This window comes from Talpa europaea, assembly GCF_964194135.1.
Source record: "Talpa europaea genome assembly, chromosome: 5".
NCBI classification, from domain to species: domain Eukaryota; kingdom Metazoa; phylum Chordata; class Mammalia; order Eulipotyphla; family Talpidae; genus Talpa; species Talpa europaea.
In genome coordinates, this window is record NC_140071.1 from 142842202 (window position 1) to 142947275 (window position 105074).

At 67.9% G+C, this 105074-nt stretch overlaps 4 protein-coding genes across 4 annotated transcripts; all 4 read right to left on the bottom strand.

Moving 5' to 3' along the window:
- Positions 1-6055: 6055 nt before the first annotated feature.
- On the bottom strand, positions 6056-22563 carry DOK7 (docking protein 7; the record flags this gene model as incomplete). The annotated part of the gene is made up of 7 exons (XM_084233038.1): positions 6056-6738; positions 7755-7874; positions 8904-9023; positions 14379-14579; positions 15261-15491; positions 22395-22440; positions 22510-22563. The coding sequence occupies 7 exons, from the start codon at positions 22561-22563 to the stop codon at positions 6056-6058; spliced, it is 1455 nt and encodes a 484-aa protein (XP_084089164.1).
- Positions 22564-25469: 2906 nt separating this feature from the next.
- HGFAC (HGF activator) lies at positions 25470-31256 on the bottom strand (the record flags this gene model as incomplete). Its single annotated transcript, XM_084232905.1, is given in 12 exon segments — positions 25470-25673; positions 26379-26527; positions 26610-26750; positions 27090-27229; positions 28562-28810; positions 29292-29387; positions 29630-29804; positions 29876-29999; positions 30002-30216; positions 30327-30449; positions 30909-30988; positions 31213-31256. Coding segments are annotated over 12 exon segments (1710 nt in total). The 3' UTR covers positions 25470-25499.
- A 2649-nt stretch (positions 31257-33905) lies between these two features.
- RGS12 (regulator of G protein signaling 12) lies at positions 33906-74010 on the bottom strand (the record flags this gene model as incomplete). The annotated part of the gene is made up of 18 exons (XM_084233039.1): positions 33906-34159; positions 38470-38868; positions 39531-39684; positions 39900-39970; positions 40028-40201; positions 40941-41037; positions 41891-42017; positions 42370-42443; positions 42670-42864; positions 43759-43835; positions 44764-44917; positions 45007-45186; positions 45597-45740; positions 46105-46197; positions 46293-46462; positions 58521-58542; positions 67628-67744; positions 72139-74010. 18 exons carry the CDS (start codon positions 74008-74010, stop codon positions 33948-33950), a joined length of 4332 nt encoding a protein of 1443 aa, XP_084089165.1. The 3' UTR covers positions 33906-33947.
- A 19145-nt stretch (positions 74011-93155) lies between these two features.
- On the bottom strand, positions 93156-100832 carry MSANTD1 (Myb/SANT DNA binding domain containing 1; the record flags this gene model as incomplete). The annotated part of the gene is made up of 4 exons (XM_084234260.1): positions 93156-93396; positions 94807-95082; positions 97851-98115; positions 100817-100832. 4 exons carry the CDS (start codon positions 100830-100832, stop codon positions 93156-93158), a joined length of 798 nt encoding a protein of 265 aa, XP_084090386.1.
- Between the last annotated feature and the right edge of the window lie 4242 nt (positions 100833-105074).

A 105074-nucleotide genomic window follows, 5' to 3' on the forward strand; every position in this document is an offset into this window, starting at 1 on the left:
GTAGCGCAGAGAGCTGGGCCAGGAGCGGGAGAGGAGCTGCCCCGGGGGCCGGGCCTCCTAGGGAGGCGGGGCGGGTCCTGCTCGAGCAGAGCTCATGTTGGCGCCGACCAGAGCGAGCCTGGGCTCCCGCCCCAGGGCCTCGGACCCAGAAGTCCATGCGGAAGCCGCGCCTGGGGTGGGGGTGGGAGGTGGGGCTCTGGGAGGCCATCAGGTCGGGAGGTGGGGCCCAGGCCTGTAAGAGGTGGCGGGGCTGCGGCCCTCCACCCCGGGGCCGGCGTCACCCATCCCTCCGCTGGGGCCCGCGCGGGCGAGGGGGTGTCCGCTGCTACCTCAGTGGAGCGACTCAGACTCTCGGCCTTTAATGAGGTTTGGTTCCGCTACACAGCGAGGGGCTCCTTCCCTGGGGCGGGCGGGGCGGGCGCGCACCTATGGCTGAGGCTCCCCCGGGGGCTCTCCGGGGTGTGGCTCAGTCCAGGCCCTGCGGGGCCCTCCCAGCCACCTTCCCTTCAGGCTCCTGTGTGTGTTCGCTGGGCAGGTGCTGGACGCGGGCACCTGTCACTGCCTCCTGACTTCCTGTTTCTGTTTAGCTCCATGGTGAGCTTCGTCCCGTGCTAGAAGCCGCCCCTCCACACCGTCACGTTGTCCAGGGGGCTCTGGGCCGGGCGGGGTCTCTGAGCAGGTCTCACTCAGACCTGGTGAGGGCGGCAGGTCCCGACTGAGGCCCACGTGGCCACTTGGCTCACGAGAGGCTCCAGGTAGCGGTCACCACAGGCATGCCAGGGAGCGTGGGGGACACCCGCGCCCTCCAGGCGGCAGATCAAAGGTGGGCGCGCAGCCAGCTTGTTGAGGACCGGAGCTCCCCAAAGAGGCACGTCCAGCCTGACCCGGGCACTCTGCTGCCACGCAGGGGCATCCAGAGGCCTTGGCGGGCAGGCTCGTAACAAAGTGCCAGGCTCGAGGCCTCTCGCAGCCAGAGGAGGTGGCACAGTCACTTGCGTGCTGGAGAGATGGCCCAGGCGGGGGGGTGCCCATGCTCAGGTCGGGGTGTCCAAGCCATCAGATGCCTGAGCCAGGCCAGGCGCCACGCAACAGGCTCCTGGAAACAGATGGGGGGTCCCCACCGCGGAGGGAGTCACGCGAAGAGCGTCGCGAAGAGGCAGCCCAGGGGCCGGGCAGGATCCGGAAGGCAGACGATGCGGGAGCGCTCCGCCTCAGAGCGGGCTCGGGGATGAACACCCTGGGGCGGAGGCGGGGAGGGGGACGCAGCGGAGGCAGAGCCGGCGCCTGCCCTGTGAGGTGGTCGCGAGCGGAGGCCCCGGCCTCTGCGGGACCAGGCGTGTGAAGGCCCTGTGGCCTGCGTGCTGCCCACCGCCTCGGGTCAGCGCCTGAGCCACACTGCTCTGGCCCCACGGCCACCTTTCGGGGCGGCTCTGCAGCCCGGCATCCCTGTGCAGGGCACCTCTGGGCCACTCTTCAGGCGAGCCTGCCTCCTGGGCTGAGAGGCCCTGCGGGCTGCGTCCTGCCCCCCGCACCAGTGGACCTTGCGGGAGGCCCCAGTCTGGCCCTCAAAGGCTGGAAGAGGCTGGGGGGTGGCCAGGCCAGAGCTCAAGTTGGGGTCCTGGGTCGCCAGGACCTTCACGGCTGTGTGCCTCACCTCTCCAGGCCTCAGCATCTTTTGCAGGGTGACCCCGTTTTGGGCTCTGGTACCCCAGCATTGCTGGTGCCCTCAGCCTGGAGAACAGATGTGTCCATCTCCCTACGCCCAGGCCCTGGGTGGCTGTCCAGAGCCTGAAGCCTCCCTGGGCTGGAGGGAGACTGCCCAGGCCCCCCCCTTCCTGACCTTGACCTGGGCCCCTGGAGGCCTCCCAGACACACACCACTTTCTCTGGCCTGTCCCCACAGTGGGGTGTCCTGCAGGTCCAGACTTCTCCAGGGGGTGCTTCCGGGACCCCTTGGTCTCAGCAGTGCAGGGGGGAATGTGGCCTCACCCCCACCCTTCTTGGGGCCTCACACACCCAGACCCTGCGTTGGCATCGAGGAAACAGCCCCTGATGCACTTTGAAGGCCAGCGAGGTGGCTGGACGCTGGCCTCCCACCCTCGGTGCCATGAGGCCTGGAGCTCCGGCCTCCACCAGACAGGACGTGGGGCCGCAGGCCCTGCCGCAGCACGGGGGAAGGCCAGGCCGCCAGGGTCTTGCCCGGGCCGGCTGGGGACAAGCTCAGGAGGAAGCACGGGAGCCCCCACTGGACCAGCCCAGAGGGCCGGCCGCCCAGCCCTCCCCGGAGAGCCCCGTCCTGTCCCAAGCCCAGACACCCCCCCAGGGCTGTCGGGCCCTCGCCTGGCCGAGGGGCTGTGTCTGCGGGCCTGTGCCAGCCCTGGCCACGGGGGAGGCCCGCGCCCCGCAGAGGCCTCGCTGGGCTGAGGAACGGGACGCTGGACGGCGGGGGGCGCACGGGCAGGACCCGGTGGCGCCCCGGGCCTTGGGACCTTCTGGCCGCGAGAGGCCCCGCCGTCCACCCGCAGGCGCCTCAGTGCAGGGGCCCCCTGCGCCCCCTCGGGCCGCTGCTCCCGGCTGCCCGGCGCCTCCGAGGCTGCGGGGTCAATGCGCGCGTAGCCCGAGGCGCCAGCCCCAGCGGGACAGGGCGCGTGGCCACCACGGCACGAGGGGCGCCCCTGCGGGCGGGGCCGCCCCCACCCCGGGCGCCCCCCGACGGGCCCGCCCGACCCACCTCGGCCCGGGTGGAGCGGCTGCCGCTTGCAGGCAGGGCCGAGCGGGAGGTTGGCGTGGCCGGGCCGGCCCCGGGGCACCTGCGGAGAGCGGGTGAGGCGCCAGCTGCCTGCCCCCCCTCCACGCGGCCGGGCCTCGGGGTCCTCCCGGCCGCCATCTCCGGGCGCCCCGGCCCTCAAGGCCCCCTCCAGGAGATGGCGGCCGCACCCTCAGCGGCCTGCGCTTGCTGACTTCACTCCAGCCCCCTGGGGTGCCGTGCGGGCACAGCGGGGTGTAGCCCCGGCTCCTGGGCTCCGCCCCGTCCTGTCCCCCAGCAGCCACCCCCGCGCTGGGAGTCCACCCCTTGGTGGGGCTCCGAGGCCACTGTCCACCCACCTCCTGACAAGCTGCCAGGCGCAGCCCCACCATCCCTAGTCGTGGCTGCCCCCCCAGCCAGCACTCGGGCCGCGGCCACTGCCTGCCCCCCACCCACTGTCCACTGCCACCCGGTGCCCAGCCTGGTAGATCTTCCTGCCACACACCCTGACCCCCACTCCTGTCTGGCTGAGGGGTGCCTACCTGAATACACCATCGGGGTCCCAGGGGGTGAGGCAGCTGCTCCCTAGGCCAGAGGACACTGGTCAGCCTGTCCATCCTGCTCCCCTCTGAGTGCCAGATGCCAACCCCAAATTCCAGGTGGGGGGCTGGCTGCCTATCTCACGGACCCCTCACACAGGCCCAGATGGCAGTGGGCGGGACTGGACAGCTCAGCCATGGCCACTCCCCTGCTCCTGTAGAAGCAGGTCTGGCTCACGGGCCTCGGCCCCTGCTGGACCGGAAGGGGCCGGGGCTGTGAGCTGGGGAGGGCTGCCTGCAGGGGGCGGGTGGGGCGCGGAGCTGGCATATTCATTCCTGCCCAGGTCCCTAGGGGAGCAGGCCCCATGGGCAGGAAGGGCCAGGTCACCAGAAGGGGTGGGTCCTCCTGTGTCTGGGGAGGGTAGCAGGCAGCAGGGTGTCCAGGGGCGGGACAGGGGCTGCGGCTAGTATGGGTGCAGAGTTCCACCCACTCCCCAGGAAGGCGGAGGTCCTGCCCAGTGCCAGTGGGCAGAGCCCAGCTTCTCAGCCCCCCCACAACCTGCTTTGGGGCCAGTGCTGGGGTGCGGCATCACCCCTGATGCTGCCTCTGGGTGGCTACAAATGCAGGTCCTTTTGTCCCCTGCCTGGAGGCCGCCGCTAGACCACAGTGGCCCGTCTGCCACCCCACAAGTCCCAGGCGCAGACCCCGGCCAGCAGGTGGGAGGGGCAGCGATGTCCTGCAGCTGCGGCTGCCCTGGCAGTCCCGCCCAGCCCCTGGCCCCACGTGGGCCCCTCCCTAATTGCCTGGCCTTCACCTCAGTCAGGGGCCCCAAGCCCTCAGCCAAATGCCCATATGGGGCCTGGCCAGCGGCGCACCCAGCTACCCCTCGCCCGCTACACATGGGGGTGATTCATTCAGCCACTTGGGCTTCTGTCCACTTGGTCAGGCCCTTCGGCCAGCGGCACCAGGGGCCACGGCCTTGTTTCCTGTGAGACGAGACTGGAGGGTCGTCTGGGGCGGAGATGCCAGCAGTGGCCGCATGGGGGCGCCTGTGACCTCGCTGGACCCTCGCGCCCCGAGGGAGGCAGGGACAGCCATCCGCACTCACGAGAGAGGAAACGGAGGCTCAGAGAGGTGGGGTGACTTGCCTGGAGCCACTCAGTCACTGGGTGGGTCCCCAGCTCGGGCCCTAAATCCTGCCTTCCCCATGCTGGGGTGCAGGGCTGCCCAGAGCTCCTGCCCTCCCAGCAGGGTGAGAGTGTGTGGCGTGGCAGGGAGCGCGAGGGCCCTGGATGGCACGAGACCTGGGCCCCAGCACCTGCCTAGGAACCGGGACCCTCCCTGGCCCCACAGCAGAGCACTGCACCCCAGCAGGACCCCGGGCCAGCTGCCTGGGCCCCGAGGACCGCCCACTGTGGCCCAGGGAGCACACAAGCCCCCAAGCTCACCCCCCACAGACCACACACGCATGCACGCTCACACACACGCGCACAGGCACAGGCACGCCACTCACGCACACACCACAGTGTATACACCGCACACACGTGTGTGCCTGCACAGACAGCACCTGTATCAGGCCACTTGCGCGCCAGCGTGCACAGGCCACACGTGTGCTCACACCTCGGCACATGCACACAGGCAACGTACATGTGCACCACACGATTGCATGCTCTGCACACACGTGCAGGTAAACGCTCCACGCTGCATGCCCCACGCGCGTGCACACCCCATGCTGCACGCACCACGTCTGGGCCAGGCCATCTGAGGCGGCCGCTCCTGCGCCTGCAGCCCCACGTGTGCTCTGGGGGGGGGGGGGGGGGGGCGGGTACCCGCTGCGGGGCAGGCAGGCGAAGGCGGGCCGAATGCAACAGGACGAGCCGGTAGGAAAAGACGCTTTATTTCCGGTCTGAGTGTATCACAAACAGTGTCTGACTGAAAAATGTAAAAGAGCCACCAACGCCCTCAGCCACCGGGGAAGGGAGAGCAGGATATTTACAGAGGCCATTCTCCCCGGACGGGCGGTTCCGACGGCCAGGGACGGAGCTGCGGGGGCGGACAGAGGCCAGGCCCCTCACAGCGTGCGAGATGCGGCCGGCCACGCGGGTGGGCACCCGCCAGGCTGGTCCTCCCAGGCTGGCCCTGCACGTGTGGCGGGAGCCCCGGCCACTCGATGCCACACAAGCCTTTCGGCTCAGTTTAACCCGGGGAGGGCCTTGGGGGAAGGCAGCGGCCCTGTGCCCGCCAGCCCGTCCAGGCCCCGGAGCCTCCAGGCTCAGGGAGGGCTGGCGTGGGCGGAGCGGGGCCCCAGCGTCACACGGTGCAGATCCGCGTGTCCTCAGTGCTCTGAGCCTCAGTTTCCTCCCTCGAGGGACAGGAAGGCTGTGCCCTGAGGGTGCCCTCAGGGAGCAGGCGGTGGGCACACAGCAGGAAGGGGCTGCAGGTCGGCCCTGGGCGTGTTGCTGCTGTGTGGGGCCAATTTCTAGGGCAGGGGGCTGCACAGAGTGCTGGGCGCCGGGTGAAGGCAGCTGTCCCCAGGGGAGCTGGGGGCAAGACAGGGAAGGGTGTCCCCAAGGGCCCTGCAGAGCCCAGCCCCGCCATCCCGGTGAGAGCGTCCTGCCAGCCCAGGGCACCTGTGCACGCTCCACACATGCTGCCGTGGCCTCCCCTCGAGGACCCCCACCCACTGCGGAGCCGCCTGCGGCCAGGTCCACCCTGCGGCGCAAAGGGCGCCCTCCACCAGGGGCCAGCGCCCCATGGGCCCGGCCGCCGCTCAGGGTGGGGGCTTCACCCTAAGACCCCCACACATGGGACAGGTGGAGAAGCAGGTGGGAGCCGGCCCGGCCGGCTCGCTGCCCGAGGCCTCAGTCACCTGTCCGCGCGGCCGTGCGCCCGGCCCGCTGGAGGGGCACCCCGTGGGCAGAGTCTGGCCACCTGAGTCACTGGGCTCCCCGGCGGCTGCAGCAGGAGGCTGGTCCCGGGGCGCCGGGCGCAGGCTGCGGGGCGTGTCATAGTGGTGCCGCCAGGCCGTGGGCACCTGGTACTCCGTGGGCCCCGGCGGGCAGGCGCACGGGCGGGGCTCAGGGCCCCCGGCGGCCGGGGGCAGGCTGAGCAGCGAGCCGAACTCCTCGCCGGCGCGCCACACGTCCAGGCTGCTGCCCGCGCAGGAGGAGAAGCTGCCCGAGCAGGAGGAGTGGCTGCCCGTGGCGATGCCGCTGTCCGAGGAGCTCTGGCGGCCGACCTCCTGCAGCTGCCGCGGCCGCGGGGGCTTGGGGGGCGGCCTGGAGGCGCCCGGCCCGGCCTCCCCGGGGGCGGGGGCTGCCGCCGGCCCGGGCCCCTCCTGGGATGCGCCGCCAGAGGACGAGGACGGCTCGGGCCACGCGGGGAGCCGGCTGCCGGCGCCGACGTCCGAGTGGCTGGCCTCCGACGACGAGCTGGACAGGCTGCGGTCATCCCCTGGGGCGGAGAGCGGGCGGCGGTCACCCCCTGGCGCGGGGCGGGCGGCCGTGGGTGCCGGTGCTGGAGCCCCCGGCCCTGCGACCGCTCCCCGCCCGCCTCTCCCCGCCGCCTCCTGGAGCCCTGGACGCCCTCGGGACCCGAGAGTGACCCCGTGCGAGCCGGCACCTGCTTCCAGGGCGGGGCCTGGCGGGAGGGAGGCGGGGCCTGGCGGGAGGGAGGAGGGGCCTGGCGGGAGGGAGGCGGGGCCTGGCGGGAGGGAGGCGGGGCCTGGCGGGGTGGGGCCTGGCGGGAGGGAGGCGGGGGCTGGTGGGTAGGCGGGGCCTGGCGGGAGGGAGGCGGGGCCTGGCGGGAGGGAGGCGGGGCCTGGCGGGGTGGGGACTGGAGGGAGGCGGGGCCTGGCGGGAGGGAGGCGGGGCCTGGCGGGGTGGGGACTGGAGGGAGGGAGGCGGGGCCTGGCGGGGTGGGGACTGGAGGGAGGGAGGCGGGGCCTGGCGGGAGGGAGGCGGGGCCTGGCGGGGTGGGGACTGGAGGGAGGGAGGCGGGGCCTGGCGGGGTGGGGACTGGAGGGAGGGAGGCGGGGCCTGGCGGGAGGGAGGCGGGGCCTGGCGGGGTGGGGACTGGAGGGAGGGAGGCGGGGCCTGGCGGGGTGGGGACTGGAGGGAGGGAGGCGGGGCCTGGCGGGAGGGAGGCGGGGCCTGGCGGGAGGGGCGGGGCCCCGCCCACCGCGAGCAGGCGGGACTGCAGAGACCCCGCCCTGCCCGGACCCCGTGTGGCCAGAGACCACCCCCCGCCGCCCCCCCCCTCCCCCCCCGCCCCAGGGACCCTGTGCCCAGCGTCACCGGCAGGGGCCGCTGCTCCGGGGCCAGCAACCGGGCCTGGGCCATTTCTTCTGGGCACAGACGGTGCCAAGCTGCCCGGGGCCCCCGCGCGGCCACAGCTGCCGGCCCGAGGGCGCGAGGGCCCAGGGGAGGGCGAGGGCCCGGGTCCCGCGCGCAGCCCGCAGCCCGCCCTACCTCCGCTGCCCGGCCGGCCCGAGTGCGAGAGGAGGCTGAGCCGCTTCTCCAGCTGCAGGGCCTCCAGGGCCTCCTGGCCCACGCGCTCCTCCAGGGCGCCCGGCCCCCCGGGGCTCGGGTCTGCGCAGAGAAGGCGGCTGGTCAAGGGTCCGCGCTGTCAAAGGCCCTCGGCCGCCCCACGGCCCCCCCAGCACCGTGCAGTGTGGACGCCACGCTCGGCGCCAGGGCCTGGCCTCCAACCCCCCGCGACAGCCCCGCCTCCGTGTCCATGCGGTCAGCCTGCGTGCGGCCCGCAGCCGGGACCCGGGAGCCCCGGGGAGACGGATGGCCCCGGGGAGGCCACACCTCCCGGTGATGGGGCTTCGATACCACCCTGCTGGGCAGGGGGGCAGAGCCCCCAGCCTGCCCCACTCCGCACTCTCCAGCCCCCACGCGGGCGCACCTGCGCGCACAAGCGCGCACCTGCACACACACAAGCGCGCACCTGCGGCTGCAAGGCAGGAGGCTGCCAGCAGAGGGCGCCGCCGAGCCGCCCAGCAGAGGCCTGCAGGCGGCCTCCTTCCCCACCCCAGACTCCCTCCTGAGCCCATGTGGGGGCTGGGGGTGGACTTTGGGGGCTGGGTTGGGAGATGGGGGCCCCTGGCCCGGGCTGTGGTCCCTCAGGAGGCTGCAGCCACAGGCTCTGTCCACCTGCTGCACGGTCAGGCCGTGGTGCCCTACCTGCTGGACAAACCCAGGGCGGGGGCTCCGGGGTGGGGGGGATACACACCGTAAGAGGACCCGCCACCTGCTGCAGGCCTCACCTGAGGACATGGGGAGCTGAGGACACCGGTGTCTCCCACACTCGGGCCTCCAGGCCGCACCCAAGGGTGGACGGAGCTCATTCCACAGGAGGAAGGGGCCAGGACCCTGGGCTCCAGCCCTGCTTTGGGCCCCTCAAGGCCCAGCAACAGCCCTACCCTGAGCTCTTGGCCACAATCAGGGGACAAGGGAGGCCAACTCAGTGCACCCCAAAAGCTCTGAGACCCCACACACCAGCACTCTCATTGGGCAGCTTCCAGGCCCTGAGGCCGTGCCTGGGAGCTCAGGTGAGCGGCAGCCCCCCCCCCACCCGGCCGATGGGCTCAGGCCCCCCCATGCCGCAAGCACCTGGGAGGACAGGCCGCAGCCCGAAGGGGCCCTTGGTGGGGGAGATGCCGCGCACGATGCAGTCGAACAGGAAGCTGATCTGCTCTCCCTCAGCCGAGGACAGGAAGAAGACTCCGGCCCCTGCAGAGGAGGACACCCCTGGCTCAGCCTGACGGGGCACGTGGGGCACCCCCGAAGCCGGCCCTGGTAGGCAGCCTGGCAGGAGGCAGAGCCCAGAGGCCTCATGATTGTCTTCCCGGGTCTGGGACTGCCCCCAGGCCTGTGCGCCCCAGCCTGCCCGGGCAACCTCGCCACGTGGCGGCAGCTGGTGGGAGAGGAAGTCCTCCCTGCCCGCCGGCACGGGGAAGGGCTGTGGCTGGAGCACAGCGGCCACCGGGAGGCCCCGAGGGCACCAGGACGCAGGCAACGCGGCCTCCACGGCAAATGGGCAGCAGCTGGAGGGGTGGCTGCCTGGAGGGGGGCCCATGTGGGGCCCAGGAGGGTGCTGGATGACCCCCGGCGCCTCGCACGCTGAAGTGGGGGTCAGATGCCTGAGAGTGAAGGGTGCTGACCAAGGTCCTCGCACCCCTGACTGTGCCCCACACCACGACCCTGAGCGCGCCCCCACGCGCCCTGCGCACCCTGCCCGCGCCCCTCCACTCTTCCCCGGGCCTGTTTCCAGCAGGGGACCCAGCCTTCAGGGTCAGCGTGCCCCGGGGCTCCCCCAGCGGAGTTAGGGCGGGCGTGGGGCCCCTGGGGGCTCAGGCTGGGTGCTGGGGTGGCGGGAGGGGTGGGGGCGGGCAGCACAGGGCGGGCGAGGTGAGTCAGCACCCGGTGCCGCCCCCCGCTGGGCCGGGAGCCCGGGCCAAGGTGAATGAAATCCCTCCGGGCCGGCCGGCGAGTGAATGGGGCCAGCGGGTCACGTGGGGCCGGACGCCCGGCCTGGCGTCACCGCACAGGAATCCTCCCCCGCATGCCCTCTGCCCTTTGCCCAGGAAAGGTGGGGGTGGCTCGGGGGCTGCGCGGGGCTGGGAGGGCAAGGAGGGAGAACGTGGGGCCGGGCGGGTCCCATTCGGGCGGGTCCCACCCTCCCACCCTCCCACCCTCCCACGGAGCGCGCCGGGCCCCCGACTGGCTTAGACACGAGACCGAGACCAGAAGGGCCATGACGCGGCCCGCACGGCCGGCTTGCCGGGCATGTCCTCGGGCGGCCAGAGGCGGGGCAGCCCCCACCGGTGCCCACTCGGGGACAGCGCTCCCCAGAAGGCCCGGGCTGGGCTCTGGCGGGCGTGTCCCGGGCACCGCCGGGGGCGCGTCTCATCGGCCAGCCCGGCCCCGCCGCCAGCCTGGCTTCACAGAGCCGGGCCTCTAATCCCAGCTTACGGTCAGCTGGCAGCGGCCGGGCACAGCCAGTCCCTGACTATAAAAAACCACATGACAGAGGGAGCGGAGCCCGCACCCTCCGCGGCGCTGCGGCAGCGCCGGGGCTCCCCAGAGTCACCAGGCTGAGCCCCCTGCCAGTCGGGCGGCCTGCGGGGGTGCCCGGCCCAGAGGGCAGAGGAGGCGCACGGGACGCGCTCGTTGACCTCTCGGGGCCCCCGCCCCAGGCCCCCAGCTGACCGGCCACCTGACACCCCACCGGAAACGGCCTCCCACCCTGACACCCTTGGCCACCTGGCCCGACCCTTCACCGTCAAGACTCAGCAGGGAACTTCCCCATTCCGGCTCCTGACCCCTGACCTCCAACCCCTGATGGCTCACTGGCCTCTGCTTCGCAGGGCAGGCCGAGCACCCCGCAGCAAGGGCCACTTCCGAGTTGTCTGTGACCCCCAGGTCCAGCACTGGGGCCCGTTCCTCTCCAGGGAAGCATCTTGGCATTTCTCTTTGCAAGTCTGTTTGGGGGGCTGGTGGGGGCAGCTGCCCGCTCTCCACGCTGCGTAGGTTCCCCTGCGGACGGCGTGGCCTCGCCCCCTGTCCCCAGCCCTCCTCCAGCAGGGCTCACCCAGGGCCGCGGGGCCGAAGGCCCCTCCGGGGCTGGGCCCGGCCCGAGGGCGGCTTCTGCTCTTGCTCTCGGAACCAGGGTCTGGTGAGGGGCCGCTGGAGGGGGTCGCCCAGGCAAGGGAACCCTCCAGAAGACCTGACCCCTGGCCTACAGTCGGCACCAAGGTCCAGACATGTTCCTGAGGCTGTCGGGGACCTTGAGCCACGCCACCCGCCGACGCCACTGCCAGGTGACGCCCACACCCAGGAGCAGGGCCAGCTGTCCCGAGCCCGACCCAGGGGATCGCGAGGAAACAGGACAGAGGACGGCGGGCACCGCAACGTGGGCAGGCGTCGTGGGCGTAAGGGCGCTGTGGGACACCGCTGTCCGTGGGACAGCCATGGCGTCCAGCCCAGAGCCCGCCCGCCGTGAAGGGAAGACTCTCTGCATGTCCAGCGGGCGACTCTGCTTGCGGCTGGCCTGTGGCCACTCAGGGGCGGGCCTCCGCGGCCCACCTCTATCAGCACCCGCGTGCCTGCTCCTCCTTGGGGGCCACACAGTCACGGCCACCGCCGTGCACACAGATCCCACAGAGGCCAGATAGGGACGAAGCATCTGCAGGGATGGGAGGACTGTCAGGCTGAGAAGTTTCTAGAAAGCTTCTGTCCAGACAGCACCGACTTTCCTGGCGCCAAGCCCAGCAATCGGAAGTTGGCACAGCCGGCCGGCCCCTCGGGGCGCTGCCTGGCACAGGGTTTCCCAGTAAAACAGCCACTTACCAGTACTTCGTTCTCCTCACCTCTGATTTGAGGAGAAAGAAGCAAAGTTTGATGAAACGAGTTCATACAACCCCCCGCCCCGATTTTCAGACAACACTGAAATGTCTCACCCGACCACGTCACACCCACTCAGGAGACACAGACGCAATCAGAGAAGCGAGCGTGGGCGGGGCTGGGGACAAAAGCCCCACGCGCCTGCTGCCGGGCCTGACACGGTGCCGCTGCTGCGGGTGCAGGATGGACGAGCCTCAGTAAATTACGAGTAGAATAACGGAGCCAGCAGTCCCACCTGCGGGGGTGCGCCCAAAAGGACGGGCAGCAGAGTCCACGACAGCCCAGAGCGGACGCCACCGGAGGACACCAACAGACGGAGGCACAGGCAAAACAGGGCCTCCACGCGGCGGAACACGACGCAGCCTTAAAGAACGACGTCTGACCCCAGTGACCCCGCGGGTGAGCCCGGAGGACGTGATGCTGAGGGAAATAAGCCAGACACAAAGCACAAGCCCCGGGACCCCACTTACGGGACAGGGTGGGCGCCAGCATGGGGAGACGGGGCAAGTGTTAACTGGGACACGGCCACATGGGGCATCCTGGAGGGCAGGGTGCTGTGCCTGCCCCGTGGGCCACTTCTCTGCTGGGGGAGGCCAGCAGGGGCCAACACCCTTGGGGGGGCAGAGGCTCGGGGACCAAGGAGTGCGGGCCACCGGGCAGGCGGGTGCTACAGCAGGGCATGCGTCCAGGCCACCTGGGCTGGCTCCCGGCTCCGCCGCACTGGTGGGACAGACCTGGCCGGTCACACGCAGCTCCGTGCCTCGATTTCCCCACCTGTCAATGGGGATGGTGCACAGACACCACAGGGCGGCATGCAGGCCCAGATCCCCTAAGAGTATGGCCTGCTGGGTGGCCGGTCCATCTCTCCCTGGTCTGCTGGCCCCACCCGAGCTCACGCCCTGGCAAGCTGCAGCCTCCTGGTCAGAGCCCTGGACACGCAGGGAGCCTGGAATCATCCTGGGAGGAAGGCCAAGCTTGGGCCAAGCTCCCCCGGCACGCGCAGCTCCACAGTGGCGGGGGATCAGCCGCCACGTGTCCAAAATGTGACAGGTGGCCCAGGCCTGGGGGCCGCAGTCTCCTCCTGCCCATGTGGACACCGCCCTCGGGAAGGAAAGGGGCCTCTGCGGGGCTGCCCCTCCTGGGACGGCCCCCCCAGGGCAGAGCACGGGGCAGGGCTCCTTCAGCTTCAGCCCAGCCACCCCCGGGCCCTCACCTGGCTCACTGCCTCCCTCTCCTGCTCAAGCCCCTCCTGTGGCCCCTGCTGCCCTGGGACCGGCTCTCTGCAACCTGGCAGCGCGTCCTCCTGCCCAAGCTCGCCGGCCAGCCCACCCAGCAGGGCCCTGTGCACACAGCAGGTCACGCCCCACACCTCGGGGGTGTCTGGATAGCCTCGCCCCTCTGAGCGCCACAGCTGGCTGGCGCTGCAGAGCCCCCAAAGCCCCCAGCTGGCTGGGTCTGGGCCCCTGACGCCCTCTGGGGCTGGGAAGGCCCCATGCAAGGGGCCCCACACGCCCCTGCACACCCCTCCCAGTCTCCTGCTGCATGGGGTCGTCTGGGCCTGTGCTGGGGAGCAAAGAGGTGAAGTCCTTCTGGGGTCTTCTGAAGACCCCGTCCCGCTCTCTGCTCCAAATGTGCCCAGAGCCAAGGGCTCGTCACGGGTCCAAATTCTAGCACCTGCCCCAGCCAGGTGGCCTGTGTGGTGACGGCGGGGGGCCTGCGGGGGGCCTGCGGGGGGGCCTGCGGGGGGCCTGCGGGGGGCTCCCACAGCAGGCCGCGGCTGTGACCTTATTTGGAGAAGCCCTTTGCACCGCAAGCGAGTGAGCCCAGCCAGGTGCGTGGGGCACCCAGCGGCCGGTGCCCCTCGGGACAGGCGGGAGAGGCGGCCGAGCAGGCAGGTCCGCCCCAGCCCCAGGGAGACGGCCTGCTGCCCACACGCAACTCAGGACAGAGCGGCTGAGGGGTGGCCTTCTGCTGTCTTTGCCCTCCACCCCCTCTGGGGGCCGGGTCCAGAGCAGCCTGGGCCATGAGCACGCCCCTGGAGCGTGTCCTTGCCCCGCCGAGAGGTCTCCCCGGAGTCCAAGCACCCTGCTGACGCCGCAGAGCAGTGGGGGGGCGGAGTCTGCCCGGCGGGAGCCCAGCGGCCTGCGGGAGGGACAGGGTGGGCCCAGCCACCGCACCCTGCACGGCGCCGTCCCTTCGCCCCTTCCGTGTGGGCGGCGCTGGCCAGCAGTCGGCAGCCGGGACAGCCTGGGGCCCCAGGCTTGCTCGGGGCAGCACCGGCCGGGCACCCACGGCCCCAGCAACCCTGCTGGGCGGAGCTGGTGTGTCCCACGTTCAGGGGGGCGCCCCAACCCGGCCTTCTGGCTCCATCTGTCTCTGCCCTCGTGGCGTGGCCCTCGGGCCCGGGATGGCTTGAGCGGACAGGAGCCCATCCGCACCCCGAGGTGGGAGCTGAGACCAGAGACGCGGAGGCGCTCCCCCAGGCCTGCCGCGCCTGCCCACCCAGCAAACCAAACGGGTCTCCAGGGAGCCGGCCTTGCCACCCTGCGGCAGGCGCCCCCTCCGCCCGGGCTTCCCCCAGCTCCCTTCGCTGTCCCTGGGCAGCCTGGAGGCCCAGCGCAGGCAGGGGCCCCCGGGGCTTCTGCGGCGCCAGCCAGGCCACGGGGTGCACACCGTACTTACAGTACCCACACCTGGTCCCCCCTTCGAAGATGAAGCCGTTGGGCACGGCCCCGTAGCGCCGCAGGTCGGGCAGCCTCCACTGCCCGGTGACCACCGGGGGCACGTCCCGGGCCACCGCCAGGAGGTCGTTGCAGAGGTGCAGGCTGGCGGGGCCGCTCTCCAGCTGGGTGCCCGGGGCCACCGTCACGGGGAACCTGTGCACTGAGGTGGGCGGGACAGGCGTCACAGGGGCTCAGGGGGCCTGCCCCGCACCCCCCCGGGCCCTGCCCGCCCGCTGCCCTCCCCGGGCTGCCGGTAACCACCCGGCACGGGGCTGTCCCGTCCCCAGCCCCTCCCGCGGGACGCGCCTGCCAGCAGCGAGCGGGCCCGCTTCACAGAGGGGGAAATAGTGGCTCGGGGGCCAAGTCTGGGGTGCCGCACAGCCCCGCGTGGGTCACCGGACACTCGGGACTGGCCAGCTGCAGCGAGGGCTTCTCCCAGTGCTGCGCGCCATGGACACCCTTCCCGGCCCAGACCCCTCGGTTCCCCCACCCTGGGCCTCGTCCTTGCCCTGGAGCCCTCAGGACCCTGTCCAGGCTCATGCCACTCGGAAAGGGGTGCAGGTGTGGACAGCAGCAGCCCCACACCGGCTCTAGACCCAGGGCTGGCCAGCGAGGCACCCCTGCGCCGCAGCCCACTGGGCGACAGGCTCCAGCTCCAACTCAGGGTCAAGCCAGGCCCCGCGCCCCAGGCAGGGGCCACTCTGGGGCTGCAGGCCCCGCCCTCACGCGCCCGGCACCCCTGGGAGCCCCAGGCAGGGGCAGGGCCGGGCAGGGCAGGGCAGGGCGGGCAGGGTGGGCAGGGCGGGGCAGGAGCGTCCTGGGCCTGGCCGGCATCACTCACCCTCCCCGAGCGCGTAGCGGATCCGGGTGTCCCAGGCACACATGGCCTCGCGGCTCTCGAAGCCCAGCATGACGGCCTGCGACAGGCAGACGATGGCGAGCGTGTGGGCCAGGCCCTCGTAGGGCAGGCCCGGCTCCAGGCCACAGATGTCCTCCAGCATCAGGCTGCTGCGCTCCCGCAGGCCCTTGACCCGCTCCAGCTTGTCCTTGTAGGCCAGCATCAGCAGGCAGTCTGCAGGCGGGCAGAAGCCAGGGCTGTCGGGGCGCCTGCCAGGGGCCCCGGCAGCCCTCCCAGGCCCTGACACAGCCAGAGAGCCCCAGGGCCCGTCGTGACCGAGTAAGCCCAGCAGCCTCACGTCCTGGGGGTCTTGCACCCTCTCCACGAGCTCCCCTCGGCCTGGCCCCTGACTGTGGCCCCCAGGGCTGACCCTGTCCCGGGCCCTTCCTGCCACACCCCACCATCTGCAGGTGCAGCCTGGGCACCAGCCGGCCATACCCAGGGGCACCTCTCCCTGGCATCTGTGCCCAGGGTCTCACTGGAGTTGGGTTCCCTCCGCCCCCACTGCTGGCCGTGGGCTTCTGGGCGGGTGGCCCGGGGTGCAGCTCCAGACGCGGCACGGCCCCTGTGGGGGCCGCAGGGCAGAGGGCCGGGCTAGCTTTGGGCAGGGGAGAGGGGCTTGGGGCCAGTGACTTCAGCACATTTAGGGGTGAGACCAGGGGAAGCTGGAGGAGCCCCGTTTTTTAGGACCCGTGGCAGAGAGGACAAAGTCCAGAGGAGCCGCAGCAAGGACTGAGGTGGGGTGTCCACATCGGCCTCTGAAAAGCAGGCCCAGCGAAGCCCAGCAGGGGCCAAACCCCCAAATACCTGACCCACATCCTCGTTTTTGCCACCAGATCAGAGACAGGCGTGTCCCGGGCGGCTCTCCCTGAGGCCAGGGGCAGGAGGCCGCTGCCGGCCCTCTGGGGGCTCACGGCGTCCTCCGCGGACTGTCCGGGAGGGGCTCACCGCCCTCGCCCCGCCCCCGCCCCCGCCCCGGGCTGCTGTAGGTCCCCCGCTTCAGCAACTCCCTCTGGAGACGGTGGCCCCACCCAGGCGGAAGTCAGAGGCGCGCAGGGCATGTGCTGTGATGGAGGTGTCGGGGCGCCCAGGGTCCCCAGTCAGAGAGTAAGGAAGGCGTGAGCACAGAAAGGCCCCCAAACCAAAGGGCACCGGGGGCAAAAAGAAGTCATTAGGGTGGGGGCGCAGCTTCTGAGGGACAGCCTGCCCTCTCCCCCACTGTCGCCCCGCTCTGCCGGCCCCCCACCCTGCTGCCCCCGGACGCCGCCCTCCGCGGCTGCCGTCTGTGGGGGCTGCTCCGCGCACCGCCGCCTCTAGGGACCCCAGGACATCCCCAGAGAATCACTTTGCCCACAAACCACGCGGCACCCTAGGGGCAGGCCTTGGGGCCTCTGGGCCTCTGTGGGCCCTTCCTGCTCCACAGCAGGTGCAGGGCGCCCAGCTAGACCCTGGGGCCGTCAGTGGGTCCCCGCTCAGCGTGCACCCCCAGGCCGTCGGCGGGTTGGCCCTTGGCACACGCAGTGCACTTGACCTGCCTGCTGCCTCGCCCGGCCACTGCCGCCCCAGCCAGGCGGGATGACCCCGCCCAGGGACCCACCGCACCCCACGGACCCGCCCCAGCCCTCTGTGGCTGCCGCTGGGCCCCGAGGTCTCGCCCCTTGGGCACAGCCCGGCCAGAACCGGCCCCCAGGCCTCCAGGCCACCCCAGCAGCAAGGAGGCTGCGAGGCCCCCTTCTCCGTCAGAATCAAAGCGCAGCTTCTGCCCAGGCCTGGACATCTTCCCTCGGGCCCCACCTGCATCCCCACCCCGTGTCCACACCGCCCCACGGTCCTTTCAGGCTCCCCGCTGAGATGACGGGGAACTCCTGCACCCCAGAGGAGACCCCGACCTTGCAGCCTGCACCTCAGCAGAGCTCACCACCCCGTGTGTCCACTCTCCCACAGGAGAGCCCTGGTGGCGGCTGCCTCGGCCCTCCCCAACAGTCCACGCCCCCCCCGGGGAGGCCGGGGTGGACACGCCCACACGGCAGGGCAGAGTCCCCCCCTTCACCCCGGAGGTGCACAGGGGAGCCCAGCAGGACGCGGCCTTTCCGTGTGGGCCCCACAGTGGCTGCTCCCGACCTCGCAGGCCCAGCGGCCCCGAGAGCAGCCGGGCGCAAGGGACGGCCGCGTTCCGATAAAACTTTGCGTGCCCGCATTCCTGTGCACTGGCAAGCTGGTTTTGGGGCATGTGTGCAAGGCCCCACACGTGCCCCTGAGGCCCTTCCCGGGGCGCGCACACCCGCCGGCTGTGCGGGAGCAGGTCTTGGCAGACACGCGGCGCTGGGATCGGGAGACGGCTGGGGCTCCTGGGGACGCGGCTGTCCTTGCAGGAAGAAGAGGCCGCATGGGCAGAGAGGAGGCGTCTGGAGAGGGGGAGAAGGGGAGGGGACAGGCCGCGGCCCCAGCCCCACCCCAGGGCCCGGAGCTGCCGGGGCAGGCGGCACAGCCCTGCGGCGCTGGTCAGGCCTCCGGCCCCTGAGCAGCCGTTCCGGGCCGGGCCCTGGCTGGGGCTTGTTCGGAAGCCCCAGGCGCCAGGACACCTGGTAGCGCTGGCCGAGCGGGCGCACAGCTGCCGCTGCCCCCACCGCCTGCCCGGAGAGCCGTGCGGAGCAGCTGACACCACCAGTGCCCGGCGCCCCCGCCCCGCAGCGGGCTCTACAGTCGAGGGGGCAGGTGGGGCCAGGGCCTGGGCCCGAGAGGCAGCTGGCCCCGCTCTCCTCCCCATCACCCCAGCAAGTAAATGGGCCCTATTTTTAAAACCCTTCACCGGTTGCGGCAGCCACAGAGACGGGGATTTTCGACGGCTCGAGACAAAGCAGGGGCGGGCAGACAGACAGACAGACGCCAGGCCTGCACCAGCTGGTCGGCAGGGGCCAGGGCCGGCCCCCGGCCCCAAGGGGGCGCTGCTCCAGGGGCAGGAGGGCAGTGGCCACGGTCACAGGGCGGGGGCTGGGGCTGAAGCGAGAAGGGAGGCGGTGACCGGGGCAGGCCGTGCACGCCTGGCACACAGGAGCGTGCCTGGACCCACAGGCTCACTCCGGGACGGCGAGCCGTCAGCCCACTCCCGAGCCTCTGCTTTCCAGCTGCGACGCGCCCCGCCCCTGCGGCAAGGTGCGCCCGGCCTGGCACGCAGAGGCCCCCAGAGGCCCCCAGAGCGCCACGGCACCAGCAAGCCTGAGCCGCAGGCAGGACCTCGCACGGCCCGCCCGCAGCCCCCCAGAGAGGAGGCCCGGCCGCGGCCCTGCCTGTGAGCGGAGGGAGGGGGGCTCAGGCCGTCGGCTGGCACAGCATCTAGAGGCCGTGGGCCGGCCTGTTCGCAGGAAGACCCCCTCGCTGCGGCCTGTCCGCCGCACAGCCCCGCAGCGCTCGCTCAGCCCATTCTGCAGGTGGGCACCCAGGGGACAAGGCTGCCCCGGGGAGCTGCCAGCGAGGGGGGGCAGCCTCGAGCAGGCGGGCGGAGCCAAGACTGGTCCAGGGCTCTGGCAGAAGCGGGCGGGGCCCACCTGGGCTGGGTCCTGGCAGTGGCTAGTGCCCCTGGTCCTGGCTACCTGCCCTTGTTGAAAACCCGGCTGGCCGACACCCCGCATCGCTGCTCCCGGCCCGGACAGCGACCCCACACCCCCGGGACCTGCTCTCAGGCCCCTCCCCGCCTGGCGTGCGATGGCAGCAAACGCTGCTGGTGGAGGGCAGGCGCTGGCGCTTCAAAATGTGCAGGGAATGAGCCGGTGGAGGCCGGACCAAGACCCTTCAGAATCAGCGAGACTCACCCAAGGGGATGGCAGAACCCAGCCCGAGGAGCCAGCCCCGCGGGGAACTGCATTGTGCCGGAGGGAAGAGCCTGCACAGAGGCGGGCGCGTGGTCTCTCTCAGAACCCACAGGCCAGGCTGGCATGAGGGGGAGGCAGGACTGGGAGCCCCGGGAGCCAGAGGTCTAGCCCACCGCACACAGCGAGGCCACGGTGAGGCCGAGGCACAGGGCAGAGGTCACGGTGATCTTGAGGCGGGACCCGTAGTAAAGAGCGAGAGCCCAGGGGAGGGGCTCCCTGGCGCGCAGGGGGTTGAGCACAGCCCAGTGAAGCTGCCCGCAGCCTCTGCAGCGCGAGTTCCGTCCCCGGCCAGGGAGCTGCCCACAGGGCGCCGCAGACCTCTCCCGTCTCCCCGCTGCTCCCCTCAGCCGGGGATTTCAGTGGACCTGCCCTTTCTGCTCCCCGCTCTGTCTCTGGGGAGTGTCTCACCCCGCGCCCCTGTTGGCGCCCCAGCTCTTGTAGCATAAATAAATAAATCTTAAAAAAAAAAAAAAAAAAGGAGCCCAGGGGCCCGGCCGAAGGGGCAGCAGCCTGGGGCAGCTGGGCATGGGGCCCGCTGACCAGCCAGGAGGGGCCCCTCCGACCGGGGACAGGCGCCGGCTTGGGCCCACACCGCCCGCTCCGCGGGGCCGTCCCGAGGCCAGCTCTGAGGCAGCGGGCGGCCGGGTCCCTGCGGGGGGAGCAGCGGTGGAAGCTCGGCGGGGCCCTGGCCGGCTCCTCCAGGTGTCCTCGGGCAGGAGGGCTGGCCGCCGCCCATGCCCCGCCCTCGGGCACTCTGCCCAGTCTGGGGCCCGAGCGGTCACGTCCATTCCCACGGGATGCGGCTCCACGGAAGCCAGGAGGTGCGTTCCCAGGAGGGCCCCACCGCCACGGGCAGCCCTCTCGCCGCACAGCCCGGCCGCTGGTGGGGCCCGGCCCGGCTCAGCTGCCCGGGAGGGGTAGTGCGGAAGTGGGGACCTGTGCCCTCCAGGAGCTCAGCACTGGGGCCGGGGCCACGCAAACCCCACCAGTGGCTGGAGCGCCAGCCTGCTGCAGGCAGCGGGACCAAAGCCACGCCCGCTCTCCTCAGAGCAGCCCCCTGGCCCCAAAGGCCCCCACTAGGACCCGGCCTGGCTGGTGGCTTCCGGGCAGGGGCGTGGGAAGCCGAGGGCCCATCTCTCCTCACCTGGCGGGGCTCCTGAAGCCCCGGGTCAGCAGCAGCGGGCCCGAGGCCAGGACCTGGCCGCATCGCCCTCCTTTCGGGGGCCCCTCCCGGGGAAGCCGAGCCTGGAGACACAGCCCCAGGGAAGCCCCATTCTGAGCGATTGGTAAAGGCCACTGTGCACACGCCGAGAACACGGCTTGGACCCCAAGAGGTCTGCGCCGCCCCCATGGGGCAGGGCTGGGGGTCCTGCTACTGAGCAGCTTGCCGGGGCCATCGACTCTTCCCACGGCCGCTTGGACCAGAATGTTCTGCAGTCACTGCACTCGACTGTGGGAGCCGAGCCGCAGGCACCAGCAGGCCGGAGACCCGCCTTCGCCTTCGGGGGAGGTGTGAAGACCCGGCCCCTGCACACGGCCCGGGGCAGCGGCGGGGACGGCGGGAGGGCAGGGCCGCCCCTCACAGCCCCTCCTGGCTCTTCGTTCTCAAGGACACAGCCCCATGCCCCGTGCGCCCACCCCCATGGAACCGGGCGAACTCGAGCCCAAAGGGGCTCCCCGGCGGGGGCGCAGGGGCACGGAGAGGAGGGGCCAGGCGGGGGAGCACCGCCCACACGAGGGTGAGCCTGCTGGGTCCCCGGCACTGCGGGTGGCTGCCCCAGATCTCGGGGACCACCTCTGGAAGGGCCAGAGGGCCCCCACACGCCCCGCCCGTCCCAGGGCCTGCCCAGTGCCCCGCCTTCTCTCCTCCACCCAAGCCCCGTCAGAGGCAGCCCCAGCACCCTTGGGCGGAGGCTTCCCCCCGCCCCCCGCACTGGAATCAGGGTGCTCTCGGGCCCGGTCCCACCACGTTGCTTTCTCAGCTGCTCCCAGGCAAGGCTGACGTCCACACGTCCGCTGACCCGCCCTCCTGAGGTGCCGCTGGCGACCACGGCAGGTGTCCTCCAGGCCAGGAGGGGCACTCACACCCACCAGCCGCCACCACTGTGCACCCCGGCTTAGTCCCCCTTCTGGAAAGGGGGTGCTGTGCATGTCCCAGATCGCCCCACGAGGGCTGAGGCCACCCCAGGGCCACTGTTCACCCCAGCTCACCACCACCCGCTACGCAGCACTCAGTCTGCCTCCAGCCACAGCTGGCCAGTGCCTCCCCCGCCACCCCGCCAGGGGCGCCCCTGCTGCCCTGACACCCCCCCCACCAGAAAGGGAGCCACAGCCCCTGGGGAGCCGAGGCCGGCAGGAAGCGCAGGCCCCCGGCCCGAGGTGCAGCCTGGGAGGCCACAAGGGGCGCAGACCCGGGGAGGGCCCAGGAGCGGCTCCCACACCCTCCCAGATGGGGCATCTCCGAGACCCCCGGCAGCCCCTCCCTGTGCCAGGCAGTCTGGGCTCACGCCCCAGCACCACACAGACCCCGCCCGGCGGGCCCAGACACCTGTCTCCCTGACAGCTGCGGCGCCCAGGGCTCCCCGCGCCCAGACCTCAGGCCCAGCGGAAGGATGCCCGACCCGACGGCACTGTGCCTCCCGGCTGGGGGACTGCCTGGGCTGGGGCGCCGCCGCCGCTCCTCCTGGAGGACGGCTCCCTCCAACGCTGAGACTTGGTTTTCTCTGGCGCACCCGACAGCCCTGTCAGCGGGCCGCCTCTGCTGCAGCCGGCAGGCGGGACGGGCACCCGGTCAGCGCTGCCCCGCGGAGCCAATGACGGCTCAGCCCCCACCCCTCGGCGGGCCAGGGAGCAGGGCTTTCTGGGGTGCTCCCTGGGCTCGATGAGGGAGGGGGCACGCCCCTGGCCAGGCCCCGCCAGCCCGCGGCCCCCACCCCCTCGCCGCGGCCGGGAGGCGCTTCTCAGACCCGGGGGGAGCAGACCCGGGGGGAGCAGACCCGGGGCTCGAGACCGCGCGCCAGTCTCGGCCCGCGCCCAGGCCGGCGCCGGCTGCCTCTCGGGTTACAGCCCTCGCCGGAGCCGCCGCTATTTCGGGCGAGCTGGCCGCGCCCCGGGTCTGCCGGGCGGCGCAGGAGGCCCCGGGAGCCGCTCATCCCGGCCCGGCGCGCCCCTCCGCCCGCGCCCGCCCGCCCGCCGGCCGCTCACTCACCTGCCACCGGCGACGGCCTGCGCAGCACCAGCCACCTACTCTTCCACTGCGGGACAGAGGGAGCGTGAGCGGCCGCCCGCGCCCCGCGCCCGCCCCGCGCCCGCCGCGCGCCCACCTTCTTGCCGTCCCGCAGCTTGACCTGGCCCTCCACCAGCGCCGCCTCGGTCATCTTCGGTCATGGTTCCCGCGGCCCGCCGCCCCGCGGCCGCCCAGCCCAGGGTCACTTTCAAAATAGCTCCCGAGGGCCTGGGCTGGGCCAGCGCGGAGGGCGGGCCGCGGGGCGGGCGGGCGGGCGGGGCGCCGGCGGGGGCCGGGGTCTCCCTGCCAGGCGTGGCTCCCCCCCAGCCTGCCGCACTGGCCCCCGCTGGGAGCTGTGACCGCGCCGGCGTCGCCGCCCCAGGTGAAGTTCACCCCGCCCTGGGATGGGCGGCGGCTCCCCTCCCAACAGCAGAGCAGGGGATGCGCCCCGTTTGTCTTCCCCCAGCCTGGTGTCTCACTCGGCACTGCCCCCCGGGGGCTGTCACCAGATCGCCGCGGCCCACCGGGCATGACCCAGGCCAGGGCACTCCCAGCCGCCCCCCAGCACCCCCACCCCAGACCTTGGTTTCCCGGCAGAGCCGTGGAGGAGGCCCCACCGCCCTCCAGTCCTGACGCAGAGCAGGCCGCCGCCCAGGCAGGATGACCAGGCACCCACTGCGCCCCTCTCTGTCTGTCGCCCCAGGAGAGCCATTCTGGCCCCTGCCAGGTAGCCCTGTACATGCGGCGGGGGAGCAGGGGGAGCTGCCTGCTCTGCAAAGCCCCCTGGGCCCCCTTTCTAGGGGTAGAGGGCTCCCCTCTGCCAGGTGTCCCGTTGTTAGGGGACCTGGCAGGTCCACACCCGAGTGTCAGCCCTCATCAGTAAGAGGGGTCAAGAGCCCCAAACCTGGGGAGCCAGTGGGGAGGGGCACTCCAGGGCAGCAGGACAGCGAGTGCCAGGTGGAGGTCGGGTCTGGTGGGAGCCGAGGCAGCGCCCTAGCCCTACACCCGGCAGGGCCACGGCGGGTGGGGCCCGGGAGCCCCTATCTGCTCCAGTGTGCAGGTGGCATCGCAGCCCTGGAGGTCAGGCCATGTGGCTGGGGCGGAGACACCCAGAGCTGATGCTGGGGGCAGGGGCGCCCGCCACTCCGGGCGTCTCCTGAGGCGACAGGTGGGTGCGCCCTGGTTGGCAGCCCCAAGATGCCGGTGAGTCCCGCGGGGCTGGAGCAGGGTAGGGTTGCAGCCCCCAGGGGACCCTTGGGCTCCCGGCCACCCTCCCGGAGCGGTTTTCAGGTCACAGGACTGGTTCAAGCGCCACAGCTCGGCCAGGGGCCACCCTGGAGAGCCGGAGTGCCCAACAGCCAGTGCGCAGCCCTGGGGGCCAAAGCTGGCAGCTGCTGCCAGGCCCTCAGCCGCCACCTCGCACTTGCTCATCCGAGCCGGGCGGGGCAGTGCCGCGTTCCTGAGCACTGGCCGGGCCAGCTGGGCCACGCCTGGCGCGGCACCTGCTCCCACCGTGGCCCCGGAGCGTGCGCGTCCAGCAGACGGCCCCTGCGCCACGTGCCCCTGCGGGCGGCGGCCACCGTAGGCCTGAGCACCTGTCTCCCGGGCCCGGCCCCCGCCCCTCAGGGTCTGTGTCCAAAGTCCCTTTTCTGGGGACAGTCCCGACAACCGGGCCCACCCCAGCGGCCTCGCTCGCTCCCCCGTCCCCTGCAGGCTGTCCACGCAGTGAGTCACACCGCGGCCCCGGCTCAGGACCCCGACGAGTGGAACCTGTAACACTGAGAAGACCCCAAGAGGGGGGAGCCAGCAACCCAAGCCCGCTCTCCTCCCTCTGCCAGCCTCTTGCTGGGGCTCCCCAATGGCCCAACACAACCCGAAGGCAGAGAAGCCTGGAGGAGTCTGGGGCAGTGTGCAAGGTGGGGAAAGAGGGGCACACCCTAGGAGCAAATGGGGACACGTGGCTCCAGGCAGGCGTGGCTCACTGCAAGGCAGCCCCAGCGCCCCGTCGATAGCCCACCCCTCCCACGGGGACGCGAGGGCGCGCAGGCAGGCCGGGCGCTGTGGGAGGCTGGGCCTTGCCCCAGTGGGAGCGTGGGGGGCCACCGGGCCAAGTGCGGGGGGCGACGCAGGGAGAATATTCCAGGCGCAGAGCAAAAGGCCCTGGTCAGCGGGGCCCCGGTCAGCCGGTGAACAGGAAGGTCAGGGGGGCAGAGCACAGCCGGGCGGCAGCGGGCTGGCTGCACGGACTCCGGGGGCATCAGGCAGGAGTGGGGGCAGGGAGAGGAGCTGGCCCTGGCCCGGAGAGGTGGTGCGACCTGGGCTGGCTGGGGCCGAGAAGCAGGGGCGCTCGGGGCCAGGCATGGAGAGGGCCGCAGGAGCCGCAGGAGCCAGAGCCGTGGGAGCGTCTGGACGCACTGCGTGGGGGCTGTCGTCCTGGCCCCCAGACCGGGCTGCAGCTGCCCAGGCACCTAACCCCCGCGTGGGACTGCTGCCCCCACACGCTGGCCTCTTCCGGGCAGCACGCCTCACCCCATCTGCCCCTGCTGAGACCCCGTGGGGAGCTTGGGCATACCCAGCCGCCCACAGCCCGGCCTGCAGCCACACAAGCCACCAAACCCAGGGCCTCTGCCGCGGTTCCTGTCGCCGGGTCGCCTCTGGGCATCTGGGGTCCCTTTCCACACCTGGTGCCCAGCCAGCTGAAGCGGGGGCTGGCTCCCTGAGATCAACATGGGGGTGGCCCCTGCCTGCACTCACCCTGGCATCCGGCCCCTCCCTCCTTGCACTCCCCAGAGCACAGCTGCCTCCTCCTAGGGAAGGTGGGGGCAGCACGGAACTGTCATCCAGCCTGAATGGGCATCCCTGGCTCAGGCTCTGCCCCGCCCCCCGGGATCTGGACGGGGCCTCCATGCCTGCCCGGGAGCCCCACCCTGGCGCCTGCACGAGTCCCCGTTGGCCTGAGAGCGCCCCCTCAGCGGGGCAGGCCCAGGCCCCCCAGGCTCGGCCGCTGTGGCCCCGGGACAGGGCTGAGGCAGGCAGCCAGGTGCTCAGGAAGCTCTTTATTGCACTGGGGGGGGGGGCACCCCGGGCTCAGGAGGGGCGCTTGGAGGGCCGAATCCTGTCACTGATCCAGTCTGCATAGTTGGCCACGCGGGTGTAGACGCCAGGCTTGTTGAGCCGCCCGCAGCCGTCGCCCCAGCTGATGATGCCGGTCAGGTAGGCCACCCCGTCCTTCTCGCAGGCCAGAGGCCCGCCCGAGTCCCCCTGTGTGGGGCCGCCGGTCAGAGCCAGCGCCCCAGAGACTCAGCCCAGGTGACTCACTTTCCCCAACTCCTCCATCAGGAAGCCGTGGGGTCCTGCCTCCACTCCCACCACACGCACCCCCGCACCGCAGGCCCCTGTCAGCACTGGCTACTCCCCGCATGGAACACCGCCGCCCCCCCCCCCCGCCCGGGCCATGTGCCCTCCTCTACGAGGCCGTGCTGATGCCCCAGCTTCGCCGTAACACGCGGCCGCCATCAAGCACTCTCCTGCCATTGCTGTCATGTGACCTGGGGGGGTGACCGGCCTGTCCCGGGCCTCGGTTTTGTAAGCTGGGGAGCCAAGCAGCTCCCCATCTTGGGGCTGATGCCACCCTGCCATGGCGGCCAGGACAGCAGCAAACGCAGGGCTGACTGGGGGTGCAGCCGCCGGGGGACTCGGCCTGGGAGTGCACCGACGGCCTGGGCGGGGCAGCTGGGGCCTGACCAGGCTTCGTGACTCTGCTTCTCCCGGGCCCCTGTCTCCCCATCCACATAAGGAGGGTCCTCTCTCCACACGAGTCATCTAGCTGGGGTAGGAGGGACCCCAAGAAGTCTTGGGCGCCCTGCGGCGTGGGGGGCTGGCCACCGAGGGGGAGGTCCCACCCCACACTGGGTCCCTGTGGCTCTGGGCTCCCGGGGCGCGTGGGCCGCTGACCCGTGTGCTCACCTGGCAGGCATCAGACTTGCAATCGAAGTAGCCGGCGCACAGCATGTTGGGGCTGATGTCGGCCCCGTAGACCTCGGGGCTGCTGCACTTGTGGTCGGCGACCAGAGGCACCAGCGCCTCCCGCAGGGAGCTGGAGTAGCCACCCCCGTCTACGCACACGGGATGCTCAGGGTGGGCCAGGGCCAAGCTGCCCTGCACCCGGCACCACACCCGGGCTGCCCACCCACTCACTCTCATCCTGGTGGCCCCAGCCGGCGATCTGGCACTTCTGCCCGGCGGGGAAGGAGCTGCCTGGCTCAGGCAGGCAGATGGGCTGGACAAACTGGGAGCGGACAGCACAGCGGTCCCCCTTTTTCTTCAGCCGGATCAGAACTGGTTAGGAGAGATCAGAGGTCAGCCTGGGGCCTGAGGGTCCAGAACGGATAGAGGGTAGCCACGGAGTTCCCTGGGAGCACAGCCCTGCGGGCAGACAGGCTGAGGGCCCAGGAGACCTGGAGTGGGCAGGGGGCCTGTCCAGGGCCCAGAGAGGCTGGCTGACCACCTCGTCCTCCTGCCAGGCCAAGGCTTCTCCAGGACGCCAGGCGCTCTTGCTGCCCTGTCCTGACCACCCCACCCCTCCCCGAGGCCTGAGGCCTGGTGCAGGCCTGCGGCTGCCCCCTGCCCCCAGCTCCGGCCCCCGCACAGGGTGCACGCCGGCCCGCGCCGCCTCACCCAGGTCGTGGTCGTTGGGGTTGAACACGGAGTACAGGGGGTAGGGGATGTACTTCTCGATGCTGAACGTCTGCGTCACGTCCGTCGTCTGGTTGAAGAAGTGCTGGCCCAGCACCACTGAGACGCTGTCCCTGGGGGGGCTGCGGGGAGAGGCTGGTGTGGCAGGACCTGGCCTGCCCCTGGGCCCTGAGGCCAGCGCCCCGCCCCGGCGCCCGGGGCTGCGCGGGAGGAGGCGGTCCTGCCAGCACCATCTCCCAGGCCGGCCGCCCTGCCTGATGTGCAAGGACGCCTGGACACAGGCCCTCACGCCCGCTGGACTTCGCCAGCCCGGACCCGGTTTCCCCATCTGCGCGGTCACCCGCGGGCGCACGGGCGCCCACCCGAGCCGGCCCGGGAGGGCCTGCCCCGCGCCAGCGGCGGGGTGGTCGGCGCGGCCTCTGAGCTCGCGCCCCTGGGCGGGCGGTGGTGGGCCGGGCCCCGCCGGCCGCCCGGAGCCCTGCCGGGCCGTGTCCCCCGCAGCCCCGGCTCGCGCGGTCTGGGCGGGGCCGCCCGGGACACGCCCCTGGGCGGGGCCAGGGACACGCCCCCGCCGCGCATGCGCGCCCTGCGCGCGCCCCGAGCCGCAGCCCCGCGCCCGCCCGGGCGGCTGCGCCCCGCGTCTCCCGCGGTAGGTGGGGGCGCGCGGGCGGCGAGGCTGCCGGGGGCGCGGGCGGCTCGGTGGGGGTGGAGACGGGCACGGCGGGGGCGGGGGCGGGGGGCGGGGGATCTAGGGGCGCGGGCGTGGTCGGGGGGTGTCCGGGCCTGGGGGCGCGGCGGGCGGGCGGGAGTCGGGCCTGGGGGCGCGGCGGGCGGGGGGTGTCCGGGCCTGGGGGCGCGCGGGCGGGCGGGGGGTCCGGGCCTGGGGGCGCGCGGGCGGGCGGGGGGTGTCCGGGCCTGGGGGCGCGGCGGGCGGGGGGTGTCCGGGCCTGGGGGCGCGGCGGGCGGGGGGTGTCCGGGCCTGGGGGCGCGCGGGCGGGTGGGGGGTCCGGGCCTGGGGGCGCGGCGGGCGGGGGGTGTCCGGGCCTGGGGGCGCGGCGGGCGGGGGGTGTCCGGGCCTGGGGGCGCGCGGGCGGGTGGGGGGTCCGGGCCTGGGGGCGCGGCGGGCGGGGGGTGTCCGGGCCTGGGGGCGCGCGGGCGGGTGGGGTGTCCGGGCCTGGGGGCGCGGCGGGCGGGGGGTGTCCGGGCCTGGGGGCGCGGCGGGCGGGGGGTGTCCGGGCCTGGGGGCGCGGGCGGGCGGGGGTGTCCGGGCCTGGGGGCGCGCGGGCGGGCGGGGGGTCCGGGCCTGGGGGCGCGCGGGCGGGTGGGGGGTCCGGGCCTGGGGGCGCGGCGGGCGGGGGGTGTCCGGGCCTGGGGGCGCGCGGGCGGGGGGTGTCCGGGCCTGGGGGCGCGGCGGGCGGGGGTGTCCGGGCCTGGGGGCGCGCGGGCGGCCTGACCTGCCGGAGAAGCAGTGCGCGGCGGACACCACCCAGCAGGTGTGCACCAGGCTCCCGGCGCAGAAGCCGCCCCCGACGTAGACGGCCGCCAGCCAGGGGTGCGAGCCGGGCAGCGCGGACGAGCCCCCGAGGATGCGCGGCCGCAGGAACGTCCTCTTCTTGTGCCGCCGGCCGCAGCTCGGGCGCCCCGCGGGGGGCGGCTGCGCGGGCTCGGGCAGGGCCAGCAGCACCCCGGGCGCCGGCTGCCGCCTGCCGAGGGACTCTGGGGGCAAAGGTCGCGGCTCACGCCCTCAGGCCGGGGCCCGCTGACCCCTGGCACCCCCCGGCCCAGGGCACTGGGAAGGGGCCCGGCCTGGGCGGACCCTGCCCTCCAGGGCGCCTGGTCTCGATGTCTCCTCCCGCGGCCTGGCACACCTGGTAGGTGTCAGGCACCCGGCGGTCCTGTGCAGAGCCAGCCAGGCCGGCCCTGGCACTGGGGCCCGGGGGTGCCTGGCCTCCTGGGGCGCCGCCAGGGCCTGACTCCTCAGTGCAGCGGCTCCTGCCCAGGTGATTCACCTGCCGGCGCCGCCCCGCCCCTGCGGGCTGCCTGGGAGGACCTGCTGACCCCAGGCCCCCCGCTAAGGCCTTGGCGCAGGCTTGGCCCCAGGGAGCCTCAGTTTCCCCCCCTCAGAGATGGGCCTGGGGCAGGGAGGACCCCCGGGGGCCCGGGGGAGGAAGCACGCCACCCCACCCCTGCGCACCGCAGGCCGGCAGGCGGCAGTACTCCCAGGACAGCGCGCTGTCCTTGACCACGTAGCACCAGGGCCTCGCGTCCTTGTCCGGGTTCCTGGAGGGCAGGTGGGCAGGGGCGTGGGGCCACCGACCGGGGCCACCGGCAGGGTGGGCCCGAGCCTGGTCCCCAGCCCTCCCCCGCCTCCTGCGGCCCGCACCCACTGAGGCCTCCAGTAGGGCTGAGCGGGGCCCCTGGGAGCCCGGGGCGGGTGGGGGTCACCGGCCAGGTTGGGCAGGTCTCCCCCGGACAGAGCCTGCCGCCTGGCAAGCGGCCTGGGTGGGCCAGTGGGTGCTGACCGGCAATAGGCGTGGGGGCCCAGGCCGAGCAGGGCCGCTGCGTCCACCGAGTCCACGTGCAGCTCCTGGTAGAGCAGGTCCGAGTCCCAGGCCAGGCAGCTGAGGCCCGAGGCGGAGGTGCTGGCCACGCCCCTGTAATCCGTGCCATTCCCCAGGAAGCAGTGCTGGGCGGGATCTGTGGGGGGCGCGCTCAGAGCCGGCCGCACCCCCTGCGCCCCACCCCCCCCACCCAGGCGGGCCACTCACCGATGTTGCAGAGCCGCCCGGCGCGGCCCTGGGGACAGGCGCACACGCTGGTCCCGGTGGCCACGACCAGGTGGCAGGTGCCGCCGTGCAGGCAGGGGCTGCTCAGGCACGCTGTGGGCGGCGCGCAGAAGCCAGGCCTGGGCTTGGGGCCGCCGGGCCTGGCCTGGCCCCCCGGGTGCGAGGCTGGGGCGGGCTCCCTCCCCCCGTACCTGTGTGGCGGGTGGCCTCGCACCGCACCTGGCCCCCCTCGCACGCGCACTGTTCCACGCGGCCCTGGTGCACACGCGCCCAACTGGCTCCCGCCTCCAGGTACTCATAGCGGGTCTCGTCGAAGCATTTTTCTGGGGGTGGCACAGTGAGCCCCGTCCCGCACACGGGCCCTCCCAGCACCCCCACGCAGTGCCCTCCCAGCACCCCGCCCCCAGGGCCTGGCTAGGCCGCCCCCCCTCACCGGTGCCGCAGTCGGGGCCAGTGAAGGCCAGGGGGCAGGTGCAGTGGTAGTAGGCAGCGTCCTGGGCACTGGAGCAGGAGCCCCCGTTGAGGCAGGGATTGGAGGCACAGGGATCCAGGGCAGCTACACAGGAGGGGGACATCTGAGAGCCCCCCATATTCCTGGGGGCCTCCCTCGGGCTGCCTTAAAACTGCCCCTTAGGGGCCTTGGGGGGGCTCGGACCTCTCCCGTCCTGCCTTCTAGCCTCTGGTCCCTGCTAAGTAGATCTCTGACTTGCCCCTGGCACCATGGAAGACCCCCACACGACCCCCCAAATCAGGCCAGCACAGTCTGGCGGGGTCCCCTGGGGTCCTTGAGTGAGCTGTTGGCGTGGGGCCGTGGGACCAGGCCTGGCCAGCAGGGGGCGCCCCGTCCCCAGCAACAGCGGCACAGCCTCCCCCGCCCCAGCCTGCATGCACCCCTCCTGCACCCCTCCTGCACCCCGGGCAGGACCCGCCCCGTCAGCTCTGGCCGCCCCATCCTCTCTTTGATGCTGAGGCCCCCCAGCTCGCCCCAGCACAGCCCTGCAGCCTGGGAACTCACGCGGGCCCTGGTGGGGTGTGGCGGGCTGCGCGCAGTAGCCCCAGGCCCGGTCGCGGTCGTAGTTGTGAGTGGTGGCGCACCTGGGGTGACACGGGCGTGACCCAGGGCCCCAGGCCGGAGCCGTCCTGCCCACGCGCCAGGGCACCTCTGACCGCCCCGTTTGCTCCTTCCCGGCTCCCGCGGCATGCCTGCTGGCCACCCCCACGCAGAGGGGGCTCCGGGGTGGCCCTGGGGGTGGGCGGTGGAGGAAGGGTCTGCCCCGCCCCCAGCGCCGACCACCCTGGACTCCGTCCGCCCCACCCACCATTTCCTGTGGGCGCTGCCCCCGGCGGTGCAGGAGTGGAGCATGCGGCCACCGTAGCGGAAGGGGAACCTGCAGGGCTGCCCGTTGTCCGTGAGCACTGCGGGGGGGGGGGGGGGGGGGGCGGAGTCAGGGGCTCGCTCGGGCACCTTCCTGGCCCCCTGTCTTACGCCCCAGTCCCCCACAGCGGCCCCCCCCAGCCTGCCCATCTGATGGGCATCTCCTCCAGGAAGCCCCCTGGACCCACCTGGGTCTCCAGGGCCATTGCGCCTCCCAGGAGCGGCCCTGGCTGGGGGGCTGGGTCCCACCACATCGGGTGCCTCTGACCCGGGAGCACTCAAAGCTGAGGTCGGGGTCCCCGTGGTCACGGTGGCATCCGGCTCTGGAGCTTCTGTCCGGTTCTAGGAGCCGAGAGGGCGGTGATGGCACTCGGGGGGGACGGTCTCCGGGCTAAGTCCCAAAGGGTGCACTGGGCGAGGCCCCAGGCCCTTGGGTCTTGGAGCAGGGTCCAGGGAGACCCCAGGCCTCGGCTGGGCCCTGTCCCCTGCCCCAGCCGCCAAGCCCAAGGGGTAAGTCAGGCTGGCTTGGAGGCTGGACTCCTGGAGGGCCGCCGTGGCACCCTCCGAGGCCCCTGCCCCCACCTCGAGTGCCGTGAGCACAGAGGCCGCGGGCAGTGACCCCACGCCCCCAGGTGAGTGCAAGATGGTGTCCCCAGCCCTTGCGAGCCCCCCTGCGCCATCTCTCTCCACAGTGGCCCTCGCCGCCCACACCCCTGCCCGGCCACCCCCACCGGCCTCCAGAGTGGGCACGCGCAGCCCACGGCCACTGTGGGAGGGTCAGTGCTCACCCCGCCGGCCTGGGGCTGGGCCCCTCGAAGTGGCAGCAGCAGCAGCAGCAGCAGCAGCAGCAGCAGGGACAGCCTGGATGTCAGGCAGGGGCTGGGGACCCAGGCCCGGCACCCCATGGCTCCCCCAGAGCAGGCGTGAGGGCAGCGGGAGCAGAGCGGCCAGGGCAGGTGGGGGTCAAGGCCTCCGGCAAATGATTAACCCGGCTGCCTCCCGTGTGGGCCCATGGCCCCTGCGGCCCGCTCCCCGCCTTGCCCAAGCGCCCCGCCGTCGCCTCCTCAGCTGCGCTGGTCCCGGCTCTGAGAGTCACTGCAGGACTCGGCTCAGAAACTTCCCACAGGACGTCTTCCCGGATGACTCCCAGGCCAGGGCCTGCCTGGCTTCGGCTGACCACTGCCTGACCACGCTGAGCTCTCAGAGGCCCAGACTGTCCCTGGAGGGCACCAGGTGCCGGGGGGCTGTGAGCGCCGCCCACTCTTCCAGGTCGGGCGAGGTGGGGACCCTCGTGGGAGCAGATCGGGGGTACGGAGCTGCCCACAAGCCTGCCCTGATTGGAGGTGCTCGGGAGTGTCCACTCCCTTTGCTGGACATTGCCAGGAAAACACCCCAACCCTGGGCCTCAGACCTGGGCCCCCGGCAGCCTGGACGAGCTGCCCTGCCCCGTCTCACACCCCTGCCCTGGTGGGCCAGGCCGTCTCTGGGGCTGCCAGGTCCCCGTGGAGCCCAAGGGGCACGCCCAAGTCCGCAAGCGCCTGGCCCTCCTCGTCTGGGAGCGGGGCGGGCCCCAACCCCGCGCACCACGGCACCCTTGGGGCTTGCTGCCTGGGCACGGGAGCCTGGCTCGAGGAGTGCCACGCAGGGCCCTTCTGTGCCCTTCCCGAGCTGCCCGGGGGGTGCCGGGCAGCCCCTGCCCACACAGGGGAGAAAGGTTGGCCCTCTGGGCTGACCTGGGGATACCACACACCCCAGCCACTCTCTGTGTTGGGGGGGGACAGACACTGCAGCTGCCCCAGCTGGGAGCACAGCGGGTGCCAAGCAGGTGGGCCGGGGCATGGCGGGTGCTGCGCCTCTCCCCACCCACCGCCTCCTGGCCCCGCCTAGAGCACTGCCTGCTGGGGCAGCCCTTGCCGCCTGCACTGACGGGCAGGCCTGGCAAGCCCCTCCAGCGCTGGGGGGAGGCCCCCACTGCTCCACGTGGGCCCCGCTGCCATCTCCGTCCACTCCAACCAAGCCACACGCGGCCCTGCCCGTGGGCCTGACCTCACACGCCTCTGCGCTGGGCTCCAGCCCCACCTGCCCCCCCTCCCTGCCCCCCGGGCCTCCGACGTGCTCCTTCCCCGGTCTCCACGCTCAGGTCTCGGCCCAGCTGGCCGTCCACAGATGACCCCGCCAGCCACCCCTCTGAGGGAGGCCAAGGGCAGGGAGGGGGCACAGTGGCCCAATGCCCCCAGCTGGGGTGCAGGCAGGAGACCTGGCAGGGAGCTGCAGCCCTAGTCCAGCCTCCAGTCACCAAGCCGGGGGGAGCGCCTGCGTTGACCCCGGGGACCCCGGGGCAGGCCGGACCCGGGCCTGGGCCTGGCGGCATGGCTGGCCCACCGACTGCGCCCCCTGGCACCACGGCTCCCGCGTCTGTCGCAGGGCCCCACGCGGGCAGGGCCTTCGAGCCCACCCCCAGCACGAAGCCAGTCCTTGGGGGCCGCAGAGAGCTTTATTGAGAACTGCGGGGCCAGGGGCAGCGCGGGCGGCGCGCTGTCCACACCTGCTTTCTTCTCGCGGGCGTGCTGGCGAGGCGGCCCCTCCAAGGGCCTGGGAGGCTCAGGCCGCCCCCCCGGGGTCACAGGCTGCCCGGTGTCCAGGCGGCAGGGCTGGGCGCGGGTTGGGCAGCGGGCAGCCTCAGACGAAGGTTGCGTGGTGCGGGCCGGCCTTGGGCTTGGCGGGCCCGCCCCCACCGGGGCTCGGGCTGGGGGGCTCTGACGTGGGGGGCCTGCTGGCCCATGCCCTCCAGGGTCCTGTCCACGCCCCCGGCCCTGGTGCGGAGCCCACAGCGCAGTCCACATCGATGATGGTGCTGACCGGGAGGCCTCTGCTGCCGCGGGCCCCGCCGCCTGCCACAGGAGAAGAGAGGGTCACTGTGTGCCCCGCCCTGACGCTGGAGCCCCGCAGCCATCCTGGGGGCCGCTGCCATCCCTGGCACCTCCACAGGTCGTGGAGAGCTTCCAGAAATGCACCCCAAGCCTTGCCCCCACCTCTGGTGGGCAGCTCTCCCCGCCACCCTGCCCCTAGCCGGGCTGCAAGGGGGTGTGGGGTGAGGGTGGCAGGAAGGATGCCCTGCGCCCCGCCCATCTGGTGGGGTTGATGGCAAAGGAGAAGGCTGGTACCCGCCCCCGGGCACTCCGAGGGACTCAGGGACTCAGGGTGGCCAGAGGAGAGCCCCCCTCCCCCCTATTTCCCCCCACTTGACACAGGGACACCTGCCCAGGCTCCCCAAGACCACCATGTCCTGACCGCCCCCCCCAAGGGCTAGCGGGGAGGCCCCTTAGGCCGAAGGCTATGCAGGCAGAGGCAGTGGAGGGCCATGCCCGGGGCTCCCCAGGCACTCTCAGGGGGTGCCCTGCCCCCACAGGCCTCACAGGTCAGGGTGGAGCAGGGGCCCAGGCCGCCCCAGCGGCCACATACTCTGCCCGCCCAGAAGCTCAGGCCCTCCTGGCCCCTCCCCCAGGTTCCGCACCCCCTGCTCCATCACAACCATCATGACCTGGGGCTGTGCCCCCCATGCTGCCATTTTGTGACCCCAGGAGCACCCCCCGTCTCGGCACCGCACCCCCTCCAGGCCTGGCCTGAAGGTGCCCCTGCTGTCCCCACTGTGAGCCGCCCCAGCCGGACCTGAGGTCCAGCCAGGACATGGTTCCACTTCACTGACTGCCCCTGCAGGGCCTGGCTGGTGGGGAGGACCCCCCTCCCATCTGAGAGTGGAACCCCCTGGGGCCTCCCGCGAGCGTCTGGGGCTGTGGGCAGAGGTGCGTCCCCCAGGGCACAGCCCACCCGCGGACAAGTCCAGGCGGCAGAGGAGTGGTCTCCGCCCAGGCGTCCACGGGGCGTGGGTGCCACGCCCGGCGCCGCCCCACCACCTTCAGACAGGCCGTGGCAATGGTGGTGGCCGCAGGCCGGTGGCAACGGTGGCGGCGGAGCCTTGGGAGAGGCTTCAGAAGACGGCGCCCCCTTGCCAGCGCCCAGAGCTCTGTGGAGCTGCAGGACCCGAAGCAGCTCCTCCCGGGCCATCCCTTAGTCACGCAGCAAACCTGCCGGGGCCACCCACTGGCGCCCGCGGGTGCTGCAGGGCCAGGAGCGGCTGGCAGGGCTGGGCTCCACCTCTGACTCCGGTGTGGGAAGGCGGGGCTCGCGGCCTGCTGCGGCTGTGAAGGAGGACGGGCCGGGCCCTTGGGCCCCGGGCAGCTGGGCTCGGGGTGGAGGCGCGCCGTGTCCTCCGGGCGGGGCCGCCTGGCCGGGGCCAGGGTGGTGTCGTGGAGGGCGGCCGCCGCCCAGCCCTTCCTGCAGCCGCTGACTTGCTCTCCCGGGTGCGCGGCCGCCGGGCCGTGACTCAGTGGCCGGGCCCAGGGTGCAGAGGCAGCGTCAGGCCCCAAGCCCAGGCCTGCGCGGAGCCACCTGGTGCAGGGCGTGCCGCCTGCGGGGCTGGGGCGGGGGCCAGTTCCCAAGGAGCCGGTGCTGCTCTGGGCCGCCGCTTGCTCCCGGCGCTCGCTCAGCCGCCATCCAGTCCCCCTGCTCCGGGCCGCGCCCGCCGCGCTACCGGGCACCCCCGCCCCGGGCCTGCGGCTCCCCACGGCCCTCTGGCAGGGCCTCCTGGAGCCCCCGCCGCAGCCAAGACCTCTCGGGCGCCCCTCACCTGGCCGGTGGGTCAGGGCTCTGGACAGGTCAGCACCTCCTCCCAGGCACGCCGCGGCTGGGGGTGCACCGGGGGGCCGGGCATGGGGCGCCGACCCCTCCACCACCTCCAGGCCCTCCCTCTGCCAGCTGCTTGTGCCATGCCTGGCCCTGCCCCAGGGGGACGCTCCGGTCTCCAGACCCTCCACTGCAGCTTCCACCCCAAGCTCTGAACTGCTCGGCCGGGTCCCGTGTGTCCTTCCAGACACGCCTCTTCCGCGAAGCCTCCCTGGCGGCGCCCGGTGTCCCCGCGGCAGAGACACACAGGTGTGGCTGAACTGGAACCTGGGGGGAGGGGGGGAGGGCCCTGTGGCCCGCCTTCAGCCCCCACCCTGCTGGGCGCCCCAGGCCTCCGCCAGCCGGGGTACCCCGCCCATCCCAGCCTCCACGGACCCTGTCTGAGTCCCCATCGTACCCCCAGAGGTCTGTGGCCCGGCACCGTGACTGGGGGACCCAATTAAAGTTCCTGGTTCAGCAAATACGTTCCGAGCACGTGAGAGGAGGGCCGGGCGGGGGGGAGCCCGGGAAGAGGCTGCAGGCCAGGGTCCCGGCGGCGGGCTGGGGGAGGGGCAGCTGAGGTCTAGGCCACGGCTTCGTCGCGTGACCCTTGCGTGGGGTGGATCACGGAGAGCCAGAGGCCGGGCTGAGCAGAGCAGGGCCAGGGGCCCCGCAGGCTGCCAGGTGGCAGCAGGGAATGCAGGCCAGGGGCGCTGGGCCCCACGGGACCGAAGGACAGCACCACGCAGGCCGGGGAGGAGGCACAGGGCCCGCCACGCCCGGGAAGGGCCTGCTGTCCCCGGCCTCCCCAGACCAAAGGGTCAGGCTTCTGCCGGAGGGAGTTCCCGGCACGGACAGGCCACCCTGGGCGGCCCTGGGAACAGGGAGCTGAGGGCTGCGGAGACGCGGACTCTCCTGGGGTGGGCAGCCCCCACGGCTGCGTCCAGGACGGTGGGCGCCCTCCCGTGAGACCGAGCTGTGTGGGCCTGGGCGGAGCACCCGGCTGCCGGGTCGGGTGGGCTCCTGGGACTGCAGCCCGCACCACCAAGGCGAGGGCGCGGCCTGCGTGGGCCTGGCCTGCGGCTCCCAGGGAAAAGCCCCAGGGGTGGAGAGCAGCGTCTCTGCCGCGAGGGACCCCAGGCCGGGCTGGCTTTGTGAGGACCCTCCCCCCACCCCCCCGCACCGGTGTGACCACGGCACAGAGGTGGGAGCCTGGCCCAGGACAGGACCGGGGTGCTCAGCCGGGGGCAGTGAGCCTGTGTCCAGGGAGAGGAAGGCCTCCCAAACCCCGCAAGTTCGCACCGAGGCTGGGCTCCACGCAGAGGCGGTCGTGAAGGCAGCGGAGCCTGGGGGCCGGCCCGGCACGGCGTGGGCATGTAGGGGCACAGGCCAGCCTGAGGCGGCCCCTTCTCTCTGGAGCCCAGGTTCCACGGGTCTCTCTGCTCTAGACGAGAGGTACCCTGAGGGCAGGACACGGGGCCTCTGCGCCCACGCAGGCGTCCGCTCCACTGTTCGGGGAGATACTGGATGCCCGGGGGGTGGGGCTCACGGGGCGGCCACCGGCTCGGCTGGGCTCTGGGGTGGACCGCCTGGCCGCTCACCTGTGCCATAAAGGGGAGGCCTGGCCCCACCCTACCTGTCTGTCCTCCCCAGCGGAGCGCCCAAAAAGTCTGCCCAGGGGCCGGCACAGTCCAAACACAGCGTGTGCAGGTCAACCCACGGACCTCCCTGCAACGAGGACTTTCCCTGGGTTAAAACACATCCAAGATGGAAATAAGTTTTCAAAAGAAAGGAAGAAAGTTTACGCCAGTGCACGGTGAGACGCAGAGTTTATTACCCCCGGAGGCACAGGCCCGGCGAGCCAGGGCGGGAGCTGCAGGGCCACACGCACGGCGGGGCCACCCCGGAGCCACCCACCACGCGTGCTGATGCCCGCAGAGCAGGGCTGCAGCTCCCGCAGCCCCAGCCCCCCGCAGATCGGCCCGCGTCCCAGGGCCGCCGGGCCCTCCTGGGACAGGGACAGCCATGACCAAGGGACGGTCCGGCCCTTGGTCGGATGGCGCCCTCCCCGCCCACCCAGGCCAGACCTCTGGGGGGCTCCTGCTGTCCCCAACACGGTCCTTGGGGCGCCCGCTCCATGCAGGGACCCTCGGCTCTGCCCCAGCCCCAATGGCTGCCAAGGCCACAGGCTGCCGCTCCAGGTCACACAGGGCCTCACGACGGAGGCTGCCTCTGTTCAGCCTCAAGACGAGCACGCGGAGGCGGCCTGGGGTACACGGGCACATCTGGGGGTGGAGCCGCTCCAGGGGGAGGCGGGAGCGAGCATGGGCATCCCCGCCCTGGTCAGCTGCCCCAGCCTGGCCTTGGGGGCGCCAGGCTTGGCCAGGTGGCTGCTCCCGACGGGCGCCCGGGGGCCGACACTGGGGGCGCAGAATGGCGAGGAGCCCGAGGCGAGCGGGGGGTCAAAACCCAGAGGTACCTGGTCTCGGAGGTCCAGCTGTGTCCTGCGGGGCTGGGGGAGGGGGCAGTAAGGTGCTGTTGGGGCTGCTGATGTCCCCCTCCCCCGTGAGCGTCAGGTCGGCCTCATGCCCCCCCTCCACGGTCTGGATGCCCCCGGCCGCTGCTTCCTGCTCGTGGGGGGTCGGGCTCAGGGGGACGCAGAAGGGAGGCTTCGGCCCGGGCGGGCTGGCCCCAGACGGGCTGTCGCTGGAGCTGGGGCTGGTGGCCGGGCTCTGCAGGCGGCAGAGGGGCGGGGCGGGGGCTGGGGCGCGGGCCGGCAGGCGCAGGAACTCCGGCAGCTCCAGGTCCTCCTTCCTCAGCAGCCCGCGCTGGTCGTCTGCTCGGCTGCTCTGGGCCCTGGAGATGAGCTCAAAAAACTCTGTGGACGGAAACCACAGGGACAGCGCACTGAGCTCACCCGCCGGGACGCCCGGCCCAGCATCCTGCCGCCCCGAGGCACAGCCGCGGTTGGCCGGGAGCCCTGAGACCCACGAGAGGGAGGGGGCCGCAGGCACCGGGCCTCTGCAACCCGGCATCCTGGCCGGGGTCCTGGGCAGCGGCGCCCACCCCGTGCTGCCCTGGGGCCGGCCGTGTGCCCGTCCCTTCGCTGACCTGTCCAGAACCCTCTTCTGCCCTGTGACTGCGTCCGCTGCTCGGGGCGGAGGCGCCTAAACGCAGCCGTGTCTAGTGCTCACCCGGCTCCAGCGTTAGGGCGGCCAGGTGCGGGGACACGCCCGTCTCCGTGGGACTCCGGGCCGGCCCCCCCCTCGGGTAGGAGCCCCGAGGCCGGCAGGGCAGGGGCGGGGGCCGCGTTGCTGCTGCTCTGAGCACAGCTCCGCCATGGGCGTCTGCGAGGGGGGCGGGGGCCGCTCCTCAGGGGGCCCTGGCCGTGGGGCGCGGCTGGCGGCTGGAAGCCGGGGCTCCAGGGACGGGCATGAGCGCCCGTGGCGTCGCGACGGCAGCCCCTGGACGCAGCGCGCCGAGCGCACGACGCGGACCCGGCACTCGCCACGGAGCGCGGGGTCGTGAAAGGAAACGTACCCTCCGCTTCGTCCAGGTTAATCTTCTGATACTTCTTCCCCGCAGCCTTCGCGGCGGAGCCCTCTCTCTCTGCCGGCCGCGGCTCCCTGGCGTGCTTTCCGCGTTCGCCTTTTATTTTAATAGAATTAGACTTGCCCAGCGCCCTCTCCTCTCCCTGCGGCGGAAGGAAAGCCACAGTCCACACGCGCCACCCCGCGCCGCTGCCCACCCTCGCGCCGGCCCGGCCCGCCCAGCGGCCAGTCCCGGCCGGGCCGGTGCGGAGGGCACGAGGGGGCCAGCCCGGGCGGCCACCCGGGCGGGCTAGCGGGCGCCGGAGCGAGCGCGGGGGGCGGGAGGGGCGGTGGGGCCGGGGCCGGGGCCGGGGATTACCGCAGCCGCGTGGGCTCTGGCGCCGGCTCCGGGCGCCGCGCTCTGCTTGCTGGCCGCGCTCTTCTGTTTCTCTGCGGGTGCGGACAGGAGATGAGCCTCGTGGCCCCCGGGGCCGCGCCACCACCCACCGGTCCGTGTGGTCGAGAGCTGCGTCTCCAGGGCCACGGCCCCTGCCCAGCGCCGCCCGGGCGGTCGAGGACGCGGCCCACGGAGGCCGCCGAGGAGCACGCCGCCTCGGGATGTGGGGGGCGCAGGCCCACTCCGCGCCTGGCGGACGCTCCAGAAAGCAGCAGCTTGCACACCTGGCTCGGGACAACAGCCCGCTCCCTCAGCTGCCCAAGGCCACCTGGCCCGCACAGGAGACCCGGCCTCCACCCCGCCCACCCCGGGGACCCTGGGGGGGGCACCCGCCACCCCAGGCACAAGGCCCAGGGAAAAGCTTTCTCCAGAACCCACATGCCCGGGGCCTCTGCTGTCCTGGGCCCGCAGGGCAGAGGAGAAACTTCTCCACCTCCTCGCTGGGCTGAGCCCAAAAAAGGACAGTGCAGTCCTGGGAAGCCACCTTCGCACCTGGAGCACTGGCAGGCGGGTTCCAGAAAGCCCCTTCCGGAAGACACCCTGGCTAATGCCCTGCCAGGAAGGGGCTGAGTTGGGGACTCTGGGCAGGGCTGCGGCCACGGCAGGATGGGGAGTGGCCTCTGCACCCGGGACGCCGGCATCACCACCACCAAGCCTGTCACTTGGCCCCCACTGGGCGCCAGCTGACCACAGCCAGGGCAGGGGCTCGGGCCCCGGAGCAGAGCCCTCTGTCCAGACTCGGCACTTGAGCGCCCGGGGCAGTGGCCCGGCACTCCCGCCACAGCGGAGGGGCAGCCCAGGGAGACCCCGCAACATCAGATGACCAGACGCCCGGGGGGTGTGCTCTGCTGCGGCAGCGGTCACCAGGCCCAAGACCCTAAGAGGCCGCCGGTGGGATGGGTGGTGTCCCAGGCTTTCAGGAGCAGGGCGGAAGGGCCAGTGGCCAGAAAAGGCCTCACCCACCTTTTCCTCGGGAGGGGTCTCTCTCCTCCAGGATGACCCGCTGTCCATCCAGACTCGCTATGGGGGCGCCAAGGTCCAGGGGCTCCTTCTCGCCACTCTGGAGGCACAGGTGGTGCTGAGAGGGTCCCCAGGCCAGAACACCCAGGACGGCTGCTGCACCCTGGCAGACGGGCACCCAGGCAGGGGCACCACTGCAGGCATCCTGGCGTGCATGGCCCCCAACAGCCAGGGGCCAGGCTACTCTCCCTGGGAAGGGCCAGGGCCGTGGCTGAGGCTGGGAGGTCAGGAGGCCACAGCAGCTCCACTGCCATTGGCACACACACCCCACACCAGAGAGACCCGGAGGATCACGGGCCAGTGCCTGCCCTGGAGCCTGAGGCCAGGCCGCACTACGCTGGCCCGAGAGCTGGCCCGAGAGCTGGCCCTCCTGAGCCGGGCGGAGACCTCAGGGTCCCCCTCAGGGCACTCACCATGGCCCCCTCCTTCACATGAAGCCCCTGAACACCATGGCGGCCAAGTCTAGGGCAATCACAGTCCTGAGGACCCCGGAATCACATGCGCTGCAGCGTCCTCTCACGGCCAGCTCGTGGCCAGCCCAGCCCCACCGCCAGCATCAGCGCCTGTTCCGGGCGAACTGCCTGAGACCCCACAGCCCTGCTGGAAATGCCAGGTGGCTCCACGCCCAGAGCCGGGGAGGGACATCTGGGCAGCGCCGGGTCAGGCCTCCGCGGGCCAGACCCCAAGCGGGTGCAGGGCTGCCCGAGGCTGCAGGTGCTGGGCACGTCTCGGGCTTTAGCTTGTTCTCGCTCTGGGCCCCCTGACCCCAGCTAGACCGCCTCCAGGAGACCGGCGTCCACAGGTGAGGAGCAGACGGCAGGGGCGACACCCCTGCCGCCTGCCTGCGCGGAGGCCGCTGGAAGGGCCAACCTGCGCCGGGCGCGGGCACTCACCAGCCGGGCCACCAGCTCGCTCAGGTGCAGGCCGTACTTGGCCACCACGGGCCGCAGCACCTCCGTGACAGGCTTGGTGGGCTTGGCCTTGAGCCCCACTGACCGGTTAATCGGGACGAGGTCCAGCCTGTGTGGGGCAGCAGGACAGAGCAGGTTTTGCTGGGCCGTGCGCCCTGAACGGAGGGCGGGCCAGGCCTGGGCGGGAGGAGGCACCCAGGGCCTCTCCAGGGTTTCCGGGAGCCCACCCCAGGGCGGTCGTCCCCCATGTGGCCAGAGCTCCGCTGGCCCGAGCACCTGGGCTGCTGCCCTCCGCCCCTTGGAGTCTGGGTGTTGCCTGTGGCCGCCCCCACGTCCCTGTGGCAGGCTGTGGACGCTGAGCTGGCACAGACTCTGGGTCTGCGAGGCACTGGGTGGGGTATGGCCAGCAGGGCAGACAGCGGGGGGCCCTGGACAGCTGAGGACAGGGACTTTCCTCTCACCGGAATAAAGTCCGCTTCTCCAGACGCAGGTCCCGAGACTCCAGGACGCTGCTGTCCTGGTGCAGCACCAGCGGCTGTGGGGCAGGAGACACAGCCTCTCAGGGCTGCAGGCTGGCCCGCGCCTCGCGCCCCGTGTGCCGTGCAGCTGCGCGCCAGGGAGAGTGTCTGGGGCCACCCAGGCACCACTAACACCAGCGCCCAGAGCCGGCAGCTCTTACAGGGGGCACAGCCCAGCGGGCCAGGGCCTCAGGGGGAGCGGGCTCAGCCCACAGGTCAGTGAGTGTGTCAGCAGGTCAGTACCTTGTCGCCGCCCACCAGGAAAAGGTCCACGGCGGCCCCGTTGATGCCGTGCCGCTCGCAGAGCCCGGCCAGCACCTCCTTGACCGACAGCCCGGGCCTCAGCAGCACCGCACAGGACGAGCCGTCGGGGAGCTGCACGCGGCAGTGCTGGCCCGCCTTGTCCCTCTCGGGCGCCGGGGTCCTGCCGGCCTCGGGCTGGGAGCAGGAGACAGGGCGGGCGGGCGTCATAGGGACGCCGGGAGGCCGGCAGCATGTCGGCCCCAGAGACACAACGGGGCCAGGCCCAGGGGCACAGGCCGGCTGGGCAGTGGGCCGGGCAGGCGTGCAGGGGCTCCCGCTCGAGCACGGGCGTCACGTGTCCCGCGGGGCTGGGCCAGGCCAACTCTCTGCCGCCCTCCGGCGGGGGCGTGACCCCGTCAGCTCAAGTCCAGCGCCCAGGAAATGGCTGCTTTTCGGGGAGAGCTCATGGGCAGAGCTCTGGTCTGAGCGGGTGTCGCCCCACCTCCCAAGGCATGAGCGGCCTGGGCTGTGGCCTTGTGGTCACCACCTCCTCCCGGTGTCCCACCCCCTCCTCCCCAGCGGTATCTGCGAAAGGTCGGCGGGTGGCGGCGGCCCCCACCCCCGTGATGCACTGTGACACGCTTCGCCCACGCCCTGGGTTCGGGGGGCTGCAGGGCTGACGGGATCCCTGCTGCATCCTGTCCTCGAGCACCACGGAAAAGGACCCACACTCCACTTTAGCTGCTGCCCGACCACTCCGAGCAGCCAGGGCGCTGGCCATGGTGCCAGGCAAAGGCCCCGCGGGCGCGGGTGGTGGGCAGGCACGCCCCCCCCCAAGGGAACGGGCCAGGGCAGCGGAGGCGGGGCGGAGCCCGGGGTCTGTGCTGAGGGAGGGTCAGGCGCGGGACAGAGGCGGGCGCCTGCAGGAGCGCAGGAAGAGGCTCACGGGGGAGAACACGCCGACGCCAGAAATAGACGCCGAAGTATTTTGGGGCCCCGAGCATGGGGCAGCTCTTCTGGACCGGCCTCAAGCATCGGGGCCATGGGCACGGGCACCTCGCAGGGGCGGGCGGGGCAGCGGGCACTCACCAGGTCCAGGCTCCCCGCAGAGGACACGGAGCCCTGTGACCCCCTGCGGCCGAGGCCTCCGCTGGCGTGGGGGGTGTCTGCAGGGAGACGCGGAAAATCAGAGCGTGCGACTTCACTGTCCGCACAGAGGCCCCGGCCGGATAGGCCCCAGACCGGAGCGGACCCCCGACGTGCCCGCCGGCCCCGCGCTCCACCCTTGGTGGAGTCTGGACATTTCAGCTCAGCTGCGGGCACCCCAGTGGCTGCGTCGTGCTGCCAGTGGCTGCCCCACGTCTCCCACAAAGCTCCAAGGAGGCCGCCAACCGCACCCCTGTTGTCACCAGGGGCCGTGGCAGCCACTGGCTCCTCTGGACCTCCAGGAGGGCTCGAGACACAGCCCAGCCCAGCCCCAACCGGGCAGGGGCCGGTCCTGGAATCAGGATTCACAGGCCCCACGGGAGTGGGCGGTGCCCGGCCCTGGGTGCTGGGGGGACAGGTGGCGTGAGGTACACTCTCACCCATCTCCCTCTGACCACGGGCTTCTGCGCCTAGGGCCTCCCCCTCAGCTTCGCCTTTCTCCCCAGCCCCTGGCGCCCTGGACGTGAGGGCGCCTGCTCCGGGAACCCCCGCCACTCTGGGTGCCCCCGCCCCACCTCAGCCCCGTGTTCAAGTCACGTCTTGGAACATGACTCCCCTACTTACACAACGCCCTGGCCCCCCACCAGCCCTGCTGCCCCCCGCCTCTCTCGGCTTCTGGGCCGGCAAAAGGCCAGCACCCCAGGCCTCCCCAGGGTGCGGGCCAGCGGACCCTCAGCGTCCTCCCAGAAACGCAGGCGGAGGAGAGAGCCCACGGGCATCGCCTGGAAGGGCCCCTTCAGATCCGGCCACAGAAAGGACGGCCAAGATGCACCCGCGTGCAGAGGGCCGTGGGCCGACGGCTCCGCCTCCACCCGGCGCCCGGCTCTGCCGAGACCCTGCCTGCCGCGACCCCGCCTGCCGCCCGCCCGCGGAGCTGCCCGCACCCACCCTTGGCCTGGTCGCCGAGGCCCCTCTTCTTCTGGGAGCGGCCGGTGCTCCGGGTCCTGGACCAGGAGAAAAACGCCCCCTTGCGCCTCCTCTCGCTGTCCTCGTCGCCCGGGTCTTCATTCAGGGAGCGACCGGACCGTGACTTCCCACTTAGCTGCTGCCAGACAGAGAGTGTGGGCTGGACACACCGGCCCCGGGTCCGCAGGCCGCCCCCGCCCTGGTGTCCCGTGGGCCCCGCCGCACCTTCTTGGGTGTGGACACGTTGGAGTGGTCGGAGCCGACGCTGTGCTTGGAGGCCGGGCTGCCGGGCACCTGCCGGGCGTCGGGGAGCGGCCGGCCCTCCACCTCCGCCAAGATGCACTCCTGGTACAGCGGGGACTTCAGGAAGCGGGTGTAGCTGTCAAACTTCATCAGGTTGAAGATCTGCCGGCAACGTGGCAGGTCAGGGCCAGGGCCAGGCGGCGGGAGCAGCAGGACACTCGGCCCAGAGTCTGGTGGGGCCGACACCAAGGCCGGCAGCTGGTCTGGAGGGTCTCAGTTAAATCAGACAAAACCAAAAGCAACTGGACACCCACAGGAAGTGAGACCAGCCCTGGGAACGGCTTCCCGGACTTCACAGCGACCGTGCAAGTCCACGGAGGCCACAGCCAAGCCCACGCGCGGGCTGAATGGTGGGGGGCGCGGGCGCGCGCTGTGTGCAGCCCCGGTCGCTGCCGGCTGAGGCCCAGGCTGCGCTACCCGCCCTGGCTCCGCGCTGGCCGGTGGGGGCTCCCTGCGGGCTGCAGCCTCTGAACGCGAGCCCACCCGGCCCGGCGGGAAACCAAGGCAGGCACCTGCAGCTGCTGCTCCTTGAACATGTCGGGGTGCGGGGCGTTGAGGGTGTCGTCGGCCAGCTGGGCCTGGCTGTCGATGTTGACAGGGGTGGTGGCCTTGCTGCACAGGAACCTGCTGAAGATCTCCCGGGCCCTGTGGGCGAGCTGCAGGGGCCGGGCTGAGCCGCGTGGTCCAAGCCCGGGAAGCGGCTCCGCGGGGGTGAGGGCCAGGCCGGGGCAGACTGGGAGGGGGGCCCCACCCGGCAGCCCCCCGGGCCCGGCCTCCAGGCCCCACCCCACCCGAGCCCCACCCGAGGCCCGGCTGCGCCCCCCGTGGCCGCGCCCCCGTGGCCGCCCCCGCCGTGGCTGCCCCCAGTGGCCGTGCCTCCCGTGGCCGCGCCCCCCGTGACTCCCCCGTGGCCCCCCGTGGACGCCCCCCGTGGCCGCGCCCCGCCCTGCGCCGTCCCAGCTGCGCCGGGCTGACTGTCACGCGCGAGCCGCGCGCCGCGTGGAAACACTCCCGCCTCACCTCCCGCTGGTCGTGCGCGGGCGCGCGGCGGAAGCGCTCGCAGGCCTGCCAGAAGAGGATGTTCTCCTCGCTGAACTCCTTCCGCAGAAAGTCCTGGGGAGGCCCGGCCGTCACGCGCGCCCGGCCCCCCGCGCCCCGGCCCGCCCCCGCCCGCCCCCGCCCGGCCCGCGGGCCCTCCGGGCACTCACCGAGAAGTAGCGGACGCCCAGCGGGTCCTGCAGCAGCCGCTCGAAGGACACGGCCCAGCTGGCCACCCTCCGCTCACGCAGGCGCCGGCAGCTCTGCACGCTGGGCAGGCTGGCGTTGCTGCTCAGGCTGTGGCTGCTCGCGCAGTCCTTCAGGTCGGCGCCGCTCAGCTCTGCGGGACAGCAAGCCTGCGTGGGGCGCCCGGCCTGCCAGCCCCGAGCGGCCGCCGCGTCCACCGCGGCCCTTGAGGCCCGCAGAGGGCCCAGGGAGGGACGCTGGCCACCCCACGGCCAGCCCACCACAGCGGCCAGGGAGGGCAGCAGGGGCCAGCGCTGCGCAGGCCGCGGCTCCCAGGGGCAGAGGGGCTAGTGTAACCCGTGTCCCGGGCCCTGCGCCCCTCACGCCGCCCGAGTCCCCACAGGCGCACGTGGGGACGGGTCTGGGCCGGTTCGGCCAACCAGGCACAGAGACCCGTGCTAGGGAGGGGCCGGCAGGGCAGAGGCCGGTGAGGGAGCACAGACCCTGGGGTCACAGCCGTGTGGCTGGCATCTGAAGGGCCATGGCCCAAGCCAGTCGGTCAGGCAGCCGCAGCGCAAAAGCATCGCGCCAGAAAACAGACGGGCGGACAGACAGACCCACCCGGGGCCCAGACCAGACGGCGCCCCGGGGAGGACAGGGAAAGCAGGGGTCATCGAACTACCACAGGGAAGAGCCAGATCCCTCAGGGGTCGTGCCAGCTCGGAGAAGGACGCCCCAGCTCCCCCAAGCCCTCGGGAGCCCCCCGCATGGTCCTCGGCTCCTCCCCTGGTTCGTCACCTGCGTCAACCTCAGCCCCGGGGGACCGTGCTCAGCGAGCTGCTTTGAGAGAGGAGAGGGGACTCTCACAGCTCCTCTGCAGCGGATCGCTGCAGCATCCTGCCAGTTACTCGCCAGCTTCCGCCTGTGCCTAACGAGCCCGCGACACCTCAGGGTCGTTAAATCTGCGCAGGGAAAAGCAGAGCCACAGGCAGGGCTGAGCCGCCCGCAGTGCCACACGCAGACACGCGCACTCCCACGGCCACACTCGCGCTCTGGGGCTGGGGCTCGGGGACTCTCAGCTCTTTATGTCTGACCTGTGCCCAGTGGCTGGAGCAGTGACGGTCAAGCCACAGATATTATCCCCCCTGACTCGTGTGTGACCCCCGTGTTAGAACCAGCCCAGCGGAGCGCCCAAGCCGCGCTGGGAAGCAGCATCCAGGCTGGGGGACCGGAACACGAGGGCCAGAACCAGGCCCCAACGGCAGGTGGGTGGTGACACCAGCAATGCCAGCAGTGACTGGACAATCTCCAGAAACAGCCACATCGGCCCCAGCACACAGGCAAGTGAACACGCAGGCCACAGGCCCTGTGCGGGCCATGAAGCAGAGCGGCAAGGAGGTGCCACGCAGGCGGCGGGGTGGAGTGTGGAGCCCAAAAGGCTCCTGGATGCCCGCAGAGGAGACTGCCCGGACCCAGACTCCCTGCCATGCGGGCAGGTGGTCTCGCTGTGGCCACAGAGGAATCAGGGCAGCGTGTCCTCTGCCAGGGGTGAGGGGCACCCACACGTGCAAAGGCCTGTGGCCCGGCCGCAAGGGTGGGGTGGGCACCGGTGACCACCAGGTGCTGCACCTCCCCCCCCCCCCCCCCCCCCCCGCAGTGATCTTTAGGAATGGCTTTCGCCACGGTCCCTAGATCCGGCTGGGCAACGAAGCAGAGGAAGTTCAGCGGAAGTTCCCTGAAAAGGCAGAAGCTTATCAAAAGATAACGACCACCAAGAACCACTACAAGAATGCTAAAAAATCTTATCCCAAAACTTTAATCCCTTATCTGTCTTTCTAAACTTCCTCCTTTCTTCTATAATGGTCATTGTTTGATATGTAGATCACCTCCCTGATGGTGATAGGCTGAGCCCATGAGCAAGCTAATTTCTTTGATATTCATTCCTGTGCTTTTGGAAAACATATATCTACTGGTCACCAACTCAAAGAGAATTACACTCAGATTTTCACTCTTGAAGTGTGTCTGTTTGTCATTTCTTTCGCTGACGCCCTGACCACCCTGCACGCTTCTCTCAACCCTGAGGTGGCCTCATCGTCTCCTGCTGTGCTGGTCCGCGGCAACCAGGGAACAGCCTGGAGACACTGACCCTCAGAGGCGGCAGCTAGGTGTGCACCAGGCTGCGGTGCCTCGGGGCCTGGGGAGCCACGCCCGCAGACAGAGCCCTGGACCCCACAACACTGCACACAGCTCTGAGACCACCTGCCTCCCTGCTGTGCGCGGGCAGGACGTGGGGAGGCCGTGCTGCGCTGAGATGCAGCAGCCCCCCAGTTCTTCCACCCAGGCCCTGCTCCCCGGTGTGCCCACCAGGCCTGGCAGGCGGACGGTGCTGCGTGTGCACAGGAGGAGGCCGGGACGGACCCGCACCCTCGCTAAACTGATTTCTCTAAGACTTGAAATGCAAGTTAATTTTTAAGCCTCACAAATTAACAACTAACAGTTTAAAAGCCTAAAATTAAAGTTCAAAATTTAGAGGTGGCCAGGCCCCATGGGCACCAGCAGGTGTCCACTCCAGCCCGGCCCGCCCCTGGGTAGCACGTGCTAAAAGTCCAGGCAGGTCCCGGGAGGGCAGGGGCACACAGCTGGGCCTCTCCAGGTGAGGGGTGGGGGGGTCAGAGCACACAGGGCAGTCACTGCGGCTGGAAGGACGGGTCAGTCCTTCTCAGCTGAACCTACGGTGGCGGGGGGGGGGGTCCCTCCTCCTGTAATGGGGCTGATGCCAACGGCTGTTACAGGTGGCACCCCTGAAGGGGCTGCTGGTGAGGATGGAGCCCCGGGGGAAATGTGGCCCAAGTATGGGGGGTCTCTGATAAGAAATATCAGGGACTGCAGAAGTGTCCCCCAGGATTCAGTGTTTGGGATTCAGTGTTTTCGGATCTTCGGGGATACCGGGGTCCGTGATTCCGGCCTCCACTGCGCAGAAAGCTGTCTTGGGCTCTGCAGGACGGGCGAGGCCTCTGGCCACCAGCCTCAGAGAGGGAGGGTCGGGAGGCTGTGCAGGTGGCCGAGCGACAGAAACCGCTCCCGGTTCTGCTGCTGTCACGGCCTGGCAGGGGAGGCGCAGACCCGGGCGGAGCCTCGCTGAACTGCGAGTGGGGCCATGTGTCGGGCTGTTCGACCGCTGCAGCTGCTGTTTTAAATGTCCTTGTCAGGTGCTGTGCGGGGACGTCCATGCCGCTCCGGGAGCAGCTCCCGCTGAGTCTTCTGCTGTCTTCCTGAGGTGGATCCGGCCTAGTCTGGCGGCCGCTTGCGCCAAGCCTCGGTGGCGGGAGGAGGCCATCTCAAGAGCGTTTGTGTTTAGGACTGAGAATTCGGGCACAGCTTCGGGGCAGGGAAAGGCTATTTTTGGCCTCAGTAACTCTTTCGTTTCCCTGGTTTGTTAACTAAATCCCAGTGTTGTTCTCTGAGCCTGAGTGGTCTTGGAATGGTGCAAGCAGGTCAAGAGCTCAGACGGTGACCGGTCACCTATTTATACATGTCCTTGGCCAGTGTTAGTGCCCCTTGCTGCCCTGGATCACTCCTGCCGTCTCCGTGCCATCCCCTACCCAAAACTCACCCGCCTATTTGGCATTAAACTGAAATGACCCCCACCCACCCCATCGTGCCCCTGGGCCTCCACCCCAGCGCCCGGGGGCCTGAGCACGTGACAGCAGACGCAGGGCCTGAGCAGCCGCCAGGCACGGCCCCGCCACAGCCAGAGCACTGGCACTGGGCGGCAGGGCCAGACTCTCGCCGTGGCTCTGCTGGGCATCCAGGCAGCGTGTTTCTGCAGAAGGTGCAGCCCCAGAGGGGGCCGCAGGCTGCCGGGCCACACACAGGGCTCACTCATCCTGGGGCTCCCTTCCAGCTGTGAGTTTCACACGCCGCCCCTCCGCCTGCGCTGAGTCCTCTGGAGACAGGAGGGCGGGGGTGGACGACAAAGAGGGAGGTGCCTGGAGCGCCCGGCCACAAGTGTTCTGCCGTCACTGGGAGGGTTTCTCTCCCTGAAACTGGTCAGTGTGACTCCAGGAGAAGCTTTCCTGGTGAGAAAGTTCTCAGAGCTTGTTTCAGTTGCTGAAAACCAGAAAGGCCAGTCCCACCCACAGCTGAGCGCAGCGGGCAGCAGGCACGCACCGAGCGGGTTGGACCACAGAGCTGGGCCTGCCCTGGGGATGCGAGGCCTTACCTGGGTGCAGCTGATACGAGCCACTGTGGTGCCGTCTGACCAAGTACTTCCAGCTGCCCGCCGCCAGCCAGCCCTCTGAACCCATGCCGGTCAGCCCGTCCAGCGCCAGGGGCGCCGGGAACAGGCCCGGGCCACACCCACGCACATCGCGCCAGGAGGCAAATTGGCGCCCTCTCTCCTGCGACCCCAGCACCCGCTGACAGTGGCGATTCTCCCTCTTGGCGCTCGCTCGTGGAGAGGAAACCAATAGTGACTTACCACAAAGCCGGCAGGAGCCGCATCCATAATTTACAGGGAGACCTTCGGCCTGCTGGGCCTGCTGTTGCTAACGGCCGTGAATTATTTAGCCGGCTGCGACTACAGCAACGCACGCTGGGGGCGCAGACGCTGGAGGAGAAACCCCAGCTGGCCTGCAGGCGAGGAGCGCTCCAGCATGGCTTGCGTTAAACCAGCAGCAGTGAAAATAATACCTGGGGCTTCTCTTTTATAGTCAGGAGGTTTTATAACTCTTACTTCCCTAAGTATCTTGAATTTTCAGTCCCAGAGGGCTCTCCAGCAGGGAGAGGGGGGATCCCGCCCATGCAGAGCGCACAGTCCGCCCAGCGGGCCACGCTGAGCGCAGCCCCGGCCACAATTGCAGCATGAACCAAGAAGACGCTTCTTTGAAGGGCTCAGGCGGACATTGAGAAACAAGAAAAATCTCCAATAAACAGCTTCACCTCACCCATGAAGGAACCTGAAAGGGGCAAAGGCAAAACTGAGCAGAAGGAAAGAAATAATAAAAATCAGAACCAAAATAAATGAAATAGAAAGCAAAATGACAATGCCAGAGACCAATGAAACCAAGGATCAGCTCTTTGAAAAGAAAGAAAATCAATAAGCCTTGCCGCAGGCTCACAAAAGAGAAAACTCCAATAAATAGAATCAGAAATGAGAGAAATGGTAACAGATACCGCAGAAACACAAAGGACCATAAAATAGACTACTCTAGACAACTATATGCCAACACATCTGATAAACTACAAGAAATGGACACACTTTGAACAAGAAGGCCTACCAAGACAGGGCCAAGGAGAAACAGAAAATCTGAATACGCCAATCACAAGTGTGGAAATTGAAACAGCAGTGAAAATATCCCTAGAAACAAAAGTCCAGGACAGATGGCTTCATTAATAAATTCCATCAAAATTTCAATGAAAGGGACCCCCCTAATGGCGCAAGGGGTTAAGATGCAACCGGTGAAGCTGTCTGCAGCCTCTGCAGCATGAGTTCCATCCCCAGCCGGCCAGGGAGCTACCCACATGGCGCAGCAGACCTCTCCTGTCTCGTCCGCTGCTCCCCTCAGCAGTGCATTTCGTCAGTCTGCCTGTTCTGCTCCCCGCTCTGTCTCTGGTAAATCCTCTCACTCTCCACGCCTCTGGCCTGTACCCCAGCTCTTGTATGCATAGATAAATAAATCTTAATAAATAAATAATCTTTAAAAAAAACCTTCGATGAAAAACTCATGCTGATTTTTCTCAAAATCTTTCCCCCCAAATTAAAGAAGACCGAATGCTTGCTGACACATTTTACGAGGCCAGAGTTATCCTGACACCAAACCCAGACAAGGGCATCACAAAGAAAGGAACTAGCGGGCCAATATCGCTGCTAAACATAGACACAAAAATTCTCAATAAAATACTAGCAAACCAAATCCAACAACATATTAGAAGTTTCATACATTATGACCAAGTAGAATTCATTCCAGGGATGCAAGGATGGTTCAACATACACAAATTAATTAATTAATGTAACATGCTACATCAAAAAGGACAAAAATCATCCCACCATATCAACAGATGCACGGAAAGCATGATAAGATTCATCACCCACTGACGATTTTCAGAAAACTTAATAAAATGGGGATAGAAGGAACATGCCTCAACATAATAAAGTCATATATCCTAAACCCATAACCAGCATTCTACTCAACAGTGAAAATGAAAGTTTTTCTTTAAGACCAAGACAAGGTTGTCCATTCTCACTTTCTGTATTTACATTTAATTTAGTATTTGTTGTCCAATAGTAGAGCAATTAGAAAACAACAAGAAATAAAAGCAACATAGACTGCCAAAAAATGTGAAATTATCATTATATGCGGATGTCATGATAATATACACAGAAAACCTTAAAGTCATTACTGAAAACCATTAGAAACAATAAATGAGTACAGTAAAGTGACAGGCTATAAAATCAATCATGAAAATCTGCTTCATCCCTATATGTACACGCAAACAATGAACTAGAAGGGGAAAAAAAAAAAAAACAGGAAAACAATCCTGTTCACATTGCATCAAAAAGAAATAAATACTTGGGAATAAATTTAACAAAAGTGAAAGACTTCTACAATGAAAACTGTAAGGCAGTGTTAAAAGAACTAGAAGGAGGGCCTCCCCGGTAGCGCAGCGGTTGAGCGCTGGGTTGCGAAGCTGCCCGCGGCCTCTGCGGCGCCGGTTCGATCCCCGGCTGCTCCCCGGCCATCGGAGGAGGGTCCCGCATGGCGCGCAGACCTCTCCTGCCGCCCGCTGCTCCCCTCAGCAGTCTACTTCGTCAGTCTGCCTGTTCTGCTCCCCGCTCTGGCTCTGGTGAATTCTCTCACCCTCTCGCGCTTCTGACTGTACCCAGTGCTTGTATAAACAAAACAAACAAACAAATAAATAAAACATGCCTCTATAAAAAAAAAAAAAATTAAAAAAAAATCCAAAGAAGATATTTAAAAAAAAAAAAAAAAAAAAAAAAAAGAACTAGAAGGAGACACAAAGAGATGGAAAGATACTCTTGTTCATGAATAGGGAGATTATAATTAAAATGTCCATCTTACCTAAAGCAAAAATTCAGTGCAATCCCTACCAAATTCCAATTTTTTTTTAGAAAGCACAATAAAAAATACTAAAATTTCTATGGACAAAACCCTGAATAGCTAAAACAGTCTTGAGGGGGGAAAAAAAAAAGAAAATTGGCAGCATCATGCTATCTGACATCAAACTATACCACAGAATCACAGTAATTAAAACAGTATGGTACTGGACTAAAAACAGACACACAAATCCATGGAACACAGTCAAGAGCAGAGACAAACCCACACATACACCAACACTCCATCTGTGACAAAAGGGCCGTCCACGCAGCGGAGAAAGGCAAATCTCTTCAAATGGGAAAGCTGGAGGGTCGCATATAAAATAATGAAACTGAATCACTGTCCAGCCTCATACACAAAAATAAATTCAAAATGAATTAAAGATTCATGTAAGATCAAAACCATAAAATATGTAGAAGAACACAGGTGATACGTCCTGTATCAGCCTAAGAGATGTCTCCAGGGACTCAACCCCTGGAGTTGAGGGAAATGGAAGCAAAAAGAAACGAACGGATCAAATTAAAAGGCTTCTTCATAGTGAAAGAAATTTCAGCTGAAAGAAGACCGTCTATTGAATAGGTGAACACATTTGCATATCCTACATCTGATAAGAGATTAATGCACGAGCTATATAATGAACTCTTGCAACTCGACAATAAAAAATGACAATTTTTAAAAACTGGGGAGAAGATCTGAACAGACTCATCACCAACAAGAACATCCAGGTGAAACATATCCCTTATTATTAGGGAAATACTAATCAAGCAGCAATGAGCCGTCACCTCACACCTGTGAGCATGGCTGACATCAGAATGACACTAACCACAGGCGCTGGCCAGGAGTGGGGGACAGGAGCCCCACTCCCTGTCGGCGGGACTGTGACTGGTGCAACCACTCTGGAAAACAGCGTGGAGTTCCCAGAAGACACTCGAGCGAGGGCCACGCTCACACCCGTCAGCCCACTTCCAGGCATGTAGCCAGAGAGCGTGAAATCAGCACTGGACGAGGCACCTGTGGACCCGAGCCGTGCCCGCTCCCCAGGCCAGCGGGCCATGCAGCGGGGAGCCCGGGCCCCGCTGCCTAGCCGGGCGGCAGGGGCTAGGAGGTGGGCAGGCGACAGGCCGCGGACCCGGTCACTTGACACAGCTTCTCCGGCTCTGGGCAGCCCTGGCCACGAGCACGGGAGCCTGAGCTCATGCCTGCCCTCAACGGTCCACCCAGCAGCTGGTGAGCCCACGAGAGTCTCCACCGCAGGAACTGAAGGCACCTCCTCTGCGGGGTCCTCTCTGCCAGCAGCACGAGGCCCCTGGCCGCACCCGCCCCATCCAGAAGAGCGGCCCCACGGAGGGACCCAGTGCCCGCCCACTGCCTGGAGGAGCCGCACACGGCGCTGGGGCCCAGGCGCAGGAGGCCTGGCAGGCACCACCACGGCCGCTCACCTGCCTGCACGGCTGCTGAGCCTCCCTGAGCCCTGCCTGGCAGGGGGAGGCACTGCCCCGTGGGGCCCTGGCAGGGGTTCTGGACAAAAAGGGGCCCTAGGACAAGGGCCCCGCAGGAAGCATGGCAGCAGCCAGGAGCCAGGCCAGTGCCCCTGGGTGGGGAGGAGGCAGGCGGCGCGGGTCCAGCGGGAGAGCTCGAGGGGGTTCCGGGCCCTCAGGGCCCCACATCAGGCGCTGGATGCTCGTCTGTGCCTCCGGGGGCGCCATGAGGCCGCTCACGGGAGGGCGCCGCGCCCAGGAGACTGGCGGCAGGTGCTGGGTGCACGAAGCCCCACCAGATTGGCGGCCCGGTGTGTGCACCGCGGGTGGGGCTGCCAGCCCTTGCAGACCCCGACAGCACTCAGAGAGCTGGAGGGACGCCCCCGCGGGCCTGCGGCCAGCACGCGGGAGGCAGGCGGGGCTCCCTGGTTTCACTGCTTTTGAATTTTTTTGGAAAAAAGTCCACAGTATAAATAATTATTAATAAAAACCCCAAATGCCTTGTTGAAGTGGAAGGACGTCAACCCAAAGAGCGCAGGCCTCCACGCGCCCCAGCACCCCTACGCGGGCGCCCACGGCTGGGAACTCCTCGGCAGCTGGGATGTGACTTGACCCCCAAAGCAAGCCCTGAGACGCCCAGGAGCTCTGGCCGAGCGGCCCCTCTCACGCGGCGCACGGCAGGCCGCCGGCCCACCGCCACGACTCAGCAGACGTCTCTGAAACACGTGCAGGGAGGCCGCTGCTTTCCTGACAAGGAGAACATGAATCCATAGAAGCTCTGTACAGATACCCGGAGACCTTTCGCACTTCTCCTTCACAATTTTACAGAATGCAAATTCCTTTGCCAAAAATATCAATGATCGCGGCAGCTACACGCTGAAGTTCAGCTGCCTGCAAGCCCCTGGCGCTGGGCTCAGTGCCCGCTGCCCATGTGACCCTGCAGGAGGAGGCGGTCCCCGGGCGAGGGTAAAGATGGAGACAGACTCACCCCCACGGCCCAGGGGTCAGCCTGTGCTCTGTGGAGGTGAGGGCAGAACCCCGACTTTCCCCAGCTGGGGTCCCCGGGCCTGGCGGGGTGGTGGGATGGAGCGGCCAGGGAAGGGCCACAGACCGGCTCTCCTCCGCGGGGGTCAGCCACTCTCCGCGCAGGGCGGGTGCTCAGAGGAGGCCGCTCAGGCCAGACGCCTGACAGAAGAGGTGCTTCTAGAAAGCCGCCTCCAGGCGCCCCCCCAGGCTCCCCACCAGGCCTCAGCTGCCATGTCCGCGGTCACTCCCCGCACGCGGCGGGGTTGAGGCCGGGCAGAAGCTGGAAAGAGGCCCAGCCCGGCAGGTGCAGCCGACTCAAGGCCCAAAGGGCCGCCTGCTCCCGCCCAAGACAGGACTCCCGCCGCCAGCTTCAGGGGGAGGAAAGAGCGCGGAGGCTTCAGCGGGTCCGCGTCTGTCCCGTCTGAGCGCCCAACGCCTTTCCCGGAGAAGAAAGGCCGCTCAGCACGCGTGAAAGCTCACCAAGGAGGGTGGGAAGACAGGCGGGCCGTGGGCAGGTCCGGGGGCCCCGGGCTCGGGCGGGGCAGAGGGGGAACCGCCCGCAGGGCTCCAAGACTCCAGGGAGGGTGAGCCCAAGTCTGACAAAGAGGCGGCGTCGGAAAGTCCACGAGGACGCAGCAAGACGGCTGGGAGAGCTGCTCGCCGCGGCGGGCGTGCTCAAAGCAGCAGCAGCGCAGGCAGGCTGGGGCCGCCCCCCTGGGGACCCGGGAGCAGGCACCGAGGGGCTGGGGGCTGGGCCTCTGCCCCCAGCTCTGACCGAGAAGCGGGCCGGTGACGCAGGCTGTACCCCAGAGGCCCACAGGCGCTTGGGGGGGCAGCTCTCAGCTCTGGGACCGGGCGTGGCCACCTGCCCTGCGCTGCTGACCTTTGCTGCTTCCCTTTGCTCACTCAATGTGTCCCAGCGCGTCCTTGGGCCGCCTGCAGGCTGCCCGCCCCCACCCGCCGCCCTAACCACGCTGGCCCTGAGTGGGCGCCCCGGCCGCGGGTGTCTTCCTGCTGCTGACACCTAGACCTGCCCAACAGGGTGGTGATTAAGACGGACTCGAAACCAAGGCAGGCCCCTGGGGGCAGCGCTCTGGGCACCGTGCCTCCTGGCCTGCCTCGGTCCCGCTGGCCAGTCCTGCAGGGCCCAGTGGCCAGAGATGCTTCTGCAGGAGACCGGCGGGCGCCTGACCGGGAGGCCGGGCGGGAGAGAAGCCGCGCCTCACGGGCGTCTCCGAGACCGGCGGGCCACGGACCGGACGCGTCTCCCCAAACGTGCAGCAGGCACGGGAGGAGGGCCGGAGCTCACGGTCGCCGTGGGAACGCGAGGCAGCGCCCCTGGGGTGGCCGTCACCAGGGGAAGGGGCCGGGACGCCGCACCGCGTCCACCCCAGGCTCCGGGGCAGAGGAGGGCAAGGGGCAGCCTCAGCAGCGCTCAGGGAGCCGGGCTCAGGGGCCCTGGTGGCTGCACTGCCGGCGTCCAGCTGGGGGGTCGGTCGCCCCGCAGCGGGCCTTGACCCACTTTGTTTGTCGTCGCCCCCCAGGGCAGCCCCCCAGGAAGGGACAAGATGCCACGAGTCCCGCAACAGTGCGGCGCACAGGCCCCTTCCCGGCCTGGCCGCCTCCCGCAGGGGCAGTGCCGGGGGAAGGTGGGGCGCTCGGGCGGGGGCCCCAACGTCCTGTCGGGAGAGGAAGGTTGGGGATGGACAGCCCCTCGGGCGCGGGGCCCACGCGGGACGCCACCGCCTCGGAAGGGCCCCGGCCCCGGAGGGCACTGAGCGGCCACGCCCGGAGCGCAGCGTTTCCCCCGCACAGCACGGCCGAGGGCGGCTGGCGGAGGCCCCGGGTGGGGGAGGCGGCGTGCGTGGGCACGCCTGGCATGCGAGCGTCTGCGCGAGCGGCAAGAGGCGCTGGCAGAGGGGCGGGCGGGCACCGGTTGGGTTGCAGGTCCTGTGCCTGCTCGTCGAGGAAGTTCCCACTCCCGGCCGGATTACCCCACACAGCGCGGGTAACATGACGCCCTCTTTTTATAAGAGCCCCGGGCACCTCGGGCGGCGCCTGCTCTTCCCACGGCCGGGGCAGAGCCCTCACGGCGGCGAGGCCGTGGTGCCACCGGGCGGACACGGTCGCCTCCCACCCACCCGCCGGCCCGGCCCCGGTCCAGGCCCCTGCGGACACCGGGGCAGCCCCGGACGGGTGAAAGGACCGCGCACAGGCCGTGGCGGGAAGGGGTGTCCTGGACAGAAGCCGGGTGAGCCGCCATGGCCTGGGCCTCATGGGGGGACGGCCCAGGGAGGACCCGCACACAGCCACGCCCCGTGCCCCCCCCACGCCTGGCCCGCGCCCCGGAAGGCCACCGTCGTCCCCCTCCTGCCTGCCCGGCAAGTGTGTCCGCGCCTCCCGCGGAGCTGGAGCCCACAGGGGCCCGGGTCTGGGCTTGCCAGGTGCAGCGGCCTGCAGCACGTCAGCCGGGAGTCCGGCTGGGCCCAGGGGGCAGAGCCCGCACCCGGTTCTGAGCCGAACGGCAAACACGCCCGTGACGTGACACTTGTTGAAAACAACAGACACAAACACCAGAGCACGGACTTACCCCCATCAGACACGGCTGCAGACTGAAAGAGAAGAGAGAGAGACATGAGTTACTCGGGGCGCAGGCAGCCCTGCAGGGGCAGCGAGACTGGAAGCTGCCCGCCCGGTGCCCGCCCCGCCCGCCCGGTGCCCGCCCCGCCCCGCCCCACGGAAGTCCCCAAACCTCCCCTCAGAGGAGCGAGTCCCAGGAAGCCCAGCTCACAGCCAGCCCATGCCGGCCCGAGGGCCGCTCCCTGCCTCCTGGAGTCAGCAGCGGCGCCAGGAGGGGGCCCCGCCGCCGTCCCTCGGAGCCCCTGCAGCCAGGGGGCCCCTCCACACCCCCCGCCCTGCAGGGCGGACGGGGCCCAGCCGGGAGCCGCAGGGCAGGGGTCAGCCAGGGCTGGAGGACCCCAGCCAGGCAGCCCTGCGGAGGAGCTGCAGGCAGGCAGGGGGTTCCGGGAAGGAGCTGGGAGAGGCTGCGGGGAGGGGCTGGCAAGAGACGCGGGACAAGAGCAGACGTGTCCTCCTTCCCGGAGGGCGGGTGAGGCTGGAAGGACAGCCCGGAGACGCCGGCCGCGGCCCCCGAGGGGCAGCTGAGAAGGACGCTTGGGCTGCTGGTGCAGGTCAGACCCTGGGCTGGTCACCCCCAGGGGCTTTGTGGGGGGGTGGGCGGCAGAGGCAGCGGGAGGACCCCAGGCACGCGCAGCCTCCAGGGGAGGTGCTGGGGGCGCAGGGACAACCCGCGCCTTGTCCCAGCGTCCAGGTCACTGCCCAGGTGCACAGAGCCGCACGGGGGACGGGCCTGCTACTGCCCGTCTGGACAGGCCCGAGCTCCCCAGGTAGAATGGGCCCGAGCTCCTGCCCCCACTTCCCGGGCCCCCGGGGCGCCCCTGCCGCAGGACGAGGCCACCTGAGCAGCAGCTTGCCTTCCCGGTCCCGCTCGCGGCCCCCGCCAGCCGTGTCCTCCCGCGGCTGTGAGCCCGGGGCCTGCACCTCGATGTGGTGCGTGCCCAGTGGCATGCGTCTAAGTGCCTGCGTGTGCGTGCCTGGTGGCGTGTGCACGTGTGTCCCTGGTGGTGTACACGTGCACCTGCATGCACGTGGTCTGATGCCCACACACCATACTTGCTGTCCCAATCGCCCCCTGCCGCCAGGCCCCGCCACGCCCCATATGCTTGGCAGGAGGAGCGTCAAGGCCTCAGTCCTGAGCCCTGGGCCTCCCAGGCAGCCTCCCGTGCCCTGGTGGCCGCTGCCGCCCCAGCGGGCAGGTCGTGGGCTGGGGATGCCCCACACCCAGTCATGAGCCCACATCCTCCCGGGGAAAAAGTGGCCGAGCCCACAGAGTTCCAGAGGAGCCCCGGTGTGCACTCGCCGCCCCAGGGACGCCCCCTCAGGCCACAGGGCAGAGGCGGGGGTGGGGGTGCTGGGGAGGAGGCCCAGGGAGCCCGGGGAGACCTGGGAACAGGAGACCTGGGAACAGGAGACCTGGGAGGCCCAGGGCACGGGAAACCTTGCCGGGACGCACAGAGAAGAGCCGTGGGCACCTGCCGCTGCCCTGGGCGGCCACGGGGGAGGCACCCGCTGCAGGGCTGCTGCTCGGCGCTGTCCGGGAAGCTCCCAGCCCAGCCGCGGCCCGTGACACGTTTCCTTCCTCCCCAGCCTGGGAAGCCGCACGGACAGAGTTCCTTCCACACCCCACCCGGGAATGTTCCGGCACCGGGGCTGCCAGCTGGGCCGCAGGGGCACCGGGAGGGCCGGTGAGGACACCGCGTGGCCCCAGGGAGTGCACAAAAGCAGCACCCACCGTCCACACCCGCCACACTGGCCCTCAGAGCGGACGCCCCATGTGAGACCCGCCCCCCCAAGACGACGGGTCCTGGACAGGCGAGGCCTCGCGGGCCGCCATCTCCCCCCGCCCCCATCAACCCTCCCCCGGGCAACACCAGGCCCATACCCTGGGCCCGAGGGCCCTCGAGGGGGACAGGGCAGCAGCCGAGGGCAGGCGGCCACAGGGAGGGTGCGGTGGCAGGAGCCGCCAGGGAGGAGGAGGGGTGGGAAGGCGGCTAAGTTGTCCACGCTGGCCTGGGGTCAAGGACATGCCGGGTCCTGGCCAGCGGAACCCTTTCCCTAGGCCCGGTTTCCTGAGCTGGCCCCCGGCGGGGCGCGGCCTAGGATGGCACTCAGAGAGCACCGGACAGTGCCCAGCACGTGGCCTGGGGCCCGGCGTCCAGAGCCTCCAGTCCGAGCCTGTCAGTTAAGCTCCCTGCGAGTCAGCCCTCCGCCCTGCCGGCCCGGGCCGGCCGCAGCCACAGCCGGGCTCCCCTGCGGGAGACGCCGCGGCGGGCGGGGGAGCCTCCTGGCTCACAGTCTGAACCAAGGCCGAGCTGGGCAGCTCGGACCTGCGGAGCCCTGAGCTGGGCGCTCCACCGGGAAACGCTGCTGTCTCAGAGCGGTGCGCGGCGATACCAACCCAAGGTCCAGCCACCTCCGCCCGCTGGACGCCCCGGGGGACCTCGGGCCTGCGGACAGGACACCACGTCTGTGTGTGGAGAGCGCGTGACTGTGCAGAAGCTGCCCGACCCGGGTCTGGGAGGTTCTGTCAGCCCTGGGCTAGGCCGCTCCGGGACGCGGCCTTGAGGTGCCCGAGAGGTGGCGGTGTCCGCCCGTGGCCCTGGGGGGGTCAGGCCTCTGGGAAGGGGGCACGAGGCCCCGGGAGAGGCCTTGGGGATCCAACAATGGAACTCGCCTCTGATCTTAAATATTTGATCATCTGAGTTTTAAGGCGAGTCCTCACTGGACAGGGGAAGAGCTCAGGGGTTGTGTGGGGCCGGGGCACCCCAAGAAAGGGACCACAGCAATGTCCAGCCACAGCCGTCACGGCCCCACGCCAGCCTGCCCTCTGCACCAGCGCGTACGGGGTCTCGCCCCACGGGGCTGGCAGGTGGAGTCAGGGCCCGGGAGCAGCTGGTCAGAGCCGCGATGGGACAGGACAGAACAACGTGACAGCAAGTGCCCAGCACCTTGGAGCCCAGTGCCAGCCCGGCCCGGCCGCTGGGCGGTGAGCTCACGCGCCTGCCCACCCACGTGCCCACACGCCCGCCCGCACTGGGGAGACCTCCGTGACCCATGCCGGGCCCTGGGCAGGGTCAGGACACAGCCGCGGGCAGGGGCGCTTGGGGAGCCCAGCCTGGCCCCACGCCCCAGGGAGCCCTGTCTGCCAGGGCCCCGCCAGCGAGCCTGAGCCGGGACTGGAGGCCACGTGGAAGGGCAGCCAGCAGGCGAGGCTGGGCAGCGCGCGTGGTGCGGGGGCGGGCGTGGGGCCCCTCGGGGTCTCTGGAGCAGGGGCTGGGGCTCGAGGGCCCAGGCGGGAGAGCAAGGCGGGGCAGGAGGGCACACCCCCGGGCCGGCCCGAGCGAGGAAGGGGGACAGGACGGCGGACGCGAAGGGTGTGTGTCCCGTCTGGTCACTCTGGCCTCCCGGCCTCCTACAGGTGGGGGGAGGACCCTGCCGCTGTGGGGGACCCTCTGCCCTGGCGGCGGGAGAGGGGAGCCGGAGGGCGGGGGCAGGAAGGGCTGACTCGGGGCAACTCCTAAGGCAAAGGAGGGAAGACGTTTTCGAGGGACGGGGCTCCCCGTACACAGCCCCGCGGCTTGGCAAGGAGGGCGGGGGGCCGCGGGGCTGAGAGGGGAAGTGGGGCGTGCGCCCCCCCCCGCCAGGGCCCTCCTTCCCGAAATCCTGACCAGGCATCTCTCCTCTGCCCGGGCCGCCCCAGGAGACAGGGGAGGCGCGAGGGGGCATTAGCTGGAGCGTTGCCAGGCCCAGGGCGGGGCGGAGCCTGCGGGCACTCCCGACCCGACTCACCCTGGACAGGCCCCCGAGGAGCCCCGCAGCAGCCACCACACACCCCCCCACCCCGGTCATCACAGGCTCCTCCCCGCAGGGCCCTGGCCCCCGAGAGCTGGTCCCGCAGGGCTCGGCCCCGGGCAGGCAGGCCAGGGAGGACAGCCGGCTCCCGGGGGCAACGCGCCCGCCTGAGAGTCCAGCAGGCCAGCACTTACCACTCAGCTGCCCCCTCGGGAGCTGCCCCAGGCCGAGGGCCAGAGGGGCAGACACGGCGGGCGCAGGGGCACGGCCGGCCACGCGGACGTCAGGCCCACGGCGGCCCCCGCAGCGCTCGCTGGGGCCAGGGGCAGACCCGGTGTGGAGGGGCACGGCACCGGCTGCGTCCGGCCAGGCACAGCCACTCTCAGGCCCGTGTCCTCTGGGCCTCACGCCAAGGTGACGGGGCCGGGGTCAGCCGCCTGCCAGGAGCGCCTGCTGCCGGCCGCCCGTGACTGGCACAGACGCCCGCAGAGGCTGGATGAGAGGCGCCGACGAGAAGCTCGGCCTGCCTTTAAGTGGCACGTGCACCCCACGAACGGGCCGAGCACCCTCCGACACCCCCAACGACAGGAGTCAGTCCGAGGCCCAGGCGTGGGGCAGGTGAGGGGGGCCAGCGCCGGGGCCCCCCACCGCACTGCACCAGGGCCCCAGCCCGTCGGCCCCCTGTGGGGCCAAGCGGTCACACGCACCCCAGGGCTCCCTGCCGGCCGGGCGTCTGCGACGGCGCTGGGCTCCAGGTCTCTCGGGCCAGAAAGGACAACGGCCTTTCCAGTGACCTTCCACCTGCTCACAAAAACCAAGTTTTGAAAAGTTGCCTTCGGCACCGTTGAAAAGAAACGCAGCCCCATGTGTGCGCCAACAGCGCCCAGCTGACAGGGCAGGAGGCCGGGACCCCTGGGGCCACTTTCCACCGGGCAGGTGGGGGGGACTCCGGGACGGGGCGCCCCCTGCAGTCAGCACAGGGCTCTGAAAATACCTGCGAAATATGCAGAAATGCATGAAAATCTGCTTATTTCATAAAGATGATTCTTGACCCACCACAGACACGTCTCCGTTTTCCACCTAAAGGGGTCCAGCCAGGTCCTGCACCCACACCAGGGGCCACTCCCCGAGGGGAGGCTTGGGGCTGGGGACACTTAGATAAGACACCTCCGGGACAGGAGAGGATTTAAAATGGGGGGCCAGTCACCAGCAGCGGCCGCTGGCGACTCAGCTCTGTCCACCCTTTGCAGCAACACCCGGCAGCGGCCAGTGGGAGGTGGGATGCGCCCACGCCGAGTGAGGCAGGATCAGGCCTCACACCCAAGCCCTGATGTAAACAGGCATGTCCAGAGCACGGGCGCCCACCGGCTCCAAGCCCCAAATCCCCCAAAACCTGTTTCTCTATAGACTGGAATGAGGTGCAGCCGCGTCCGTCGCAGAGCACCGGCTACCTGAGGCGGCCGAGCGGCGGGACACTGCCCGGACCTGAGCACGCGCTGCAGGGAGGGCGGTGAGGGGAGGCTGCTCCCCGGCAGACCGGCGGGGGCTCCCCTCCCTCCCGCTCCCCACCGGAGGGCGGCTGCCGCCGAGCCCAGGTCCGAGCTCAGACCCCCTGCGGGGCGCCGGCCCGCACAGACGCCGCCACTCACCTGCCGGCCGCCTGCCCCGGGCGCCTCGTCCGACCAGCCTCTCTCCAAGTTCATCTCGGCCGGAGGCGGAAGCCCGCGGGCCTGGCTGCCTCCTCCGGGCGCTCGCCCCTGCTTGTCAGAAGTTCGAGGGCTCCAGGGGATGCACCGGCGCCCTGAGTCACCCCGGCAGCCGCGGGACCGCGGAAGCTGCGGTCGCCGGGATCAGACGCTATCTCGATTGTCTCCGGAGAAAAGGGCCGTTTACATCAATCATGCGGTGAGATCATTTTGAAAGTATTTCCTGCACCAAATCAGGAGGCTGACACTGGAGGCAGGGCGCGGGCCCCCCCGCGGCTGCGGGATGGAGCCGTCACTGAGACTCAGCCCCCGCCCCCCCACCGGCGCCGCCCCGCCTGCCCAGCCCCCCGCAGCGGGACCAGGGACCCGCCCTCCGAGGGAGCGGCTCCCAGAATCCAGGCGCTGGCAGGCATCTTGCCGGCCGTCTGGAGGGTCTGACTGCGCACCCTCCTCCCGGGGTCGGCCTCCCTCCCCTGAGCAACGCCCGGGGACGGGTTGGGGGGCGACAGCCAGCACAGGGTCCGGAGGGGGAGCTTGGCTCTGGAGTCAGGCCACCCTGACTTCTGCTCTCCGCGGGAGAAGCAGGAGCTCCTGAGACACGGAGCAGCGAGGGGGCTGGCGGCGGTGCCTCCAAGGCAGGCGCGCCCGGGGAGGGGGCACCCCAGGGACAGGCGGACTCGGCTCCCGCTTCCCAGACAGCCGTGCTCCTGGGGCCGGGCAGGAGGCAGGGGCCCGGCGGGAAGGCCCAGGGACAGGGGACACAGGAGCGGCTGCAGCAGGGTCACCCTGCAGGCCAGGGAGCAGGGGCGCAGTCAGGGCGGGAGTGGCACCTGGCAGCCCCCACCTGCCCGGCGGCTCCCTGAGCCCTGCTTCCCTCGCATCAGCCCCCAGAGGCCGCCCCGCCCTCTCCTCGGCAGGACCGGACCCTGAGCTCCCCGCCAGTCCTTCCCGGGCAAGCCTGAGGGGAGCGGACCCCACTACACACTAGACCCTCTCATGAGGCCTCAGCCAGAGGCCCAGCAGCCCGGCACAGCCTGGGGGACAGCACAACCCGAGAGGCCGGTCCGGCTCCCTCCTTCCCTCCGCTCCTGCCCCACCAGGCACCGGGGAGCAAAGGGGAAGAGGAGGGGCCTGCTGAGCAGGACTGACCAGCGGGCGAGTTCCGAGGGCCGCACACCTGACAGGGAGGCGCGAAGGGGGCTCCAGCCCAGAGGTCCGCCAGGACGGAGCCACAGCAGCCCCACCCTGGAGCGGAGCCCCCCCACCTGCGGCCACACTCACCGCGCTGCCCGTCATTTAGCCTCACCAACTCTGTGAGATGCCCTCGCGCCCGAGGACAGGGGCCGCCTCTGGCCACAGCGCCCTGCTTTCTCGGCTCCTCTTTCCTGCGGCCGCGCTCCAGGGCATGTCCTGGGGAGGGGACTCCAAGGCCAGGGCCCGGCCCTCCGCACCCAGCACACCCCTGGCCCCTGCTCCTCCTTCTGCTGATGGGCACTGGCAGGGGCCACAGAGCGCAGAAGACAGGCGAGGGCGGCACAGCCTCCACCTGGCTGCCAGGATCCTGGGCGGCAGCCCTGGCTCCAGCAAGACAGCCCCGTCCCCTTCTACTGGCCACTGGACAACAGGGGACCTGCATCCTGCCTCACGCCTGCCGGCGGGGGCCCAGCGGGACCCAGGTCAGCACTGGGCTAGGGGCTGGAGGGGTGAGGGGCGGGTCCAGGCAGCAGAGGAGAGAAGCTGGGAAGGGGCTGGAGGAGGGGGAGGGAGCGCCGCAGGCCTGTGCTGTCCAGGAGGGAGGCCAGGCAGCTGGAAGGTTCTGCAAGGGGCCAAGGAGCCCTCCCTCATCCTGCCCCCCCGCAGCGGTCACCTGCCAGCTGCTGCCCCAGGCCACACCACAGTTCTCTAAATGCCCCGGACCCATCAGATGTGCAGATGCCCAGCCTGTCCCGCACACAGTGGACGGAACCTGAAGAGGGACAGACGCCAGGAGCCCTGGGCCAGGCCAGCGGGCAGAGTCAGGCCACCGCACACCAGGCACCCTGCGGCCAGTGTCCCCACGCCAGGCGGGACCCCTCTGCAAGAGCCCCTCCAGTCTCCCTGCACTGAGGCCCCCCCTTTCCTCCCCCACCCCCCTTCCCACAGCTTCTGAGGGAGGGACAAGTGTGGCCCTGGCGCCCCCTGCTGTCCAGGTCGGGCACCGTCCATCCCTGCAAACCCCACCTGCGCCCTCCTTGAGTCCGGGCTGGAAACCTGGGGGGCTCCCGGCAGGTGCCTGAGGCAGCGACATGGAGCAAGGGCCCAGGGAGAGCGGGGTGGGGGGCGCCAGGGAGGTGGGAGGAGCCTCCAGGGGCCGCGAGGGGCGCTGGCCGCTGGCCGCAGGACAGGCAGGCTGTGTGGCCAGAGGCCCGTCTGCAGACGGGTGTTCTGGGCCGAGTCAACTGCCCACTGTCGGCGCCCAGGGCCCACCCCAGCCAGCACCTGCCCGCCCAAGGGCGAGAGGACAACAGAGGCCGGGCCCTGCCCTGGCACCGCGGAGGAGCCCAGGACACCCTCCCCAGGGAGAAGCCCCGAAGGGCAGGCCGGGTGGCTGGGGGAGCCGGTCCCTGGAGACAGGAAAACGCCACAGGGTAGGGCAGCAGGTGGGGGGCGGAGGGAGCCATGGGGTTGCGGGGGACGCGACAGTAGAGGCCACCTCAGCAGGCCACCAGCCCGGGGCCCTGTGGACACAGAGACAAGCACAGGGACAACCGAGGACACTCCTGACGAAGCCACGGGGGAGAGACAACCCTCCAGGGTCCACACAGCACCCCCCGCAGGAGAGCAGAGCACATGGCTACGCGCCAGGCAGGAGGAGCCGGTGGCCAGCAGGCCGGGGAACACCCGGGGCACACCCCGCTGTGAGGGTGGGCCCAGCCACCCCAGCACAGCCGTCCAGGGCCCCGGCCGGGCCGGCCAGGCAGGCGCGGCTCTCCCCGCCGGGCGCCCCACGCGGCAAGACCAGGGCTAAGACAAGACACACAGGGGCAGGCGTGGGCCCCGGTCGCCAGGGCCTGGGGAGGAAGGGACAGGCGCTGCCCGGGGGTCCAGGGCAGTGGGGCCATCGGCGGGCCACAGCACAGGGGCCTGTCCTGTGGCACCAGACCAGAGGCGGCGAGCACAACCCGGCTCCTGAGACGGCGCTGACTGGGTGCCACTGACCGGGAGGCGCTGACCGGGCGGGTCGGGGCCCGGGCTCGCCCCACCGTGGTGAGAACCCCAAATGCTGCCAGAGGAAGCGCGGCCGAGGCTTCGCCTTAGAGGGTCGCAGGGAGAGCCGGGGCTGAGCCTGGGGCCGGCGTCCCCTCCCAGGGAACCGAGGTTGTCCTGCAGGGCCTGGGGGCGCCTGCAGGGCCGGGGCGGGGCACAGCAGAGAAGGGTCGGGATGGGCACCAGGCCCAGAGGCGGCGGCCACACCAGGGAGGGCAGGAGCGGGGTCGGGGTGGACACAGAGGGCCGTGGCGTGAAGGTGGCTTCCGTTCGGTACAGCCCGAGGAAGGAAGGGAACGGAGAGGAAAGTCACCTCCAGGTCGTCCAGGGACCGGGTGATGCTGAACCTCTTGGATCTGCCGAAGGGCCTCCGAGCCGAGGGGCGCTGGGCGGGCTGGGCCGGTCCGAGCCCCCGGCCCAGTTTCGAGCCCTAGACACAAAGGAACACAGCGGGTGAGTCACTCTCCCCGGGATGCAACTGATTGAATGCTGCTCCAGTTACCTATAAGGTTACAGTTTCCATGAATAAAACTGAGCCCAAGAGGGCACTGAGTATTTACTGTATTCACACAATGTATGATTTGGCTTTCTATTGTTGCATAGCAAATTACCCCAAAAGTACCTCAAAATGATTAAAAGAACACTCATTTATTGTCTTGCAGTTCTTGTGAGTCTGGACCTGTACAACTCTGCTAAAAGTTCACCAAGTTCCCATCTATAAAGCTGCTTAGTATTTGAATATAACCTACACACATCCTCCCAGATCCTACAAAAACAGAAATGCGCGAAATCCCACCACGTGGAGCAGAGACTCAGGCACTGGCCAGCCTGAGCAGCACGTGGAGGGGACGCCCGCTCGGGCCTCTGAGGAGCCGTGCGTGCAGAGGGGAGCCGGGACCACGCGCTGGCCGCTGAGGGCCGCGGCGGGGGCTGGACGGGACAGGCGTGCCTTCACCTGGCAAGAGCAAGCGGCGCGTTCTCAACAGGCGCCATCCTTCGTGGTGACAGAGCACTGGCGCCTCGGGGTGCGCCTGGCCAGACGGGCCCCGACAGGCCTGCCTGAGAGCCGGGCGACAGACTTGCTGCGCGAGGAGAAAACCCAGGTGGGCGGAGAGGAGGCGCCACACCCCCAAGACGGCGAGTCCCGCAAACTGGCTGCAATTAGAACCCAAGTGCAGCTGCCCATGAGACAGCAGGCGTCCCGCAGAACTCACAAGCCCGCAGTCAAGTCTGTGAGCAGGAGCGGGGGGGGGGGGGGGGGGGGCGGGGCTGCCCCGGCTCGCACCCAGGTGGGGGGCCGCGTGCTCACACCCTCCGGCGTTGACACAACACCGTGGCCGAGCCAGAGGCCCCTGGTCGTTGAGCTGCGTGGCAAAACTCCACCAGCCTCGCGCCTGGTCCACCCGCAAGTCAGCCCCACAATCCCGAGAGACGGGCTTGGCCGCCTCTGAACCTGGGGTGCGACAAGCGCTCACTGGAGCGCAAACTGCCAGAGCAAGGACGGCAGCGGGGCTGGCACTCGGGCTCCTGGAGGGCGGGGAGGCGGCGCCTGGCAGTGCGGGGTCAGCGGGGTGGCCAGCAGTGGCCGGCAACAGAGCGAGGCGCCCAGCAGGAAGCCGGCCGCCTGGTGGGCCCTGGCCAGTGTCGCGGGCCCTCGCGCTCGCTGCCTCGGCCGGCGGGAGCCGCACTTGGGGCCAGCCGTCCCGGGCCCGGGCACTGGGCGGCTGAGCAGGGTGGAGTGAGAGGCTTCCCTCTCTGGCGGCGCCTCCTGCACTCGAGGGGGCTGGAGGACCCCAGCGCCCGGACCCTGCCCCACTCTGCAAGGTCGGCAGCAGCCGCCTGGCACCTCCGGGGCCTGGGGGCAGCCCTGAGGGGCCCCGAGCAGGCTGGAGGGTGAGGGCGGCCCAAGCCCCCACTGCAGGGCTCCCCTCGCACAGTCCACAGGCCGGGGAGGGGCCGCAGCGGGGAGGGGGAGCAGCACCGAGCCTGAGCCCGGAGCCCCGAGGGACCCGCACAGCCAGGGGCCGTCAGAGCTCCCAGCTCTGCTCCAAGGCCTCGCCTCGAAACCTCGGGGGCTCTGCTCCAGCCTCCGCCCCTCTGCCCAGTGGCCCCACTGGCCCCACTGACCTCGGCTGCTTCTCCGCGAGCCCCGCCCGCCTGCGAAGGGGGCCAAGCTCAACCCCCACCGGCGGGTAGAAGGTCTACAGGGCAGCCACCTCCCTGGGGACACGCCGCGGCAGGTGCCACCGCCACCGGGCAGGGGCAGGGCAGGGGGAGGGGCAGGGGCGGTGGCAGGCAGGGCCGGGCAGGGGCGCGGCAGGGGCAGGGCTGCAGGAAGCCCTTGGTGGCGTCAGACGTGGGGTCTGCGTCAGGGGTTCTCCAGGGCTGCCACCCACTTCCTCTCATTGTCTGAGAAGCCACGGGGACCTGTGCTGACCGCTGTCTGCCAGCGCCCCCAGAAACGCGCCCTCCCGGCCAGACCTCCCTTTGTTCTGCTGAAACAATTAAATAGAGACCTGGTTTCCCTCCAAAGGAACGTTCAGTGCGCTGCCTTCACGTTCCCGTAATAAAACCCCAAACACAGGTGAGAGAGAGCAGGCAGCTGCCCTGGAGGCCTCCACGTGGGGGTGGCCACGGGCCTCACCGCAGGCACGCCGGGGGTGTACGCGTGGACACGGGTCTGCACAGCAGGTGAGGGTGTCTTGGGGAGTCAGGGCAGGCGCAGCAGGCAGCCTCCACCGCCTCTGCGGGTGCCCCGGGCCACCGTCTCCCTGAGCCTGGCCCGGCAGCCCCCAGGCCGCCACACTGGCCAGAGCCTGGACAAGCTTAAAGGTTCCTGAGGCTGTGAGAGCTTTCACCTGGGGGCTTCCCCGCTACAGTCCCCCATTAAAGACTAAGCTGGGAGGGCCTCCCTGGGGGCGCAGCAGGTTGAGCGCAGCCTATGGAGCTGCCCGCAGCCTCTGCAGCGCGGGTTGGATCCCCGGCCGGCCAGGGAGCTGCCCACACGGCGCGCAGACCTCTCCTGCCTCCCCGCTGCTCCCCTCAGCAGAGCTTTCGGTCCGTCTGCCTGTTGTGCTCCCCGCTCTGGCTCTGTTCTGCTCCTCCGCTCACCCTCCGCGCCTCTGGCCTGGGCCCCAGCTCTCGTATAAATAAATAAATATTTAAAAAAAAAAAAAGACTAACCCGGGAAATCGTGAAACATAAATTAATTCATTTCAAAGTCACAACAAACTCTTACACGTTATCATAAATAACGCACGTCGCTTAAAACGTTTCCAAAACTTTGCAGAAATCATTTTCTGCAAAGTTCACTAATTTGAGTTCTGCTGTTTAACCCGGGAGCTAAATTACTATCATTCTGAAAACACCGACTTTCAGGGGCAGAAGGAAACAGCCTCAATTTGAATTGAATGTCACAACAACGCGGAAGACACTCTGAAAGGGTCGCTCTGGCCACAGCCCTGGCACCCACCCCGCCCCGCCCTGCCGAGAAAGACCAGCCGGGGAGGAGGGGCCCCGCTTCGCAGGCTCTGGTGAGGGTGCAGGTCGCAGGCCCGGCCATGCGCAGCCCACCCAGCAGAGGGGCTGGAGCGTTGTCCAGTGGGGCTGCCGGCTCCCCCTGCTCCTGAGACCCAGGGGTGCTGGGGCTGCCCTGTCCGTGCGGCCGGCCCACCGAGGCCCACAAGCGGGGCTCACGCTGACCGGGGCGCCCGCAGGAGGCAGGGAGGCGTCTGCAGAGCTGCCCCCGGGCACCAAGGCATCCCCGGCACAGAGCCCTCGGCCAAGGGGGGCGGCAGAGATGAGCCGTAGCCGCACAGCTCAGAGGCTGGGGTCCTGCTGGGGCGGGGGTGGTCCTGCTGGGGGTGGCCCAGGCAGGAGAGGTGTGTGGGGTGTGGGGTCCAGGATGGCCTCCAGTCTTGGGTCAAGCCACCCCTTCTCCGTGGGGCCCTGCGGTGGGCCTGACATCCCCCCCACAGCAGAGGGCTGGACAGGCAGTTTCTGGTCTGGCTGTCGAGGTGCTGGAGAGGGAATGGTGGGTCTGAGGGGTTCCCATACCATTTTCCTGGGCACAGCCCTCCTGGCCAGCAGCAACCCCTCCAGCGAGCTCCCCACAGCCCCATCTCTGGGAGCAGCCCCGCCCCGGGGACACAGCTGACCACAGGCGATGAGGGGTCTGAAGCCCCAGGGCAGCGGGAGGGTTGAGGGGCAGCCAGGACACCGGTGTCCTGCCCCCCCACGCCTCCTCCCCCTCTGGGACACTTGCTGGCCTGACCGCGGCTCAGCCCCCTTGGCCTCCAGTCAGCTCAGGCCATTGTCGGGCAGGGGGACAGCCTTGGCCGCCTCCGCGGGTCCACGCCGGCAGGGACACGGAGACCCGCAGGCCGCGGGCCGGCCTGAGTGGACGCCTGAAGAGCACGGCCAGCTGCACTGACAGGCGTGGACGCCAGCAGGGCCACACGCGGCTCCCGGCAGCCTGTGGGACACCGCGCCACGTCAGGGCCAGGAGCTCGGCGGACGCTGCATCTCCCCCGCAGGGGCAGAAGCCAGCGGGTGGGCGAGTGTCCATGGCGCGCGAGCCGTGGCCGCTCCAGCAGCCTTGGCCCTCCGAGGACCGCAGTGGTGCCAGGCCCGGGACGCCGGCAAGAGCCTGGCTGAGTGCTGGGCGGGGTGGCCGCCTCCCCAGACGCCGTCTCCTGGGGTGTCCCGGGAGCAAGGGGAGAGAGGAGGGGCCATGGAGGCTTTGAAAGCCAGGGCAGTGGACTCCCTGGTGGGGGTGGCCGGAGTCTGCTGGCCACCCCGCTCCTCCTGACCACCCGGACTCACCTTTTTGTCCTCCTTCGTCTTTCTGACATTGCGGTGGGGACCAAAAAGGTTCTGCATCCCCAAAGCCTTCCTGGACCAGTCCCTTTTCGGGGCGCTCAGCGCAGGGGGTGCCAGGCTGCCGTCCAGGCGGTAGCGGTCGGCTGGAATCTTGCTCATGGGGGGGGGCAGCGTGCCGCAGTTGACGCTGGACCAGCCGTCGGTGGAGTCTGTGTAGGACTCCTGGTCGCTGGCGTGCCCGCCCTGCCACTCCCGCAGGACGTGTGCCGGGAGCCACCGCTGGCCGAGGCCGCCACCCGGGCCCGCGGCAGTCCTCTTGGAGGGAGGCACGGCGCTCCGCGAGGCCGTGGGGGGGCCCTCGGCGCGGGCAGCAGGCCCCAGGTGCTTGCCCAAGTCCCAGCACCTGTCAGCCGGGGGCGCGGCCTCGAAAGGGGGGCCCCCCTCCGGGTCGTAGCAGAAGGCCCCAGTCCAGGGGGCGCCCCACGGCTGAGGGCCCCGGCCGCCTGCGGCCTCCCAGGAGCCGCTGCCAGGCCCCAGCCGGCCACCACCGCCACCCAGGTCCACCACCAGCACACGGCCGCCCCGCTCCTCCTGGTGGAAGTTGCCGATGCCGCTGTCGCTGTTGCTGCTGGTGCTGGTGTTCTGCTGGGCGTCCGCATCCCCGTCCATGAAGGCCCGGGCCCGCACGCCCTCCATCAGCTCGCCCATGTCCCGGTACAGCACGGACACGAACTGCAGGACTGGCAGCGAGGACGCAGGGAACTCGAGGCAGCCGCCCGTGTCGGGGTCGGGCGTGCACTCGAAGCCGAAGCGCCGGGCCAGGCCCTGGTGGGCCCTGTGCTGAGACAGGTCCGGGTCCACCAGGAAGACGTGGCAGGACGTCCGCAGCCCGCCCTCCTCCTCGGCAGCCAGGCCCCCGTCCTCGCCCGCCTGCATGGTCACCAGCCCGAACAGCCTGCGGTCGTCGGGGCACACGGCGCTGAAGGCCAGCCTCTCGGCGGGGTACTCGGCCAGCACGGCCGCCCGCTCGGCGCACAGCTGCACACAGTCGTGCATGACCTTCAGGGCCACCAGCGAGTGGACCTTCTGCTCGGCCCGCAGGCGCCGCAGGCAGCCCCGGATGGCCTGCAGGCTGTCCGACTCCAGGCTGCCGCTGGCCGCGGGCAGCTCGATGGAGCCCAGGTAGCCCACCACCATGGCCACGTTCAGGATGCTGGCATCCAGCCCCACGTCCTCGTGGCCCTCGCACCGGGCCCCGAATGCCGCTTCGTCGCTCACGACCTGGACCACCTTGGCGACCTCCTCCTGCGACAGCGGGCGGGCGCGGGGGCCGCTCCGGGCCTGGGCTCTGAGGGCTGGGGCCGTGGCGGCCGCCTCCGACTGCACCCTCTGCTGGCGCCGCGGGGGCTCGGGGCCGTGGGCGCGCAGGCCGGGGCTCTCCAGGATCATGCTCAAGATGCCGCCCGAGCGCATCTCCTCCACCACCCGCTGGGCGCGGCTGATCCCCAGGGCCTTGGAGTCGAGCCTGGGCTCCGGCCAGCCCTCGCGGTCACAGGCGCCCCCCTCGTCGTCGCTGGAGCAGGCTTGCGGGGGGCCGCGGCCCTCGCCCACCACCATGTGCAGGACGCCCGGGCAGCGGCCGATCAGCTTCACCACGTCCTCGTGCGAGGCCTTCTTCACGTTGATCTCGTTGACCGCCAGGATCTGGTCCCCGGCGCGCAGGCCCACGAGGTCGGCGGGGCTGCCCCGCAGGACGCCGCTGAGCGCGCAGGGCGCCTGGCCGCACAGCGTGAACCCGTAGCCCGCGCGCCCGCGGGCCACCTCCACACTGCGCACGCGGGGGGGCCGCTCCCCCGCGCCCCCCGCCCTGAACATGCCGCCACGCTCGGCCGGGCCAGCGTCATCCTTCCAGCGGGTCCATCCTTGAGGGAGGCTCCAGGCGCCCGTGCTGGCTCTGAAATGGCGCCCTAAGGAAGAAGAAGCAGCGTCGTTAGAGCCCATCCTTGCAGCGCTTTCTGTCCCAACACGAGGCCAGACACAGGGAGACTCAGGGCGCCGCACTGGCGGGCGCCAGGACCGCACCAGATGGCCGAGGAGAAGCGCGGCAGGCCCAGGGTGGGCCCCGGCCCGTCCTCCCGCAGCGCCAGGAGCGTCCGGCTGCCCCGCCTGCCAGAGCCCGCGACCTTTCATTCGGGGCGGCCGACGGGCAGCAGGGAGGAGCGGGCGAGAGGCAGCAGGTGAGGACACCCAGCGGAGGGTGCCTTCGGGAAGGGACCCCCCACAAGGCTGCCAGCGAGCCCACGGGGCGAGGCGCCGGAGGGCTGGGGCGGAGCGCGGACGGCCGGGGGCTGGCTGCCACAAAGGGCGGCCCGAGCCCACCCCAGGCGCAGCGTCCCCCAGGACGCGGTGCGAGGAGCTGGTCTCATGGCGAAGACGCCACCCAAGAGAGCAGCAAAGCTCCGAGAGGGGTGGGCGCATGGCGGGGGGGGGGGGGTCCAGAGGAGCCAGTGCCAGCTCCAGGACCCCCTCCTGGGCAGCCCTGTGTGACCCCCTGCGAGGTGCTGTCCACGGCGACCCCCGGACCATGCCCAGGCTCTCCTGGGGCTGGTCACACTGCCCTCTGCCTGGCACGTCCCGGCCTGCAGGGCCCCGGGGTGGGGGGCAGGTCTGTGCAGGCCCCGCCATGCGCACAGACAGGCCGGATCCGTCAGTGGGCAGCGCCCCCGCCCGGCCCCGTTGTCTGCCCGCGGCCCGCCTCGACAGCACTTTTCACACGAGAGCCCCGGAGGGCAGCGTGAAGAGCCAGGCCAGCGGTCGCCGCGCTGTGAGAGCCATGTGACGGAGATGTCGCCGAGGAGGGCTGGCGTCTGGGGACAGGCTCCGCGGCAGCGGCACAGGGGCCAGGAGACTCACAGGCCGAGCCCTGCTCCACGGGCCACCCCGGCACGAGGCCGCCCGCCGGCGTGAACGAGAGGCGACGCGGGGACCCGGCCGGGCCCACAGCTGTGCCTCCCGCCCTCGCCCAAGCCCCCGCGCACTCAGCCTGTTCAAGTGCCCGGAACGTCCTCAAGCATAGACACACCTGGGCACAAGTCAACTGTCCATAAAACTACAAAGGTCCAGATTAGGCCAAGGGTCCTCTCTGACCACGAGGCCGAAAGCTCAGAGACTGACCGCGAGTCTCAGTGGCAGCTGGAAACGCCGCGGTCTCGGGGCGACGCGGTGGTGAGCGGCAGGGGTCACGGGGCAACGGGCGATCCGCTTGGACAGGGCCCGGGGGCCGCAGACGCGGTCTCAGAGGAGAGGTAAACGCACCCCAGGCCCATGTCAGGAAGCGGGACAAATCCCCAACAAGCAACGTAACGCTGCACCCGAAGAGGAGCGAACGAGACCTGCGCGCGCCGGGCCGCAGGGACGGAGCAGCACAGCGAGAGCAGGAGCTCGCCGAGGCCCGGCACGGGCGGAGCCGGCTCTCGGACAGGAGCACACAGCAGGCCGCTCCCGCCCCACACGCGCCAGGAGGGAGCGCGGCGTCCCGCACCCCAGAGGGGGGAGAAGCTGCCGCGCGGAGCATGCGGCCGCCCAGTGCCAGAAGCAAGAGCGGACACAGAGGCTGCTCCAGACCCCGGAGGGCAGGGCCACCCTGGCACACGGCCCCCGACGCCTGGGAAGACGCCGGCCGTGCCGGCCTCGGCCTGGAGACCGAGCACAGCGAGTCTCCCCGAGACAGAGCCCGCGGCGACAGGGGCGCGTGGAGGAGCTGCTGCCCGGCGAGGGCAGCCACCGAAGGGGCGCCTCTGAGTCGGTGCCCGGCCGCGGAGAGACCGCGCAGCGGAGGCGCGGGGCCAGCGTCCCCGAGGGACACGGAGGCGAGAGGCTGGGCAAAGGGCTAGCAAACCCGCACCCGGTGAAGTCAGAGTCGCGGGGCTGAGCTGGAGGAGGGGTGGTGAGGCGGCGCAGGACGTGAGACAGGCAGAGCGGGCGTCTGGGAAGAGGCACGTGCGCTGCGGCAGACACCCTGCAGACACCCCGCAGACACCCCGCAGACACCCCGCAGACACCCCGCGCAGCGTGCGAAGGGAGGGACCCGCCTGGACCCGCCCCCACACGCTGAAGGCCGCCCGCCAGCAGGCCTGGGCGCGAGCAGCAGCAGCTTCCCCGGGAAGATGCAGAGGGCAGGGAAGCCGCGTGGCCTCCGTCTGGCGCGGCGCTGGAGGCTCTGCCCGGACAGACACAGACAAGGGGGCCGCGCTGGGAGAGGAGCGGGGCCGACCCTCCCCGCAGACGCGGTGCGGCCGCAGCCAGCTGCTGTCTCCGCCAAGCACACAGACCAGGCGCGCAGGCACCGAGGGACTGACTCCCTCCACACGGGCTTTAAAAAGAATGAACGTGGTGGGGCCTCCCTGGCGGCGCCAGAGGTTGAGCACCGCACTGTGTGGCTGTCCGCAGCCTCTGCAGCACGAGTTCCATCCCCCGCCAGGGAGCTGCCCACATAGCGCGGCAGACTCTCCTGTCCCCCCGCTGCTCCCCTCGGCAGTGGATTTCAGTCCGTCTGCCTGTTCTGCTCCCCGCTCTGGCTCTGGGAATCCTCTCACCCCCACACCTCTGGCCTCTGCCCCAGCTCTTGTATAAATAAATAAATCTTTAAAAAAAAATAAAAAGAATGAACGCCCGCAAGTTAGCCCGAGGGACAGGGGCCGCACCTGCGGCTGGACGGCAGGAGGGCAGGGCTCAGCCCTGGGCGCAGGCGGCACCACACGGGGGGCCGGGAGCGACGGGATGCTGCGGAAGGACCGTCCCGTCCAAGCGAGGCAGATCTGGGGCGACCCGTGGGAACACCAGCGGCACTCGCCAAGGAAACTGAACCAAAAGCAAACTGGAATTTAAATAGAACCACAAAACCCTCGAAATGCCAAAGCAATACTGAGAAAAAGGCAAAGAAAAGCGGCATCGCGTCACCCGGTCACAGACGCCACGTCAGGGACGCTCGTCCTCAGCGGGGAAGAGCCCAGCGGCCAGTGGCAGCCCCGGCTAGCCGGCCACAGGAGCCCACGGGGGCAGCGGCGGAGCCCATGGGGCCAGGGTGGAGCCCATGGGCAGCGATGTAGCCTACAGGGGCCGGGGTGGAGTCCACGGGGCCGGGGTGGAGCCCACGGGGCTGGGGTGGAGCCCACGGGGCCGGGGTGGAGCCCACGGGGCAGCGGCGGAGCCCACGGGGCCGGGGTGGAGCCCATGGGCAGCGATGTAGCCTACAGGGGCCGGGGTGGGGCCCACGGGGGCCGGGGTGGAGCCCACGGGGCCGGGGTGGGGCCCAGGGCGGCGGCGGGGAAGGGCAGCGGTGACCAGCCGACGCGCACACAAGTGATTCCCGAATGGATGAAAGGTTTAGGAACAAGACCTGGAGCGACAACCTCCGCGGAAGACACCGGCGACACCTTCCCGCGTGGCGGCCGTGGGCCAGGCGGGTGGGGCGTGGAGACCCTGGGGCCGGCGCGCAGCGGCCTCCAAGCACGGTCGCCCCCGCGCGGCGTGGACACGCCAAGGCGCGCTGGGGCGCGGGAGGAGGCGCCGCCAAGGGGGGCCGGGCGCCCCAGCAAACCCAACACGCAAACGCCAGTGCCAAGGGCCCCGACCTCGCTGGTCCAGCGCAGACATGTCCAGGGCGCAGGAGGGGGGGGTGCGCGGGAGAGGGGTGCACGCGGGAGAGGGGGGTGCATGGGAGAGGGGTGCGCGCGGGAGATGGGGGTGTGTGGGAGAGGGGGGTGCGCGGTCAAGCCAGTGGGCAGTGAGAGCAGCGACTGGCACTTTGATGGCTGCAAGCTCAGTGGCGCCCAAAGCCGGAGGGGCTGGGGGAGGGGCTGGGGGGCTGGGGGAGGGGCTGGGGGAGGGCTGGGGTGAGGGGCTGGGACGAGAGGGAGGGGAGGGCAGGGGAGGGGGGAGGTACATTAACAAAGGCCACGTTGACATTGAGTCTCTGCCCGGGGTGTCCTCACTGCATCTTCTCAAGGCCTGTGGGCACTGCACAGTGCCCCCCCCCACGCCCAGATCCCGCCCGGGCCGGGACCGCAGCCTCGGCGCCAGCACCCTGCAGGAGTGTGGGTGAAGGACCCGGGCATGTGCTTCTTCTGCACCCTCCGGGGTCCGGCAGCCACAGGGCCTTGCAAGAGGGCAGGGGACCGGGGCCGAGTGGGCCACAGGGTGTTAGCCCCAGGGGTGGGGCGCTGGGCCTTGGAACAGAGGGGCCGCCCCAGGGGAGGAAGCAGGAGCCCCAGAAGGAGCCGGTCCGGGGCGCGCCATGACTTCAGCCGGGGGTTCCGACGCGGGTCTGGCCTCCAGAATCCTGCAGAACCTTCAGAGAATAAACTTGGCTTTAGGCGCCGAGCTTGCGGGGCTTGGGCTCAGCAGCCCCCGCAACTGACACGGGGATGGCGCCCCAGAGAGTCTCCGGTCCCGTGACCCCGGCGAGGCGGGAGTGGGCGCTGGCTCCGCGGGGGCAGGCTGAGGCCGCGCCGGGCACGGGCTCCTGCCCACCGTCCCGCCAGCCCGGCCCTGTCTCTCCTTCCGGGCCGAGGGCGCGGAGCCCCCCCTACGCTTCGCGGGGTGTCCCCAAGAGCCCCGGCGGTCTGCACGCCGTGTCCCCCGCGCTTCCGCTGAAGCCCCGAGTGGGGTATTGGCGGTGGGAGCGGCCAGGCCGGGCCGGGGCGAGGGGAGCCAGGCGGCAGAGGGCTGAGGCAGGAGGGTGCGCTCGGGGCTCCCGGGGCGAAGCTGGGGCGGCGCGGGGGAGGGGGTGAAGGCCAGCAAGGCCTTCTCGTATCTGCGGGGCAGGCCCGGGGCTGTCGGCTCAGGCCCAGGACACGTGGAAAACAACACTCCGGAGAGCCCCGGAGGCAGCTGAGATTGAAGCCAGATTTCAGCCTTGGGGGGACGTCTGCCCGCACTTGGCGGCCAGGACAGCGGGAAAGGCAGGCTGAGCCCGGCGCAGGCCTCGGGCTGGGGGTCGAGCCCCAGAGAGGGACGGGGGAGGGCGGGGAGGGGTGGATGGAGGGGTGGGTGGCTCTACGGGGCCCGCGGCGGCACCCAAGGTTGTCCAGCAGCACCTGGGCGGCCGTGGGCCCAGACCGCTTCCTGCAGCCACAGAAAGACAAGACCCCGCCGGCTGCACCGGCCGGATGGCCAAGCTCGGGCCCCTGCTGACCACTGCCAGGGTGGGGGGCCGGGAGCCCCACGCTGCCCAAGCGCCACTTGGGAGGCTGCATGGGTAGGCGACCAGCTCCGGAAAGGCGGCGCCCTCTGTCCTCCCAAGAGGACGGCGGGGGTGTGGGGTGGTGGGGTACCCGGGGCTACCCCAGAACACAGGACCCGAGGCACCACCCGTCCAGGAGCCCCGGGGCGGCACCCTCGGAGCAGGGCTGTGGGGGGCTGCCCCACCCACCCGCACCCGGCTTCTCTGGGGGCGCTGCCTCAGCTGCAGGCCCTGAATGAAGGAAGCCCCCACCCTGGGGCCCGGCTGGCCTCCTGGCACCCGGAGGGAAATCGGAGACGACGCCCAGCGCAGACAGCCGGGGTGGGGGGCGCAGGCGATGGAGCGGAGGGCCGGGCCCTGAGCCCCGCCTGCTGTGGGGAGACGCGCAAGGCCGCTGTCGGGGCGCGGACAAGGCGGGGGCCGCGCGCACCTGCGCGTCTGGATGGCGCGAGGGGGCGCGGGGGCGCCGGGGGTCCCCAGCGGGAGGGCCGCGTTCCTGGCGGCGGGCGGCGCGGGGGGCTCCCTGCGCCCCGACGTGCGTGTGTGCAGCGCCGCGCGTGCGCGCCGTGAAGAGGGGCGCAGGCCACGCTCCACGCAGCCAGGCGCCCCCGGAGTTTCGGCTTCCCGCGGGCCTCTCCTCCGCGCCCGGGGCTGGGGCCGGGGGCGCACGCGCTGCTCCTGCGGGTCCAGACGGGCCCCCACGGCCCCGGGGCCCAGGGTCGGGCTGCGAGTGGCCTGGGGGCGCGGGGCCTGCGGCGGGGTTTCCTCGGGTGTCGGCGGGCGGGCCTGAGGGGCGGCGGGCGGGGGCGGCGCGGGCTGCGGGCGCTGGGGCCTCCCGCGGGCTCGGGATGACCCTCGGGCCGCCCCGGGCCCAGGGCGGACAGCGGCCGGCCAGAGCGAACGGGCCGCCGCCTCGCCGTCCACCCGCCGCGGGCCTGTCCCCGGCCCTGCCCCTGCCGGCCAGTCGGGGGGCGGCCGCTGCTCCCCAGCGGACCTCGCCCGCAGGCCCGGCCGCCCCGGCCCCGGCCCCGGCCGCCACCCCGGGACGCCCCGGCCCGGCCCCGGCCCCGGCGGGCGGGCGGGCAGCGGGCAGCGGGCGCCGTCCAGCACGCGGCGCCGCGCCCGACGGGGCGGAGCGGAGGCCCCGGGCCCACCCGGCCCGCGCAGCTCGACCCGGCGCCGTCCCCACCGCGGCCCCGCGGCCCGCACCGCCGTCCGGACGGCCCGACCCCCCTCCGCCGCCGGCCCCGGTGCCCCCGCGGCGCGGCCGGGCTGGAGGCGGGACGGCGCGGCCGGCGAGGGCGGGAGCCGGGCCCCGGAGCGCCCAGGCCGAGGCCCCGCGCCGCGCCCCCGAGCGCCGAGGGCCGAGTCCGGCGGGCGCGGCGCCCGGCGGGGCGGGAACAAAGGAGCGCGGCGGCGCCGGCCGCGGCCCCGGGGCCCGGCCCGCCCGGCCGCCCGGGCCCCCCCGCGCTGGCGGGCGGCGGGCGGCGGGGGCGGCGCCGGGAGGAGGCGGAGGCGCGCGGCCCGGTCACCTACCCGCTGCTCTCGCCGCGCGGTCGTCCGGGCCGCAGGCCGGGGGCGGGGCCGGGCGCCGGGGCGGGGCTTCGCGCGGCGGGGCGGGGCCGGGCTCCGGGGCGGGGCTTCGCGCGGCGGGGCGGGGCCGGGCCGGGCGGGGCTTCGCGCGGAGGGGCGGGGCCGGGCGCCGGGGCGGGGCTTCGCGCGGCGGGGCGGGGCCGGGCTTCGCGCGGCGGGGCGGGGCCGGGCCGGGCGGGGCTTCGCGCGGAGGGGCGGGGCCGGGCGCCGGGGCGGGGCCGAGCGCCGGGGCGGGGCGGGGCGGGGCCTCAGAGGGGCTGGACTTCCGCTGGCCGCCAGGAGGCGGCTCCCCGCCCGGCCGCGCCCCGGAGCCCCCGGGCCCCCTCCTGACCCCCGCCCGGTCCCGCAGCGGCGCGGACGCCGCCTCTGCGCCCCGCGGCCGCCCCTGCCGGCCCGGGCGCTCGTCTGCACCGCCGTCCGCCGCGCCGAGCCCCGGCCTCGGGTCCGGAACCACCGGCCGGCGCCCCTGCCCCGGGGCCGCGCCCGGCCGGCCCCGCCCCGCGTCCTCCGACGGGGAGGCGCCCCCGCGGCCCCGCGGCCCCGCGGCCCCGCGCCCGGCCCGGGCCGTGTCCAGGGGCGGCGGCGCGGCCCCCGAGGAGCCGGTGGCGGGGCCCGGCGGGCGGTGGGCCCGGCGCCGCCCGGCCCGGGGCGCTCCCGGGCCTGGGCCGCGCCGGGGTCCGAGCAGGGGCCCCCGGGTCTCCGCGCCCGCCGCGTCCCCGAAGCCGCGGGCTGCCCGGCCCCGGCGCCCCCAGGGCCCGCGCTCGCCCGCTCGCGGCCGGCGACGCCCGACCAGCCCCGGCCCGACGGCGCCGGCAGGCGAGGGCGCCCCTCGGCGGCCCGACGCTCGAGACCCGGGGACCCCGCTCCCCGCGCCCAGACGCCCGGGGGCCGCGGCGCCGCCCCTCCCCCGGCTGCCGCGCGGGGGTCCCCGCGCCCGGCCCCCGCCCCAGGCCCCGCGGCGCGGGCGGACCGGAATTTGCCCTCCGGGAAGGGCTGTGCCCGGCGCGCCCCCAGCGGACCCGCCCCGCGCGCGCGCGGCCCGCGTGTCCGTCCACCGAGGCGCCCCGCGCCGCCAGGCGCCCCGCGCCGCCGCCCAGGCCGCCCCAGGCCTCGGGGTGCGCGGGCGGGGCTGCGGGCGCCCTCGCGGGGCGCGGGGCCTTGGGCGGCGGGCGCCGGGGCGCCGCGCCTGCCGGGTGCTCCCCGCGGATCGCGCGCCCCCGCGAAGGGCCGCCTGGCGGGGGACGGGCTCTGCCGGGGCTGCTGGTGCGCGGCTGCCGCGGGCTGCCTGCATCCCCCACAGACGCCTCCCGCGTCCACTTCAGCAGAGTCTGTGGTGACGCTGTTGTAGTCCAGACTTTACGTAATTTGTGCTGTATTTTCAGTTTGGAGAAACTTTTCTCTGTTGCGGCAGGAACAACTGCAATAGCCAGTAAAATCCTCCAAGCGGGGCCTCCCCGCGGCGCAGCGGTTGAGCGCTGGGTGGCGAGGCTGCCCGCGGCCTCTGCGGCGCCGGTTCGATCCCCGGCTGCTCCCCGGCCCCCGGAGGAGGGTCCCGCATGGCGCGCAGACCTCTCCTGCCGCCCGCTGCTCCCCTCAGCAGTGTCCTTCGGTCCTTCTGCCTGCTCTGCTCCCCGCTCTGGCTCTGGTGAATCCTCTCACCCTCCCGCGCTTCCTGTGCTCGTATAAAATAAACAAAAATAAAAATAAATCTTTAAAAAAAATAAATAAAATACCAAAACATGGCTCAATTTATTAAAATTTCTCTTTACTAATGATTAAATCCTAATGTTAAATGACGTAAGACCACCTCTGTAGAATTTAGTTTTATGTGAGTCATCTTCATTATGATACAAATGTTTTCACTGCCTTGTTCTGATTTCTTTTCATTTTCCTAGAATGCTAACTTTGTTGCTTATTTCATGTGTTTCTGGATGAAGAAAGCTATTTTCTCAGCAATTAAAGATGCTTACAAATGCCTTCACCCTGAACCGGCCACCTTCACTTCTGCTTTCTAATGTCAGCAGCAGCATAGACACACCAAGGATCAGATCTGAGATCAGTTTCCTTTTCCTTTTCTTCTGAAGCCCATGATTCATTTTTGTTTGAGGATGTTCTGCTATTTCACTTAACACTTCCAATGCAGCACAATTCTTGCATAAATTAAAATTAATTGCTTTAACAGCATTTGCTTGACATTCTTTTGTGTTTCTGAAGGTGATTATAAGGTCAAACAGGATACACATTTCATCAAGACGTTGCATGTTAGGGCAGATACAAAAACTCCCCAATGTAATATTTGAATTATTCCAAGCACGGGATCACTGCTGGCATCCTCAAAGCCATGTCTCCCAGGAACACACGCAGACTCGATGCCATCATTGGCCAAGGAGGCTTCTGGATTTCTGGCCAACATTTTGGCTGTTTGCCTTCTCCCTTCTGCATCATGGTAGCATCATGGTATTACGTCTTCCCTTAATCATCTTTTAAGGTGTTTAAATGGAGGTAAAATTACTTGATTTGAAATAAAAAGATTTCACATCTCGCATGTTCGACATCTATCCTGTTGGCATTGTGCAGATGTGTCCCACTTCACTACCAGGTCTGCCCAATGTGCCAGTAAACGAAGAACATGATGTGAACGTTCAGTATGGAAAATGCTCCCTGGCTGCTGAGTGAAACTATAAGGAATGCTCTGTTAATTCCTGTGAACCTCTGGAAACAATCACAGGGAGAAATATGAAGAAAATCAAGACAAATGGATATCAGCCCTACTGGGAAACAATATTCAATTACGTGAGACTCCAGGGGATTACTGCCACCTGTGCTGGATTTGACTTTAGTTAATTTGTCTCTTTTTTTTTTTTTTAAGATTTTTTTTATTTATTTACACAAGAACAGGGATACAGGCCAGATTCGTGGGAGGGTGAGAAGATTCAACAGAGACAGAGCGGGGAACAGAACAGGCAGATTGAGGAAATACACTGCTGAGGGGAGAAGCGGGCAAAACAGGAGAGGTCTGCCACACCATGTGGGACCCTCGCCAGCCAGCTGGGATCACACCCGCACTGCAGAGGCTGCAGACAGCTTCACAGTGGTGCGCTCAATCACCTGCGCTACCAGGGGAGGCCCTAATTTGTCATTCATGGGGAGCATAGTGAATAGGGGAAAAAAATGGGGCCTCATCCTTGTAGGATGTAAAAGGATGCAAAAGACTTTCACTCTCAGGGTAACAACAAGAAAAACCCAACAGGGAGGGCCTCCCTGGTGGCGCAGCGGTTGAGCGCTGGGTTGCGAAGCTGCCCTCAGCCTCTGCGGCGCCGGTTCGATCCCCGCACAGACCTCTCCTGCAGCCCACTGCTCCCCTCAGCACTGTACCTCGGTCCTTCTGCCTGCTCTGCTCCCCGCTCTGGCTCTGGTGAATTCTCTCACCCTCCCGCGCTTCTGACTGTACCCAGTGCATGTATAAACAAACAAATAAACAAACAAACAAATAAAGAAAAATATATGCCTCTTTAAAAAAAAAACAAACAAAAAAAAAAGCAAATGGAAACAAATGAACCATTAAAAAAAAAAAAACAACAGGGAAAAATATAATTTTATCAGGTTAGTAGACAAGTGGATGCCAGGAAACCTTTCTGAACTGAATTCCTGAGAAGGTAGAGCACTTCAGAGAGGGACAGTGTGATGGCAAGCTCTCCTGGAACAGGAGAAGCGAGCAGATAAAGATATATTACAGGGCCTCCCCGGTGGCGCAGCGGTTGAGCGCTGGGTTGCGAAGCTGCCCGCGGCCTCTGCGGCGCCGGTTCGATCCCCGGCTGCTCCCCGGCCACCGGAGGAGGGTCCCACATGGCGCGCAGACCTCTCCTGCCGCCCGCTGCTCCCCTCAGCAGTGTCCTTCGGTCCTTCTGCCTGCTCTGCTCCCCGCTCTGGCTCTGGTGAATTCTCTCACCCTCCCGCGCTTCTGACTGTACCCAGTGCATGTATAAACAAAACAAACAAACAAACAAATAAATAAAACATGCCTCTATAAAAAAAAAAAGATATATTACATATACTGGTAGAATAAGACACATGATGGCTGAGTTCTCACAGAAACACTGGAGGCGCAAACACAAAAAAGCAACATTTTTAAAGACTAGAGGGGAAAATATTCAACTGAGAATTCTATATCCAGTGAAAATATACTTGAGAAATGAAGGCAAAAGAAAGGTATTTTCAAGTATACAAATGTGTGTGAATTCATTACTAGTCACACTCCAAGAAATATTAAAAATATACTTCAGACTGAAACAAGTGATTCCAGATTGAGACTAGAATGGACACAAATTTGCATCAGAGCTAAAAACCCAATGGAGGATATAAAATTTAAAAACTCTAACAGGACAAATAGAAAACAATTAGCAAGATTATAGGCAGACTTAAACCGCACTATATCAATAATTACATTAAATATAAATGGCTTAATTTATAGCAAAATGGAAGGAGTTCAAGGAGATTACGTAAAGTAAGAATAACAAAGACCAATATTGGACATTTACATAGCAGATGAGTCAAAAAAGTAAAATTAATGGATATTAATAAATGAAGCAAGGTCTCTGAGGTTAAGAGGGAGGGGGAAGGATAAAGGGTCAAAGAAGACATGAGGGATGGTAGTGGGAATTAAAAAAAAATTAATTAAAAAATTAAAAAAAAGCACTCTACCAATACAAAAAATATTAGCCAAGTGTGGCTTTATTGCAGAACTTTCTGATCACATCAGTGACACAAACACTTGCAAAGGTGTTGCTGATTATCTGAGTAGAGTTTTGAATACTCTTCCCTCTACTTTTCCTCTCATCCTTTACCACACGCTTACATGCAACCTTTTTTTGAAGGCCAACCCCTTGTTCTAAAATACTCCCTCCACCCTCAGGACTGCACTCAGCATCCATCTGCTTGTTTCCTGCACAGAATAACATGTAGCATTCTTATTTGCATGTTGACTTGATTATCATTTGCCTCCTATACTTAAAGAAGGATCATAAGATAAAAAATCTGGTATATCTTATTCATCTTTTTAATCTCATAAATATAAACACACAGAAGAGTATCTTCCCCAGAGCAAATGCTTAATGAGTATTGTTGAATAAATTAATTAAAATAAAAACAATATATAAATGGACTAAATATTAAACAATTAAAAGGCAGACCATGGCAGACTACATTTTTAAAAACTTAATAAATCTATTTAACAGAGACACATTTTAAATATAAGAATATAGTTAGACTGAAAGTGAAAGGGCAGAAAAAGAAATACTATGAAAAATACATAAATATGTGATAAAGTAGCCATAAGAAAGTTGGAGTCACACTATATCTTCAAATATTTGAAGCAAAAATTCTGAGAACTAAAAGATTAATAATAATAAACCAAAGTACATTTATAGGTTAATATTTTAACACGTTTCTATAATAAATTGATGATTAAACCAGACAAAATTATCAATACGATGCATGATTTGAATATCATCAAACAAGCTGATCTAATCAACTAGTATAGACGGTCACGCCCATCAAGCCACAGAATACTTGTATACACAGAACATTACTAAGAGAGAATATATATGGATCAAAAAATAAATTTCATTGTATTTTAAAGGATTGTGGATATACACTGTGTTCTCTGCTAACAGAAGTCAATAATATCAAAAAGCAGTCAACTTTTGACAAGTAAGTAACACACTTCTAAATAATTCACAGGTCAAAGAAGAAATCACAAGGGAAATTATAAAAATATTTCTTTCTAAACAGTAAGAAAATTCAATATATCAAAATATATGCTATATAGCTAAAGTTCTTCGATATAGATTTACAACTGAAAATGCTTGCAACAGAAAAGATGGTTTGAAATGAATGTTCTAATCTCTACATTAAAAGTTAAAAAAGAATGAGCAAATTAAATGTAAAGTAGATAGAATGAAGGAAATAATAAAAATTAAAGTGGAAATTAATGAAATAAGGCAACAATCAAGCCACAAGGAAAAAAAGGCGAGACAACAGTTGGTTTTTCAAAAAGATTAATATTTATCAACCCTTAGTGAAACTAATGAAAAAGAAAGGGAATACCAGAAATACCAGTGCTAGGAATACAATTAGAGAGCCTGCAGATAATTAAAGGACAATAAGAACATAGTACAAACAACATTAAAAGATTGACGAATTGAAATTTTCTTTAACACAAAGAAAACTATACCAGAGGAAACAAAATCCCACTAGCTCTATATCAGTTAAAGAAATCAGAATAATAATTAATAACCTTTAAGGGCAAGTATGCTGATGTCTGCAACGTACTTAGGAATGCATTAGAAAATAAGAGGGATTGGTGGATAAGGAAAATTATAATAAATCTAGGAAATGGACATGACTGTTTTAGATTTCTGTCCATATTTTCTAAGTGGTTGAAATTTTCATAATAAAATTTTAAGGAAAACACCAGCCGTGTTCACAAAGATGCTTACTTACAAAGAAAATACCAGAATATACGGTGTTAGAGTGAGGCAAATATTTGAGAAAAAAGTAATACCTCTCTTGGACAAAGTCTTTTTCAGAAAACACAGACGACATATTCTTGAACTAATTTCTGAGGCCTGTGTAACTCCGAAACCCAAACTTGACAAGGAGAAGACAAGGAAAGCATAGGTTTATATTCTCATGAACATGGACACAGACATCCTTAGCAAAACATTACTAAGTTGAATAAACATCATGAGCGAGTACAGTTTGTCCCAGGAATATAAGGTTAGTTTAACATTTGAAAAAATGATCCTTGTAATTCACCACATCAACAAAATTAATCTGAAAAATGCTGTAATTATGTCAAGGAATGCAGAGAAAGTATTTGTCAGAATTCAACACCCATTTATGGTTAATGACTAAAACTAAAAATAGAAGGAACTCCCTCAGTTTGATAAAGGATGTCTATCAAAAAGCCACTGCTGATCCTACCGTCATTGGTGAAAAACTGAGTCTATTCCCTTCATATCAGGAATGAGAGACCGATGCTGCACTCTGAACTTCTTTTCAACTTTGTATGGCATTCTCAGCTAGAGGAGTAAAGCAAGAAAAAGAAATCAAAGGCATACAGGTCAGAGAGCAAGACCTAGACGGCCTTTATTCACAGAAAATGTGGTGGTGAATATAAAAGCCTTAAGAAATTACTTAAAAACCATTAGCGCTAATAAGGGGCCTTAGCAGGGTTGCAGGCCACAGACATGTACATCAATTATAGTTCTCTTTCTAGCAACAGTTGGAAAATTAGTAAGTTGAGGAGTGAATCTCACAAAGGGCACGTCAGACTTTTCCAATGGGAGACGCACCGCTTTCCAAAGTCGCAGGACTCGGTATTGGTTGGTCACATGTGAGTTCTCTTCAGGCCAGTTTAATGCCACCTCCATAATTTCAGCAGGAGTGTTGGGGTACAAATTGACATGTTGGCTTGTCACATGGAAATGCAAAAGCTTTCAAAAACCAAATCAATTTTGAAAGACGGAAGTCGCAGGATTTACAGGACCTCAAGACCGTCTCTAAAGCTAGTGATGAACAAATGTGGACAGAGAGCCCAACAGAATTGAAGAGAATCTAGAAACAGACCCCTCTTGCTTGTTCAGGGGGTTGATTTGTTTTGAGAAAGGCACCAGAAACACCTAACGGGGGGAGAAAAGACTGTGAAAACGGTGCGGGAGTAACTAGCTGGTCACATGGGGAAATGAGCGCGCATGGAGTGCGCCTCACACGCAGCAGCTAACCTGAGCGGGATCACAGCCCCGACAGGCACGGCTGCCAGGGCACGTGGGACAACAGCTCATGACCCTGGTGAAGACTTCCCGGGACACGAATGCTCTGACCACAAGAGACAAATGAGGTTGTTCTGATTTTACTAAAAGCAAAGCTGTCCGCCAAGACAACGCTCACTGCCGCTTCCGCCCGCGCGGCACCACCACCGGCCGGTCCACCACCACCACCTCTGACAAGTGGAACCAATGTGCCATGTGACATGGGGGTGCTCAGGCCTGGGCTGTCATTGAGGGGAGCCTGAGGAGTCTGCCTGAGATGCAATGGGACCCCCAGACCCACCCAGAGGAAGCCTCTGGGTGCCTGGGGACGGGGCCTGGATGCGAGGTGGCCCTGGGTGAAGAGGCCTGGACCCAGGCTTCCCGGCTGTAGGCCAGGCTGCAGCTTCAGGGGGGAACCATCGAACTGGAGATGGGAAGCCCAGGAGGGAGGTCTTGCTGTAGCAGACCGGGTGGTCCTCGGCCTCCGCCCCCACATCTTACCTTCCTACCTTGCAGGTGAGCTGCTGGCTGTGTGGCCCAGACCTTCACTCAGCCCCCCCAGATATCCCTTCTTCCCCAAGTACCCCTGCCCTTCCAGGCCAGGGTGCTCAGGGCTCCTGGCACCAGCTTCGGGGGAGTGTTTCTATTCTTGGCTCTAATCGAAGCAGCTGCCCATTAAAATTCCATTAGTTTTGAAGGCTGTGCTGCAGTTGATATTTCTAATTATTGTGAAATTAAAATTGTCTCTGTAATTTAAGGATAATTACAGGAGATGCCAGCTGGCACCCTGGGGAGTCACACTGCTCCAAAGCAGGACTTGCAAAGTCTCTGGAAACTTCTCTGAACAGGAAAAGAAAGGTGGCTCAGAAGACGAGGGAGGGTGGGGTGGGGTGCTGAGCTGGGCCCTGAAGCTGAGGCTGCTGGGCCTCCGGGGTGGGCACAGGGTCAGCTCAGGGGAGCAGCAGGGGGAGACAGCTGCCTCTGGACACCAGTGGCCTGGGCCCGCCCCTCCCCCCTCCCCCCAGGGGAACCAGTCCTTCAGGGATTAGGGGCACAAAGAGGGGCAATAGTGCTGGCAGTTCCGGAAGCTATGGAGGCCCTTTTAGGGGGCGCTGCATTGAAGGGATTCTATGGACGTGAACTGAGGGGACAGCCTGAGGAGAGAAAAGAGGGGCCCTACCGTGTACCCTCTCAGGCAGCCCCTGCCCTGTGAGATCCCAGGCCCAGAGCCACCCCCCAGCCAGCGAGGCCTGCAGGACCCACGGCTGACTATCTTCGGGGCCCTGCAGGGGATGGCTGGTCAGATTTTAGTCAGAACATGGCCACCCAGAATAAAATATGCATTTTGCTGCCAAGAAGGACAGGTAGTCACTGGGGCCGGCACCAGCCTCCACAGAGCATGGGTCCGGGCGGTCATCTCGACGTCAGGGAAGGGCCGGCGAGCACCAGCCTCCTCTCCTCCAGGCAGGCACACTGCCTGAGCAGGTGCCGGGACAGGCCACAGGGCGGATGCACAGAAACGGCCAAGCCAGTGGCACGGAGGCACAGGACAAGTCACAGACGCAAGCCAGACAGAATGCCTCAGGGTACAGCTCCAGGCTGCATGCTGCAACAGCCCAGTGGAGTCACGGTGTGACCCGCAGAGATCAGAGGGCACTCACCCCAAGGCCAGCCCAGTGGGGCTACTGGGCCACCACCCCCACTAGGACCCCGGAACCCGAAGCAGCCCTGGATTCTCCCGGGCCGGGGCTGGGGAGATTTACCTCACGCCCTCTTCCACTAAAATGCTTGTTTTGGAAAATGTATTTCCCCTGCAGTGCGATTCGTGTCAGCACGGGGTGGGCTTACTGCTGTTCTCAAATGGGGCTTCATTCCCTCGGGGGTGCGGAGCAGGCAGCAATGCCGGTAGCTGAGCCACTGAAACAAAAGCTCTCTGGCGGCTTCAGTGCCTCTTGGGGGGTGACGGGCCCTGAGACCACAGGCTGAAAGCGCCCCAGGCGGGGCTCGTGGAGCTGACCCCCCGCGGCTCTCCCACGGGCTGAGCTGTCAGCACAGGCTCCAGCCTTTCTGCGGCTCCTCCCGCCGGGGGCGGCCAGGGCTCAGGAGCAGGAGCCGCGCCCCGGCCGGGCTGCCCCAGAAGTCCTCTCGTCCCTCCTTGGCACGAAGCTTTGCAGGTCACCCCTCTCCGAGCAGACCACGGCCGCGGCTGCGCTCTGTGAGCAACAGGGGCCTCTTACCTCAGAGGTTTTGGGAGGTGACGTCTCTCCCCAAGCTCGAGTATTGTTCTCGACTTTTCAATAAAGGCGGGAGTTTCCTCCACGCAACCTGGCGCGTCCAGTGCTTGCTCAAGAGCGGTGCGGTGTTCCGCTCTCATGTGTGAGAGGTTGAGGTGACTGAAAGACTCTTGGTTGTTTATTTGCTTTTCTGGGGATACAAAAAAATAGCTGAAAATAAGGATATTTTCACCTCCTTTCCGGCTCTTCCCTGCCGGTCTTGCCTGAGTGCACGAGCTGGGAGGTCCCAACAGCGCCCCGTCACAAGGGGATGGCAGCACCTCGTGGGGGTCCTGACTGGTGCTCGGTGTTCATGTGTTTTGCTGACTCTTACTAAATATTTAATATTTAGTGGCGCTACTTCTCACTCGTGATACCACCTTCTCCTCCTAACGGACCGACAACCAAGAAGAACCGGACACTGTCCGACTGTTCGTGAAGGGCGTCCGGGGGCCCAGCTGAGCCTGCGAGGGGAAAAGGACGGGCGGCGCTGGGCTCCGCTCTGCGCAAGACCAAGTCCCTCTACCTGCAAACGCTGAGGGGCCCGACGCCCGCAGCCGCGGGACTTGAACATGGGGGCTCGATCCACCAGGAGGCAAAGTGCCGGACACATGGCCCAGGGGCTCCCAGTGTGACCACCCTGAGGCAGGGGCAGGTGGGCTGGTGGGGTTCATGCACCCTCCCCGCAGGCCACCCAGCAGGGACCCAGGTTAGTGAAACAAATTCAGTGGCAGCAGCTGGGCCCGCAGCAGAAACTAGGTACAAGGCATCTCCCCGTCTCCTGCCTGGGCTGAGGGTGCGGAGCCACAGGGCCTCACAGAGCTGACATGTCAGGGCACGCCCACGCTGCAGGACACGCACACCCCACATGCACGGCGCCACCATGCTCTGCACGACACACAGGTGCCACACCCGCTCAGCCTTGGGCCCCAGCACAAATCCACGGCACACGAGCCCCGGAGAAGCCCCCGGGACTGCGAGGGCCAGTGCTGCGGCCTGCTCCAACACGGGCCCTCAGAACCCTGCCTCCTCCTGCCAACCTACAAGCCACCTGGGAGTCTGGTGAGTCAGAGAGAGGGTGGTGAGAGACCTGGACACACCTGGAGGGCCTCAAGGGCCACTGGAAGGTCAGAGGAGCCGGTGGCTGGCACACCAGGGTGGTGAACCCCAGACTGCCTGCCCCGGCAGTCTGCTTAGATGCAGTCAGTGGGAGCGTTTCTGGACAAGGCACCCCCAAGCCATGACGCCTCAGAGCCCTGCTGTCTGGGCGGCACCTTGCTAGTCCCACACCCTGTGGCTGCCTCCTTGGCAGCCGAAGGCCAAAGCCCAGGGCGCCAACGAGACCTAGGAGGTTCAGCGGAGCAGCGTCTAGAAAGATTTCCCTGCAGGTGACCAGGAAGAGGCAATAAGGCAGCTCTGCCCTGCAGCTCATCTCCCTCCTGGCCCTGCCTCCACTGGCAGCCCAGAGCTTCCCGCTGAAGCACAGCCCTGGGCTTGGGGGTGCCAGCTCCCACATGCCCACCATGGCCTTGCTGCTCCTGGGAGGTGCCCAGCGTCCACCCACCTTGAGCCCCACTCAGGCTGTCCCTCAGCCCTGTGCGTCCAGCCACCTGGTCTTCAGGGCCCTTCCAGCCCTGCCCACACCATCTGTGAGTTCACCTTCCTTGCGTGTATCCCCAGGAGCGTGAGCCCTCGAGCCAGGGACTCCTGGCACAGGAAACTCCAGGAGTGCCTGGAAGAGTGACCTCGCCTTAAGTGGGGGACAGTGGGCACCCGTGTCCCAGGAGGGGAACAGATGGCCGCTCGCCTGTGTCTGCCTGCTTGGCACAGACTGACCCAGTGCCTCCGCCAGGCAGGACGCGGCTCTGCATGCAGGCGGCAACGGAAAACCACGTTTAATAGGCAGCGCCAGTTCAAGCGTCCCCGGCAGCAGATATCGCTGGTCCCAGGACGTCCTGTGGGGAGCCCCGCGTGGTGGGGCCCAGGAGCCCTCCTGGGTCTGGGCGGAGTTCTAGCACTGGACGTCGGCCTGTGGGGTCCAGAAGGAGCCCCGGGAAGGGAGCCCGGCGGCCGGGAGCCCCAGGGCTGGGCCACGCTGCGCTAGACGCTGGACTTGGCGATGAGCTTCTCGAGCAGGCTCATCATGCGCTCCTGCAGCTGCAGGCTCTGCACCTGCAGGATGTGCTGCTGGTCCAGCACGCGGCGCGCCTCGCGGCAGGTCTCCTCCACGGCACGGCCCAGCCGGCGCTGCTCCTCCAGCATGGCCTCCAGCAGGCGCAGCTTCCGCTTCCGCAGGTGGCAGCTCTGCAGCTTGCGCTTCTTCACGGGCCGCTCGTCCGACCTGTGGGGACAGTGCGGCATGGGGCGGCTGGCCGAGCACGCAGGGAGACCGAGGCCCCGGGGAGCTGGAGTGCGCCCGCTCGGGGCGGCCAGCCCTCCCACACAACAGCCAGGGCAGTGAGGCACATTCTGCCACCGGGCATCCCCGAAACCCCTTGAGTGAGGCCATCAGGGGCATGGGTGAGGGGTGAGGTCCAGAGGCCGCCCCCAGGAGATGGGGGGGACGGCAACGCCCGCTGGCCTTGGGCAGGTGGGAACAGGTCCTGGGAGGAAGGGGTGGGAGCTCCCTTTGTCTCCAGCAGCCGGGAGCCAGCAGGCCTTGGGGGCTTGGGCCCCACGAGGCCTGGAACCCTGGTGGATGGGGCCTGGGCCGGCCCTCAGCTGCAGGCAGCAGCACCCTGGGCCGACCCGCCTGCACGGGCAGAGAGCTGGCACGTCTCAGCAGACCCCCCCTCGCCTGGCCACCCTGGGTCTCCCCAGCAGGACAGGAACTCAGCTCCTCAGGGGCTCCTGCTCCAGCCTGGAGCCCCGACTGCCTAGGGCCTGGGAACCGGGCTCAGCCCCTGCAAACAATTGGCCATAAATCTCAGGCTTCCCCGCCAGGCTGGTTGGCCTGTCAGCAGAGGCTTTTTGTGTGGGGTCTTGGCTGAGAACTCCCTTTCAGGGGAGGGGTGCTGACAGCTGAGGGGGTGTCGCAGCTAGGGGTGCCCCAGAGACGCCTTCTCACCCCCACCCCAGCCCACAGGGCTGAAGGTGGGCTCGGGGGTGGCCACAGACACACTCTCCCTTGTGCCCTGCTGGCTGACTCCTAGTCACCCTTGAAGGCCCACCCCAAGTGTCCCTCCTCAGGGCCTGGCCCCACATGCAGAGGGGGGCAAGGCCAGGTGGCCACCGCAGGCTGGGGGCAGTGTGTGGCGGGCGGCAGAGGGGGTGGCACACCCAGCCCGAGAGGCTCAGGAAACACACCTCCCTTGCCGAGGGGACCGACAAGAGGCGGAAGGGCTCTGGATGGGGTGAGGGTCCGGAAACCAGGAGCTGGGGGCCGGCAGGGAGGCACACCTGGCCCCCCTGTATGGGGTCCTGTGCCGTCCGCTCCGCCTCTGACCGGCCCAGCCACCCTCCGAGAACAAAGGCGGAGCCCCACCGCGCAAGGGGGGACCGCGGCCCGGAGAGGCCAAGCTGTCCACAGGCTAACAAGCGATGGAACCGGAAGACTCACCCGGTGGCCAAACCAAAGCCAATTTACGTCCACCTGCCTCCCCGCCTGGGCCTCCCTGTCCCTGGGGTGCTCGCGCGCCGCCTCGCCCTGGCGGGGATGGCAGAGGGGTGTCAGCGCAACAGCAGGCCACCCCTGCAGCTCTGCCCCTGCTCTGGGGCCGGCTCCCGGCCCGCGGGCGGGGAGAGCACACACCTGAGCTTAGGGGACAGTGAGCTGGAGGAGCTGCCGGAGCCGTCATCCCGGAGGCGGCCTTCGCGGGAGCACTGGTTATACGGTAGGTACAGAGGGGCGGACTTAGCGGACGGCGACAGGGACGCCTCGGTCGGGGGCGCGGAGGGCCCCGGCTGCTGGCTGTCCGGCAGTCCGCCGTCGCGGGGCTCGGGGGCCTGGGCCAGGATCCTGCCAATGGCGGGGTAATAGGGCCAGTCGGGCGGGGCGGCCTCGCTATCTGTCATGCATTTTAATTTCCTGAAACGAGAGACACAAGAGCCAAGGGTGAGAAACAGCTGCTCCCGCCCTGGCCCGCGGCCCTGGGCGGAGTGGCCCTCGGGCTCAGGACCCAGGGGAGCCACGAGGCACAGGCGGCAGCCGCTCCTGGCCAAAGAGACGCTGGACTTGGCAGGAGGCGTTGGGGGCGGCACAGCCTGGGGGTCGCGAGCAGGCCCGCGCCCCACTCACTGGGCTGGTTCGGGTCAGGGCGGGCCCAGCCGCCCGGGACTGTTTCTCTCTTCGCTTTTCTATAGTTTCTAAACGCTCTGCTGTGCACAGACACGGCTTTTAAGCGAGCAGCCAGCAGTACTCAAGTGTGCGCCAGCACAGGTGGGACGGGTAAGCTCTCGCGGCGTCAGGAGACTAGCGGGGAGGCGGGCACCGTCACGGGGGTGGATCTACGAGCGCGGGCCGCAGCACCCCACAGATCTGAGACCGTCTCTCGCTGTGTGACCTTGGGCGGGTTCATTAGCCTCTCTGAGCCCCCGTGTTCACACCAGTAGAGCAGGGATATCAAAGTAAGGTGCTCTTGGGGTGCGGGGAGCGTTTCGTGGAGTGACCCCCGGGGCCTGCAGAGCGCACACTGCCCGGGCTCACTAGGGCCGGCCTGACGCCCCTCCCCCCCGAAGACACAGGCCGGCGGTCTGCACAGTGCAGCTCTGCCCACTCTCTGCCTGCCTCCTGCCCACCACCACAGACAGCCCGCGGGACCCTGGGGGGCGAGGGACAGGCGGTGGGCACAGCGGAGCTGGGTCACCCGGGCCAGGCCGGGGAAGAGGCCACAAGGAGGGTGGTGGGGGCTCCCTCAGGCCCCAGCCTCGGCCTGCAGTCCTTTGTGCTCCTGACCAAGCTCCCACTGTCCCCAGCTCACAGACACAGCAGCTGGGGAGGGGCCCACTGCACAGGGCGGCCAGCAGGGGCCTGCTGTGGCAGGAGGTGGCCCTTGGGAGCACTGCCCACCAGGCAGTGTTCTCAGCAGAAAGCAGGTGACAGTCACACAGGGGAGAGCAGTCACACAGGGCTCAGTCTCCGGGCCGTGGCACCACTGTCCATCACACGAGGGGGCTGAGCAGACATGGATACTGGCCCTGTCTCTGCCCCAGCTCCCCTCCAGCCCCCCTGGGGGCACCCAGCTTTCCTGCCCCCTCAAGAAGCCCACTCCCCACCCCGCCCTACCCTGGCCTCCCACTGATCCGGAGGCGCCTGAATGGTATTCCAACAAAGCATGCGCCACAGAACTGGGCCACACCCTTAGACTTTCTTAACCTGAAAACCTTCATATATAAAGAGCTCTCAAGTGAAAATAACAGCCCCTGTCATGGGGGAGGGTCTCTGGGGAGAGGGTAGGTAAAGAACAAGGCAGTCAAAGTGTTGGCTTCTCCAGGGCTGTGGGGCCTTGGGCATACTCTCTCTGCTCTGGGCCTCCGTTTCCCTGGGGTGAATGAGGGCAGACAAAGTGGTCTGTGAGGACCCAGGGTGTTCAGGTGCTTCTTAAGCAAGTGCCGTGAGGAGCCAGCAGCCGGAGAGAAGGCCCCAGGCCCTGTGCTGCTCATCCCCGTCTCCTGTGGCCTCTGGGAGTGGAACAGGATCCCTCCCTTAGCCTCTGGAGAGGGCTTTCAGGATAAATAATGAATAACCCACCAGACACCCATCAGCTGTGGATTCTGAGTCAGACACCAGGGTGCCGCACAGCTTCCCTGGCCACTGCAGGTGGGCTGGTGGCTGGGGGCCTGTGAGCATGCAGACAGCCACACCCGTGCAAGGCTGGGAGTTGAGGACACGCATGCAGAGGGGCCTCGGGACCCCCACAGCTGCCTCTCTTCTGGCCCTCAGGTCTGGCAGGGGCTGGGGACAGGAATGGGCAAGGCCTTGGTTAAATCCAGGTGACTGAAAGCAGCGTCAAGGGTCTCCGGGTGCAGGAGGGGCGGGGTTCCCTCCTCACCTACTGGGTGAGGGGTCCGCTCGCTACACAGTGTGGCTCCAGGTGGCCCTCCCTGCAGGGCCTGGTCAACACCCCTGTCCATGGTGGCCCCAAGGCCTGTGGAACCCACAGATCACATCCGTGCTCCAGAAATAGCCGCCAGGATGCTGCCAGGCTCTGGGGGCCGCCTACCCAGTTTTGTTCTTCCCCCAGATCCTGCTTGACCTTCACCCCAGCAAGACCTGTGCCTGGGGTGTCCACACCCAGACCACTGCCCACACCAGAACCTCTGCCCACCCGACACCTGCCCTGCCCGTGAGCCTGTGTGAGTGACCTTCTGCAGACAGGCCCAGGCTCCCTGTCCCGAGGGGCTCCATTCTGGGCAGAGCCAGGTGGGACTAGGTGGAGGCTGAAGTGGGGCCAGGTCCAGGGCCCCCAGGCTGGGAATCCCTAGGCCCAAGGTTGGCACCTCCCATGAGCGAGCAGGAGCCTGCTGGGTGCTCAGCTGGCCCACAGCAACCCCAGCACCCTCCCCACCCCACCCTAACACAGTGGGGTCCCACTTGGCTCAGGGGACAGGAAAGTGGGTGTCAGGAGCAGGCGGGATGCAAAGGCCTGGCGGCTGGGCCTCCTCTGGCCTCCAGCCTCAGTTTCCCTGCCTGAGTCCCACCACCCTTTTGAGCAGTCACACCTGGGCCAGTGACCTGCAGGCCCGGCTTCCGGGCAGGGTGTGCGCAGGCTGCGTGGGGCCCCTGCCCGGGGTGCCCAGCCCTGGCCTGCCCCACAGGGCCTCGCTTTCCGGCTCCTGGAGGGGCCCGGCACCCACCTGTACTGGAAGGTCATGTTGGTGATCTTGATCTTGATCTCCTCGCCCAGCCGGCGCTCGCCGGTCATCTCCAGCAGCTTGCTGGCCATCTTCTCGTAGACCTTGGCGTTGCGCTTGGTCTGCTTCAGCTCGTCGAAGAACTCCTCCCAGACAAGCATGAGGCCGCGCATCTCGGCGTCCGTCCAGTTGCGGGCCCGCCGGTGCTTCTCCGCCTGGGGGGACACGAGGTAGCCGGGCACCTCGGCCGCGGCCATGCCGGAGGCACCTGCGGGCGGAAGGCGCGCTCAGGGGGCCGGCGCCGGCCTGCGCACATGGGCGAGCCCGGCCTGGAAGGCAGCTCGGCACTCAAAATGGGGCCTCCATCTGACAAGCAGGAATTTAGTTAAAAGCTTTTAAACGGGAAACGTCATTTTGATGTCACGTTTCCATAGCAACAGAGCAACTGCATAAGCTACAACAACAGAAACCTTTTAACTGAAAGCACAGGAATCAGACCGCCCTGACGGGCCGTCAATACTGCAGCCAGCGGCGAGGCCCAGGCTGCCTCCGGCCCCCGGCCTGTTGCCCACCTGCTCGGCCCGGCCTCTCCGGCCATGCAGCGAGAGGGCCATGAGGGGCTGACCGGGTGCAAGGGGTGGGGTCCCAGTGGGGCCCTGCCTCAGCCCCACCCCGAGGCCTGGGGGCCCAGGGAGAGCTCAAGACCGGGAGTTGGGTGGTAGAAAATGGGAGACCTGGGGCTAAGAGGGGAAGGTGGGGAGAGGACAGAGAGAGAGGCAGACACGGGGCAGACCCCTCAGGGGCCCACCACACAAATCACACACTGCCGCTCACCCCTGTGGCCCAGGCATGTCAGTGAGAGGGGCTGGGCTGAACGGTGCCAGGCTGCCCTGAGCTGCCCCTGCTCTGCCCCTCCGGGGGTGGCCTGGCCCTGGCCTGGGAGGGGCAGGTGGGCTGAGGAGCCTGGTGGGGGCCTGAGTCGCCAGGCATGTGTGAGCCTCCCATGCTGGGCAGCCCCCACAGCCCTGTCCCCTGCTTGCGCATCGGCCATACCCAGCCTTCCTCCTCCAGGGGGGTGAGCAGGGCTCCCTGTGTCCTCAGTCCCGCAGAAAAAGGCTTGGCAGAGGTCTGCCAGGAGAAAAGTAAATAATGGGGGACTGATCCTCAGCAGGGCTACTTCCTTCTCAGGAGATTGCCCAGACTCTGCCTTTGGACTGACTGGCAAACTCCTACTCATTCTTCAAAGCCTTATTTTGCTACCATCACCGCCTCTGAAGTCCCCTGCTCCACTTTTGGTCCCCACCCCACATGACAAGGCAAAGTGCTGCATGCCTGGGAGAATGTTCCCACCATTCCCGGGGCCCCAGGAGACCCTAACACCGACCCTGGACCAGGTGTCCCCTGGGCTATTGCCCTCCTGCCACGAGAGACCTGATCAGGCTCAGTTTCCACATCTGCGGGCCCTGGGGGTGACATGCTAGCTGCCTGCTGGGCTCCTCCGTTCCAGGAACCAAACTCACCCTAGGCCTCAGGTGGTGTGGAGGCTGGAACCAGCTTGACCGAAGCCAGACCCCACTGCCAGGCAGGAGTGTGGCAGTGACACTGACTGCCAGCACTGCCACTATGGGGCAGTGACTGAGCCAAGGGGCAAGTGGACAAGTGGCCCTGCCCGCCAGGGGGCAAAGGGCACCGGTGGAGCACCTGCCACAGCGGCTAGGGAGGAGGGGGCCTGCAAAGACTGCAGGGGATGCGCCACCTAAAGGCTCCGACACAGTGGTCTGCCCGCTGGGGCCACAGCCTTGACTGCACAGGCTGGGGACCTGGCGGGCCCTGTCCCCTGGCAGCGGGTTGGCACCCAGGCCCAGTGCCAGTCAGTGAGCCTGCTCGTCTGTGGGTTCCAGTGGTCCTGAATCCAGGGGCGGGCTCAGAAAGTCCAGGCTGAGAACCAGTGGTGGGAGATCTCCTGCGTCAGATGGCTGGCAGTCCACTGACCTGGGAATGGGCACGAGTCTCTACTGCACCCCATGGGCACCGGCATGTCCTCTGGAGCCCTGTGCTCAGGAGGGCTAGCTGGGTGCTGGCCACAGTGGCGCCCAGGGTGGCCCGGTGGCTGCAGTCAGACGGGGGAGCAGCGGGCGGCAGGGGTGCATGTGGGCAGTAGAGGTCCTCTGTATCCCCTTCAGCAAGCTCTCAGGTCAAGGCCTCCTGCCATCATCTCCCTATGGGAGTCCCTTCCTCTGGAACCTCAGGATCATCTGGGGCCCAGGGGACATCCCTGCCTAACCATGTGGTGCCCCCGGGAAGCTCAGGATGGCTGCACTCCTGGGCGCCCAGAGCGAGTGCAGGAAGGCACATCTCCAGGAAAGGCCCTGCTCTTCAAGCACAAGGTCTGACCCTCCCAAGCGGCCCTCCAGCGGGCACTGAGCCGGAGCACAGCTCACAGGGCCAGGCAGGGCTGCCCCATGGAGCCCAGGTGGGCCCAGGGCCAAGGCAGTGCAGCATGGGCAGAGGCTGCTGGTCTGGCTGGGGCTGGTGAGTAACTGACAGGAAAGCTGCCGCCCCAGGGAGCCAGGGGTGCTGCCAGGACCATGGTCACGAGGCTCCTGGTCCTCGGTGTCACCACCTGCTCAGTGCCCCGCACCGTCTCCACCTCCCGTGGGAGTCACATGGGTACAGGTACCCCTTTGGCCACTCTGGCAGGCCCCAGTGGCAGGTCACCAGTGGGACAGGCTACCCACTCTGCAGATGGCATATCTGGGGGATTTGGGGCAAAAGGCTGGATGCCAACCTTCCTTCTCTTCAGGGGCACTGCACGCCCCCGGGAAGGAGATTCCCAGTGTGCATCCTGAAGCAGAGCCTCGACTTTGGGCCTCCAAAGACAGGAAGGAACTAGGGGACAAGGCCAAGAGCCCAGCTGTCCAGCCAGGGTTGACCCTGTGCCTGTCCTCTGAGGGGGAGGGGCTTCGTACCTTGGCACAGCTGCATGGCCTGCTGGGACCCTCAGTCTCTGCGGGGTGGGGAGGCAGAGGGCCCGGGGTGTGGCATCCAGTAGCACCTGCAGGAGAGGGGGCCACAGCTGAGTGGGGGGAGGCCCTCTGGGTCAGCCTGAACCAGCGCTCACTCCGAGCATGTGCCTGGCCCAGCCTGGCTGGCCAACGAGGAACCCTGGACAGGAGGCAGGCCTCCTCCCGAGGGCCAGAGCCCACCGCAAAGGCAAGGCAGCTTGGCACTGGGAGAGCTCAGGGCTCGGAAGACCCCCAACATCACGGAGGCCCAGTTCAGGTGGGAGGTGTGGGGCAATGTCGGGGGAGAGGGGTGATGATCCTCCTCAGGATTGGCCTGGCCCCATGTCCAGGGCAGCGGCCCGTAGGCCCTGCCTGCCGGGAGCCCAGGCCGGTCCTGAGCACCCCGGGCAGGTGAGTGGAGGCCTGGGAAACCAGGGCTGACCAGGGAGCCACCACCTGGCTGGCTCTTGGGTTTCCCTGGGAAGCTGGAAGGGACACTGTGTCCCAACGGGGCAGCCGCTGAGCCGGAAAGCCAGGACAACAGCAGGTGGGCATGGTTGCGGGGCCCTGGCGACACCAGAGCGGCTTGTCCTGCTCATGGGTCCGGGGCCCTGAAGACAGGCCCGCCCAGCAGGCTCAGCCCACCGCGAGAGATAGCCCTGAGGGCGAGGCTGCAGGCCAAGGCCAAGCCCTCCACAGAACGGCTCTTTGGCCTCAGGTCAGCAAGCAGGGGCTTTCTCTGAAGCAAGGGGGCCCTCCCCTCTGCCGAGCATGCTGCCGTGCGGCTGGAGAGCAAGCGGGGCCGTGCGAGACAGGCCCATGCACGCAGGAGCTGGCTGCCACCTCCAGGCACCCGGGCCCCAGCGAACAGTGGGCCCACTATGCACCTTGACTGGGGTGCGGGGAGGGGGAGGCCATCGGGGCCTGAAGTTGGAGCACAGAGGCGATGTATTTGAGGAGCAAAAACCATCCAACGTAAGAGCAACTGTGGGGAGCACTGACTGTGCAGGGCCAGCCCAACAAGCCCAGTCGCATCCTGCTCATGCCCACACCTCCCCCTGGACAAAGTCTGGCCTCCAGGGCCTCCGTCGGCAGGCCAAGACCGCTGTCCAGTGCAGAGAAAGGGCTCCGTGGTCACGGCAGGGCAGGGCACAGGCCTGCTGCTGATCCCTGGGAACGCTGCTGCGTTCCCGACAAGCACCCAAGGGCAGGGTGCTTGTCCTGTGCTCTGCTGTCCCTCAGGGCCCAGCGGGTGCGCACTCGGGGACTGCCCCACCTGCTGAGGGGAGGGTGGATGAGGCCCAGTGACCAGATGGACGGGCAGTTTCCCCTGCTGGCTCAGCTCACAGACAGGGTATTCGTCCTCGCAGGTTGGAGGGCTGAACACCTGCCCCGGGATGACTGCCACACCAACCACGAGGGCCCCGAGGGGCCTCCAGGGGATCCCCGGGCGGCCAAGTAAACTTCTGTGTGCTGGGTAGGCCAGGCAGGCACCGCCACACTCCCAGGCCAGGCCCTCAGGTGGGGAGACCAGCTGCACTGGGGGGCCGGGTGTACCTGGACCAGGAGCACACAGTGCCCATGGCTGCGGAGGTGGAAGGGGCCAGCCTGGTCACACCATGGCCCCTGTGTGAGCCCTTCGGGCCTACATGACCTATGGCCCCTGTGGGTTGAGGGACAATGTGTAAGCAAAAATTCAGAGCCGGTCATGGTGTGACTGGGCCAGAACCTCGCTCGGCCACCGCAGTCTGTGGGCAGATGGCCAGGCTGTGGTCAGTGGGCCCTCGGAGGACACAGGACGCAGGGTCTCCACTGCCAGGCTAGGAGGGGCCCCTCCAGACATCGGGCACCAACGGGAAGCCACCAGCTTCTGCCAGCTGCCCCCCTCCGCCCCCGGCAGAGTCTCGAGCCTTCGCGAGCAAACTAGCGTCACACAGCAACTCAGTTTATTTCTTGCCTTTAATTCCGACATACAAAGTCACGGCAGTCAGCAGAGCTGTAAGCACACGCCTCGGGTCAGCCCCTCCCGCTCCGCTCGGAAGTGACGGGCAAGCCTGGGTCGGGGCTCCGGATGTGTCCTCGCGGCCCCATGGGTGCACAGCACAGCCCCGCAGAAAGCCCCTGGCTGGGTGCCGAGAGGGGGGGACCAGGAGGCCCCCTCAGCTGGGAGCCTGGCTGCCGTGCCCACCACAGGACTGGCTGCACGAAACCACAGTGACCGTCCAGGGCCCAAGGCTCCTGGGTGCTGGAGGGCCCTGGACTTGGCAGGCCACCCGCTGCTGTCACTGCCACCCACAGCCCCTCCCCACAGTCTGGCCGGCGGTCCTGGCCCGGATCGGCTAGCCACGCTGCCCGGCCAGTCTGAGAGGCTGCCAGCCGTCTGCCTGTCCCTCCCACGGCCCAGACAGGACAGTAGCGACAGCCCCGGGCACTAGGTGTGAAGGAAGCACGCAGTCGGGCCACTGCCAGGGTTCCGTGTCCAGCCACACGGGCGACCGTGCCAGCCGGGGCGGTTACGGCCCCCCCCCCCCCCGGGCCCCGTGCGCTCATTCAGCTCCCAGGAGCCGCCCGACAGCCCCGGCTCCCAGGCCTGAGAAGGCCACCTGCCAAGAGGGGCCTGCGGGAGGTGGGGCCCGTGGGGCGCAGGGCTCCCCTGCACTACTCCCAGGTAGTATGTGGGGTTTCCGCTTCTCTGGAAAGACACTGCTGGCGAACGGCAGCGCTGGAGGGCACTTGGCAGGCGGGGCTCCCGGGCGGGGCACTCTGGCACGCACCCTGGTTTCGCTCGTCTTTCCTGACACTGCCAGCAGCAGAACAAACAACCGCAGAGAGGAAACCCCAAGCTGACCGTCCTCTCAGCCCTTCCGGCGTCCTCGGACAGGTGGCAGGGAGGGCGCAGGCCGAGGTCTTGCAGGAGCCGAGGTCGAGCCCCTCCCGCATGAGGGCCTGGAGAGGCGCCGGCTCGGAGGGACAGGTCATGTGAGTGCACACACACCTGTGGGTTGGGCCCCACTCTGGGGCACACCAGCCAGTCTCTGGGGGGGCACCCACACCCTGAGCTGGGCCCGAGCCCCCATGAGGCGCCTGTTGGACCGCTCTGTAAAAGGGGCCATTGCTGGGCCCAGCGACTCGCCATCCGGTGTCATTCCTAAGGGCACGGCCATCTCAGCCCTGTCCACGTCCACGTCAGAGCGGCGAGACCCCCTGGGCAGGCAGGGGCAGACAGATCCTGACTCTCAGCAGGTGTCCCGGGGTCCTGGAGTGAGTGGGGACGAGCTATGTGTGGCTCCCGCCTCCCCCCCTCAGTCCTGCCCAGACGTCAGCTCACTCCTTCAGGCACACCAGACTCAGCCAGGGCCCTGTTGGGGGCTGCAGGGAAAATGGAAGGGCTGCTCTGCGGAGGCCCCACCAGCGCCCCTCGTGTGCACGGACAGCTGGCCGGCCCTGCCTCCCAGGGGCCCAAACCTTGGCAGCCAGAGGGGCGGGAGGCGCAGCTTGGGGCTGTCCCTGAGGCTGGCTCTGCAGCCTGCAGTGAGCAAGATGCCCCCACACAGACCTGGGGTGATTAAGGTAGTAGACAGGGTCTCCTGCAGACTAGAACACAGCTCCAAGGGGCCCTCAGACCCTAGGAGAGCCACAATCCGACTACACCAGAACTCGACCACGACGACTGACGTGACCACGAGCAGACGACTGTCCGAGGGACCGTGGGTGGGGGTGGGGTGGGCGGCAAGCAGAGCTCCCGCGCCCCGCCCCCCAGCACTGGAGAAGCTGGCACGCAAGGCCCCACCTGAGCGGTGGCTGGCAGAGGGTATGGGTTGTCCCCCATGGGCTGGCCAGGCCCTGTCCTGCCCCTTCAGATGGAGCCACACAGTGCTGAGGCACCACCCTGGGCTATCCTGGGCTCCAAGGCGCCCGCGGCACGGAAGGGCCCCAAGGGGCGCTGGGATCTTTCTAACAGTTGCCAAGACACAAAGCTCTGTTCTTGATCGGAGGATGCAAACACAGCTCGGGCGACTCAAGGGGCCACTGGGCAAGGCCCACAGCTCTGGCAGACCGCAGCCCAGTCAGCTGGGATGGGAGCCGGGGACACGAGGGCCACACCGCCCCTCATGGGTGCTGTGGGGAGGGCCGGGGGCCGTGGAGAGCCCCTGGTATGGACACGTGACCTGACGCTGATGCTGCTCTAAGGGCTGATGACACGTGAGTGCACAGGAGGGGC